This window comes from Haliotis asinina, chromosome 1 (assembly GCF_037392515.1).
Source record: "Haliotis asinina isolate JCU_RB_2024 chromosome 1, JCU_Hal_asi_v2, whole genome shotgun sequence".
In the NCBI taxonomy this organism is placed as follows: Eukaryota; Metazoa; Mollusca; class Gastropoda; order Lepetellida; family Haliotidae; genus Haliotis; species Haliotis asinina.
The window spans coordinates 41,513,299-41,657,477 of record NC_090280.1 but is presented as its reverse complement, the minus strand read 5'-3'; the positions used below and the strand labels follow the sequence as shown (position 1 = coordinate 41,657,477).

General features: G+C 40.1%; 10 protein-coding genes, 1 long non-coding RNA gene and 1 pseudogene across 12 annotated transcripts; 7 read left to right on the top strand and 5 right to left on the bottom strand.

The window, feature by feature from the left end:
- Window positions 1-12,938: 12,938 nt before the first annotated feature.
- LOC137285997 (uncharacterized) lies at window positions 12,939-13,664 on the top strand. Its single transcript, XR_010956976.1, has 3 exons — window positions 12,939-13,003; window positions 13,366-13,434; window positions 13,602-13,664. It is a non-coding gene; the product is annotated as an uncharacterized lncRNA (long non-coding RNA).
- Window positions 13,665-16,310: 2,646 nt separating this feature from the next.
- On the top strand, window positions 16,311-19,219 carry LOC137272633 (uncharacterized). Its single transcript, XM_067805032.1, has 4 exons — window positions 16,311-16,544; window positions 16,770-16,851; window positions 18,447-18,590; window positions 18,957-19,219. The coding sequence occupies exons 1-4, from the start codon at window positions 16,311-16,313 to the stop codon at window positions 19,217-19,219; spliced, it is 723 nt and encodes a 240-aa protein (XP_067661133.1).
- A 3,341-nt stretch (window positions 19,220-22,560) lies between these two features.
- On the bottom strand, window positions 22,561-24,241 carry LOC137279004 (iduronate 2-sulfatase-like). The gene has a single exon (XM_067811494.1). It carries the CDS (start codon window positions 24,159-24,161, stop codon window positions 22,632-22,634), a length of 1,530 nt encoding a protein of 509 aa, XP_067667595.1. The 5' UTR covers window positions 24,162-24,241; the 3' UTR covers window positions 22,561-22,631.
- An 18,843-nt stretch (window positions 24,242-43,084) lies between these two features.
- Window positions 43,085-44,774, bottom strand: LOC137278993 (iduronate 2-sulfatase-like). The gene has a single exon (XM_067811486.1). The coding sequence runs from the start codon at window positions 44,709-44,711 to the stop codon at window positions 43,155-43,157; it is 1,557 nt and encodes a 518-aa protein (XP_067667587.1). The 5' UTR covers window positions 44,712-44,774; the 3' UTR covers window positions 43,085-43,154.
- Window positions 44,775-55,462: 10,688 nt separating this feature from the next.
- On the bottom strand, window positions 55,463-73,171 carry LOC137278982 (uncharacterized). The gene is made up of 8 exons (XM_067811475.1): window positions 73,080-73,171; window positions 62,156-62,233; window positions 60,442-60,501; window positions 59,912-59,971; window positions 59,724-59,792; window positions 58,148-58,446; window positions 57,087-57,191; window positions 55,463-56,423 (listed from the first exon to the last, which is right to left on the bottom strand). The coding sequence occupies exons 1-8, from the start codon at window positions 73,120-73,122 to the stop codon at window positions 55,914-55,916; spliced, it is 1,224 nt and encodes a 407-aa protein (XP_067667576.1). The 5' UTR covers window positions 73,123-73,171; the 3' UTR covers window positions 55,463-55,913.
- A 3,713-nt stretch (window positions 73,172-76,884) lies between these two features.
- LOC137278964 (uncharacterized) lies at window positions 76,885-87,525 on the bottom strand. 2 transcript variants are annotated; one of them, XM_067811461.1, is made up of 6 exons: window positions 87,440-87,504; window positions 86,851-86,945; window positions 83,425-83,494; window positions 82,319-82,618; window positions 80,950-81,249; window positions 76,885-79,004 (listed from the first exon to the last, which is right to left on the bottom strand). In XM_067811461.1, the coding sequence occupies exons 3-6, from the start codon at window positions 83,492-83,494 to the stop codon at window positions 78,490-78,492; spliced, it is 1,185 nt and encodes a 394-aa protein (XP_067667562.1). In that variant the 5' UTR covers window positions 86,851-86,945; window positions 87,440-87,504; the 3' UTR covers window positions 76,885-78,489. The 2 variants fall into 2 exon arrangements, with proteins under 2 accessions (XP_067667562.1, XP_067667568.1); XM_067811467.1 differs by lacking the exon at window positions 86,851-86,945 and having other exon boundaries at window positions 87,440-87,525.
- Window positions 87,526-91,216: 3,691 nt separating this feature from the next.
- On the bottom strand, window positions 91,217-97,750 carry LOC137258236 (uncharacterized). Its single transcript, XM_067795832.1, has 4 exons — window positions 97,672-97,750; window positions 96,876-97,175; window positions 92,111-92,410; window positions 91,217-91,518 (listed from the first exon to the last, which is right to left on the bottom strand). The coding sequence occupies exons 1-4, from the start codon at window positions 97,748-97,750 to the stop codon at window positions 91,217-91,219; spliced, it is 981 nt and encodes a 326-aa protein (XP_067651933.1).
- Window positions 97,751-105,489: 7,739 nt separating this feature from the next.
- LOC137278954 (iduronate 2-sulfatase-like) lies at window positions 105,490-107,120 on the top strand. The gene has a single exon (XM_067811453.1). It carries the CDS (start codon window positions 105,535-105,537, stop codon window positions 107,053-107,055), a length of 1,521 nt encoding a protein of 506 aa, XP_067667554.1. The 5' UTR covers window positions 105,490-105,534; the 3' UTR covers window positions 107,056-107,120.
- A 4,704-nt stretch (window positions 107,121-111,824) lies between these two features.
- Window positions 111,825-113,384, top strand: LOC137258226 (iduronate 2-sulfatase-like). Its single transcript, XM_067795821.1, has one exon. The coding sequence runs from the start codon at window positions 111,825-111,827 to the stop codon at window positions 113,382-113,384; it is 1,560 nt and encodes a 519-aa protein (XP_067651922.1).
- An 8,451-nt stretch (window positions 113,385-121,835) lies between these two features.
- On the top strand, window positions 121,836-123,545 carry LOC137278943 (iduronate 2-sulfatase-like). The gene has a single exon (XM_067811444.1). It carries the CDS (start codon window positions 121,858-121,860, stop codon window positions 123,382-123,384), a length of 1,527 nt encoding a protein of 508 aa, XP_067667545.1. The 5' UTR covers window positions 121,836-121,857; the 3' UTR covers window positions 123,385-123,545.
- A 1,361-nt stretch (window positions 123,546-124,906) lies between these two features.
- Window positions 124,907-138,593, top strand: LOC137258215 (iduronate 2-sulfatase-like). The gene is made up of 2 exons (XM_067795810.1): window positions 124,907-124,959; window positions 137,645-138,593. The coding sequence occupies exons 1-2, from the start codon at window positions 124,907-124,909 to the stop codon at window positions 138,591-138,593; spliced, it is 1,002 nt and encodes a 333-aa protein (XP_067651911.1).
- A 918-nt stretch (window positions 138,594-139,511) lies between these two features.
- Window positions 139,512-141,762, top strand: LOC137258210 (iduronate 2-sulfatase-like; annotated as a pseudogene).
- The last annotated feature ends 2,417 nt before the right edge of the window (window positions 141,763-144,179 follow it).

The window sequence follows — 144,179 nt, the reverse complement described above, 5'->3', positions numbered from 1 at the left end:
AAGTGTTTTATCCATGTGTAGTGATACTTGTCACCTCGCTGGATCATGAATATATTGATAACTTGACGATCCTTCACCGGGCTGACCCTGTGTACTATTGTTGTGTTACCTTCGTGCCCAAAGACATTTATAGCCAGATTATTCTGTTTTTCTACTTTAGTGATCTGGGATATGGGGGTGGGTTCATCTATACCATCCCAGTTGAGCCCATCATCCTGAGGATAATTAGAAGGCCTGTTCGGATTAGTGTCAGCTGGAAATAAGGCTGACCTGATAGCTAACCTCAGGCAATCGTTTCCTCTATTCTTAACGTTTACTATGGCATTTTTGTTCCTATAGTAGGGGGGCAAGGCTAGGTATGACCCGCCTCTGAACGGCACGTAGTTAGCTATGTCTAGATAGACATTATCGATTTTATCTACAGCCCACCCGGACCCCAAGTGTGTGTAGCGTTCTAGGTATTCTCGTATCTGCTGAAAACTGGTATCGATTGATGCGTCAATGGTCTCTGTATGTGTGACAACCTCTTGTTTACCTCGGAAGTAAGGCTGAACATACTCAGTGGGCCCTGTGGGCCCCCCAACCTGCTTATCGAGCGACATTTTCACTGTGATCTGAAACTTGATACTTCCTAGGTTATTTAGTTCCTGGTTGACCTTATCAGCTATCAGAGGCTTGATATCTGTAATGTCTATGTTTCTATCAACGTGCATGCGCCAACCTCTCAAATAGTTGCCTACAGCGCGCTCAGTGCGCACGAACTGTAGGTCAATAGCTCTATTCTGTCGTAATAATTCTACAAGCTGTGGTTTTCTCATACGGGAATACCCGCCTAAACCCAAATCGTGTGCCTCGGCTTTCAGTTGTTTTACAGTGGGAGGTTTTGCTACGGGGGCATGTGATAACAATGCGGTTATCCCGGCTCTCCCCAGGTTTGAATAACCCGTGTATCCAAGCTGTTTTGCTTGAGCTTTTAATTGTTTTACCGTAGGAGGGGCTTCTAAACCTAGTAATCTCAACAATGCTGACTTCCGCATTCGAGAATACCCGATCACACCTCTCTGTTTTGCGACCCGCTTCAGCTCGCGTACAGTAGTCATAGTGTTTACACCTAAGAGAACCAATGTCTAATTGGAGTCTATCTTGAGCAGTCGCCTACGTTCTTTTATGTAGCCCTTTTTATTCTCGTAGATGAGTTGATGTCTGACTACGTTCGCTCCGTGAGCTTTACATAGACAGTAGTGCCCTTTAACCCCGATACCACACACAGAACACGTGTAGTTAGGACTTCCCATATGGAAACAACAGAACCCCTGATTCCTGCATTTCCTACCACAGGCCTCGGTCTTCCCCATAAGTATGTATTCGCATCGGTATGGAGCGGGTCTCATGTTTACTTATATGGGTATTTTAATTTAATTGCTTCGCAACCAATGCAGTAGCTGCTATACCCAAGACTATGAAGCCCAGTTCACGATTCATTTGTCCCTTGGATGGTGTGTAGTACTGAGCGAGTGTGGGTTTATTGAGTGGTTCCAATCTTTTACCAGTTAGTAGGTAGTATTCTTTCATTGCTTCATCGACATCGTTGAATGTTTGAACGGCATGGTTTTCACGCGTGAGTTGTTCGTTAATAAAATCGATCCTCTGGAGGCGTTTTTTAGCGTACTCGGCCTGTGCCCTTTGTAATTTCTCAGTAGCGAGATCGTGCCGCTTCCTTTCTTCCTGTATTTCAGCCGCGTTGTCATCTCGTAGTTTCGAGAAGAGGAAATTACTCCCGGAAAATGCCAGGGCATTCACTAACGCCCCACCAGCCATCATAGCTATCGTGGCCATCCTATATTTATTTCATTATATTTTCAGGTATTATTCCTTGTTTTACTAGGATGTCTTTTGTGGCCATCGCCATACCAAGGTTCATTATGAGCATACCCATATCCTGCAGGTTGAAATCTAACTTGATGGTTGGTTGTTTAAGCACCATTTTAGTCAACCGAGCGTACCCTACGGCTAGACTGGCGACCACTGTGGCGTGGTATGCGTCGTTGACGAACATTTTCCCCTCAGACATTATGTATATGATATAAAAATATTAAAATTATAACATGATATGCGGGTCGACTGTGGGGGTACCCCCCACACCCCCACTGTTGGGGGTTACCTCACTGTTGGGGGGTACCTCACGGTGAGGGTTTCCCTCACTATATAACCACGAGATAGCCAAGGCAGCAGTTACGCCTACAGCCAACAACAGTCGGGGGTTGATAATTTTATGTTGGTTACACCACCGTTTTTTACCGGCAGCTACTCTCTTAGGATTCTTCTGCCTGGTTACTGTTGGGGTCACTTCCCTCACTGTGGGGTGTACCCCCACTGGTTCCTGTGAAGGGGTCACCTCGGGAGGGGTTTCCCTCACTGTGGGGGGTACCTCCACTGGTTCCTGTGCAGCATCCATCTATACTATTATTATTATTCTTTCTCTCAAATTGACAATGCTTTGCCGTAATAATCGCCGCCGTCACTGGAGCCAACAACATGCCATATTTGTGGTACAGCTCGCAGCTAATAGAGCTCATGGCGTGTTCGATAAAAGGGTCTTTCTCGAGGTCTTCCCACAGGTAAAGTCGGCGCTCTGGTGGAATGGGAAGGAAGTATGACACAATACCGGTGTATATCTGGGTCATAGCCGATCCTATTGTCTTTGTCATTTCTGCTCCGAGCCGGGACTCGTATCTAGCGTACAGCTTATCGATTTCTTTGGCTGACATTTTGTGAATTTTATCCGGAGTGTAGTCTCCAAAGTAATGTTTGGCTTTGCCGCCAACAGCCAACGCCACCAGTTTCTCTCGCTTATCATCAGTGGGGGAGACCCCCACCGACAATTGTTCGAGCAATTCCTCACACTCCATCTTATAATATAACAAGTAAGATTTAGTTTTAACTATATAATACCCGATGCAGACAAAACACAGAGAAATGAAGGTTAAGTTGCACACGGCAAACACTTCAAATATCATAGCTATACTTAGCATTTGCTTAGCTTTGCTTAGCTTTGCTTAGCTTTGCTTAGCTTTGCTTAGTTTTGCTTAGCATACTCTATATGCTACTGGTTGGTCGGTCTTGAGCACGAGCGTGTTTAGTTTCAGCGAGCTGTTTCTTCACCCGTTCCCGTTCTAATTTGCTCATCACATCGTTCTCTCTCAAACACTCCTCGAACGAATCCCTGTCCTTGCAGTGAAATAAGGCCACCCATCGCGTCTGCTCCCTGAGGTCTTTCAACACCGAGTTGAACTTCTGCGTTAGCACCCAGACGCTGTGATTTGCATGCCGGCCGGAGAAGGCCAGGTACGATAGCATGTCTCTCTTTTTTGTTATCTCGCGATTAGCGCTGCAGTCGTCCAGTATGAACAGCGTCGGTTCCCCTTTAAATTTCTCGTGAAGAGCTTTCAACCAGTCCTGCAGGCGTGTTCCAGGGTCGATTTTGTGTACGTCCGGGTCCGTCATCACCCAAAGTCGCGCGTACGTTTTATTCATGCTCAGAGTAGGGCACATGATAACGATGTTATCGAACACATCCTTGTAGTAACCCTCCAACATATCCAACACGAAAACGGTCTTCCCACAGCCAGTCTGCCCGCACACTATGGCGCAGTGTGGGTCAGTGGGGAGGTCAATAGATGGCTTGCACGAATCTCCCATTGTCTATATTAAGTTGCGCGTCCATAATAACGTACAGATATAATTTCAAGTTACCAGCGGGTTGAGCCTTCTTAGTAATCTGGATGGTTATCCCTTCGCTGCCGTTATCTATATGGCGCCCGCTACCGTGCAGTTTATCATCATCCGTGGATCGCATGTCCAACCATAGGGCGTACTTGGTGGTCAGGTATTCACCGATCTGCACGGAGCCGAGGTCCAGGTCCTTTGTTATATAATGTGGGGTCCCCACTGGTAGCTTTTTTATCTCATCCCACTGCTGGTGTGGTCTCATACCATGACTGAACAGCTGGTTGGGCACGCCCTCGATGGTCACTTCCACCTTTTCAATCTCGGGGTTGAAAAACTTCTCGCTGTCCCTCCGGAATGGCTCGTAATCCTCCACGGGGACGACCAGGATACCTTTCATCGATCGCGCCGGCACGTTCAGGTTGATATTCCACACAGTGTCGCTCTTATCTCGCACGACTGATCTATGCCTCAGTACACGATCGTACAGGATAGCCATCTTCCCAGAGTACTGGCTTCGAACCTGCCTGGCCAGCTCCGGGCTAGTGACCATGTCGAACTCCAGAGAGATGTTGTCTATGGCATAACTGGCCTCATCACCGTTCGGCGTACGCACTACTTTGCTATAGTCGTTAAACGTGAGCTCGTATTCGAGCCTATCACCCAGCGCGGCCTGGTAAAACGGCGCGTGTCCCGTGAGCAACTCGAAGTCGAGCGGCACGCAGAATCGATTCCCGTATGCTCGAGCGATGGCCTTTTCACCGTCCGATAGCTTGTCTTGCTGGTCTGGCGTGAAGGCATACCCTATGCGCAACCGGGTTGATTTGCTGATACCCTGGTACACATCATTGACTCGTTCTCCCTCGCTTTTCCAGAGATCCCCGTAGCAGTGAAACACGTCGCTGTTGTCGATGCTCAGCACCTCGTTACCGCTGATCTTGACGGTCGTTTTCTTGATGATGGCTCGCCCCACGTTCCGCACTAGCTCGCGTTTGTCGTTGTCGGAGGTCAACGTGATATTGAACGCCACTCGAACAGTGCCTGGTACAATGAGGTCATTCTCACCAAGGTTTGGAAATCTAACCAGCAGAGTTTGATTCTGGTCTATCTTGCTGGGATTATTGGTGATGGTCACCGACTGACGCACGGCTCTGGCTCCTAATGGCTCTCTCAATCTTCTGAAAGGATCTAATTTTCTGCCGTACATTGTTATATATAAACGAAATATATTTTTAATAATAAATAATGGATGAAGACATACCTATGGATGATATGTGGGACGATAGTGCCCAGGCATTCAATGATGTCCAGGAGACCTCATTCAGTACTGGCCTACAGCCGGCTGTCGACGAAGTTGAAGATATAAACAAGCAGGAGATTTCATTCTCGCCAAGTACCACACTCGTGAAGGGCGCCGTCGACGATTATTACAACGCAGTTGAAAAGAGAGACAAAATCAAGCCGTTGGGAAGGTACTATAACAAGTTTACCCTCGATAGAGAGGGCAAGCTGCGTTTTTTATATAATAACCAGGAGATCGATCTCTTTAATCAAAACACGAGAGAACCGCTTGCCTTAGCAACATTGGTCAGGAAACATAAGATTAACTTTGTCCACGAACTAGGTTTCACAGAGTACGGTGGCGCGCGACCTAAGATTCCTCCGAAGGCCCGTCAAGATCTGGAAGGCATCAGGGACGCCACATCGGTTCAAAACATGACTTATGATATTGAAAAGGTGTTGGACGACTACAAGAACAAGCCCTTCCCGGGCCTCGAAATTACCTTTCGGGAACTGAAGGGGTTGGACCTGTTGATGCAAACCATTCGTGGTCAGCTCTGGAAAAGCACGGCCAAAATGAGTGAGATAGACGACCGCATCGCCTATGAAAAGAAAAAACTCGGTGAAACTGAGGACGAGTCTATGAAAGCCACCATCGAGGAACGAATACGTAATTTGGAAGATGAAAGGCAGACCTGGTTGGAGACAGCATCCGGCTACAAAGAAAAGCTTCGATTCCAGACCAACCGTGTGCGGGAAACCATCAATCAAGTCCTCTACCGAGACACCACGTTAGCAGACAGGATTCGGATATTGTTCCGGGAGCAAGGGATCACCATCGCCAGCATTCTGACTGCATTGGGTTTCATCATATCAACCCTGGTGGTGTCACTGACAGGGGGTACCCCTGTGGGGCCTGCCGGCGGCGGAACTCCAAGTGGCGGTGGGGGTGTTAAAGACTGGATAAAAAAACTCGGGGAAGGCCTAGCTAAACTGGCTGGTAAAGCCGCCGAAGCCCTTCCCGGCATCCTGGGTAGCATCGTCTCGTGGTTGTTGGGCGCTCTGGCTAAAACTGCCACGTGGCTCAGTCAAAACCTGTGGGCAGCCATCGTCGCCGTGGCGGGTCTGGTGTACGTAGCGGCTAAGAAATCTTTAACCAAATAAGCCCCAAAGCTACTCCACCAACCACCAGGGCCGTTTTACTATCAATATGCTGCTGATAGGAGGCCTGCATATGAGGGTGTGTGGGGGGTACCCCCACATGAACTTTAGACTCCGGGGGTGGCGCCACTATACCCGTTTCACGTGGTGGGATGTGTGGGATATAGGTGGTGTTAATATCGGGGTTGATACCCAACTTTTGATCCTTCGTGGCTATGACTATTTTGTTGTTATAACCCACCACTTTTTTTACTCTCAGTTGCATATCACTCGGAGCCATGTACAGCCCCACGCCGAACACGTAATTGACTTTCGATCTGGCGTATTCTAACACGTTTTGGTAACGGTCGATGGCCCGCGGGAGATCAACTGGAGAATTGATAGCATCCTCAACGTTGGAAACGAACTGTTTCTGAGCGTCGAAAGCAGTTCCCTTACCGAGGATGTTGGAACGCGTCATCGACTGCGCACCCAACAGCGCCCACACGTACGTTCGAATCGAGTCGTTCAACCTGGCTACCCCGGCACGAGTGAATCCTTTCGATGTGTCCAGCATGAACATTTTCCACCCGTCTGCGGTTGACTGCTCCACTTTCTGGATTATGAAAGCAACACCACCTTCAAAGTCCATACGATCATCCCTCCATTCATTACTCGACAAAGCAAAGTCCTGCCTAAGTATACCTCGTTTCACTAAATCATCACTTGCATCTTTCACTGGTTTTGGTCCATATTTGGTAGGTTTAGGAACAATATCATCTAATGCATGGAAAAAATTCTCAGTACTAAACATTTTTCGTTTCATAAAGTTTGTTAGTAAATCTTTCTTAAATGCTTTTACTGAGAGCCCATCGCTGTAAGGAATGCCCAACCCGTGGTTCAGCCCCGGCAAACGCCAATCCGTCTTCGGGTTTATTTCGAATTCATTGCAAATACGTTCGTAGGCCCGTCTATCGTACGGGTTGTTTGTTGCGTCCCACGCTTTGTCCTGTGGGAGGGGGGTGCTGATCTCTTTAAGGATACGTCTGACCTGGTAGTACACGTGGAACTTGAACACAGACTGACTCAGCGGTCCACGCTGAGTGTCGGTCAATGTCACACCACACCCCGTTGTAGCGCACCACACGGCAAAGTTTAATTGATTCTGCCAGAACTGCATAGGGTTGTTGAACCAAGCGTGGACTGCCTTGACATTAGTCACCGAAAGCTTATACTTATCGAACACATCTAAAAGCTGGGCATTGAAATACAACCCAGGAGCAACCACGATCTTCATGGGGGAGAAATCTACGTCCAGTTTAGGGTAAAACAACATTTTAAAACTCTTATATAATGAGTATATATACTCTAACATGTACATAACACTTCCAGGAATAACGAGCGATGAGGCCGTTCAGCTGACGCACGCGATCGATAACACGTCAGGCCAACTCGAAGTCGCACTCTGCGATATCACCTACCTACCGCAATGGACTAACATCAACGTCAGCAACAATAAGCTGTTCGTCAGTGGAACTCGCAGCCAGATAACTGACGGCTACTACAGCGTGTGCTCTCTAAACGACGAGGTCTTCAAACCCCTGGGAGCCGAACTCAAGATGAACGACTCAAACGGTACAGTGGTGTTAATCAACAACGGAAGAAACCCCTTGAGGCTCGGCCGACCATTAGCGAGGATACTCGGTATGTCTCCTGACGAGATAAAACCAACAACAACCGTCACAGGCACGAAGTTACCCGATCTAGTACCGTACCGAGAGCTGTACATTCATCTCGGTCAGGTGAGCACAATGTACAACATTCAAGGAGGTCACCCTTCCACTATACTGAGAGCAGTGCCGGTGAAAACTGAGAAATACAACGACGGTAGAACCGAGTCGTTTTCACCACGGCAGTATAAGAGATTAATCCAGGGCAACATACCTGAGCTGACAATATCGGTGTTAGATATAAATCATAATCCTGTAAATATAGGATACCTCAGCTTAACGCTTCATGTAAAATGACCAGCGCACAAGGGCCCGGAGTGAAAAAATGCGTCAATATCGGGATCTCCGACCTCGGAGACACGCGCGGTTTTGACGCTCCCGGAGTAGATGGTACATCGTACGCCTTGCAACTGAAAAACAACATTTACAAACGCGTTGAAGTCACCTCCGGTGGAGCCCTAAGTGATATAGTAGATACCGCAAGAGCAAAAGTCAACACTAAGTACGCCCTTGTCAACACCGATAATAACTGGATAATATACCCATCGTTCGGGGGTAAACTGTTCGACTTAGACGATGTTGAGAGCACTACCGTCGTCCAAAACAAACCATATATGCTCGTCTTCACCGAAGATGACAAGTGGGTGTTGTTACCCGATAACGACGACTGGTTTCTCAATATTAGACTCGTCTCTCCCTACGTGTTCACGGATAACAAAGACAACCACCTAAACAAAGTCGTGAACAATGGAACCCTGCTCGTGGCTTACGTCCCAACTCAGAGACGTAGCGTAGTCGTCAGCCCACTCGACACTATGGCAGCCCACATGCTAACGAGTAAACCGGCCGTACAAAACGTGAAATTGCAGTTGGTGTCTGAATTCGAAGGCGTGGTCACTATACTAGAGAGTCTACCGGCAAACTCAACACTGATCATCAAAGTCTACCTAGGGGAACCATCTGGGAATGATGTTGAGATCGTGAAGGGGATCAAACTCGGGTGGGTGAAACGACACCAGTATCAAGTTTGCAACGTTTACGTGCGGGTGGGTTCCGACTCCAACACCAGTCTGCAGGGGGTCAACGTGATCGTGGAAAACAAGATATCACTAACCAATATCTTCCTGCCTGCCAACATACACTTCATGGGTATGAAGTTCACCCCTGAACTATTATCAGAAAACCAGTTGGAAATTATATCGTAATAGTATAATAATGACCAGTCATCGACCCAACACTACGGTTAACGACCTAGGAGATACGGAGGGATTCGATCAGCCTGGTGAGGAAGACACCTTATATATCCTGCACTTCAAAGACAATGTGTACAGACGGGTGTCGTTATCAGATTTTAAAGAGCCCAAATGGAGGATCAACTTAACACTCGCCTCACCTTATATCACAATGGACGAAAATCAGTGGATCTCTAAGATTAGTAACAACGGTAGCTGGATCGGGGATTTCATCATTCCGGAGAGGGGATTCATGATATCTATTAATTCCGTAAATAGTTTAAGGTCTGTAGGAAAAAATATATTAACATTTAGCAATCGTTTGAGTAATATAAATCTTGTTGAGATATTTTCCCCTTCCACACTCATCATAGAAGTCTTCTTTTATTTAAGCAATGAAAACAACTCAAGAGTACACCAAATTGTACCCGGGGTGTCAATACACTGGTATGATGAACACCTAGGTCAACATTGTCGTATTGTTATACAACGGGATACCCCGGGTCATATAAACCGCTTAATAAGCCTCAGTGGGGTTTTTATTACAACAGGAAAGTCTATTAACCTCTCACCTATTACCCTGAATAGTGGTATAGACCTTATAGACTTCAAATTCACTTATGGACTATTAACTGAAACCCAATTAAAATATCTTTCATAATATATATTATAGGATGGGTCTGTACCCAGTCGTAGAGGAAGTAGCGAAGACGTTGGAAACCGTAGATGGGTTCCGCTTGAGGCAGTTATGTGATGTGAAACGTCAACTAGAACAAGACCGTGACACGCGGAAAGCACTATGTAAGAAGTACAATAGAGCTTTCAATATCGTGGACGGGGCTGACACTACCCTTATGGCAACCAGCATGGGACTAGGGGCGGCAGGCGTTGGGTTGTTGGCTGCCATCGTGGCTGCACCTATAGTGCTAGGTATTGAAATAACAGCTGGGTTGGCAGGGTTGGCAGGATTGGCGCTTATGTTAGTATCACGAGACTTCATCGTAAGGCATTGAAACACGACGAGATCAGGGTTCTGGCCGAAGCAAAGCTGAACACAGTGAGTGAGCGTATTTCCACGGCACTCTCTGATAGTAAGATCTCAGAAGAGGAGTTTCGTTCAATCCTCTCTGAACTCAAAAAATATAACGGAATGAAACAAGATATTCGATCCAAATCTCGTAAGTCTGCTATCAGCGAGGACGAGAAAAAAAAGTACATAGAACAGGGGATACAAAAAGCCCAGCAAGCCTTTATTATGAACACCAAAGAGATCGTAGGCGGTTCACGTTAAACTGTTTCATCGATATAAACGTGTATTGATCGTTACACACGTTAAGTAGTAGGGGTAATAGTAGCAAGAGCTAAGGTCCCAACCAAAGCCTTATTTAGTAAATAAGGCTTTGTAGAGACTTTTCTTGAAAGTGTTTTAGAACCCCCATTGTATATACTACTGATAGAGATGAAGAGGATAATGACGATGATAACGAGGAGGATGAAGAGGAGCAGAATATTTGAGGAAAGACCGGTCATTAGTATATCAGTCTAACAGTCAGAAGAGAATGCCGAGCCAATGCTGCAAGTCCAGTTTGATTCATATGTTGAAAACAGCTCATAAACTGCTGCATTTGAACGATGAGAAACGCCGAATTTCTCTGTGCGTGAGACGATTTGTGAAACTGGGACCCCTGTACGGAAATCGTTAAAGACAATGGATTAAACATAGACTATAGATTACCATTCAACATAACAGCAATGGGAAAGAGTGAAATGTGTGACAAAATATGGACTTGCGAAAAATGGACATCGCCTTAAAGTAACAGCATGTGTATAAGAGTGACTGAACTGTGGACGGCTATGTTGTAGAGTGAACCCTACTATCCATTCGTACATCACAGCTTTGTATTGAACCGAGACTGAGTCAATAAATCAAATGAATGACTTGTTTGTTTTTGTCAGTTTTTTGCATAGTATATAGTGTTCCACATAACAGACCCATGAAGGTCCAGGTTAGAATTGGCCTTCAGTAACCCATGCTAGGCGACTAAAGGGATCGGTTGGTCCGTGTCACTGACTTGGTTGACACTTGTCATCGCTTTCCTCATTGCGGACATCGCTGCTTATGCTGTTGATCGCTGGATTGTCAAACTCGTTCATTTACTGACCACCGTCTTATAGCTAGAATACTGACGAGTGCAGCGTAGAAATAAATTCACTCACTCCTAGACAGACATGGTCTCAAGCTTTACAAATCAATGAAGCCTCTGTTCATACCAATACATGTGAAAATAATATAATAATGTAAATTGTGAGTTTATTTTACATGGATTATCTTTACAAGGACGAGTGCATGCTACACAAACACTACCCCTACTGTTATCCTATGTATAACTATTTACAGGGCGATGGACAGAAAATGTGTTGACCTTAGACATATGTGAGGGCGAGTTCATTCGTCAGAAATATGTTACTTACATATGCATATGAACTGCTAACCAAGGGGAATACCCCTGATCCCTCTGAAATAACTCCCTTTCCAAGTAACAAATATACAATACATCTTCCTTAACATATACCACTACAAAAATGACTTGGTTTCCAGAAACCTGGAAACCATCCGTAATGTGGGTAATTGCGGAATCCAGTTGGTTTCCATTCCCTGAAACTCACTAACTGAGTTTCCAACTAGATTCCATTTTGGAAATGTGATTTTGGTATTTCTGTAAATGGAAACCAAAATGAAACTAAGTTCGGGGGTTTCTTGTTGGTTTCCATACCTGGAATTTGCAACTCTCAGATCTCACTAAATGGAAACCAGCATAAAAGTAGAAAATGTAGTTTCATGTTGGTTTCCATTGCGCTGTTTTGAACTAAGTAACATAAAATGTGTAATTGTTTACCATCCTGACATCCAGTTGGTATCCATTCAGTAAAACTGGTAAAGCATAGCTCCAGTGATGGAAACTGACACGAAGCTATGGTCATGTGTTGGTTTCCATTCCTGACTTAGCTTTCACGAGGTGTTATAATTCAATCTGAATGTGCCTGGGGAAGGAATAGCAGGTTCGTATCATTGCTTAGATGAACAAGACAACAAAAGTAAATTGTTGACGCATCATTCTGTGGATATCACAATATTAAATGCGGTTTCAAACTGATGATACAAGAACAAACTATACAATTTTTTCCTTCACATTCTTGTTTATTCGTAAAGTAATGAAGCATCATATTCCAACTACCATGTACACAAACTTCACAATAACCGTACTAAACATGCAAATGGTGAAAGGACGAATGGCTATAAATGGCCTTTGCCCAGCTATGTGCGCGAGGCACACTTAGTTCCGTTTCTCTAGATTGGGATGAATGGGGCAAGTCCAGGTTTCGGTTGTCTGCTTTGTCAAATTGAGGATCAGGCGCTTTCTTTATCTGAAAAGAAATAATAAAACAGTGATATCTATATACAAGAACAAAAGGCGAGTTGACTCTGCATAGAAACATTGCTCAAACTTTTATTATATATTAATTATAACTTATTGGATCATTGAGTTGTGTACGGGCTTGTATTCCTTTCAGTAAATATATTGCATAAAAAATAATAAAATTAAAGCCACCTTAGCAATAGCAAAAGTTCAGATATATATTGATAATTAAAAGGTAAATGATGCAATATATAAAAAACAGGCTATAGACTGCCAACTCCTGGGAATGTGAAAGAGTATAAGTCAAGGAAGTCAACACAGTGCAGTATTCCTACGTTTGCCCGTGTTATCTGATTCAAGAGATGGCAATGAGATTTACAATAGAAGCTTTGGAGATTCGGATACGTGAAAAATTGAGAACAGCAGCAGTCGTCGATCGCAGCGGGAGAAAAGGAACATTCCACGATCTGGTCAGGTACAGTGTTATTTTCTTGAAATAAGCAATAGCACATGTTATTCGTAATGTTTAACGTAAGTAACTACTACAATACATGTGAAATTTTAGACTTGATGGACCTCGGTAAACAAATGCGTGTCGAATTCTTAGCAAGAGAGATGTGTGGCTTCCTTCACTCAGCACTCGGTTAATTCAAGAACTCAATATTACTGTGATTTGGATCAGCTCACACACGATTAAAACCTGGATTCTTTTCATCTAGCATATTCTACACTTTGCAAATTGATATTTATTCTTTTTATTCGACACTTTATTGTTATCAAGAGTGCAATATAACAAGTTCCTGGCTTTTTTTAATCGATGCATTTCTACGTTTCCAGCATAAAGGAGGGCAGTGTTGGAAAAACTGAAGAAGGCAGTCAGGACCAACTCATTTTGACATACAAAAGGTATGTATAACCTGAACCGTCCAGTACATAATGTACATACAACATAACCAAATAATGTAAATCTTAGGAATCAGCAAAAATGCATGGCGCATGTCACTATTCTTGTAACCTCCAACTGGAGACATGTTTCACTTATAGTTATGCATCATGCACATGTCTCCTTTCAGAAGCTTTTTGATGGGTTTGGATGAACAAGATGGATCACTTAAGAAGGTGTGGGGAAAGCAGAGGCCCACGGCTTGTACGCAAAGAACGTCAAAAAGTTCAGAGTAAGTAAACGTATTCTAGTCATTTTACATCTTGGAGAGATTAAACATTTTAAGGAAACCTTTAAAATATCAAGTTAATTTGGATTTTTTCTATGTACATTCAAGGAATTTCAAAATGAACACTGTTTAAAAAGTGCAATTTATCCTTTGAAAAATACAGCTTAAAAAGTTTTAAATATTATGCTGCAGCACATTATGCTGCAGCGTTTGCTTGTGACCCCATATTCATAGTTTGTCTGGATGAATGACTCCACATTATTGGTTAAGAAAACATGTCTTTTCACAATAACGGATAAATCGTAGTTCTATACTCATAATGTGCATTGTAAGTAATATTCAGAAAATAAATTATGGCTTTCAAAGGCGAATTTCTTCATGTCTCTGCACTCTATCATATATCAATAAGCTGCTCTGCGATTGAAACTTTTGATGTCAAATGCTCAGTTTATACTTTTTGATCTCTTCGCTTATCGGACATAGGGTTCAGTGTATTTTACCTCAAGCCATGGATATCGTAGATATCGTGTTTGTACTGATAGTTTGTTTTCTAAATTTCAGAAGCTGGAAAGGAGGAAGGCTGTGAAACGATTGACTGACCGGAGGAGAAGTAGTACACAGTTCTTCCTCTCTTGGGGAAAGAGCTAACATTTTTCAAACTAGGAAGCCAAGTGATATGGGCTGGTCTACAGTGTGTTTAAGAAAAATATTCTGTACTCACTGCTAATTATTCCCTTGCTTTTGTTTCATTTACTAACTTGATTCCCTATATTATTTGTTTACAAACATATTGTTGAATATAAATAAACTTTTAATGAATTTTGGCTTTCAAAGGCGAATTTCTTCATGTCTCTGCACTCTATCATATATCAATAAGCTGCTCTGCGATTGAAACTTTTGATGTCAAATGCTCAGTTTATACTTTTTGATCTCTTCGCTTATCGGACATAGGGTTCAGTGTATTTTACCTCAAGCCATGGATATCGTAGATATCGTGTTTGTACTGATAGTTTGTTTTCTAAATTTCAGAAGCTGGAAAGGAGGAAGGCTGTGAAACGATTGACTGACCGGAGGAGAAGTAGTACACAGTTCTTCCTGTCTTGGGGAAAGAGCTAACATTTTTCAAACTAGGAAGCCAAGTGATATGGGCTGGTCTACAGTGTGTTTAAGAAAAATATTCTGTACTCACTGCTAATTATTCCCTTGCTTTTGTTTCATTTACTAACTTGATTCCCTATATTATTTGTTTACAAACATATTGTTGAATATAAATAAATTTTTAATGAATTTGTGTTTTATTCTGTTGTTTGTCATCCTGAAGACTTTTACCATTATGCAATTGTATAAAATACCTGATTTGTTACATGTGAGACATGAAACAACGTCTTTTCCGGAGGACCGGGTAAAGGGCCGACACGAGCAAGTTTCAGTTCATGGAAACTAGGTATTAAACTAGGTTGGAAACTACAACACGGAAACCGGGTTGAAACCTACAGTAAACTACAACACGGAAACCGGGTTGAAACCTGCAATAAACTCCTACCTGGAAACCAGGTTGAAACCTACAATAAACTCACATATGGAAACCAGGTTGAAACCTACAATAAACTCATACATGGAAACCAGGTTGAAACCTACTATAAACTCATACATGGAAACCAACTGGATCCCGCTTGGAGGAGTGGGTAATGAAACGAACTGGAAACCATCCTGAAATGGTGCAGTTTCAGTTGCATGGAAACCACAATGAAACTATAGGAAACTCCCTGGAAACCAACTGGAAATGTTGGTTTCCATGACGTTTCCTCTCGGTTTCAGTGTTCCGGAAACCAGCTTATTTTTGCTGTGTACGGTAAATACGGTACACTGCTCACACAATGCATAAATGATGGTGACCATATGACTTAGATAAGCCAATCAACATTGGATCTGGCTGGATCAGGGCAAAACAGGTCCTGCGAACTGACATAATACTGACGTCACTCAGAATAGTGAAAACCCTTTCTGTTCTCCAAAACATGATAATTATTTTCAGATTTCTACCACTAATACCATTCTTAATCATAGAACGCTGGAGGAGCTCGAGACTGACACAATGCACTTATAAACCTTTGTAGAATCATTTTTGGCTTTTACACCAAGGAATGGACACCAAAGGGTTGAATATGCTGGATTTTGGGTTCACAAGAAGAGATAGCTGACGAAAAGGAAACGTTTTGATGAAAATGATTTATTCCACACACAAATGGGAATGCATTAATAATGAAGCACACGCTAAGGTAGAGGCACTTAGTTTTGCTATGCTACAATGAAAAAACCTGTAAAATGCCATCTCTCTATGTATAATATATGTAGTTTAAATTACACATTTAAATGGATTAAGTAGAATGTATTGATCACATTCTTTAATAACATAATACATTGAATATATTCTTGACGATTTATTACTGACTGATCTGTCGGTATGCTAAATAGATGTTCCGTTGTCATGTAAGAAGTGAAAGATTCATTTGGAGACTGAAGTACATCTGGGTTCTGGAACATAACCAGACATCGACGGCTTCTTTTGAATGTAATACATTCTGTCCTCATTCAAGGAAGTTTGATATCATGCTGCGATTTTTTCTTTTGCTTTCATGTGTATGCCAGTCACGCGGACAAGTGCAAGAGGGAATAGTGTCCGGTATTGGTATCAAGCTGTGCAACCAGAAATGCGTAGAACGTGGATTCTGTATGAGATTTGCATACGACAGTGACAGACTGGCGTGTCATCTTGTCCACAATGATTCAGTCAAATGGACCATGAAAGAGGGCTATGTTGTTCATCCAAAGCTAAGAAGCCAAGTAATATTTGAGATGATGCAAGGATTATGATCCTGATGATATGTGACATAGTTAACGAAAGCAATGTCAACAAGAGATTGATATGTAATTAATATTGCAAAACAACAATCCAATTATATTTAGGAATAATGCTTTAATATATATTAAATTAAAGAAGTACAGATTTCTGAGTAAGGTCTTGTTTGAGCTTGGAAATCAAAGTCTTACAAGACGTTCTTGTTTCAGCTTTCAGCTTGCTCCATCGCGACGTGTGGATTCAACACCAGGTGTGTGGAAAGACGTCGTGGTGGTGCAGCATGTGTTAAAGGTAATATGTCTTCTTTGACCAGAATATTGGGACTTGAAATAAGTTTATTTTATGAGAGATTTCGTATACTTTTGTGACACTTTTTGAGTGTTGGCAAACGAGAACGTGATATTTAACAAAATGCAACTTCTTCCTGTCATGGCCCAGAGCATCTAACAGCAGTGCACAGGATTGACGAGAAACTGTTATCGACAACAATAAGCTCACTTCTGTCGAAAGTTCTCGAGACACCCGTGTATAAGGGTGGACAAACTAGAGTCTTGTACAGAGAAATACATGACAGTGTAAATCAATGTAATGTATTTCTCTACACAAGAACCAACGCTGATGATACAGGACAAGACAAGAGGATGGGTCGGAAAGTGGAGTAGTGTACACAATGATGGTACGGGACCACTAAACAAAACCCCAATGTTAAATACTTAGTTATTTCCAAGAAAGAAGAGGTTCAAAGTGCATTTGAGGATATCTAGTGACACACCAGGAATGTCTCCCGCTTGTGGTTCAGGTAGAAATTGCGACTGATGGCTGTTTCTCGAACATAGAGAACCTGTACAACAACCACTGTCTCCTTTTGTGGCTTCGACACAAACTCTTCCTTGACAAATTGGCAGACAAGTGTCCATGCAAGGAGAAAGATTCTTGTACCTTCCAGCAGCTAGCGGGGAAATCAGAGCAACCATAGGGATGGCAGAACACTATTCGTCATGCACCTTTGACCAACTATGACGGGCCCAAGGACATGGAAACCCCTCCGTGGAAATACACTGACAAGCTTCAGACGTTTTTCAGAGTGTATCTACACGCGCAAATAAATTGCTGCAGCAAAATATAAAGGGAAGAAGCGACTGTTACTGCTACATGATTCATCGACACCAAAGCTGAATGACCAGGATGTAATGCTAGTCTCATTTGGACAGGTTGTATAAAAGCAATAGCGGTGCTATCACCCTGGTGACCTGGAAAGGGAACTAGAAACACTTCCAAAACATGTAAAACCGTGATATTATGCCTTTGATGGACATTTTAGAATTAGGGTTGCTGACGATAGATGACGATTTATGACTTGTATTATTCTGTGTAGGCAATTATCAAGGAAGCCGTATTACTATCAACTAGAAACAACACGTTTCATAATCCACTAGTGTACTCTATTTTCAGTTGTTGATGCATCTTGTATAGCTTTATATCAAACATAATGTAAATGATGTAACTCTAATGCCTTTAACACCAGCTAGTAAAGCATTCAGTCATTATGAGACCAAATCAATGAACGAGTGTCTAGATAGTCAGTTGACAGTTCCACCTGAATCATGGCTGCAGCTGCAAGTGAGAGTGTTCTGGTGTGTGTTTAAGTATTTGTTTAGTTATATCTGATGAAAACATGATTCCAATTCCATGACGTGATATAACTGAATTGGTGCTGCTCTAAAGAGTTTTCACTCTTTGCTGGTGTAAGTTATATGAACGTTCAAAGCATTCTCATTTTCATGTTCTTTGTGCGTAAGATTCTTATTTTCCACAAAGTTACTGAACCTTTAAATTGTCCTCTTGGTCATCAATATCAACATTACATGATTCTGAACTTGGCACAGGTCACACGGAAGGCGGTGCCCTTGAATCCAGATGCATAACGCACTCTGACTGTTCAGCAGATAGGATGTTCGTGTGCTTCATCAACAGCTGCAAGTGTCTACCAGGCTACAGCTTCAACCCTGCCAACAACAGTTGTATCAGGCGTGAGTCATGGCTTCCGTTTCTGCTCTTGGACAGAAATTATGTACTGGATGTTCTGGTGATAGTATTTGTTAGGCTCTTGTTAATTGTTAGTGCTGGCAGCGCACTTGAACAAGGTAATCGTGTTCAATGAATCGTTTGAAAAAAAAAAACACCCGACAGTCTTGGCAATACTCATGAACGTGCAATAAATATTTGGAACAGAATCATTAAACAAAGATTGTGTAAACGTACACAGCAAAAGGCATCATTTTCACATGAAGACGATATACTTCTTTTCCACTACAAATCTTAACATAAATTTTACAGCTTGCTCCCATATTCATTAATGATATGTCAATATTGATGCTGAGACCAAATCATTCCAGGATGCAAGGTATATGGCAATGGACTGACGAGATATCTAGGCCTTGGTCTCAAAGAACACAATGATAGATTTTTAAAACCGAAAACCGAAAAGGAATGTTCTGAAATGTGTATTAGAGAGTACAGATTTACATGCCTTACTTTCGAGTACCACCGTGGTCATGACACGTGCCTAATTTCAAAATCCGGATACCTAGACGTGGAATACTCCAAAAGAGAGACGGGGCAACAAAACTGGATCCTCGTGGTGAGAAACTGTGCATAACATAATAGCCTTGAAAAGTGGAAAGACGTCCATCCGTGTCATGTGTTATACAAATAAGAGGACACACATATTTCCACCAGCTCCATGTTCAGACAAACTACTCCTTGGTGATTAAGTGTTCCTGTGTAAATGGCCTTGGTGATGCTCTTCTCTTCTGTCTACTATCCCCTATCTACAAGAAGATAGAAGTGGGTCTTAATAACAGGTATATATTTTGTCAGTATATGGATGACTGGGGTGTGATGAACATCAGTGATATTAATAAAAATGTTGCAAAGGGGTCTGTCAAAGCAGAAGTAATATCTCTATTCGACGACTTGCCTGAAATCTGCATATTCTTACCCCTCCACCCTAACGCCCATACTATCAAGAACATCAACCATTGACAATTTCACAGCAATAGCGATTCCTGCTATTGTAAGTGTTTTAATGACGAGAGTTGTCTTGTGGCTCGAAGTAATTCCAAATAATGGCAAAGCTTGGTTTCCTATAGTTCCACATAACCATGTAAAGTGGCTATATTTAGTTCCACACAACCAGTAAGATGGTTTCATTTAGTTTCCCATGACCCAGTAATGTGGTTTTGTTTAGTTCCCCATAAACCAGTAACGTGGTTTCCTCTAGTTACCCATAACCTAGTACCATGGCTTCATTTAGTTCCCCATAACTCAGTAACGTGGCTCCATTTAGTTCCACATAACCATGTAAAGTGGCTATATTTAGTTCCACACAGCCCAGTAACGTGGTTTAATTTAGGTCACCATAACCCAGTAGCATGGCTTCATTTAGTTCCCTATAACCCAGTAACGTGGTTTCATTTAGTTTCCCATAACCCAGTAATGTGGTTCCATTTAGTCCCTCATAACCCAGTAACGTGGTTTCCTCCATTTCCTCATAACCCAGTAACATGGTTTTATTTAGTTCCCCATAACCAAGTAACGTTGTTTTATTTAGTTCCCCATAAATCAGTAACATGGTTTCATTTAGTTTCCCATAACCCAGTAATGTGGTTCCATTTAGTTCCCCATTACCCTGGAACGTGGTTTTATTTAGTTTCCCATAACCCAGTAACGTGGTTTTATTTAGTTCCACATCACCTTGTAACATTGTTTCATTCAGTTCTCCGTAACCCAGTAGCTTGGCTTCATTTAGCTCTACATCACCTTGTGACAATGTTTCATTCAGTTCTCCATAACCCTGGAACGTGGCTTCATTTAGTTCCACACCACCTTGTAACATTGTTTTTATTCAGTCCTTTATGACCCAGTAACATTGCTTCATTTAGCTTCTCATAACCCTGTAATGTGGTTTTATTTAGTTCCACATAACCCAGTAACGGGGTTTCATTTAGTTCCACATCACCTTGTAACATTATTTCATTCAGTTCCCCATGACCCAGTAACGTGGCTTCATTAAGCTCCACATCAGCCTTTAACGTGGTTCCATTTAGTTTGCATAGCCCTGTGACAAAGATGGTGAAATGAGCTTAAGCCTGGTTATCTGGAAAATCCCGCTGTCGGACTGATAGACCTCATCCTGAAAAATGCATACATGTAGTAGAGAGTTCCTCCTTTCCCCTGTGTTTGTGTACCACGACGAATTCCTAAAGCCGTTAGTGCTCTTCAAAGTAATTCGTAGAGTACTGTGCTAAAAAGATAATATATGTCTCCTGAACAATGTACGTCCACCAAAGATGACAAAGAAGTAAGGTTGCCAGATAACTTCTGCTGCTAATGTTTAAGTAAAATGTGGCAAGAAACATGTCCTTAAAATGTGGGGCGGTGGGGTAGCCTAGTGGTTAAAGCGTTCGCTCGTCACGCCGAAGACCCGGGTTCGATTCCCCAGATGGGTACAATTTTCTGGTCAGGCCAGAAATGTGTGGTAGCCAAGTAGTTGAAGCGTACCCTCGTCACACCAAGATCCTCGGTTCGTTCTCCCCATATGGGTACAGTGTGTGATGCGCATTTCTATTGTCCCCGGCAGTGATAGTGTTTGAATATTGCTAAAAGCGACGTAAAACCAAACTCACTCACGTAAGTAATCGGACTGTCTTTAAACAGAACCACAACATGCAAACTGACAGTGGGCCGTAGGTAGCCTTGTGGTTAAACGTTCGCTCCTCATTCCGAAGTCGTTCGGTTCCCCTCATGCGTATAATGCCCATTTCTGTTGAGTCCCCATAACCGCCGTTAAGGTGATCTACCTTCGGCTGTTGGTGATCTATAGTCCGATTTTAATATTGTAGTGTCCTAATTTGAAATCCACTTTTAGTGATAGATGCAAGTTGTAGGTTTTGGTACTGTGATATTCCAGTTGGTTTTACTGTGCTTCGTAGACGTTTGTTTTTCAACATTTGACGTGAAAAATGTCCCTAGTGAAATTAATGTTCAAGTGAACCAATGACATATTTCCCGTAATCACTCGTACCTGGAGTGTTACTCTATCTATTATCTATCCTGTAATTAAACCGAGCCACCAGCATTTGCGAACTCAAAGTCTTCAAAGTGTCCACAACTACAGCTGATTTGCTTTAATGCTCGGATGAAACCAAATTACTCTAGCTTTATGGAATCACCTTCGAACCACCATGTAGTTCTGTAGAAAACAGTATGAAACACACCACAATTCAACAGTTTCAAAATTTATGAGGTGGTGATTTTATTAACCACGTCCCCTTGTAGAGTTCAAGTGTATTTTTCAACGAGTACAATCACATATTCAATATAATAGCAACTGCGTCGATCTAGCTTAGTCGTGACAGAAGAACCTGTCATTTTCTAACGTTTTACACCAGTGAAAATCTGCAAGAGAACAATAAAACGCAGGAACAGTGAAACTTTTTTCAGAAGACGATACACAAATATGGATGTTTGTAAACATTTTGCCGTTACGGTTTGCAATCTTGTTTTGACTCGCGTCTGTGTCCTTTTCAGAAACATTAACGATAGTTAAAAGCAGCAATACGAAACTAAATATACGAAGCTAAATATACGAAACTAAATATACGAAGCTAAATATACGAAGCTAAATATACGAAGCTAAGTATACGAAGCTAAAAATAATCACTCTGGCTTTGTCTCACGCAGTCGACAAGGTGTGTTCAGAGACCGCCTGATCAAGGCGAAGATACCAACGTATTGATAATATTTATTATGTCATGTGATCAGGGATCAAGAATACGTGGATCACGAAAAAGTACAGCAGAGTCTTCAACAGCCCATGCTTGTTGTAACCTGTCTGTTCTTTTGTCATTTCTGAAACTATTTGACCACGATGATGTCTCTGTTGAAAGTACATAGCGATCCGATCACACCCAAAAGGAAAAAAATGACAAAAAGACATTTTTCGAATGCGACCATTTATATCTCGAGACGTTTTAGAACAGCGCACGTAGTTACAGACAGTGTTGACCTCAGATGCGTCTGTTAGGAAGAGCTCCTCTCCAGCCCAGCCTCAGGTTCCTTGACAGCTCAACCCTGATGTCTTTGTAGGACGGGTCATCTGCTCGGTTATAGTTCTCCTGTGGGTCTTTCGTATGATCATAGAGTTCAACTCCCTGCAGCTCGTCCCACATTGGTCGATAGAGAGGCATGGCCTTGAAGTTAACCCACTCTGTGTATCGATACATTTCTGTCCTCATGCTGTAACCCATAACTGCGTCACCGTCAATTCCATTGCTTTTCTCGGCATACTGAGAGAATGCGGCAGTTTTCCATTCGTTCGTTGCTGGGTTTGTCATAAGTGGCACCATGCTTGTACCTTCTGTACATAGACTGACATTTTGAGAGTTCGGTGGACACATGTTGAGTTTTGGAAGTCCTGCAGCTTCAACGAGTGTAGGATACAGATCAACGAATTCTGTAAGTTTCTCAGTGACAACACCATGATCCGTAACTCCAGGAACATGAATCATCATAGGAGCATGAGTGGCGTCTTCAAAATTAGTTTCCTTTTGCCATTCAGAATGTTCCCCCAACTGCCATCCATGGTCCCCCCAGAAGGATATTATGGTATTATTAGCCAGACCCTGGTCATCCAGCTCTGCGACGACTCTTCCAAATTCATAATCTATGTAGCTTATGCAGCTGTAATAGGCTTGTCGCATCTCAAGAGTAATTTGTTTTGGAAATGTAAAGTTAATATGGCCAGTGTGTGTCACATTGTAGGGTTGCATATCGTTAAACCTTGTCAGATTAACGAAATTGTGCCAAGCAATGGAAGGCATTCCTACTGGAGCATAATAATTTGGTGGTAGCCTAAGACTTTCCAGAGGGTAGTACTCCTTAAAGCGGGCAGGGAAGTTCCAGGTTATGTGGGGTTTACGGAAACCCACAGCCAGAAAGAATGGTTGCTCACCTGATCTGGCTTTTGGGGCCACCTCCTTGAGGGCTTGAATGGCATACTCAGCCAGAAGTTGATCCGTAAGAGGTCGTGCTTTAGCCCTTTCCTCTGACACAGCTTCTATGAGGAGGTTGTCAGCACGTATGTAATCATCATCCGCATGGATGTAGGGATCAGTCCATGAAACAGGATCGTCATTTCCGGACATTTCCCCTGGATGAAATACTTTCCCCATTCCAATGGTCCTATACCCGTTTTGCTTAAAGTACTCGGGCAGTGTTGTGAAATTACCTCCATACCGTCGGAAGTAAAGTCCGTTGCTCCATATATGGCTTGTGTCAGGGCGTCTGCTGGTGAGGAGGGCCGTCCTGCTCGGATTGCATAAAGCCACCGAGACATATGCTCGCTTGAGTAACAGGGATCGGGCAGCAAGCGCATCAAAATTCGGGGTGTGCATCTTTGGATGAACTGGAGATGGAAAATCTGGTCCATCGTAGGCACCAATATTGGGTCTCATATCATCCGCAACGAAAAACAAAACATTCTTCCTGCCATGGACTATACCCAGGTAGAGCAAGTGGAAAACCAATATCTTCATCATACTTCTCGATGATTTCGTCAACTACATAAGACACCAGCTGAAATTTTCCCTCAAACGTGCATTGAGCTGCGTGAAATATATATGCTATTTTATCTACCTAGAAATGGGTGTGCTTGTACATCGTTCTAAAACAGCGATAAAACCTACCTATCTTTATCTGTTGTGTGCTAGTTAAGCATGAACACCTGCATACTTCCAAATGTTTGAGATCGTATCTTGCACCTCAAGTTTGCGACAGCAGTTAGTACTTTTTTAATGGCACGTGTTTAGATCATCCTATGGAGCATGCAGCACATGAACATGGTGACATGAGTGCACTGTGTGAGTTGACTATTTGTCATTGGGTTAAATGAAACTGTATCATCATGGTAAGTCATATCAGAGAGTCATTGGTTCTAAGGGGTTATTCTATTCACGTACATGTCCTAGCAGTATAGTAATTCATGATTTTCAGAATTTGGTTGCTTGTGCCATGTGCTTCTTGCATTAGCTGACATACGGTGTTGTATCTTGTACTGCATGTTGTGATTTCTCATCGGCATTAATTTTGCTCACCGACTTAGTTCAATCAGTTTTGCCCGTGCTTCATGTGATGGCTTTTAAATGTCTTTTCTTCCTATTATGTACTTTGGTAGGATATATCTCCTCTGTACCTTACATCTCAATGCAATAGGTCAATCAGTTTGTCTTCTCACAATGATATTAGCTCCAAGTTGTTCATTCCAACATTTATAAACCAATATTTTGTTACCTAGAAACAGCTTTAAACAGGTTTGTTTTGGTGAAGATACAATATTTATACATACATTATTGTTTCATGCTAAGCACCTAGTCAAAGCACTCACTGACGTGCTTTAGTGTATGTCAGTATAAGGAACGACATGTCATACATCATCAAATTTACAAACTGTGAGCAAATATCTCACCTGTATTCACTAAGTGTGTTTCGTGCATAGCACGAGTCATTTCATTGTAAGCATTGAAATGACAAGGGTTCCCTTTAGTATTGTTTGTGGGTTTTTTTATATAATGAAACATCCCCGGAACATACTGTCACGGCAGAGGTGGGTGAGTGAGTTTAGTTTAACGCCGTACTCAGCATTATTCCAGCTATTTGCCGGTGGTCTGTAAAGAATCGAGTCTGGACCAGACAATCCAATGATAAGCAACAATCTGCGCAATTGGGAACGGATGGTATGTGTCAACCAAGTCAGCGAGCCTGACCATCCGATCTCGTTAGTCGCCTCTTACGAAAAGCATATTCGCCTTTTGTGGCAAGCATGGGGTGCTGAAGACCTATTCTACCCCGATCTTCACTGGTAAACGGCAGGGAAGGTCAGCACACTACCTGTAGAATTCCTAAACCACCGATACTCGAAAATCATTTCACATCGAGAGAATGGTTGATTATTTTGTCATCATTTAGAGTTTATTGTTAAAGGCCGAAATTCGTGTAAACTACCTAGTGAAAAGTATAGACAATTTCAGATCAAACAATTGGAGATTCCGGATGATGAAAATAATATGTACCTAATTTTGAATAAAGATCTCTTCCATTTGTAAAAGGTCTAATGGTTTGATCAAAGGGATGGTTAACTATGGTCACATTTGGTTGGGATGTGACACGTTGATGAGAGGAAAGTTTCAAGCAATGCATGTGTGTGGACATATCCTTAGTAACGGATAGTCCACACCAGGGTGTTTGTGAATACTTATTGCCTTACTCATTGTGATTTCATGGTTAAACGTTTATCACGCTAGAGAAAGGTTTCATCAAATTAACGTTTGAGAACTTCCTTATTCTTTCAGTCAAATATTGTAGCATCCTCTTGTTGCATTTTCCTAAACCTAAACCTATGATCTATGTAAGCTGTAACGCCTCAACAGAAATTTCATGCCACTTTTCTGAAAACCTTCAGGATCCTAATAGAGTGTGGTGTTCCATTATTGAAAATATTGTGTGAAGTTATTATCAAGGCTTCCATGAATGGAGGAACACTGGTTTCTTCATGGTGTCACGGCGGCATCACGTGTAGATTCATTAGTAAAATATACTTGTGAGGGGCTCGGGGATTTATTGGGTTTATGTGAAATGACCACCATACTAACGGAAGTAAGGTGCGATACACCAGTTGTGGCATGTGCCAGGACGCGAGGAGGGCCGTATTGTTATATTTAAACAGGGATACAAAGAAGTAACAGGGAGCAAGCAGTTAGCGTATCTAGATTTGGGGTGTTTATCTTTGAATGAACTGTATAATGAAAATCTGGTCTTAGGTAGGCACCAAGTTTGGGTTTCATATCACCCGAAACCACAAACAATCAGTATTCTTAACATGAACAATCCCTATAAATAAAACGTAATCTTCATCATACGCCTTGACGACTGCCTCACCAGCAGTATGAGCTTAAATGTTCGCCAAGGACACAGAGAGCTGGCTGAATTTTAGATGCTACTTTCTCTGCTACCGGAACCAGTGACACCAATTCACAACGAAAACCCTTATGTTCGTGAGAGAACATAACGAATTCAGACATGAGGCTGCGAATTAGGGTTTATGTTGGCGGCTGATACACAAGAAATACACTACTGACATGCTGACACGATTATGTGCGATTATGTGCTAAGTTTGCGTTAACTTCACTCACATTCTCAGTTAAGAGTCACGTTGTGTTCCTTTGTTGTCAGCCAGCTCTTTTTCGTTGTGATTCTCAAAAAGGCACATGGCGGTCCGAGGGGAGATACCCCTTTCTTAAATGATCATAACATGCCACCACACAAAAAGATCAACAAAAACTACATGTTTCTTCACAACCCAGCAACCCATTCACAAAATATCCAACAGTTTGCGCCTGCAGGCTCTAACATCTACAGGCCTTGAATGGAATCTGCAGGCTCATTTTGTTCAAGCAGTCAAATATATTAGACTACACTTCACGGTTTTACACTGTTTCTACAAAACCACTTAGCAAGCAAACCCTGTGGCGAAGAGAGACGTTTTTAACAGTTACGTCAGGAACTGAAACTAAATTACCGTATCATGTTGGATGATGGATAATTCCCGACCGTTCATAAAGAAAACAGAACAGGGGAACGATTCCAGTTGTATGAAAGACTGTTAATTTACCGTAGGCCACAAGGGCGTGCGGATAGTTGAAACTGCTGACATGATACAATAATAACCAGCGCTTGGCCTTGGACCGGTGATTATTTCGAACGCTGACAGAAACTTGGCGTCCTTGCTTATCTTTCGAAAGCAAACACATACCGACATTATCAGTTGTGTTGTTACTTTCAAGAGTGGACACCTGGAGTTTTCCAAATATTTCAAATTGTAGTAGGAATTTCATTTTCCCCAAACCTTGCTAGATCGACATAGTTTAAACGATGTACTTTAATGATACTTGCTGGGCCATACTACCGAATGCACGCTACATAGAAAAGATTCACAATTTTTAATGTGAGAGCAGACAAAATACGATAACGTAGTATTGAAAGATTACCGTAATTGATAGTGAGGGAGGAAAACGAAACTGTAGTAGTCAGGGTTTAATGAAAAAAAAGCCGAATTTTATGGTCATGTAAAAACATGTTCGAGTAATATAACATTAACCGAAAAGGCTTTGTTGGTGATACACCTGATTTGCTGTCTTATATATGAGGTTCAATTTGTATGTGTTATGATAACGACCTTTAGATTGGTTTTGTAAATGACATTTTGTTGCAAACATTTGCCATTCTAATAATTTTCGGTTCTCCCACAGAAAAAATACAATATGAAATAGAGTTCATATGTTTTTCACATCGTATACATTTTGAAACTGGAAGACATTTTAATATAGATAGAAATGATAGGTTATGTTTACAGTGCAATGAAGGTTATATTGTGTACCACTTTCTCCTCGTATGTTCCAAATTCAAACAGCTCCGCTTGAACCATTTACCAAAGGCCTTTTGTTTTAACCCATGCAAAGTCAAATTCAAACTCCTCATGTCACTATCAGATTGTAACCATATAAGTAACATAGCTAGCTATATTTGTCATGTTGGAGACCCACTTGTTATTAGCATTGTCCTTGTGATACTCCGTGGTGGGTGGGGAGCTCGGATGATGAACCTTAAAGCACTAGCCATGGCTTACGAAACCCCTGTCACTAAGAAAAAACGTCCTCTTGACACAGAACCTGATATTAAAGAACTCAGACCCTCCACATCAATTGACCATTGGCCACGTTTCATAGTACTTGAGACCGTTGACAAGACACCCCTGAAGCTGAACCCTTTTGCCATTTCAAAAGGCATACAAAGCATAGCAGGAGATGTTAAAAACGTTAGACGTTTGCGTTCAGGGTCTCTTCTCATTGAATGCAGTAAGAGACAACAAGCAACTAATCTCCTGTCAACTAAATCTTTTGTCGGCATTCCCGTATCAGTCTCTGCCCACCGAACACTTAACACCAGCAAAGGCATAGTGAGAGACCGAGACTGTCTTTTTGCTGATATGCTGGAGATTGATATTGCCTCAGAAATGAAGGAACAAGGTGTGCTATATGTAAAACGTTTCACTACCCGGAAAAACAATGAGATCCAACAAACAAACACATATTTGTTCTCTTTTTCTACTCCGACTGCTCCCACATCAATAAAGGCTGGTTACTGTCAACTCAGAGTGGAAACGTACGTTCAAAATCCATTGAGATGCTTCAAGTGCCAAAAGTATGGGCATGGCGAAATTACTTGCACATTGTCTGTTGTGTGCGCTCACTGTGGTGAGAAAACACACACAACAGAAGATTGTGACAGTGATTTTAAAAAATGCACCAACTGCTCAGGTGACCATTCATCTTCATCGAAACAGTGTCCAATATAGAGAGAGCAAATGGAAATAAACAGAATAAAGTATACCCAAAACATCTCTTTTTCTGAAGCAAAAAAACTGGTGAAGAGATCTGATCTTCCAGAAAGTTATGCTACAGTAGCAAACGCATCATCTGTGCGCAGCTCTAAAATAACAAAGTCATCTACAAGCTGCCAAACTACCTTGACTTGGGTCAACAGCGACTCTCCACAACTTCTATATCCAGCTATGTCATCACAGACTGAAGAATCACTTCCTGGAACATCAAAGTCTTCGTCTGATCATAAATCATCTTCGCAGTCACGCACTGAGTCTCAATCTACAACTGATAGACAACAAACTGAATTCGAATGGTCAGTCCACGATGACCTGTGTGGAAGTGACCATTTTCCTACTATATTAAAAGCTGTAACTCCATCTGATGTTCCTCCATCATCAAGGCGGAATTTTAAAAAGGCTAACTGGGCTTTATATGAAACACTGTGTGCTGAAAAACTTAAACCCGAATGTTTTATTGACGTTCCTGATGCTATCAAATCTTTTTCTGATGCACTGAATTCCATAGCTGATGAGTGTATACCAAAGTCCTCTGCAGTTCCACACATAAGAAAACCATGGTTCAACGATGAGTGCAAACAAGCTAGGAAGGCAAGGAAAAAAGCAGAACATTATTTCCGTCGCCATCCTATGGTGCATAATTTCAATAAATTTAAGATTTTAAATGCTAAAGCACGGCGTACTTTTAAACAGAACAAACGCCAATCTTGGCAAAATTATGTATCCAAAATAAATTCTCGGACACCCATGTCCAAGGTATGGAACATGGTCCAGAACATCAAAGGTAAAGGTACTAAATCTACTGTCCATCATCTTAAACATGGAGATCAATTGCTTACTGATAAATCAGATATTGCTAATAAACTGGGTGAAACCCTTCTTCCTCTTCAAATTATGTACCTAAATTTCAGCAATATCAAAAACAAGAAAAGAAAACTATTAATTTCAATTCTGATAATGGGGAAGATTATAATGAAACGTTGTCTATTCATGAACTCCATACTGCTCTTGATCAAGCTCATGACACTGCTACAGGAGCTGATAACATACATTATCAACTCCTGAAGCACTTCCCAGAATCCTGCCTAGAAACGCTTCTCAATATTTTTGATGATATTTGGACATCGGGTAACTTTCCTCCGTCATGGCGTGATGCCATAGTAGTACCAATACCTAAACCTGGACGTGATCATACGGATCCGTCCAATTATCGACCTATTTCACTAACTAGCTGTGTTTGCAAGACCATGGAACGCATGATAAATAATCGACTTGTTTGGTTCTTGGAAACAAATAATCTTATCACAGATATACAGTGTGGTTTCCGTAAAAACAGAAGTACTGTCGATCACTTAGTGCGACTGGATTCATTTGTTAAAAACGCACTAATTAATAAACAACATGCTGTGTCTATCTTTCTTGATCTTGAAAAAGCATATGACACAACCTGGAAACATGGTATTTTGAGCGATTTACATGACTTTGGTTTGCGAGGTCGTTTGCCTCAATTTATTGCCAACTTTTTAAATGACAGACAATTCCAGGTCCGTGTGAGTTCTACCCTGTCTGATCATTACAATCAGGATCAGGGTGTTCCACAAGGCAGTATTTTATCTGTCACTCTTTTTAGCATCAAGATCAACAGTTTATCAAAAGTTTTAAACGATTCAATTGATGGATCGCTTTTCGTGTATGATTTTAATATTTCTTGCCGAGGTACAAATATGCATACTATTGAACGGCAACTGCAGTTGTGTTTAAACAAAATAAATAAATGGTGTCTTGAAAACGGCTTCAAATTTTCGAAGTCCAAAACTAATTGTATACATTTGTGCAGAACATATAAGCCACATAAGGACCCAGAACTATCTCTAGATGGCACTCCCATCAAAGTTGTAAAGGAGGCCAAGTTCTTGGGATTAATTTTTGACTCACATTTAACGTTTCTACCACATATCAAATCCCTCAAAACTAAATGCCTGAAGGCACTTGACTTCTTGAAAGTCGTTTCAAATTCTAAATGGGGAGGGGACCAAGCTACCCTCCTGCAACTTTATCGATCACTGATCCGGTCAAAACTTGATTATGGTTCCATTGTATATGGTGGAGCCTGTAAAAGCAACCTGAAACTTTTAGATTCTGTTCACCATCAAGGTCTAAGACTTTGTCTTGGCTCCTTTCGAACTTCACCTGTTGACAACCTGTACGTTGAGGCCAATGAGCCATCTCTTGAGCAGCGACGTATCAAATTAGCTTTACAGTATGTAACAAAATTATATTCCAGTGAGTCAAACCCTGCATATAACTGTGTTTTCAGTCCTCTGTGTGAGAACTTATACAATATGAAATCTTCGCTTGTACCGCCTCTTGGTTTAAGAATTAAACCATTTCTTGCTGCTGCCGGCATTGAGCTGGAAAATATAGCTCCTTCCCGTCTCCTCTCTTCTCCTCCTTGGCAGTTGGTTAGGCCCCAAGTGGACCTAACACTGACCACATTTAAAAAAATCAGAAACTAATGAATTACAGTATAAACAAGAATATAATGAATTGAAACATAAATATAGCAGTTATAAATCCTTATTTACAGATGGGTCCAAGGACGGTGGCGCAGTAGCTTGTGCCACTGTCATTGGATCCAGAACAATCTCTTCTAGATTACCTGACAACAGTTCTATTTTTACCGCTGAGGCTAACGCCATATTAACAGCTCTTAAATATATTCAAAGACGCCATAAACATAAACAATATATAATCTATTCCGACTCTCTTTCTTGCCTTCAGGCTATTGGGAATATTTCTTGTAGGCATCCACTTTTAATAGAAATTATTGAATTATATAATGATCTTGCTACTGGCCAATACGACATCGTCTTTTGTTGGTTACCCAGCCACGTAGGCATTTCCGGTAACGCAATGGCCGATCTTGCTGCTAAGGCAGCACTTAACAAATCTGTGACACCACTTCGTATTCCTTATTCTGACTACAAAGCTAGCATTAGAGCTTACACTCGTGATCTGATGCAGAAGAAGTAGGACACCCAAGTAGGTATAAATAAACTACGTGAAATAAAACCCTACATTGCTTATACATACTTGGGTTGTCAGTCCAGATTTGAAGAAGTCATTTTGCGACGATGTCATATTGGCTACACAAGATACACTTTTAAAAGGTGATGATCCTCCGTTTTGTATCCCTTGTGATGAGAGAGTCACGGTCAAGCATATTCTGCTTGACTGTGTTGAATTCTCCATCACAAGGGATAAATTTTTCAATGTCAAAACTATCAAGGACCTTTTTAGCACTGTTAGTTGTCATTTAATCATTGGTTTTTTAAAAGAAATTGATTTTTTGGTGGAATTTTGAAAATTATGTTGTGTAAATAGATGCATTTTAATGATTGGTAGTTTGAATTAGTAACTTGAATCGTTGGTGGCTGTACCCTCAAAAGGGGTTGAAGTATTGTAAAATTATTGTCCTCCTGAGAGGGTACGTAAGTCCACAAACATTCACAGTAAATTTAAGTCTACCAGGATTTTAATCGTAGCATTCATGTTCTTTTAATTTCGGCTAACTTTTCATACAATCGCCAGCAGCTGAAGGGATGGTGTAAATCCAACTAGGGACCATGCAGGTAGCAAAGGTACTGTAAGTCCCCATGGTTCCTACTGTGGTGATCTACCTTCTGTTGTTGGCGATCTATAGTCTGTTTTTATATTGTATTGTCTAAATAGTGCTATTAGTTTTAACTTTCCATGCTAGTTTTAATTGACATGGTGATATTCTAGTTGTTTTACTGTCCTTCGTTGACGGGTTTTTATGATTTATATATGCTCTTTTTCATTGTTGAATGTTCTCGTCACGATATGGCTGAGATATTGCCGATGTGACGTTAAGTATTAACTCACTCACTATATTTGTCATGCAATGCATCTAAGATGTTAAAATTAACTATCTATACTGTACACACCATCTGTTACAAACAACGTGTGTAGTAGTTATGGGCCGATGGCCTACACTTCTGTAATAAAAGAACTGAAACAGAGAAGTATTAACATATATTGTTATTCGAAATACATAAAAAACCGTCAATGCAAAAGATACCTAACGAAACTTTTAGGAATGTGATGGGATGACATTTGCAAAAATGCAAAACCTTGTAGGAACATGTGGAGACCACCATTTCCCAATTGAAATACAAAATTCTTCCAAAGGGCATCGCTAAGAAGACGGAGAGAAAACTGAAATATGTGGTTCCATGATTTCTTAGTCAAACATCTGCATTATTAATTCTTCCAGCTGTTTATTGTATTGTATTGGTATTGGTCTCTTCCATTTTGTGTAGCCAAGTGAAATACAGGATACCCTAGTTAAAATGCCACCGTTTGTCCTTGAGAAAATATGACATATCCAAGTAGGACAGTTAGAGGCGCTTTGGCTACAAAGAAACAAGTGATTACTTTGTTGATCATTCTTTATTTCTCAATTACATAGCACATGTACGCTTGCACATAAATACAAAATACATTTTACGCCAATATACGCACGCTCCATTACAATGCACGTCTTACAGAACTTCAGAACATTTGCGGAGGTATTGATCATAACCAGTCTGCAAGGCTTCCCAATTCACACTTCAGTCATGTAATACTTAGTTTTTTCAAGGATAGGTGGTGGTGGGTTCAGTTAGTTGAATGTCAAAGACATCCTGGGAAGATTCATCAATCAATTCCTCCTCTGTCAGTTTCACAGTTTCAGTTGACTGGTAACAGTTGATGAACTCACTCGGTGCCATCACATCTTTAATCGTTAGTGCTCATTTAACACAGGAAACAAGTCTGGCTAATGGGATGGTCTTCTGGCTGACTGAAAAGGAACCTCCTCGTGGTGGGTGTTCGGTAATGCCAATGGCTCTTTGCCCCCGCGTAGATCCAGCTTCGAATAGGTTCACAGCATCCCATCGAAATTTCAAAACTGTGATCTTGGTCTCTGCACAATGAGCGTCGGAAACAGATCCAATCGCAAAACCTGCTCTCAGCCAAAACTGTATCGAATATTTCTGTGTGGGTTTCTCCCTACAGATCATGAAATAGTTCTAAATGCATCGCGCGTGACATTTGACATTGTCTTTCTGATATGTCATCGTGAACGTAGTGTGCCCCCAAAGTGCTTCACGTTTCACTTTCAGAAAGAATAATCAAACCACAAACACTAACACATACCTGTTTTCTTTTTGCCTCATCATGAATATCACTAAACATTGGGTACTGTTACTTGAAGTTGTCTCCATTTATGATTTAAAAATTTGATTTTGATCCCTTGATATGCTACATCTGAAAATATAGCAATGGTTCTAACCCGTGCCCATAGTCAAGCTGCTTGTCATGGGTTTGCAGGATTACGTGAAAATGACAACCTTTGTGACGAACCTCCCGTATGTTAACAAGTTTGGATCTCTTGAGGACATAGATGTGTCCGACCATAGCCATAGTAGAAGATTCGACTTGTCGCCCTAGTGTATTTCACCACCCCCGTTTTCTCCTGTTTTAGACAAAGTTTCATTTCACCCATACGAATCTTGAATCAGTTTCTTCAATACAAGTTGTAACATGTCGTTTGAAGCACCCATTAGGAATACAACAAGTTGCATTTAAATTAGAGTATATGTGGCATCACCACGTTTAAATGTATATATGATTGTCATTATCAGAATTTAGGGTATTTTCATACTTTTGCTTGTAAAAAAGAATTTAAAACTTGTACACTATCATAAAATGAGATTACATTATAGACAGTACAAAATATAAATGAGCTATAGACAACTGAATGTAGATCACCATATCACGGACCATGGGGACTTACAGCACTGTTACAATTAAGAATTTGCCGTGACAAACGATGTAAGAGACTCCCTGTGAACCAGCAAAACAGAACAAAAACAGGTAAAAAAAATTTTGTATTTTTGGGCAAAGAGCAAGTTATACAAAGTCACAAGTCAATTTCACCGATTTCAAATACAAAACATATCAGACAAAATCTAAGGCAATGGGTCACAAAATATAATTTACCAAACTCATCAAAAACAGTAATGCAGAATATAACACAGCGAGCGGTCTGACATCGGCTAAGGTTGATTCAAGCGTTTACGGATTTGTTGGTAATATAAACTCCCGTGAATATCCGTCTCCACCACGGCAGCTAGCATTTATACATACATTCAGTCCTTTCCCGAAAGTTCGGGCACATACGACCATCGCCCACACTGTAGAATGCTCTGGCAGTCTCCCGGAAGTAACACATAGAAAACCGAGGGCAGATAATTTCCGGAAAACCTGCTGCCAGAATCTTAAAAATGCTGACCATCTATTATGCGAAATGTGACCCATCATAATTATTATTCAAAACACTAAACATTGTGACGCAATAATAATTATTACTTAATTAATAACAAAATATACACTGTCAAAAAATACACACTCGTAACAGTACCTAGATCATTTACGCCAGAATGTTGGCGGGTGATTATGGCCCAACTCGTTGAGATTTCAGGGAGGAACACATGCCGCCCCAAAATCGTCATCATTCGTTTTCATTACTATCTCACGTGCACTGAAATCAGCTTAAATCTTGACCAAGGACACACTGAGCGTTTGATTTTTATGTGCTACTTTCTATGCAACTGGGTGCCCTTGATTATCTGTCTGAAGTAAACACACGCCGACGTTATCAGTTGTGTTTTATGAGTGGAAATCTGGAGATTGACAAATATTGTAAATGGTAGTATGAATTTCGTTTTTCAAAGCCTACATGTAGCTAGATGGACATATTTTAAACGATGTACTCTAAAGGTACTTGCTAGATCATATTACCGAGTGTAGAGTAGAGAGAAAAGAATCCTCAGTTTTTAATGTAAGTGCAGACTAAATATGATAATGTGGTCATGAAAAATACATATAACTGTTAATGACCGAGGAAGACTTGACGAAACTAAGTAGCCTGGCTTAATGAAAAAAAAACACAATCGTGTTGTAACAAACACCTGAACGTTTTCCTCAAGTTCCTAGCTTATTGGCTTGAAATGGGATATTCATTTTACAAATATCTGGTCTGATAAAATAATACTTGTGTTGAGTTGATGTCTCCTGCAATGAGTCTTGAATGGATGAGGAATAGCAGTTTAGAAAAAGTGAATGTCTTTAGAACCAGGTGTTTTTTGTTTTTGTTTTGTATTTTCACATAAACCTTTTAATAGTTTTTTTTGCAATATTCAAAGACGTTGTGCCCAACCCATGCACAAATAAACGATTTCATACACTCGATCAGACATCGCGCAACTGCCTGGGGAATCCCTGCCACTCCTCCCAGAGACATGGAGTTGGAGTCACCAGAGAGTTTGTATTTGTAGAGAGAGAAGGTATCGTCGTTGTGTCTGTATTTGTAGAGAGAGAAGGTATCGCCCTTGTGTCTGTATTTGTAGACAGAGAAGGTATCGTCGTTGTGTCTGTATTTGTAGACAGAGAAGGAAGGTATCGCCCTTGTGTCTGTATTTGTAGGCCTAGACGGTATGGTCGTTGTATCTGTATTTGTAGACAGAGAAGGTATCGTCGTTGTGTCTGTATTTGTAGAGAGAGAAGGTATCGCCCTCGTGTCTGCATTTGTAGAGAGAGAAGATATCGTCCTTGTGTCTGTATTTGTAGAGAGAGAAGGTATCGTCCTCGTTTCTGTATTTGTAGAGAGAGAAGGTATCGACCTCGTGTCTGTATTTGTAGGCCTAGAAGGCATCGTTGTTGTGTCTGTATTTGTAGAGAGAGAAGGTATCGTCTTTGTGTCTGTATTTGTAGACAAAGAAGGTATCGTATGTAGGGTTTTAACATGAATTTATTCTTACCGAAAATGGCACCCGTGAAGAGCCACCTCCTCGTGGTGGCTGCTGGGTAATGTTAAGTGCTCTTCTCCCGTGTGGATCCGGGACAGAAAGTGTCCACAGCACCCCATTGCTGGTCGTAAGAGGCGACCGAATTGGGCAACCTGTTTGCCCTGGGTTGCGTCCCGTGTCGGTGGAGGACGGTAGTCTAGGGGTTGAGGGCACTGGGAGACTGAATCGTGTTCCCTTTGCTCAACATACCACTTCGGCCCTTACTTCACCTAGACGGGTGGTAGAATCAGCCCAATTCTATCAATCGGATGGTCACGCCAAGCCCTGTGGTAAAATTATGTACCCTTACACAATATTATGAGTAATGTAGTATAACATTTTTAAAGTCTTCAAACTCTATTTCAACTCCTCAAATTCATGTATATTGTTGCCTAGAGTCTTATGCCCAGAAGGCGGTGGCTCATGGTCTCATACTACTGAAGACTGTGATAGTGATATCAAGAAATGTACAAATTGTTCAGGAAGTCACTCATCCTTTTCCAAAGACTGTCCCATCTGGAAACAACAGATGGAAATCAATAAGATCAAATTTTCCAGAAACATCAGCTTCTCTGAAGCTAGGAAACTTGTCCAATCTAATGATGGTACAGATTCCTATGCATCCATTGTTAGTGCAGCTTTGAAACCTAAAGTAACAACTAAATCTATAGACTGCCAAACAGATCTCACATGGATCAGCACAGAAGCACCTGGGATTTATACTAGCGAACAGGCCACACAAACTAGTAAATCACTTTCAGTCACACGACATCACTCTCAAGCTCAGCCACAGTCGTCATCTCTGTCTCAAGATCGTTCGAAGGACAAAAATTTCAAACTCAGCATAATGTTAAACCATCCAAGCCTAAACCAACATCAGAATCATCAAAAGTAAAACAAAATTCGAGAATTTCAAAGGGGTCAAATAACTTTTTAATGTTTGGATCATGTTATGGAAAACATCCAACTGAGGGCACACAGCGTTTCGCCCCCAAGGAGAGTGCGGGGTAGATCCCCAATCAGTCCACCCAAATAATAATGTTTTCGAATAATCTTATACAGTGGAATTGTCGAGGACTGTGGACCAACTTCAATCAATTACAATTATTGGTCCAAGATTTTAAACCGTGAGCTTTCTGCCTGCAAGAGACTTATTTAAAGCAGAACGATACTATATCTTTTCGCCAGTTCCAAGCATACCATTCTTTTTCTCCTCTGGGTGAAAGGGTCACTGGAGGATCTTCAATTCTTGAAGGCAAGATGTTATCCACAGCCCTGTTGTGCTTAAGACTAATCTTCAAGCTGTTGCTGTGCGTCTGACACTTCACGTTGCTTTCACTCTCTGTTCACTTTATATTCCACCATCTGCAGCTCTCCAGCTAGCTAATATTCAAAATCTTTATGATCAGCTTCCCAAACCATGTATTATCATGGGGGATTTGAATGGACACAGTCCACTCTGGGGAGGCAGAAATACTAGTACTAAAGGTAAACGTCTGGAGGAGTTCATCACTAATAAAGACCTGTGTATATTTAATGATGATTCCCATACTTATTTGCGTCCTGCTACTGGCACCTACTCTTCTCTAGATTTGTCTCTAACTGATGCGAGGGACGGTGTCTCCAAGATTAGTTCACGTACGCCAATGTCCAAGGTATGGAACATGGTTCAAAGAATTAAGGGTAGAGGTTCCAAATCTGCTGTTCACCATGTTAAAGAGGGTGATAATGTACTTACAGACAAATCTGAGATAGCCAATAAAATTGGCGAACCTCTCTCCAAAATTTTTTTCATCGGCAAATTATGTTCCTGAGTTTCAGTGATATCAAAAACGACAGGAAAAGGCTAAAATTAATTTCGACTCAAATAATGGTGAAGATTATAATGAAGTGTTTTCATTACATAAGCTGCATACTGCTCTTGAGCAAGCTCATGACACTGCAACTGGCGATGATAACATACATTACCAGCTACTGAAACACTTACCTGAATCTTGATTGATGACACTTTTAGATATCTTTGATCAAAAATGGACATCTGGAGAATTTCCTCCTTCATGGCGTAATGCCATCGTAATACCGGTACCTAAACCTGGCAGGGATCACACAGATCCGTCAAATTACAGGCCAATATCTCTAACTAGCTGCGTCTGTAAAACCATGGAACGTATGGTGATTAATAGATTAGTTTGGTATCTTGAAACCAATAACCTTATAACAAATATTCAATGCGGTTTCAGGAATAATCGTAGTACCATTGACCATTGGGTACGTTTAGAATCCTTTGTTAAAAATACTATAGTGAATAAACAACATGCTGTATCAATTTTCTTTGATCTTGAGAAAGCTTATGATACTACCTGGACGCATGGCATTCTAAAGGATTTAAATGATTTTAGTTTGAGGTGCCGTATGCCTCTTTTTATATCACAGTTTTTAAAAGACCGACAATTTCAAGTCCGAGTGGGTTCTACCCTGTCTGACCATTACAATCAGGATCAGGGTGTTCCTCAAGGTAGTATTGTGTCTGTCACTTTATTTAGTATTAAGATCAACAGTTTATCCAAGGTTTTAAATGATTCAATTGATGGATCATTATTTGTGGATGATTTTAATATTTCTTGTCATGGTAGAAATATGCATACTATTGAACGACAATTGCAGTTGTGTTTAAACAAAATAAATAAATGGTGTCTTGAAAACGGCATTAAATTCTCTAAATCCAAAACTAACTGCACACATTTTTGTAGAAAATACAAGCCTCATAAGGACCCAGGACTATCCTTAAATGGCACTCCCATCAAAGGAGGCCAAGTTCTTGGGCCTAATCTTTGACTCCCATTTAACTTTTCTGCCGCACATTAAATCTCTTAAAGCCAAATGCCCGAAGGCACTCGATTTGTTGAAAGTTGTTTCCAACTCAAAGTGGTGAGGGGATCAGGCGACCCTCTTACACCTATATCGATCATTAGTCCGTTCTAAACTTGACTATGGCTCCATCATTTATGGTTGAGCATGCAAAAGCAACTTGAAACTTCTTGATTCTGTCCATCATCAAGGTCTAAGACTTTGTCTTGGTTCCTTTAGAACTTCACCTATAAAATTAACTTTACAGTACATCACAAAACTGTACTCCAATCAGTCAAACCCTGCATATAACTGTGTCTTCAATCCCCTCTATGAGGATGTTTACAACAAGAAATCTTCTCTTGTTCCGCCACTTTGACTCAGAATTAAGCCGTTTATTACTGCTGCCGGCATTGCGCTGGAAAATATAGCTCCTTTCCGTTTTCTTTCTTCACCCCCTTGGCAACTGGTTAGACCACATTTCGATCTAACATTAACTAATGACTTATAATATAAGCAAGAATATCACCAATTAAAAAGTAAATATAACAATTACAAATCCTTATTTACAGATGGGTCCAAGGACGGTGGCGCAGTAGCCTGTGCCACTGTCATTGGATCCAGAACAATCTCTTCTAGATTACCTGACAACAGCTCTATGTTTACAGCTGAAACAAACGCTATATTAACAGCTCTTAAATATATTAAAAAACATCTCAAACATAAACAACATATCATCTTTTCTGACTCTCTTTCTTGTCTTCAGGTGATTAAAAATGTATCATGTAAACATCCACTTTTAATAGAAATTATTGAATTATATAATGATCTGGTTACTGACCAATTCGACATCGTCTTTTGTTGGTTACCAAGCCATGTAGGCATTTCTGGTAACACAATGGCCGATTGTGCTGCCAAGGCAGCACTCAACAAATCTGTGACACCACTTCTTATTCCATACACTGATTATAAAGCTAGCATTAGAACTGATCTGATGCAGAGGAAGTGGGACACCCAAGTTGGTATCAATAAATTACATGAAATAAAACCCCATATCGGTTATACCTCCTTGGGTTGTCAGTCTAGATTTGAAGAGGTCATCATGCGACGATGCCGTATTGGTCACACCAGATATACCCATAACTACCTATTGAAAGGTGAGGATCCTCCGTTCTGTCAAGCACGTCCTGCTTGACTGTGTTGAATACTCCATCACAAGGGCTGCCTATTTTAAGTCACAAGATATGAAGGATCTTTTTAACAATATAAGTTGTCATTTAATTACTGGATTTTTAAAAGAATTAGATTTGTTGACTGATTTGTAAATAGATCAATATTTTATGATTGGAACTTTAAATTAATAACTCACATTCTTAGTGATTGTACCCTCAAGGGAGGTTGAAGTACTATAAAATTTTTGTCCTCCTGAGAGGGTACGTAACTCCCAAATCATTTGAAGTAAAATTTAATCTTCCACACTTTGAGCTGTAATATTAATGTCATTTTAATTAGTGGCTGAACTTGCGTACAATCACCAATAGCTGAAGGGATGGTGTAAATCCAACTAGGGATCATGTAGGTAGCTAAGGTACTGTAAGTCCCCATGGTCCCTGGTATGGCAATCTCCCTTCAGTTGTTGGTGATCAATAGCCAATTGTACGTGGTATAATCTAACATAGTTTTCTGTTTTTAAATATACATTCTAGCTAGTTTTAACTCTTTTTGTGATACTCTAGTTATTTTACAGTCCGTCGATGACTGGTTCTTCAATTACTTGTATTTGTTTGTGTGCATCTACAACATTTCTCGTCACGTTATAGCTGCAATATTGCCGGTGTGACGTTAAATTCTAACTCACCCACTCACTCACTCTTACCGAAAATATCCAACAGCTTACTGAATATGAATTTACCCGCGAAGTTTCATGATATTTCTTTAGCTGCAGTTTGAAAGTGTCACGCTTTTTATACGCACAACCATTTGGTTTTAAACTGAGTCTTCCAATACGCCTCATGTCAACTTAGCGGTGGCGTAATGTCACACTTAGCTGTCTATTAGTGAGGTAATTCGGTGAGTATGTAACTAGGGCTTAGCAATGACACGACGGAGGACATCAGTGTAAAGTTCAAAATGCTGATTTCCATTTATTTCAGTTATTCTGACTCAACTGGCTTAGGAAGTAAACAATTCTGATAATGATATTTCCACATTAATTTATTTAAGTTTGGAATACTACATTTCATGTTTGAAGAGGTGTAAAGTTTATGTCGGCCTTAACAAGAAGGGAGATAACTCCCTAATTACCTGTTAAGAATTCATATATAGTTTGTGGTGCATGCACATGTTGGTAAGAATTATGTGAGATCTAAATTAGTGGTAAGCTGAATGTATTCACATATTTGACAGTTCATCAGGAGGAACTTCGTTTCTTAACTTTTCTTAACGTAAGAAAATATTTTTTCATAATTTAGGTTCATGGCTCGTTTTGACCTGAAATTTTTTACATCACATTTTGTTCACAGGTACTCTTTTGACTTAAAATTAGCATGAACGATATTTGAAATATAAATATTATTCAATGCAATGAAGATGTTTGTCTTTTTTAAAAAAAGGTTGTATTTGTGTAAGTTTTAAGTTTGTTCGTGGTGCAATTTACATTGTCCAGTATATATGCCATATGTTGTATTAAGTATGGGAACATGATACTTGATTATTGTTTTCATTTTATTCAGTCAATCTAGGAGGAAACAAGAATTTAATGTTATCAACAACCTGAAATGAGCTTCACACATTGTACCCATGTGGGCACTCGAATCCGGGTCTTCAGTGCTTTCTCACCAGTTCCATACAGTTAGTAGGTTCTGATATATTTAGTAAGCTCTAAGATCTATTTACATATCTTCGTAAACTGTCATGAGTGATCTGTGATGAACGACTATGTGGGTGAGTTTAGTTTAACGCCACACTGAGCAAAAAGCCAGCTATATGGCAGCGGTCTGTGAGTAATCGTCTCTGGACCAGACAATCCAGTCATAAACGACATGAACATCGACCATACGCATTTGGGATCTGATAACATGTATCAACCGAAATTCGGGTTAGAACTGGTCCTCAGCAAGCAATGCTTGTTGTAACCTTGTAATCTTGTGTTTGCCATCTCTCAAACTATTTGACCACGATAATGTCTCTGTTATAAGTACATCAAGATCAATTCACACCCAAAAGGAAAAAAAATGACAAAAAGACATTTTCGAATGCGACCATTTATATCGTGAGACGTTTTTGAACACCGCACGTAGTTACAGACAGTGTTGAACTCAGACGCGTCTGTTAGGAAGAGCTCCTCTCCAGCCCAGCCTCAGGTTCCTTGACAGCTCAACCCTGATGTCTTTGTAGGACGGGTCATCTGCTCGGTTATAGTTCTCCTCTGGGTCTTTCGTGTGATCATAGAGTTCAGCACCATGTTGCTGGTCCCAAAGGGGCTTATAGATTGGCATGGCCTTGAAGTTAACCCACTCTGTGTATCGATACATTTCTGTTCTCATGCTGTAACCAATAACCGAATCACTATCTATTCCATTGCCTATTCTGGAATACTCAGAGAATGCTACATTTTTCCAATCGTCTAAGGTTGGGTTTGTCATAAGTGGCACCATGCTCATACCTTCTGTACACAGACTGACATTTTGAGAGTTCGGTGGACACATGTTGAGTTTTGGAAGTCCTGCAGCTTCAACGAGTGTAGGATACAGATCAACGAATTCTGTAAGTTTCTCAGTGACAACACCATGATCCGTAACTCCGGGAACATGAATCATCATAGGAGCATGGGTGGTATCATCAAAATTGGTTTCCTTTTGCCATTCGGCATGTTCCCCCAAATGCCATCCATGGTCACCAAAGAAGGATATTATGGTATTATTAGTCAGGCCCTGGTTATCCAGCTCTGCAATGACCCTTCCAAGTTCATAATCTATGTAGCTTATGCAGCTGTAATAGGCTTGTCGCATCTCAAGAGTGATTTGATCGGGAAATGTAAAGTTAATTTGACCAGCTTGTGTCACGTTGTAGGGCTGCATATCTTTGAACCTAGTCAGATTAAAGAAATTGTGCCAAGCCATGGCTGGCATTCCTACTGGAGCATAATAATTTGGTGGTAGCCTCAGACTTTCCAAAGGGTAGTACTCCTTAAAGCGGGCAGGGAAGTTCCAAGTTATGTGGGGTTTACGGAAACCCACAGCCAGAAAGAATGGTTGCTCACCTGATCTGGCTTTTGGGGCCACCTCCTTGAGGGCTTGAATGGCGTACTCAGCCAGAAGTTGATCCTGAAGAGGTCGTGCTTTAGCCCTTTCCTCTGACACAGGTTCTATGAGGAGGTCGTCAGCACGTATGTAATCATCATCCGCATGGGTGTAGGGATCAGTCCATGAAACAGGATCGTCACCACCGGACAGTATTCCTGGATGAAATATCTTCCCCATTCCAATGGTCCTGTACCCGTTTTGCTTGAAGTACTCGGGCAGTGTTGTGAAATTACCTCCATACTGCCGGAAGTAAAGATCGTTGCACCAGATGTGGCTTGTGTCAGGGCGTCTGCTGGTGAGAACTGCCGTCCTGCTAGGATTGCATAAAGCCACTGAGACATAAGCTTGCTTGAGTAACAGGGATCGGGCGGCAAGCGCATCAAAATTCGGGGTGTGCATCTTTGGATGAACTGGAGATGGAGAATCTGGTCCATCGTAGGCACCAATACTGGGTCTCATATCGTCCGCAACGAAAAACAAAACATTCTTCCTTCCATGGACTGCTCCCAGACAGAGCAAATAAAAAAACAATATCTTCATAATACTTCTCGATGATTTCGCTAAGTACATAGACTGCAGATGAAATCTTCACCAAATCGTGAACTGGGCTGCTTGAAATATATATGCTAGTTTCTATCTAACTAGAACTGGGTGAGCTTGTTTATCTTTCTAAAGAAAGGAGATACCTCCCTAATCTTATCTGTTGTCTGGTAAATGGACACTTGCATGTTTCCAAATAATTTAGATCGCATCATGCATCTCAACTTTAAAACTTGGAGACAGTATTTAAGCTAAGATACTAATAACACGTGTTTAGATCATTATACTAAGTATGTCGGACACTGACACGTTATGAAAAGTACACTCTGACTAAATATCTACGTTGTTTTGGTGGTACTTATTTTGGTTTCTTATTCATGAAGCGAGTTTTCATTTTAACCGTTTTTAAATGATGTAGTATCGTCATAGGAAATCAGACCAGAAGGTGACTGGAGCCATTTACCTAAATGCCTTAACAAAAATGATTCATGATTTTTGGAATTCGGTAGCTAGTGGCATGTCGAGCTTACATTACTGACATAAGTTGTATGTGACTTATGATAATGGAATTTAATTGCAGTCATCATAATTTGCTCACCCACATACTCATCATGTCAAGGAACATTTTCCTCTGTCATTCATGCAATGGCTATTATATAATTTAACCTCATATTATGTGCGTTTGTCGAGTATATTACCTCTGTACAATTTATACACCTAAATACATTTTCCTACTCAAAATAATAGCAGCTCCAAACAATATTCATTCTGACGTTGGTAATCCAATATATGACACCTGGAAAGTTTCAAACGACCCAGATAGCACGTCGGTGGGGGGCCACCCATATGTTGTACTGGTGGCCACCGGTGGGCCACCTATGGCGTGTCCAGCTGATCTTCGATGGCCCAACGCAGGCACTGGTGACACCGTCGGCAAAACAGTGGCCCACTGGTGGCAAGCCGCTACATTAACGAAGAGTATGTGTGTTTTGTATCCGTATTAAGGACATGATAAAATTATTATATCAGGCGCAAACCTTTAAATACAAATACATTTTTGGACATCATTTACTGAATTTCGTGCCATGCAGTTTTCACATCTATGATGAAAATAATTTTCATTTCTTTGCGAAATATGTGAAAGTCTTTTATTGGGGCTGAAAATTCACTGACTCACTGAAGGGAATTTCAGTATATTGATAACATGAAGGTAATTTCAGGTGATTATCATTTTGGTAATGGATTAAACATAAAATTTGCATTATTTTCTGTTCTTGACACAGTTTATTTCTGATTGAGTAGGTCTGTAGGTCTGTCCGTAATTTGATTTTACAAAGTTTCATATAAATTTCTGATTAATTTCAATATAATGATAATGAAAGAGATGATTAACAAAGTGTAATGATTAATTAACGATATTTGTATTCAATTCAGAGTTACTAATACATGAATTATCTATAAAAGTAACTTCTTGCTGTATAAATTGTATATCATAGTGCAGTTGTAGGTGTCCACAAGATATTCAGTGTCATGATCTAAATTTATCATGAATTTATTTGCGTACAACTTGAAGTATAGATCACATATATTTCAGTGATTTCGTCAAGTGAAAGATATTGATATCAGTAGTTTTCCTCTCTTACTTTAATTATGATCAGAACTCCAGCTGGCCTTCATTAAAATATATTCGTGATTTATAACAATCATTCATGAATTTGGATAATGATAAACCCATGGTAAATTGTGAGTAAGTGTAATTAGCACTCTCCTAGTCTCAAGCAGGTCGAGAGGTGCGGTGTCATTGTTGTAAACTGCTCGCTCGTCACGCCGAAGACTCGGCTTCGATTTTCTACATGTTACAAGTTCTGATATTGCTGGAATGTTGCTTAACCAAAAACCAAACTCATTCGTTCATTAAAGAACAAAAACGGAAATAATGTATGAACACTGATTGTTTATTCTGATATATTTGGTTATATTTTACATAGAAACATCATAAATATCAATTTCCAATTTTGTGTGGGTTCCTGTGTACACTGCGACCGCCTTGTCTGTCCAGTTAAAAGGCAAATCAGTATTTCAAAGTACTGCACCTGAAACAATAGGAAATCATATTTATATTACATGTTAGGGAGTCCGAAGGTTTATACCATCTTTTATTCACAGCTAAAAGGAATGTGTTATCACTTGTTCTCAATGAACAATGGATTTTTGTCTTGGTGACATTTTCGAAATGAGTTCAACGAATTGAAAACACTACTAGAACACTTCCTCCCATATATGGGAGCAAAACATCACAGAGGAAAAACAACAACTACAACAAAACAACAGCAACAACAACAACGACGCTGTTTTAAATAAATAAATCAAACGACGACATTGCCGATATATGTAATTCCAACGTTGGGACAATGAATGCGACGGAGACGTACCAGTTATATTCGGACACTTGACGTCATGCCTGTTGACTTACATGTTATGTCAGTGTTATATGCATACTTTTCAGGAATTGAGTTTGGGATGGATGTTTCTAAAATTTGACAGGAAATTTTGATGGTATGCTCTGCGCACACAATTTCAGTTTATAAAACTTATGCATTGTTCCACAATGGACAATCGCAAAGGCAGTCATGCTAATTAGTTCACGGTACTGTCAATTTTGTTAAATTGTTGCCTTTCGATAAATAAACAACGGAAAATTAAATAGAATTTTGTGACTGAAGTGGAGATGATTCCTCACAAATGTGCAAAATTTGATTTAATTGGATCTTTAAATTATTAATTAAATTAATAAAAAAAATATTTATGCTACACCAAATTAACACGTAAGCTTGTAAAAATTACAAATATGCGAATATCATTGGCATGGATTGGTCGATCCAGTTCTTTCAAAACAGAGGTCATGAGGCAGAACTGTTCACGATTCATTACCTTTAATTTCTTCGGCAATGGAATTGTTTATCTCTTAAATTTCTTGTAAATGAATGTGTTAGGATCGCTAATTATATTCTCGCATATCCACTACTGGGTTTTACCGTAAACAAAGTGTTGTGTTTCATTACGAAAATATATGTAACAACGTTGCATACCTTTATAGCAACATTGTTACAGCATACAAGCTGGCGAGCGGGCCGCCAGCTACAAGCCACTGCTTGCCGACTGTAGCCACTGACGGACCGATGACGCCGTGTTATCTGGGAAAATACTGTCCCCATTCCAATGGTCTTGTAACCATTTTGTTTAAAATACCTTGGCAATGTTGTGAAATTACCCCCATAGTGCCGGAAGTAAAATTCGTTATACCAGATCTGGCCTGTACCAAGGCATCTACTGGTGGGGAAGGCTCTAAATAACTGAAACGTTAGATCGCTTGAATAAAAGGGATCTAGCAGCAAGCTTATCAAGTTTCGGGGTGTGCATCTTTGGAGGAACAGGAGATGGAAAATCTGGCCCCAGGTAGGCGCCAAAATTGATTCTCATACCATCCAAAACCAAAAACAAAATATTCTCCTTTGCATGAACTATTCTCAGACACAACGAGAACCATTTTTTCATGATGCTTATCGATGAATGTCTGAAGTACGTGGACACTAGGTGAAATCGTTGATGAGGACGTTTTTTATGTTTATACGTTACATTGTATCGAAATTACTTATGCATCTTATACGCGCACAGATTACCTCCAGTCAGAGTTGACATGTTCAGAAAGTCAGACGCACTGACGTGGATAAATGACTGTTTGCTTGATGCCTTGAAGAGCTGATCATGCTCTATCACTGCAGTTTGTCCCTACTGATAAGTTGACAACATAGTTGCATTCCTATCTGGATGCAGTGTTTCGATCTTACAGCAAAATGATGGGTATGGTCTTAGGACGAACTTAGCAACATATCACCGCGGAGAACATAACAAGTCAGCGGGTACTTTAGACCTATGAAGGGAATCGATTGGTTACGAGAGAACTCTTAGATCACAAAACTACTCAAACGCTCGCAAGGAATGAGGTAGTCTGGTGCAAATGCAGCTGAAGCTGTGCGTTGACATGATACACAAATTTAGTGTTTTCGGGAATGGTTGAGCTAGATATTGTAACTGACACTGATCCTTCCCTTTAAGTATAATAACGATAGATGGTTAAAGCTTGCACCATATGTACAATGTGGTTCGGAACTCTAGACGTGGTAGATAATGTGAGGAACAACAACCTAACAAAGCAATGTAATTGTTATGCATTCACTGCTTTCTAGAGTAAAGTCAGTTTTATCTTCAGTCATATCTTGTGCGTGCCAGGTGCGTGATCTCGGTGTTTCTCGGCCATTTGCAGATATCCTTCCGTTAGTCCGATGTCATGTACAAAAGTTTCTGGCAACTGCATTCTGGGATTAACGCCAGATGTGTTAGAAATCAGGGTTAGTTAAGGCTAAATAAAACAATGAAATGTTTCTCGGGCATCGGGGCTTCACTTTCAGTTGTGCGCGCAGCAGCTTTTTATTGTCATTTTTGCAAAAATAATTTTGACTTTGACGCATCCCGATCATCCATTTGTCCACTGCAAGAATGAGTGTGTGTGAGAACGAGTGTGACTGAATCTACAACTCTTTAATATGTGCTAACTTTCCAAGCTGTAATTTTGGGACAGAAAAAAAATGTGTTCCTCCCTCGTCCCTTTTTTCTATCAAAAATAGAAGAAAAACAGTCCTACCACCCTCGTCAGTATTGAGCAAAATGTGAAGGAGAAAGATTTAACTTTTTAATGCAGCGTAAAGTACACACCTTGTGTACAGGTTTGTATGAAATGACACTTGTGTGTATGCTGGACCAAAAATAGTTATATCTAATAGATTTATATAAATTTTAAAATTATGAATAACGATCTATAACACATTGATCAATCCTAAAAATACCAATATCCCTAACGTATTTTGTCCAGCATATGTGTAATATTCTGATGGCTGGACACGTCCGTCTGTTAAGTTCGCACCCCCACAGGTTTAAAAAACAATGAAAAGTTTTACACAGCTCCGATTTAACGTTGAAGGAAACAGCATAGCAGGGCAGTGTCAGGACTTTTCTTCCCCACACTACTCCATCAGGAAGGGGTCTAGCTAACCTCTAACAGAAAGTCCAACTAGAAAGCTTATTTGGGCAACATCTTTACTCAGAGTGGTGTATCACTTTTAGGAAGGGTCATTAATCTGCAAGCTGCATTCAAATATGGCAAAGTTGTCTTTGGTGCCAAGCTTGATACTGGTACGAGATAACCTTTTTACTAACTTTCAAGGACTCTGTGAGCTTCCACCGAGTTTTCAGTGTACCAACAGGTGCTTGTTCACACGGCGCAGTAGCTTTTACAATGGAAACTTTGTGTCATGTGGGCGCGCGATATGTCTGACATTGTCGACACTCTCACTGACATTGAAGAAACTGTGGAACTCCTGATTACAATACTAAGGTGGTGTGAAATTGTGTATACACTCTGCGGTCAAGACACATCACATGGCTGTCAGAGTTCTTAAAATTTCAACTAAACCCCTTTGTCACATTCACGATATCATTTCTGGTGCATAGATACACAAAACAGCTCTTTAAAATAGCGTGTGTATCGACCGAGTCACACATTACAACGTAAGCTACCTAATCACCGAGTAATGCGTGTCAACGGACGTTATCAACTCCCACGTTAACATAAGATACTGATTTACAGATCCATTACAACGTATGTTATCAACTGAAACAGTCACAAATATCAAAGTAAGTTATCACTTACAGAGCCACACATGACAAAGTAACTTGTCCATTCGATGAGTCGCACATGGCAAGTTCTAAAGTCACATACTCACATATGCCAATGAAATTTTTGGACTCACAGAGTGACACATGACAATGAAAGTTGAGATGTTACTACGTCATGAAGTCACATTATAATAAGTGCATTTACAATGCACTACACTCCATTCACTAGGTGAATGCTCATAGTGCTAACAAAAGACTTGAGATGTATGCTAAGTTTGTAATAGGGAGCAAGATCAGGACGTCTTGTAGGTAAACAGGTGGGTCTTTAAAGACTTTTTGAAGTTACAGAGACTTCCAATTTTTCAAAGCAATATGCAATTCATTCCACAATGTTGCTGCATTGAAGAAAAAAGATCTTTTACCAAACCACCTAAGCTTTGGTTTTGGAACACAGATGAGGCACAGATCTGCAGATCGGGGTTCGAGTGGTGGTTGACAGTGTCTTGTCAGATCTGACAGTTATGCAAGAGCAGATTGATGATAGCATAGATATGCGGAGGACAGTATCTTGTACTTAATTCTGGCATGAACACGAAGCCAGTAAAGCTGAATTATGGTTAGAGATATGTGAGATGATGTCTTGCTTCTCATCACAATCCTGGCTCCTGTGTTTTCAACACGCTGCAACCTCTGGAGTTGCTCATTTGATATGTTGGCCAAGAGACTGTTGTAGTAATCCAGTCGCGATCGCACCAAGAGGGTGAAAGAGAATGGGCCGCATTTGTGGGAACAAGATGTCTGATAGCCCCGATCTTTCGTAGCTGGTAGTGACAGGAAGTTAGGTCTGACTGACGTTAGCCTCCATGGAGAGTTCATTGTTCAATGGGACACCAAAGTTCTTGATTCTTGAGAACAGAATGTTAGACTTCCCGTATTTCAGGTTCCATCACTTTGGCACGGTTGGAACATGTACTCACTAGCAAAGCTTTTCTCTTGCTGTCGTTCAGCTTGAGCAGTTTTGGGTTCGTCCATTGCTTAATGTCATCAGTGGAGACCGCCATGTTTAGGAGATTCGACCGAGAGTATTGAACATGGAAATTCTTTAATGGTTGCGTATCGTCTGCATACAAGTGATGACCTACCTCACTGACAGCAATCAGTTGACCAAGCTCACATGTATACAGAGTAAACAAAACAGGGCCCAGAATTGACCCTTGAGGAACGTCATACATGAGACCAGCGTAATCCGGAGTCTGACCCTTGACAAAGGGAGAATGTGTTCTTTTGGACAGATAGGATTCGATCCAGCTCAGGACTGTTCCACTCACACCAATGTTAGTCTCCTGGATTCCGTGGAGTCTCGCGTGGTCTATCGTGTCAAATGCTGAAGACAGGTCCAGGAGTACGAGTAGTCCAACATGTCCATTATCAACAGCAACTTGAAAATCGCTGAGAACACGTAATAGTGCAGTTTCACACCAACGCCTCCTTCTGTATGCAGACTGAAATTTGTGTAACAGGTCGTATTGACAAAGATATGAAGACAGACGGACCTTAACAGAACGTTCTTGAACTTCCAACAGAAACGTTAAGTTAGACACAGGTCTGTAGTTTGTTCATTCTGAAATTATGATTCTTTATGAGGTGCTTGATAATGGCTTGCGTCATTGTGGGAAGGACAGATCCTGAACTTAATGAGTTTTGTGATAACCGGAATCAAAACGTCAATATGTATCAAAAGAATCCTGGTCGGAATGGGATCAAGATCACAAGTTGTTGGTTTACCTATTTCCTATTTGCCTACTTCCTCGTCTGAAAAGACCCGAAAAACGTTACCTTCAAAAGGACGAAAGGTAGAGTGTGGTCTTGGTGCTTCATTGGAGTTGTCAGATGCTGTTTCTTAATATTAATCATAAAATAAGAACATATTTGCCAGCCCCTTCTCATCATCTGCATCTGGTAGAACAACATCTACTTGTTTACCCATCAACGAATACAGAGTCATACAAAACACTGACATCAGTCGTTCATCTTCGTATGACAGAAGTCAGATTTGGGTTTTCTTATTTGCATAGTAGCAGTTTTCTTGCATTTTTGTATATTTGCCTATGTACTTCTAACTTCGTCTTTCTTGAAAGACGTTTCGCTTTCCCTCTGTGGTTCTCAGCACAGATAACGTCCTCGTTGTACCAGGGAATGAGGGACTGAATTTACAGTTGTGATGGTAGGTAACTAATAGGTTGCTGACTGGTTTCCGTTGTATGCAGTCAGTTGCGCCAGCTTGGGTGATTAAGCATAGGTGAACTGTTTTCAGTGAAGATACACGAATGAATAGAAAATATAAACAAAGGCCACATTAGTAAACATAAGATCTGTAAAATGTCCAGATTCCTCCGACAGCAATGGTGTAAGTCACGGAGTCATCACACGGAACAACGTAATTTGTGGAATCACAACGTATTGTGTGGAGTCATGGAGTCATAGTCACACATGACAAAGAACGTTATCTTCTCACAATGTCGTTTGTGGACTTACGTTGCAACATTCGGCTGTTGCAGTATTTCTGCAACATCAAGCCAAGAACATCGCGAAATGGTTTAACAGAGTATGACAAGGGGATTCGGAAACAGGTTTTGGTATAACAATCATGCAGTCCACCAACATGGTAAAGTGCGAGCTCTGGCGATAAAATAACAGAATGAACGAAAAAACGGGTTAATATGGAAGTCTTTTATATCGGCGTGTAGTTTTACGAATGCTTACATATGTACACGGGATGTTACTTTCACAGACTCACAGACAGACAGACAGACAGCAACAGGCAGACAGACGGAATATTTTATTTCAAACTCACCTTATATACATATTGCACTAACACACAAATTTAGATAAAATACAAGCCACTCCAATTTGAGTAATGAGAGACTATGAAGTATAACAACAAAAAAATATTTAAAAAAATAAAATGACGTAATACGATGGTACAGTTTAAAATCATTTGTGCAAATATACACTTAAAATATCTTTGCAGGTGTTGGCACTAATAACAATAAATAAAGAGCTGGATAAAACGTGACAAAACTGTAACATCAGACAGATCTCTAAAACTGATATGATATGATATCCTGACGTGTGTCAGAAAGCGGCGTCCTGATGTGATTGAAAAGGGTCAGTGTAGTAACACGTGATTCATCCTCCGTTTTGAAGCAAAATCGTTTTTCCTAGAGGCAGTTTTCAGATGTTCCCGTTTTCCATCTTTGTTGGGCTACTCCACATCTAGAAAGAGTAAGTGCTCGCCTATTTGCACGATGTATATTAGTACATGAACATTCACATGAATATGTCAATAAGTCTTGTACACTAGTTAGTTTTAACTTTCCTGTGTGTTCCATAATCTTTCAATAACTTCCCCCATTCACTTGTAAACCTATTCTATTCCCAAGAATGTTGAAATAACTGTCGGCTTCCTATCAGTGCTTCTTATACTGGCTTCCAGCTTTCGTTAATTCATTCCACTTGTTACTTTGTTATTGTTTTACCTGTACATATAAATATAGCTCTGTACCCCATTTCTCATTCACCTGATGAAGGAGTAAGCATGAACTCCGAAACGTTGTGTTCTCATAATAAAGAAGTTGATATCCATAAAAATCTTCATTCTTATGTACTACTCTGTTGATCCCGGTTTCCCTCTTGTTAACTAAACGTCCAAACCGTCTTCCCATTGCGTTCCATGGTTTCATGATAGGCGGTCCAGGCTAACTCTCCTTGCACTGCTGCATTGTGTGCTTATCTACCCACTCCGAGGAAGTATCTCAGAGCTTTGTGCTGCACTGCTTTCACCGATGAGCAGACATCTGTGCCCCATAGAATTGCTCCATAATCCAACGTAGACCACAACAAAGCGTCATACAACGTTTTGAAGGTCTGATGATGCATTCCTCCCAAGGTTTTAGATTTGGCGATTATGAGACCAAGCGTGATGACTTTCAGATGTTGCTGCTGTTTTTGCCATTTTGTCTTAGTCTAAACATTCTGCCAAAGGAAAGCCCAGAAAGTTTAACAGTTAGTTGTACATATGTACAATCTGCGTCATTCACACACGTACAAGGGACACTACTTACACGCGTACAAGAGAGACATTACTTACACACGTACAAGAGAGACATTACTTACACATATACACATGGCATCACTCACACAGGAACATTATAGCACCAAACCTGAGTGAGTGAATATGTTTAACGCAATAGTTTAGCAATAGTTCTGTAATATCACGGAGGCAGACACCAGGAATGGGTTCCACATACTGTACCCATTTGGGAATAGAATTCGGGTGATCGGTGTGACGAGCCAGTGCTTCCACCACAAGGCTAGACTTCATACAATAAGTTGATACAATAAGTTGACACATGTAACACGTTTCTACAGTGAGGTTGAACATAGTCAAAGATTGAAAATGGTTTTCCCCCAAATTTCCCATGACACTCTTTCCTTTAATTTTTTTTCTGCAAGAAAGATGAATTCTAATATTTTGAGATTTGGCGATTAGGAGACCAAGCGTCCGACACACACACACACACACACACACACACACACACACACACACACACACACACACACACACATTCTCGATTAGGAGACCAAGCGCCATATATATATATATATATCGGACGCTTAGTCTCCTAATCGCCTTTTTCTGTCGAGAAAATGACATGATTTAGTAATTTCTTGACTTGTGAAGTACCAAACCAGGTAATTTGATACTCTTATTTCTCTGTTGAGGTATTTAGTGATCCAAGTCTAAAGCCCACCCCAGCATGTCTACAGTTTCAGTATACATACAGTTTCCTGCATGTAACTACAATATCAGCAAATGTCAGAACATATTAGTTTCACATATTATTCCATGTAGGATTTCAAACTGAAAATGAAGAAGTTTAACACCTTTTCATACATATCCATAAATGCTTCATACATTATTCCATTCAAAGAGACAATCAAACATTTCTTCCCCTCTTACACATATCTATGTTACTGTCATACATTACTTACAGATGTATACGGGACTTTACGTAGAAATGTACAAGGGACATTACTTACAGATGTATACGGGACTTTAGGTAGATATGTACAAGGGACATTACCTACAGATGTATATGGGATATTATTTGCAGATACTGTATACGTGACATGACGTACACATGTATACGGGACTCGGGACATTACTTACAGATACTGTATACGGGACATTGCTTACACATGTATATGGGACATTACTTTGACATTGCTTTAAGATGTATACGGGACATTGCTTACACATGTATATGGGACATTACTTTGACATTACTTTATGATGTATACGGGACATTACTTACAGATGTATACGGGTCATTACTAACAGAAAAATGTATACGGGATATTATTTACATATGTGCATGTATATAGTGTAAAGTCTTTAAATAATACCTGAATGTTTTGCCTAATGTTGAAAATACATCAAGATTCTAGTTGTTCAAAATAGTACACTTTTTCTTCTTTCCGAAAGTCAATATACTTTCGCGTTGGGACAAAACTCATCTCACTGCCCCAAAACAATTTGGCCAAAATTATATTGATTGCTGCTTGGTCAAATCTGTGACATTTGTTGTATTTACGCACGTACGTGTGACATACTATCAATGTCTCAGGGTGTGCAGGGCACATACACTTCTTGTTCATGGCACAAGCTACCCACGGTTTCAGAACAATCTCCCTGACGAAACGTTCATTTTTTAAAACAAGGAATCCAGGTTGTTTCTCAATTACTTGTGCATATTGACATGTCTTTTCGCCAAAGTAATCAAACATGATCTTCTGTGCGTGGTCGGCTACTGAGTAGCGTGGTGTCCCATCCTCTAACATAATGCCTTTGGTCTCAACTTCTTGGAGAAGTGGTCCTATGCTGGATTTGCGAAATCGAACTGCAGCGTCTGTCCAGATGATGACGTCAGCTGACCGGATATGTGCCTGTGAGTTGAAACGAGGTTGTGAGTGAGTGAGTGAAGTGTGAAATACAGTTCGCTCTAGCCCCATGTATAGGCTAATAAAGCACACTTTCAACATCAACTATATATTACGACGTCAAAGCACACCCACACTGTAAGCGTCGTGGTGCTTCAACTATAATAGTTACACTCTACATGGAGGTACAGCGAAGTTCGTGTTTGCCAGAGAAAACTTTGATGAAAATATTCCTGGTCCATTAAGTAAGCATGTGGCTATGACATGCAGATTAATTGATGACCGTAGTAGTAATGTTATACCTGTTATCAGGACTCATGGACAGAACAGGTTAGGCTCGCTATACATAGATATCATAGACATGATAATCATAAAATGAATATCGACAGATTATCCATAAATATCGGAGAGACGTAACTTATAGTTTAGAAGCAGTCCATGAAAAAAGTCATAATTCTGTATGTTTGTGAGTTAAAACCTGTTTTAAAGATAAAACCTGTTTCTTTCACAAACGTTATTGCGCGCTGTGATAGATAACACATATCATTTCAAGAATAATTAATGATTTTTTCTACCGACGATATTTGATGCTCATGCTGTCTGGTTTATTTACAGACCGTCGTCATATAGCTGGAATATTGCTGAGTGCGGCGTAAACCTAAACCTCACCTGAATAATGAAGGACTTCCAGGTGTAACATCGAAGGGTCTTCAGCCTGATAGGCATCAGCTCGAATGGGAATCTACGGACCTGGCACCGGCAGTACTTCTGTAGCTGAAACATGAAGAGACTATGAATGGATCCTGGTGGGATGGCTGTAACACCTGATACATCGTCCAGTGACTGTATTGTAGTGAGTGAGCTTGGTTCATTCCGCCGCTTTTGGCAATATTCCAGCAATATTACGGTGGTGGAGACCAGAAATGGACTTGGCACATTGTATCAATATGGGGAATCGAACACAAGGTGAGAGTGATGAGCTGTTATAAAAGACAGTTAATGTGCAGATACATTCAAAATAACTATTCACTCGAACCTAATCACAATGTCTGAGCACTCAACACTTAACCAAAACACAAAAACCCTAACAAAATATCAAATCAATCACAACCCACAAGCCCTGAACACACAATACTTATCCATAACACAAAACATTATCAAATCAATCACATCCACAATCCCTGATCATCCAACCATTATCACAAACACAATCCCTGATCATCCAACCATTATCACAAACACAATCCCTGATCATCCAACCATTATCACAAACACAATCCCTGATCATCCAACCATTATCACAAACACAATCCCTGATCATCCAACCATAATCACATCCACAATCCCTGATCATCCAACCATTATCACAAACACAATCCCTGATCATCCAACCATTATCACAAACACAATCCCTGATCATCCAACCATAATCACATCCACAATCCCTGATCATCTAACCATTATCACAAACACAATCCCTGATCATCCAACCATTATCACAAACGCAATCCCTGATCATCCAACCATTATCACAAACACAATCCCTGATCATCCAACTATTATCACAAACACAATCCCTGATCATCCAACCATAATCACATCCACAATCCCTGATCATCCAACCATAATCACAAACGCAATCCATAATCAATATAATCGAGCCCCAGTCATAATAACTGACCAATCAAAATCAGTCAATCCTGAGCCTAATTCAATTCCAATCACAGTACCTGCTCCCTCTGCCAGTCTTCTAGTCCAATGTCATAGTAGATCAGGGTAAGATTGTCCATTTCTGGAACCACGTTCTGATGAATACTTTGGATTAATCCCTGAGATTCATAATAATGGTCCGAGGACGATGCGGTTAGGATCACTAAACGCTTGCCTGATTTCTGGACGCCAAAAAGCTCAAACAGAAGGTTGAATAATGTAACATTCAGATTGTTCGTTGTTTGCAAAAGACGTTCTAATCTGTGGGACACTTCCTCCGGATGCCTGGGACTACAGTGAGTGTCAACACATGGGTTTCCTGTAACAAAGCACAAAACAAGAACTGATCAAACATTTATATGGATTCTTTATAAAACTGTTAACAAATGGAAGAATGGTGTCGAACTTTCCCTGTGATAAATAACATTTTTTCGCCTCAACGATGGATCCAACCAATAAATTGTGACTATAATATATATCCACTCAAGGGACAATATTACCTGGTAAATAAAAAGGATTTATCAAACTCATTTGTGTTATGTTTTAGAAAAGCATTAAGAATGAGGGGATGGAAGCGAATTTGGTCTATGAGACTTAATAGTGGATGCACACAATTCATACCAGGTCCAACAACACTACGTCTTCTGAACACCCTCTGGACCAGAATGAATGTTTTCTTGCTCAAAACTAGACCACTCAATAATATCTTCAAGCATTTTGTTGAAAACCAAACACATTAGCTAGTCAGTATGGGTTAAAGCTTTAGAAAGTTGTGAATATGTCTTCGTTCACTGAAATTAATGACCAAACACTCCTCGCTATCTCATAAAATCTACATCTCCATCACAACAACTATATATTCATCGCACGTTATTTTGTCACCAGCTGGTTGTGAGAAAATCACTAGTCTCCATATTTAATGAGCAATGTTCGGAAATAAATGTTTTTTGACCTGTGTCACTTTAATCCATTTTCTTTTCCTCTAATACAATATGGCACTTGGGAAAAAATAAACTGTTGCTTTCATTCATAGGATGGCAGCAGCTCATCCACTTGCACTGGGCCGACTGTTTCATGACATTCAAATTGGAAAGTCTCCGTCTACATTAAATTACGTTTAACTTGGAAAGTCTCGAAATTAAATTACGTTGCGTGGCAACCGTTAGGAATCGTGCATTGTGCAATAGATAAACGAGAATCAGTAAGTTATGCATTGCTTGAACAAACTCGTCACAAACATATGTTGTATTTGGGGTGCGACGTTCGACGTTTAATAGACGTAAAGAAGCCCTTTCAACATCCAGAAGAAATCCCTGCTAAAAGTAGAGACGATTATACAATTGTGACAATAGCATGAGCTTATATTTGTATCAGCAGTGTTGCAGATGTACAATGTCGTCCCTAAACGAATAGAGTCTGGACCATACAATCCAGTGATTATCGAAATGCATACGATGACGGAGCACGTGTTTGTGAAACAATATAAAACAGTGATGCTATTATGTGTACTTTCCTGACAAACATAAAGGTTAACATACCGAAGTTGACCACTACATTGTACCCTATTGGCATGTCGTGCGTGTCAGACATACTCACCAGATACTGGTTCGGTTTCGCAGGAATTTAATTTTGGGTTTGTTCTCCACAGCCGCGCTTGCTGTACATCTATAAGTTATAAGGCAGACATAGCATTACCATTCAGTCGTGAAAGACGTTGCATGGATTAAGCATTCATATATAAAAAAAATTATACTTTTTAACGTGTAATCAATCAAAACAGGTACCTTGTATTTTCTTCTTATATTCGTGTAGCAACTCGTCAAATTCAAACGTTTCAACTGGTGCTGAAAAAAACAATACAGAGTTTTAAATTTTAAAAGGAGTCTTGAATAAAATGTATGGTAGAGAGAGAGGGTCTTGGGTTCGAGCCCTATGTTGGCACTGGTTTTGTTTGAAGATTTGACAGTGTCGATCCAGTGTTGTGGCGTGTAATCGACTAGGCCTGTATCACTTCGAACATCCTCATTCCTTCAAATTCCTACAAGCTCCAAAACTGACATATTGTTGAAATGGTGCAGAAAAATGACCACACTCAGACAACAAGTCTGGGTGCTATAAATGGTCGCTAAATTAATGAAGAGATATTTTGTGAAGAGTGAGGAGGTCCTGTTTTAAGCCGCTTTTACATATTTTCTGAAAATAACAAGTGAAATTGACGTAACCATTTGAGGAAGTGAACCGGGTCTTTGGCCGAAACGAGCCTAACATTAGGCCCAGTGCCTTTCAAATACAGAATAATAAAAAAAGATCAAACCTGGGTTTGTCCGTTCCCGCAGTTCCATTAAGAAGGAAAAGTCTATGTCTAATGAATTGTCTGAAACATAATGACTTCCATTTATTATAGATCCCTTGGTTATAGTAAGACAGTCAAATAATGATTTTAATATGAATAGCATAATACAACGCCACATTCTCAAACAAATTAATCGTTGAAATAAATTGGGAAGAATCATATTTTATGTTTTATCTCACAAGCAAACATTTGTATACTCTTGCTAACATGTGATGAACATTATGTGTGAGTGTTTGTAGGACTTGGTATTTCATGACTGAGTGAGTGTAGTTTCACGCTGCTTTTAGACACATTTCAGCAATATCACGGCAGGGGAACACCAGAAATGGGCTTACCACATTGTACCCTTGTGTGGAATGGAACCCGGGTCTTCCTTTTAACCATTAGGATACTCTACCATTCCTGGGTATTTCATGAAGTTTGTTCCTTGTTTGTTTGACGGTTGATTTATTTATATGTTCGTTTGTTGTTTCAAACTGCACACAGAGTTATTCCACCTATACCATTTCGGACAAGAAAATATAGTGAATGATACCATGAGCATAGATCTATGCTATTTGGATACTATGACATGCACTAACCAAGTCAGCGAACCTGACCAAACGACCCCGATACTGGTCTCTCGCGACAAACATGAGTTACCAACGTATCCTAATTGGGTAGATCGATGCCCATGCTGTGAATCACTTGATTGTCTGGCACAGACTCGATTATTTATATTCAGATCGTCGTTATAAACGTGCTGAGCGCGGCGTAAAACTGAACTACACTCACTGACTCACACTCATTGTGAATCAATGTAATGATGAAACGCGGGATTGGCACACGTGTATTAAATCGATATTTCCCAGGAGAATAACCAGTAACTTCTGTCTACTTGAATAACATCCAGATTTTCAGAGCAAGATCATGAAAAGCACGTAAGAGGAAGCCCTGATATATTCAACATTTGCATGTCACTCCATGACATGTTAGTTCATATGAACATATTAATGACTGACTACCCTTTACTTACAAACATCTAATGTTTATCACAAATAACTACACATGATGGTATAGTGCTGACAGCATATGTGAAGTTTTGTCCGCCATAGTCAGAACATGTCCTTCTGTGGCGTAGACATAACCTGTGTGGCGAAAGGGAACAGAATACCGGATACACTGTGCCATGTTTGTGTTTAGTTTGACGCCGCTTCATCTCAGTGGGAACACCAGAAATGGGCTTCACACAATGCCCATTTGGGAAATCGAGCCCGGGTTATGTGCGTGACGAGCGAACGCCTTAACCCCGAGAAGAGTGGATACAGCTCACACCGTTAAGAAAAGTTTCTACGGCCCGTTGTCTGATAACAATGGACTGTGTACTGTGTTGATATGATCTGAAGATGGGCAATGCTGCCGATTGTGCAATGTAACGTGAGCGCTTATTGGATAAAACCCTTGGAGTTTCCCTCCAAGGAACTAAGCCGTTGTATGATTCGTCGGTTTAAAATAGCGCCAAGACAGTATAACAACGTGTACTGACAGGTGATCAGAGCATGTATTGTACACAGAAACTGTCACGTATTGACGTGTCAGTGCCACGCTGAACGAAATACGTTATTCCACTGGTTGAACATCGACTAAACAAGATGTACAAATGTGTAAACATTTGAACAAACTGAAGAATACTTACATCGGTTGTATTCAATTTGACGGGTGACGAATATGATAAGTTGTCCAGTCAACAGGCAAATGATTATCAGGGTTCCAACTGAAAATACACAGGTAAGTAAAGACATGAGTACAACAAAAGAATCTCCTTTAAGGAAGTCAGGTGTATGTCACAAATGGCACAAATGTAACAGCATGAATGAACATGAATCACAAATAACACCACCAGTAAATGTGAAAAATGTGAAAATGTTTCCATTCATGTGGATGTTTGTTCTCGCTCCACAAACAGTTCGTGGCGTTACGTCCTTCGTAAGCCTGCGGTATACTGTAGAGTTACGACAGGTCGCAACGTTACGAATGCTTTGTGGATCGGGGCCCTGTATACTAAAATTCAATACCACGTCAGGGTTATGGCAACATGGAAAGTTAATTGACATACTATATTTATGAAATACATTTTTTTCAACTTCAGATTATATGATTAAATTTTCTATTTATCGTAACAAAAATTAACAAAATCATCCATGACAATTAAAAAAACTGAAGTGATAACTAGAAAAAAGAGATAAAGTTTCCCTTCTACTTTATGATTGCAACAAAAACGATGGCGAGCCGGATCGCTCTCTAATCTTCCAGTGTAAACAACTGGACTGCACGGTATTACCGATATACCGATATATAGCAAAACGCTTTTGTAACGATATGTATTGTATAAATAAAAAGAAAATAGAATTCATGACTGCAACCTTATTCTGAGATTGCTGTTTTACGAAACATAACACATAATATGTTTATGGACCTGTAATGTTGATGAGATTGGAATATACAACTCTGCAAGCACTCACTGCCATACACTTAAGCCGCCAATATATCACAATACGTGTGCCTGATTCGCATCATGTTGCAATACAATTTATTTATCAACACGTGAAGCCATTCCACTTGTCAATAGGAGCCGCTTGCGTCTAGTATGTTTACAATCCACACATCAGTACAATAACACGATTTAATTATATGCAAATATTACCATTCCTCAGTACATTCTTATTCTGTCGACCCGTGAAGGTCCCGGGATAGATTAGGCCTTCAGCAACCCATGTTTGCCATAAAAGGCGACTGTGCTTGTCGTAAGAGGCGACTAACGGGATCGGGTGGTCAGGCTAGCTAACTTGGTTGACACGTCATCGGTTCCCAATTGCGCAGATCGATGCTCATGTTGTTGATCACGGGATTGTCTGGTCTAGGCTCGATTATTAACATAGAGCTGGAATATTGCTGAGTGCGGTGTAAAACTAAACTCACTCACTCTTATTTTGTGTGTGTAGAATATACATTCAATTTACTTCGGACAATTACGACATATTCTGCCATAAAATCTAAAACATTCACACAGTCATCACATTAACAAGAAAAACGTCAATTCTGCTCATTCATCATTTTAATAATGGTGAAATTTCCATATATTTGTGAAGGTTATATGTGTGGGAGATATGTATGCACATAAGTACAGTAAATTAATAAAGATACAAGATGGAATATATTTGTGTTGTCTTTGTTTCTATTTTGTGAAACGGACTGGTCCGCATGCCTCCTTCGTCTAACGAGCAGTCGCCCAACCCTGACAATGCCTGGGTCGCCAAATTGCTACTGTTTACCTGTAGACGAAATTTGACGAAACGGGTTGATACCGAACATACTTTGCCGAACATTGTTTGCCCACGTAGTTCACGCTAAATGTCACCAATGTCACCATGTGTAGAGTGATTTCACAACGATGAGCACATTTCATCGGCGTGTCACTTTTATTTGTGCGCGTATCGCCACTTAAACAAGTAAGTTTGACCTGGCCTCGCCCCGATCATCCATTTGTCCACAATAGGAATGAGAGTCTGTAAGAACGAAAGTGACTGAATCTACAACTCACTAACATGTGCTAAACTTCCCAAGCTGTGTTTCCGAGCGAAAAAATTTAAAATGTGTTCCTCCCTGGTCACTTTTGTTTCTATCGAAACTTAAAAATAAAGCCCTACCGCCCTCGCCACTTTTGACAAAAATTTACCCGTGAAACACGTAATTTTTATGACAAATGTTATAAGACACAAACACAAAAAGATTTTTTTTATAATTTTATTCTAATTGTGAACATGCGTTATAATAGCAGCGCAGCATAGCTGTTGAAACTACCTTTTCCCCACAGCGCTGGGGGGAAATTAGTAAATTTGTTTTTCGCGCTTTTTTTCAACTTTATAGGTTGAACTAGCAATTTTGATGATTTGTTTCGGTAACTGCATACTGAAAGGTATCACAATGTGCAAAGTTGTGTTTTACGTTGCATGTGACCTTTAAAATAATCCGAACTTGACTGAGCGTTAATAGTGTTTCTGTATCCAAGATGATATTGTTTTAATTATTACAGGATAACTAACAAAAGATAGACACCATGTTAAATACCATAGTTGCCATGAGCAATAGGCATATGGGTGGATATAAAAGTCGATCAGTGTTCTAGATAGCGGAAAAGCTGGAAACTACTTATGATAGAAAATAAATCTAACACAGTATTTCACTGCACGAGAAATATTCCTTATTGGTTCAATCAAAAAAGAGTTATTTCAACTTACGCCTCGTTATAACGCAAACAGTATTCATGGTGTGCAGACATTTCCAATATGGTTGTTCAGAACACTTACGAATCGAATCGGTATAGGCAGGGATAATCTACAACAGGCTTCCTGGTACAACTAAGTAAGGGCGGCCATAATATCTCTCTCTCAGTACATAAGTGGCAGGTAATTCTTTTTGAATATGCATATTACACAATCCAGCGATAATACCTTGTGGATACCGACTATGTTATTTCAAACCCATTTAATATTAATTGTTATATTATTTTCAACTCTTTTGGCACTTTTCCGAGACAGTTATTTGTTATTAAAGAGTTTGATGCCCTCTTTGATCGTAAATGTTGTTTATTCGTTTGTTTGTTGTTTAACACTCCACAACATTCAAGCTACATTGTTGATCAAACAGTCTAGTGATCAACATCATGAGCATCGATATTAGCAACAGGGATACGATGACACGTGTCAACCATTGTGGCTGGCGTTTTATCGCTACATGGTGGGTGAATTATTTGAAACTATGGTAATTTCTCTTCAGTGGGTGAATGATTTAATATGTATTGCCAATTCGACAAAATTTCGGCCACACCGTGACGAGAACAATCAGTTAGCATAATAAGCATCAGTATATTTGGGAATTAAAAACCTGTTGACGGTGAGCAGGAAAACTACCAGAGAATCACAGAGCATGACTAGCATGAAATAATAAAACGATATTGTTATAGAGAACAGTACACTATAAAAACGGGCTATATATCACCAGCAACTGACGGCAGATCACCATACTAGGGACCATGGGTAATTTCACTCCAGACTGGCGAGTTTAAGGTTAACTTAGAGATAAATCAGTCCCAGGTCACTCAACAGCTTTGCTGAGTGATTCTATCCTTGAACAGGGTCGCCCAAGGTGTACCGTTTCTGCATGAGTTCTGCATTTGACCCACATTTCTTGTTTAAGTTCTTGAGCAGATACATATCGTAGACCACTGCATAAATCAGACAAAAAAGCTGACAAAGTGTCAACATCAAGAATGTCAACTAGTTACCCAACCAGTTCGTTTCTACTACTTTGTGTAGAAATACATGTTTCACAATATCATAGGCAACAATGCCACATTCACAATCAAGAGACTGCATGCTAAGTGAGCTGATACGTAGAAGGGCAGTAATATTACATAAACATTCAGGCATTTTATAACATGAAGAAAAACAGTCTGTGAACATTTTTAGGATATCTTATAGTCAAATATCGTTCAAGATTAAGTCTTGACCGTCACAAAAGCAACGTGTGATTTCTCAGCTTTAAGTATAGTTTCTCTGACCATTACAGACCACTCAGACTTCGCTAAGAAGGGAGATTGGTTTATATAGTTGTGCAAGTGTATGTCTAGGTCAGATATTGTAACTAGATTAAGCATGTGGAGACTGGTGATGACTTGCTACATCCATCTCTCTTCAGTGATGAAGTCGGTACCGACAGAGTCTATGCACAAGCACTTGCTGAAAGACAAGTTCAATAGACAAGTTCGCTGTTAGATAGTTTACCTAAAAAAGCAAGGATCTTCGGTGCATATATCTTCGTAGTGTAACCAGGGCGAGACTATCTCTGGCTATTGTGGATGGTTCACATTTTTAAAGTCCTTGGATTCTCTTACAAAACTGGTTTTGAACGGTTGACAGAATATCATATTCCTTTTCAGGTAAACGAGTCCATACTTTACAAGAGCGTATTCGTATAGAAGAAAAACCCTTTCCCATATACGGACACAACAAAGTAGGTCGAGGCCACCATAACACAGACCATGGTTCTCATTGGCATTAAAGAGTATCCTACGCCTTTCACATACAGATTGCGTACATTCTATAGTTCTATCGGATGAACAGATTTGGAGACCAGCAAATTTTACATGTGTACTGGAACGCACTTCCTTGCCCCCAACATATATTTTAGGATGGACATATCTTTTTGTACCTCCAAATACAAGAAATAAACTCTTTGATGCATTAAATCGCAAGTGCCAATTGTGCGCATACTTATGTACAACATCAAACAAACTTTGAAGCCCTCGTGAGTGTGCACGTAACAAAGACATGTCGTCATCTCACAGCACCCCTGGTATTTTGCCTCATGGCATACAGTGCCATGCCTAGAGTCAGCGATACTGTGGAGTAAGTCGTTTAAAAGTAGAGTGAAGAGCCAAGGTGATAAGACACGGTCCTAACTTCAGTGTCAGCAAGACAGTTCTCAGCTCCACGAACATTCCAAGTGGCAATGAGAAGCACCATTGTAATAAGGCAACAGTGAAGAATATACATGGTTGTTGAGGTCATGAATGTGTATGTTCGTTGTTCCAGGCTTTTCGACATTATGAAGCCAGAAATCTTCATGGAGATTATGAACAGTTTGTCTCGATACAGCGATTCTTATCGTAATGTGGCTTTACGTCCAGTGCCCGAGTTTTAGTGATGTTGCATTTGTGACAGTAACATCCCGTGATTGGGCGCATTTTTCACAGTTTGGCGGCAAGTCTACAACATATAGCAAGCTATGCTCGTAATGAACTTAGGTGTTTGCAACATACTCGTGTTATAACTAACTTTGAGGTCTACAACATGCAGCAAGTAAGGGTTGTAACGAACTTAGGGGTCTACACCATACAGTAATCTATCCTAACAACGAGTGTAACGTTGACTAGAATTGAAAAAGGACATTTGATCAGTACCATTTAATAAATGGAGATATCTGGTAGCCCCACAATATTTCAGAAATTTTTTTCCATTGAACTGACATAAACAAATAGTTTCCAGTTTGACATTTGAAGATATTGCATTTGACTTGAAGGATGATAATTGTTAAAGGATTATTTTCACCTTTAATTCCAAACAAAAGCTTTTCAAACGTGAAATTTTCTGATAGTTGAACAGCATTTACTTTAGTACGTTACTCTGGGATAATGTTGTAAGTCATCCATTCTTTGTCAGTGGAATGTCTGTCTAAAACACCTTCTGGAATAGCATCGTAGCACGATGACTGATTAAGAGTATTATAAGACTGAAAAAGAGTATTATAAAAATGTTTATTCCCCGCAGAATTATTTAATGACTGGTAATTACGGGGAAAGATGGGATTTTGCAGCGGTTCTGAAAATTCGTAAATTTTATGCTTAAATTGTAATGTAGTAACTTCAACTAATAATGGAGCCATCAAGTCAATACCGTATCTATGAAATATTCATTTTCCATCAAATCTATCTCCGATGTCTTGTACCTCTAGAGTTGTTTATTGCAGACAGGGATTCGTCCTTCGCAACAACTCCATCTAAAACATCACATGCTGCTGTGTGGCATTGTCAGTATTATCATTATTTCATTGTTCATGTTGTTCTGATTCATTTAATGATATGAACTTCTCGAAAAATACCTCGATATCTAAAAACATAATTGCCATGCTCTTTATTGGATTACCATTTAAAAATTTCCCAAACTCTTTCGGGTCAAGTTTCTGTTTTTCTCTCAACAATCTATTTAATTCATATATGTATAGTCAGATATGTTTATAAGCACATTTATTTATAATGCTTTGATTCAATCTCATTGGTCAGTTTCCACGCGTGCGGGAACCCAACAAACAATTTTATGGCAGACAGGAGGGAATTTCTAACACCATGTTCGAGTTTTCCGAACATATCAACTGTCAAAACAATATCCCGCACTATTTGCACACGCGGAAATTGACCAATGAGAGCCGTCATGTGTTTCCGAGTCATTCAGAGATTACGAACACTGTCGATGTTTACCGAGGAGAGGCCAGACGTTTGTCAGCGTTCAAATATGACAAGCAGGCAGACAAATTAAACTCTATGGAGGTAAAAGACTGACCTACAAGTTCAACAGAGTTTTGGGATGAAACACGTAAGGTTTGATTCAACCGCTCGTTAAAATAGTCGGGCTGTGCGATTTTCGATCAGGCTTCTAGGATCGCGAGTGTCACCCCTTCTGTATTTTATGTAATGAGCGTAGCGGTAGAAAGTCCTAAAGAATCCATTTCTTCACCGATTTCGTTCAAATTTAGAATATATGTAAATTATAGCATCTAAAAAACATGATACGGTTGCAAAAGTCTAGATTTATCTTTTTGAAAATTATTGTTCAAACAGAGATTCGAACCCCGTCGGTCAAGATCATGAGTTAGTTGTATGACTTCCATTTTTGTGGGAGCAGCGATAGCTGCGCGGGTTAGGCGGCTGACTTTGCGTGCTGGCGATCAGGTGCCTGACTGAGGATGTGGGTTCGAATCTCGGATGGGACGCAAATACATACTAGAATACGTACTTTACTTAGGGTAAACTCTCACTGTTTAAAGTGGAGAATTAGTCATAAGCTGACACGACCTCCCTCCTGTCGGAACAATGCTAGTATGTGTCAATTACTTCGTGGACAAAGGCATGTCAGTCTGGCGCACCCGCCTCTGCATGTCCATTTGTTTCAAATGTCTGCCTGGTGGGACGCCCTCGACATGCCGTTTAATACCCCTAAAGGATTATATCAGCTCATATCTCTATCCCAAAGCCTGACCTCAACCACCGTCTGCGACACCAGTCCTGCTTTCAGACGGCCCCTCTTACCTGTTTCTATTTATAGTGATAGTGAGAATCCGTGGCAGCTACATACTCAATTGTTTCAGAATTGAAGATATTATATTTTACGCCAGCTATCATTTATAATGAAGCTACGTTTGATTTTAAAGTGGGCTTTTAAAAGTGTCTTTTTTTAACACAGTATCACCCACACCTATTTACATAGAGCCACGGTCTGTTATAAAAACACGTCGCTTTGGATTTAGAGAAAATGCTAATCTCTCCATAGTGAAGTTGTTTTTTCTACTTTTCCTGTCTGCTAGCAGCCAGCATGGAATTATCTGGGACTAAAGGACACACATGAATGAGCGTGCAGGGCAAGTTGTCCCCTGTGTAATAAGATCAGGGTAACTTGGCTACCCACAACACTGACACAGTGACTTCCTTCATTCCTTTCAACATACATATCATCGTCATCGTCATCGTCATCATCCTAATCTACAACAGTATTATGAAATACCACCCTTAGTGCAGTATTACCACAATCATTATGATACAAACATACATTACTGCATAATATGACATTACACACAATACCACATGCATGCATCATTGTTCATTGTCCCAATAGGAGGGATACACTATCTGATTACACTACAGTTGAGGTGAACCGTATTCATCAGCTCAGGGGTGACTAAAATGCACCACCTGTTACAAGACAAATCTTATGGATAACAACTTTATTTATTTTTCACAATTTTTACCCTGATTTTCCTCAACAATTTCATTTTTTCTATTCAATTTCATTACTTAAGTGTAAATTAAACAGAGTTAGTATGTTTACTAGGTGTCAAAATCATGACATGTGAACCATATTCACCTAATAGTGTTGATATACATTTCAGCCGCACCCGCTTGCCCGATAAGGTGAGCGGTGTTCACTAATCCCCTATCCGGATGGCCCATGGGACCTTTTCTCATAGAGATCAATAAACTTTGGTCAACCATTCACCCATAACCCTTAATCTCCACCAGCCAGCCCTTGGGAATAACCCGTTTGAGAGTTATTTCCTGGTGATGCTTCACCTGTTATTTTATGAGATTAACACCGTCCAGTGACCTGGAACCATTAAACAAAACCTGCTGGCGAACGGGGCACATTTGAAAAATACCTGTTGCCGCTAAATCCACATTTCAAGTGCATACCTCGTTGCCACGAAAACCACAACGAGAAAGGGAATATTTTTTTTTCAAATACGCGTCACATGGATTAAGATTGTTTTATTGACATGTCCTTTGTTTGTTTAGTTGATTAATTTTTAATCTCTTTAATCTCTAATTCTCTGGTTTTATTGTAGATTATATTATCTTAATTTATATGCATAGAATCTGTCCTGAAATAAAAGGATACATACTAATGGGTCATTGTATGGAAAAGGGTAATTTCAGTTAAGAAAATATTATTTGTACGTTATGTCTAGAATAATGGAATTATCTGAATGCTTCAGGCTAATGGAATTGAAGGATTCATACTAAAATAGTTTGAAACTTGTTTACAAAATAGAATGGAAAGGGTTGTTATTGATGGTTTTCCGATAGCACTAATCTGAGAAGCATCTTCTGCCGAACAACAAGATATGCCAAATCATTCATCCCAGACAATCAAACTCTGGAATTCACTGTGGTTAGAAACTGTATGCCTGTACCTTATTTCAAAACCCTTATCAAAGAAAAGATAACTTTGATGTATATTATGGTAGTGGAAACTGTCAGATAATCCACAGCCGACTGAGACTAGGATGCAGTTATCTTAACTGGGACTAATGTCAAAGATATATTTCAGAAAACCCTATCTGCTCTTGTGGCACCAAATCGAGAATTCATATCATTTCTTTACTTATGCTAAATATAGTTGAATTAGACCAAAAAATTAATTAAATGCCGTCGTTTACATCCATGAATATGATTTAGAAATTGTCCTATATGGTAGCAGGAGTTTAAGCAAAAATGTTGAAATGGATATATTAAAATCTGTTCATCACTTCATAACTAAAAGTAATCTATTTGTACATGCATAGGCAAGTTTCGCACTGTTTTGACTGCAAAATCTAAAAAGCTAGAACTGTATGTTTACCTGCCGTCATTGCAGCACTTATCAAACATATTGTACTGTTTATATCATCTATGTTGTACTTACTTATAACACTTTATTTATCCATGAACAAATGAGTTGTGTATTATTTTCGTTTATTTGTATCCGTCCCGATCTTGAAGTAGTCATGTTGCTGGAGCGGTATTTATAAAAGCATAAAAAATGCTTGTTTACCAGCTCAGGTTTCGGAAATAACCATGTTTAATTCATTAGTATGTTTTGTATATTTATGCCTTCACGCAAACTTCTTTGGTTTGCATGATTTGTATATTGCATCAGCTGAGACGTTTCATATAATATTTATTGTGACCTTTCAACGTTAAAAATACAGATTTGGAGAAATCTATCCATAAAAATTGCTTAAAAAGAGCTATGAAACGGAAAGAGTGGTTAGGCTTCACATATGTGACTGTGAAAAGGTAAAATAGTAAATGGTCATTCTCCTAAATTGTGGTTTTTAGTTTTTAAGATTTTATTTTAGTTTTCAGCATGAATGGAAATCATAAGTAAAGCTTCAATAGCTTATATCCCAAACAGTTCTCAGAAAAGGGCAAAATATTGAATTCCTTAATCCTTTGACCCTCTCATAAGTAAAAATGCTTCAAAGTAATAACTGGCTGTATCATCATAAATAATTCGTTCAGCTTGACCTGATCAAGTGAACACAAATGCATAGCGTGACCGTGTCACAACTGGTTGGTTCTATTATTGTGATGGAGTGCACCTTTGTCAGCTGATTGTGAACATGTCCGAACAGCCGAGAAAAGACTGCCGTTCGACATCTCAATGTCGAGAAATGGTCAGCAATGCCCTAACTTTCTTACAAAAAGGAGCTGCAGGTGGGTGAATGTCTCCGATGTATGCATGCTACGCACGAACGCAGCATCTATAAAATCTGCTTCCCTATTTAACGAAGTCAGCTCAACCTGCCGTATGTGCTAATTGACCTCCGGGGTTGAGCAGCTCAGGTAAAGCTGAAATAGGTGTACGTGCGCGAGGCAGCTAGTTTGATATCCATTATTCACGGTAATATATATCGATTAGTATTGCCGGGAGAGCCACATTCACATGATGGGTCAAGCATGCCCACCGCCGGTTTGGCCACACCATTTTCAATCCTGTTTTTTTCTTTTTTGTGGCTTTCCCTGGCTGCAACCGACATCACTAAACTCAAGACCGTCCCCGAACACTTGATAATAAGTTGACTGAGCCGGCTTCACAGAGCGTATCGGGTCGTCAGTCGTGTTTACCCACCCGGAGATTGCGCATCACAATAAAACACTGTCTCTCATCCCCTGTGATAGCGCTACATAATCATAAACCTAAAAAATTATTCGCTATCTGTCACGCATTATCCCCGAATGCAAACATTAGACAGTTATCTGGAACGTGTGCCATGTCGCTTCCCGCTGCGGTATAAGGAGGAGGGAAAGGAATCAGTTTAATTGGGACGTCACCGCGTGGAAATCTCTACCTGGAATATCGACCAGGCTGCTCGGGTTGAACAAACAAAAGGCTCTATTGCTGTAACACGGATGGTACACTCCGTCATAAGAAGCAGGGAGGGAATGAGACTACAAATAAATTTCTCACCTGTTAGAAAACAACGTTTTCTGCCGCGCATAATCATATCCATCACATATATAAAACCCGTTCGAATAGCGGCTCTCGTCGATCACAGTGAAACGGTGGGTATTATGCGACTTCCGCTTGTCAAGCATGGGTAGTCGCAGAGCTGGAAGTCATAGGCGATCATTTTGTTGCGAGGGGCGATAACTCTCCATTAGAAATGATATAAGCGACGGGCCAACGTCTCATTGTCACCACTCGTCCCCTTCCGTAACCTTCAAGAAGACGCGTCCCCTACCCGCTGCTTGTTTTGCGCGAAAATACGACAAACCAATCAGAATGCGCGAAATGGATGCGGTGCTTTGATGAATATAATACCGACTACTTAAACCCTTTATGGCATTGTGTTATTGTTTAGAAAATCATGAAATATATATATTATAATATTGAAAGAACAAAGAACGCAGCTAAGAGAATTGTGTTGGCTAATGCGAAGGTTTTGATAAGAATCGTGCAACTGACTGTGAGAGATTCAAATACACGCACTGTGTTTGTTTGTTGACAATAAGGCGCTTTTGCGGGCATGTTGTGGTGATTGTACGAGCGCCCCTAACAGTCTAAGAACTGTGACTATAAATCGCTAGGAGATTCAAAACAATACTATTACGTCTGTATAATAATCAACTGTAATCTTTGAGTCTAGGGATATATTTCACACCTCTTCGAATAGTTTAGTCTGACTTTTCTATGGTCATTCATGGTTTTTTCAGCGAATTTAGTTTTTCAGTCTCTGCTTTTGGGATTTAATGTAGGTTGTTTTTCTAAATACATTTTATTCAATCAATTTGTGATTATTAAACTTTATTTTGAAATATAATGGGAAAAATAGGGTGAGCATGTGGTAATAATTATGTCAAATTTTGTCTTTAAGAAATGTGTTTCTCTCCCCTTTTTACTTGTATCAGTGAGGTAATATTCTTTTAAATAAATAAGCAAAGGAAAATAGCAATACAATGTAGGAATGCTGTGATATTAAGTACCACTGGAATCAAACCGGATTTGTATTATCATTCCTGTTTGAAGTAGGTTGGATATTTCTACGCCAATATGAAATCCTTCCAGAGAGGCACGAGTCGCAATTCGGCTTGTCTCGGTATAACACGAGTTGGTTACGAATGTTCTGAATTTTTACACCAATCCATTCAGGTGGATATATAAATTTTGATTAGTATTATTAGAAACGCCTGTTCAAATGTATATTGAAACACTGCGCTTCTTCTAATCCATGCACCGTGCTCTGTCGCACAGCGTACTCTGACAGACGGAAACCTGGAAATCGTGGAAATCTCAAAACAAGTCCAGGCAGGTAGAACCGTCTAGCGGTTATGTACGGTCTTCATATTGCGTATAAGTCACATTGTACGTTACAAAATCACATCCAATAAACTAGACTGACTTAAATAGAATGCTTATTAAAGTATATATTATTATAGTCACGATATGGCTGCAATGTTACCGTTGTAAATCTTAACTCACACACGCACTGAGTAGAATACTCAAACCAGTGGACGCTGATCAATACAAAATGTGGCACATCTGTCCAGTAATTATGTTTACTTTACTACCGAAACGCAGCTGTAAAGGTAGGGAAAACTTGCTACAGTGAACAACTTTGCCCTGTGTGGGTTTACACACACATGCACACAGGCACACACACACACATGTGCTGTCAGGTGTATGTATATCTTTGTTAAATTTAAACCCGTGAAGATTCGGGATAGAATCATCAGTGGCCAATGCTGTTCGTAAGAGACGACTATCGATATCGGGTTGTCAGACTCGCCATCGTATCCCAACTGGTTGCCAACGTATTTCAGCTGGTTTCCGCCGTATGCCAATGGCGGAGGTCGATGCTCATGATGTTGACACGAGGATTGTAGGGTCCAAAGCAAAACGGGAGACATTGGGTGACATTAGTGGGAGCGTTGGCTCGTCACGCTGAAAGCCCGGGTTCGGTTTCCCACATGGGTACAATGAGTGGACTCTATTTCTGGTGTCCCCATGTCTGGAATATTACGGCGTACCCACTCACTGATTCTGTTTGTGGTTGGTGTGTCACAGACACTTCTACCTTTTTGTACATATCAAAACTCGTTAACAAAAGTACAGTGATATGACTGTTTATCTTCCATCTTCTGATATTCAGCTGTGTAAAAATGCCCTTAGCGCCACAGTGCGCATCTTGGAGGTGAACACTGTATGCTCTACAACTGTATTATATGCAAATGTCATGGAAAAATAGTATTATTTATGACTAGATCGATGGTCATTTTATTGATCACTGGATTGTCTGGTCCAGACCTGTACAGAAAGTGCAGACTCATGACATGATCTTAGTCGAAACTCAAACTGATGCAAGAGTTTTATCACAAGCATTACTTAAATACGTAAAAGTCAGGTACAACACTTAATTGAACTCAATATTAAGACAACGAGACTTACCTGTGAATAAGCAAAATCAAACGTACCAGCAAAACCTAAGCTCGCACAGACGACTTTAATCACCGATGATCAATAAATGTCTGCATCTCTGATTGCATTGTCTTTTTCCACCATGCACTTCATTTTGTTTACATAGTGCATTGTGTATGCTTACATGTGTATAACTGCATCTGGACACCAGACCATCACCACGGGATACTCAAGCACATCAGATGTTTCCAACATCCGTTAACAGACGTGAAGATATGAAATGTACATGATTTAACAAGGTCTTGCTTTTGGCTTTGTAACGTTGTAATAATGAATTTATGTATCCATTTTAATGAGCTGCATAAGGGTAATTAAGTGCTTAAAACCTTTGCTCGTCACACCCGAGCTCGATTCCTCACATAGGTACAATAGTCTAGTTCTGGTAGTGCCCGCCATGACTTTTTTGGAACAGTGCTGTAAGTGTTCAGTGCTCACGACACTGTTGTTGTGACGTGACTGTACTTCATTGCGGTTACTAGCGTGTAAGATAGACTCACTGACTTAGTCTCTTGGATTTTTTGTATTCCAGTTTCGTAGATCATATCATTATAATGTTGATCAGTGGATTGTCTGGTCCAGATTTGATTTTGTCACAGTCCAGTCAAATAACTGGACGTGTTTGGTGTTATACAACAAATGCACAGGGCATTTCATTTAATTCTATTCACCGCCCTTGATAATTTAAACATTTATTTAAACATGTTTCGTATCTTTTATTATCTGATTTGTTGTGATTTTCCATTGTATCATGTCATTGCATGCATTATCCAATAAACTGACCCATAACGTCCTGGTCATGTGATGTTTTTATGTCCTTATCAGTAAGACAGACTTGACTATGTTGTAGTATGGAAGGGCATATAGTGCCAGTGTCTAAAAGTATAAAAATATATGATGATACCCAACTTTACTTTCATTTTTGCACATCATAACTCCATATAAACAGATGGTACTTTCATCTATGTATATCCTACCTTAATCTACGGAGATATTACTTTCATATCTGCAGATCTTTTCTCCATAAACGGACCTGTTACTTTCATGCAGATCATACGTGCAGAAATGTTACTTTCATCTATGCAGATCATACCAACATCAATGGAGATGATACCTTAATGCATGCAGATGATATGTTTCACTGATCTACACATGAGTATATAATTCTTGGGGATGCATCTGTGATGTAGATCAACGTATTATCTGTGTGGATGTTCACTGGTTTAGACAGTGACACTGATACGTTGCGGCGTAAAACTAAACTCACTAACTCTCGTACACGTATACAACAGATCACCACTTCACCATGAAACAAAACCAATTTATTAAAAGACGGACAAAGACAGAAAGTTCTCATTCGTACTGAGCATTGTATGTTTTGATAATGCAACGTGAACATGTGGGAATCTTTTATGCACTATTCCCTCAAAATCAAAATCAAATCTGAAGTACAACACATGTGTTTCCCGGTACATTGTAGAGACTTCCGTATCACGAGATATCAGTGGCTGTGATATTTATAGATGAACATGATGGTGAAATTTCCAAATGAATGACGTGCACGTGGTCACATGGACATGACACATATGACACGATGACATTGAAGTAGCTATACCAACTCGACATAGCGATTAACGTGATGTAAGTCATGCTTATAAAGGATTAATTCGTATATATCCGACTTCAACGAATGTCACGTGAATCCAAATGAAATTTAACTCTCAACTGTTCACTGTGCTGATTTTTATAGCTGTTTTGCTCTTTACCTCAAACTGAATCTGTTTCTGAGTAACATAAATGGTGGAATTTCCAAATGAATGACGTGCACGTGATCACATGGACATGACACATATGACACGATGACATTGAAGTAGCTATACCAACTCGACATAGCGATTAACGTGATGTAAGTTAAGGATTCATGGTTATAAAGGACTAGGATTAATTCGTATACATTCAATAACTTCAATGTACGACATTGTCAGATAATTCAAAATCGATGGATTTTTCAAACAAATATAAGCCTTCCTTCAGTAGTGTTTGTTATAGCTACCAATAGTTTTACAAATCTGTTGAAATAACATTACCACGCGGCCTAACGCACATACCGTAAATAATACAATAGAGCAAGAATACTGTATTTACTGATGTGTCGGTCATGCAAGAACACTAGCGAACATCATGTGTTATCAGTGAGTTTCAACTGTTCACTGTGCTGATTTTTATAGCTGTTTTGCTCTTTACCTCAAACTGAATCTGTTTCTGAGTAACATAAATGGTGGAATTTCCAAATGAATGACGTGCACGTGATCACATGGACATGACACATATGACACGATGACATTGAAGTAGCTATACCAACTCGACATAGCGATTAACGTGATGTAAGTTAAGGATTCATGGTTATAAAGGACTAGGATTAATTCGTATACATTCAATAACTTCAGTGTACGACATTGTCAGATAATTCAAAATTGATGGATTTTTCAAACAAATATAAGCCTTCCTTCAGTAGTGTTTGTTATAACTACCAATAGTTTTACAAATCTGTTTCTGAGGAACTCAAATGCAGAAAGCAGAATGCAATACTGAAACTGACAATAACGAGTAAATATCGAGTATTACAAACGAAGCGGTCGAACCTAATTAGAGGAGGTACCGATTGTAAATCATGCTGTTATGTTCGAATACGTTGTGTTGCATGTCTACATGAATATCAATAAAACACATTCTAATTTGTGGAGCATATAGGTTTTTTAAACATGTTTTGTGTCCGGCAGTTTTGATCATACGTTCCGGCGACTCCTTCAGTTCAAAGTCTTGCTGGTCTTACTTCAGCAAGACTCTCAGCACTTTTGTCCTGCTGAAGGTCTGCTTCGTGTGTGGACCTCCCGTCTCCCTTGTCCTACTGGAGGTCTGCTTTGTGCGTGGAACTCCCATCACATTTGCCCTCATGAAAGTGTTCCTTTTGTATGGGCCTTCCATCACATTTACCCACCTCAATGTCTGTATCGTGCTTGGCCTTCCCATCATCATCATTGCCCACCTCAATGTCTGTATCGTGCTTGACCTTCCCACCATCTTTGCCCACCTCAAGATCTGTATCTTGCTTCGCCTTCTCATCATCTTTGCCCACCTGAAGGTCTGTATCATGCTTGGCAAACCGATCACTATCAAACTGACGACCAGCCTCTGCATTAGATAAATAGTGAACGTTAACATATTTCTTTGACCGATGAGACGTATGCCTGATCTGACTCCTCCTCAACAAAACGAGCATACTGATTGTGAAGATTGCAATTGGTATGAGAACTGCGACCAGAACGATGACAACTGTATCGTCACCATCACCAATTGATCCTCGCTGCGTTGTGGTAGTGTTTGTGAAGGCGGTTTGAGTCGTTGGTCCTGTCGTGACACCTGCAAAAAGAATAGGATTTATTGTGATGACAGCTTTACCTGACAGAAACTTGACTAGATACACAAGTCAAACCATTATGTGAATATAAAAAGTGAAAGTGACAATGCCAAGTCAATAAATTGCACACCGTCAATGCCAAGTCAATAAATTGCACAGCCAAGGTGTGTGTTTAGTTTTCCTCGCGTTTCAAGACGAAGACTTCCTGTACTGACTTTGAAATATAAATATCCTAATATGAGTTTAATATATATTGAAGAAATATTCCAGCAATACCAGGAGACACCAGGAATGGACTTTACACATGTATCCATGTGGGGAATCGAACCCGGTCTTTCGGAGTGACGAGCGAACGCTTTTACCACCATCCCGATTACGCAACGTGCTGTCTAGATTAGAGCAATACGTAACCCTTTAAAATGCTTACAAAATCATAACATTTGAACATTAGCTTAAGCAGCTTGACCTGATAAAGTGAATACTAATGACCGTGTCACAACTGGCTGGGTCTATTATTGTGAAGGGGTGCATGTTTGTCAGTTTAATATCTACATGCCCGAACAGCCGAGACAAGGTTGCCTTTTGACATCTCCGTATCGAGAAATTGTCTGCAATGTCTTAACTGTTTTTAAAAGAAGGAAGCTACAGACGACTTAATGTGTGCATGACTCCTACGAACGTAACATTGTTAACATTCTCTGCCCCCCCCCCCCCCCCGTTTAATGAAGTCACCTCGACTTGCCGTTTGTACCACTTCTTGGGTCATGTGTAAAGTAGCTCACGTCAAGCTGAAAAAGCTGTAGAAACTACCGTAACGCTGAAAAGCCAAAATGGTTGTCACAGTTTTGTCTGTTAAACAGTGTTACTTGAACATACAAAGACCCGAACTATCCTCGAGGCTGTTTCACACAAGAAAATAGAATCTTTGTGAGGTCATTCGATTAGATGCACATGCCATTTGATAAGAAACTGCACAGATCCATAATTTATAACCTCAAAAAATAATGTTCACGTCGGCTACCGAACCCTTATCTGTCCATCCGATCTATGTTAGCAACTTTGAGATGCTCCAAATAGTTGCAAATTTCCAAATTGTCTTTCTGAACATGGAGACGAACATCCACTGTTACTACTAGTTACCATTCTAACAACTGGCTATAGTATAACACACGCACGCACGCACGCACGTGTGTGTGCGTGTGCGTCTGCGTGTGTATGTGTATACGTCTACCACAATTTCTCGTGTGTTTTGTTTGCACTCTCGGAAGCATTCCCTTTAGATGACAGCGGTCTGTAAACAATCGAGAGGACTAGACAAACCAGTGATCACCAGCATGGTTCATCGACCTTTGCAACTCGAAAGGACGGACAGGTGTGAACCAAGTCAGCAAGCCTGACCGTCTGATCGCCTCATACGACAAACATGGATTACTAAAGATCAGTTCTAACCCGGGTCGCGGGTCAGGGATGATAAATACGGTAATGCCTGACCGTCATACCTTGTAGTTACTGTTAACGGGAAATAGCAATAAATGTCTTTTGTGGTGGAACAACGGCCTTTGTACTGGCAAACAAGGAGAAGTTAGACCGGCACAGAAAACGAGTTTACGAGACGATGGAGGTGCACAGCAATGAGCAGATATCAGCTAGTACAGCAGAAGTAAGCTAGTACACGCGCAGTGCATGACGATGAAATTGATTCCACGCGAAGCTGCACAGGCCTTGCTAATAAGACTCTCACGTGGTCACACTTGATCGCGGACAACCTGGGTCCCCTTCGCTCACAATGGCAAGTGAGCGGTACGCATACAAGCTAAAACGGGTGAGTTGTCGGTGTTCCACTTATCCTTGTTTGCCAGTAAGTGCTAGTATCAGTTCACAATTGTCATCAGAAATGTCTTGGCTGTGTGTAACATTTCCTGATGAATGTGCAGTATTGAGTCTTACTTTCAGCCAGCGACTGTATGCCCTCACAGACCTCGTGATGGTTCTTGGTGCCACAGGAAAACTCAAGGGTCACGTCTCCAAAGTGGGATGCCGTCATGTTAAATGTCATGTTTTCAGTGCTGTCTGTCACATTGGAAACCGTTCCATTGATAATATGACTTGTGGTATTCCCCGTCTTCACGCCAATGAGAACTAACTCAGAGCAGTAGAAGCTTCTAACGTACACAGTCAGTGAGAGTTCTTCACCAACACTGAGATGTCTTGTGTTCTGTGGGCTTATTATTCGACATGATGGACTCTCTGGAATAATGGATACACGTTGTCATTGAAGTTTGTTCATTTGTTTGTCGTTTAACTCCGCACTCAGCAATATTTCAGCTATATGGATCCTCTCTGTATGCAATCGAGTCTGGGCCAGGCAATCCAGTGTTCAACATCATGAGCATCGATCCTCGCATTTGGGATACGATGGCATGAGTCAACCAAGTCACCGAGCCTGACGACCCGATTTCGTTAGTCGCCTCTTACGACAAGCCTGGGTTCCTAAAGACCTAGATTCTTACGGGTATGATGTCACGAGCACTAACTTCCAAACAGGACAAATGCCATCGCTTCGTCAGATACTGTGTATGTCTATATTAAGTCTGTGGAATCCCATGGAATAATGACTTTGTACTTCTAACGAAACACTTCGTTTCACACACACACACACACACACACACACACACACACACACACACACAAACATTGAACCCATGTGGAGGATCAACCTCTTGTGTACAGCCTTCACGGGTCCCAAACATTACTGAAGAAAAGAATATATTTGTTTGACAAAATTAATCGACTTTGAATTATGAGTTATTTTTGGATTCACATGCCAGTATCGATCATTTTTAGAAGCTATCGAACACTAAGTTCCAAACTTAGCAAGGATTTGGAAACAAGACAAATGCCATCGCTTCTTCAGATACTGTGTATGTCTATATTAAGTCTGTGGAATCCCATATCACATGGAATAATGACTTTGTATTTCTAACGAAACACTTCGTTTCTCTCTCTCTCTCCCTCTCTCTCTCTCTCTCTCTCTCACACACACACATTGAACCCATGTGGACTATCAACCTCTTGTGTACAGCATCTAGGCTATGCTAAATCCCTGAACTTTGAAGAACTTAGTGTACAGTGTAAGCTGTCGAAACCGGCACTCGTCGGGACGGAAGAAACAATCCAGTTTAGACAACGTGTCGGATTGTAGAGCTGGTGATAAATGTACAAGACACGAATAGGACTGAGATTTTATGCCAGTGTTGACAACTTGCTGGATTGAACAGATGCCGGTTTTGACAGTTTCCATTGTACGTGTACTTACTTTCCACCGTTAAGTGACACTTCTCGGATTTTGGGTCATCTGCGTCAGCAACACATGCCCAGGCACCAGCGTATGTCTGCAGTAGGCGCGGTATAGTGAGGATAGTGGAGGACTCGTTCAAAACAGATGCTGCAAAGTCACCAAGATTTATGCAGTATCTGTTTGACAAATCACAAGTTGCAGCGGTAGTTCCAATAGGAGTTGAGTAGGAATGGGCGTGTGTGGCGATTCTTTTTATGCACGTGAGATTGACAGTGGAGCCAAGTTCTGCGATCTTGGGACACAGCAAGTTTCCAGAACCTGGAAGAAGGCAATGGAGTAGACATGATCAAGTATGGGAGCAGAAATTCTGAACAATAAACATATGGTCGGACACTTAAGTAATTATTCTGAACAATTCATGTTAAAGATCAATAAGATTAAAGACCTATTGACGATGAACAGTAAAACTACAATTATATTGCAGATATCAGAGTAAAACAGCATGCCATCGTAAAACAATACTATAAAGGAGAACAATACATTGTACAATCTACGGGAGAAGAGATTCTGTCCAATGTGCACATGGTCAGACACTGGAAAAGTGATTCTGTCCAATGTACACATGGTCAGACACAGGAGCGCTGATTCTGTCCAATGTACACATGGTCAGACACTGGAAAAGTGATTCTGTCCAATGTACACATGGTCAGACACTGGAAAAGTGATTCTGTCCAATGTACACATGGTCAGACACAGGAGCAGAGATTCTGTCCAATGTACACATGGTCAGACACTGGAAAAGTGATTCTGTCCAAAGGACATATGGCCAGACTCTGGAGCAGAGATTCTGTCCAATGTACACATGGTCAGACACTGAGGAAGCTACACCTACCTGTGATGTGTAGACATGTTTAAATGTTATGTACAGTACCGACAATTACACAGCGATTGTCAGACAAAGCCCATTGTCTTTATTTTGTCGAGACTTTGTTAGACGCTGTATGAATAGTGAATGTTCCTGCTCTACGTGGACATGTTCAGACGGTACTTAAATAGGAAATGTGAAATACAATTAACTTGCTACAGTTACAGATGGGCATTCCAATGAAGAAGTTGTAACATACAGTAGGACAACACCATCACCAGGTGCAGAAGACCACATCCATACATCCGTGTTGTATCTGAAACGAACATCTGAAACAACAAGTGGACAAATGTCCCTATCAGTGCTCGTTAAAAATAATTCCGTAAATGAAAAAGAATTACTATTTTATACTGGGACGCTACTGAGAAACGCACAGAAAATTTAATTTGAAATTTAAATTTACACAGCCTCTGTACCCGCAGAACGTTATTTTCAGACAAACGCATGTCGTTGGTGCAAAGACTACATGTTCCATGCGCTTGAATAGTTAAACACCCACGACTGTGTCATTAACCACAAGCCCCCATCTCTAGAACCTTCCAGTCTTGAAATACAACTTTCCATCTTAGCAATGATAATACTGGTATCCGTAAATCACAAATTTCAAGACTATAGACCTATCGCACATTACAGGTTACCGGTAACCATTTGCAATGACCACACACTCACACAAACACACACACATACACACAAACACACACACACACACACACACACAAACCTATATAAGATTGAATGTCTTTATTTCCTCCAGATAGATCCGGAGATCATAAAAACATCATGGTTATGTAATTATGTGACTAAGTACCAGAATACTCAACATACACACACGCATTCATATATAGACACATGTACAAACACAGAAAAATTGAATATTTCCCCAAATACGTGCAGGCTATCAACATTCAGGTATTAGTATTACCTCACGTGACTGAGGATATCTTTTAGTTTATACAAATAGTTTGAGAATTCTATAATAGTACAATGACAGTTTCATCAGTATCATTGCTTTTGGCCCCAAGAAAGAATGCCAGCATGTCATACTCTTCCACCATCTCTATTTTACATTTTAACATGAAGATTGTCGATGAGAGTTGAGACGAATACATCTCTCTCTGAAAGTAGGTATACACAGTTCAGGATAACATATTGACAGTATTCATTAGCAAAGTATTACAGTTTTCACATTCTTTTGATATTTTGCTTCTGGATCCAGTCCTCATTACATGTTGCAATTCTTCTCTCAGTACTGGATATAGTAGTAGTAGTAGTAGTAGTAGTAGTAGTAGTAGTAGTAGTAGTAGTAGTAGTAGTAGTAGTAGTAGTAGTAGTAGTAGTAGTAGTAGCTGTGGTGGTTGTGCTAGTAGTAATCCTGACACAAGTCTGGTCGCTGACATTGACAAAGATGTGAATAAAGTATGAGGTTACTGTGAACATAACATATAATTTCATCATGCAGCTAAGCTAAGCTAAGCTAATATACGATAAGATAAGATAAGATAAGATGAAGAGAATATATGTTGAAGACACACAGTGGAACATAGCGTATAATCAATGTCAGAATATCTGTCAAGACACACGGCGGAACATAAGATACAATCAGTGTTAGAACATATGTTAAAGACACACTGAGGAAGGCAACGTACACTCATTGTTAGAACTCATGTTGAAGAGGCGCTAAGAACATAAGGTAAATCAATGTTAGAGTATCCGTTGTAGGCACACGGTGAAATATCGTGTACAATCAAAAATGTTAGAACATCTGTTTAAGACATATGAAGGAACATAGTGTATAATCAATGTTAGAACATCACTTAAAGACACAAAAGGAACATAAGGTACAATCAATGATAGAATATCTGTTGAAGACACACTGAGGAAGGCAGTGTACACTCAATGTTACAACACATGTTGAAGAGACACAAAGCATCATAAGGAACAATCAATGTTAAATATCTGCTGAAGACACATGAAGGAACAGAAGGTATAATCAATCAATGTCTGAACATCTGGTGAAAGCACACGAAGGAACAAAACGTACAATGAATGTTAGAACCATCGTTAAAGGCACACCGATAAAGACAACGTACGGTCAATGTTAGAATATCTGTTGAAGGCAACCTAAGGCACAATCAATCTGCTTGAAATACCAACATCGATAGGCTGTTTACCTGCCGTCACTCCCAGGCAACCGCTGGACAAGACGAGACAGGCATCATCATTATGAAACCTGGTCGTCTTCCTGTTTTGAGAGTCAGGCACTTCAAGTACCCGTGATGTGTATATAGAGGATACTAAACGACCTTCCGTGTTAAAACATTTTTATTAAACGCGTTAATGATTTGGTATTAAATGAGCAAAAGCGAGCTTGATACTAAATCATTCACGAGTTTGATAAACATGGTATTTCACGGAAGCGAGTTTAGTATTCTGTATATTACTCTCCATCATAAATTGATAGAAACTGCGGCGAAATTGCCTACAGTGTGATGATTTAAATATGCTAATAACTTTCAAGAATATATACTAGCTTCCAAAAAAATAAAACTTATTGAGCGACTGTGATTTTTTTATTTCTTCAGCAATTTGTCTGTTGTTTTATTATTTGTATGCCAATTTTAAACTATTAAATTTTAAACAGTTTGTGTTTTCACTGTAAGTAGGGCCCGATTACGATACCGGAAATGTTTACCTCAGCGAGATGTTAACCCACTCTCTGAATGTCTCTGAGATATTAACCCGTCTTTCTGTATGTTTGCAAGACGTTGCCCCAGTCTCTGAATGTCTATGACATGTTCACCCAATTATCTGTATGACTGCGAAATGTTAACCCACCTCTCTCTCCCCCTCTTTGTATTTCTACGAGATTAACCCACCTCTCTGTATGTCTGTTACACGTTAACCCACCTCTCTGCATGTCTGGGAGAGGCCATCCCACACCTCAGTGTGTGTGTGTTTGTGAGAAGTTAAAGAGCCCCCCACCTCCACACACACACACACATTCACGCACACACCCAAGATGGTGTCCCCTTTCGTGATCTTATTGGAATATTGCTAAGAAAGCCATACTCATTCACTCATGTCACCATGACATCACTCGTATGAGTTACTTGTACATCTTCGCTACGTGAAACCATTGATAGGTTCCTGCACTACATGTGTCACTCTGACCAGAAAAGCGGATATCCTTGTCCATTTGATGTGTAATCATAATGAGTTTGTCGTATGAGGTTGTGGAAATAGAGTTGATCAACACTTGCAAAATCTATGTACGAATGACTTGGCATGAAAGAGGAAGTGAAAACTATCACATACATTTAACAGAGTGGAAAGGCCCTAGTTAGGCTGGTGACAACTTTAGCCCCTTTGGAGTCACACTGAAAATAAATTATTCTGGAAAACATATGCGATCATCATTGAAAGGGTCCTGTATTCCAAAAGACTGAAAGTTTCTAGAGAAGTTTGGTTATTGTGGTTATTGTCACACGCTTTTTCTAGAATAAAACAGTATTTTTGTCATTTACGCAATAAAATAATCTAAACGTAAAGATCATGTTCCGCACACTGGAATATGTTTATTTATATTCATGTGGACATGTAACACAGAGTATAAGAAGATGGGTACCTCGTCTGAGGTTCGACTTCCTGCTTTGTCACACCTGACTTAACTGTTATTGTCAGTTTCAGCATTGCACAGGTTTCTGTCGTAATGTTCCTTGACTGTCCGCAGAAACAGATTCAGTTTGGTGTAAAATCATCACAATGAACCAAGGTGTTCGCGAGTATTCGTGCATATCTTCTACTGAAATACTGCTTTTTCGCTCTCTTGCCATTAGTGCGGTGTGTGGGTGAGTGGATGAGTGAGTTTAGTTTTACGCCGCACTTAGCGATATTCCAGCTATATGGCGGCGGTCTGTAAATAATGAGTCTGGACCAGACAATCTAGTGATCAACAACATGAGCATCGATCTGCGCAATTGGGAACCGATAACATGTGTCAACCAAGTCAGCGAACCTGACCAACCGATCCCGTTAGTCGCCCATTACGACAAGCATAGTTGCCTTTTATTTACTGAAGAAAAGAATATATGTGTTTGACAAAATTAATCGATTTTCAATTGTCAGTTATTTTTGGATTCACATGTCAATATCGAACATTTGTTGAAGATATCGAATATATATTCATAACCATAAGATCACGAAAGTGTCCTTACCTTACACCATGTTAATCGCTATGTAGTCTTGGTGTAACTACACAGTGTGTGACGTTAGCAAAGTCATCGTCACTGCAGTTGAGTATGTGTCTTGTCCATGTGACCACGTGCACCTCATTCATTTGGAAATTCCATCATTTTCATCTGTAAGTATCACATCCACTGATATCTCGTCATACGGAAACCTCTGCCATATATCAGGAAACACATGTGATGTGCTTCCGATTTGAATTTGGTACTGTGCACAAAAGATTCAAACATCTCTACATTGCATTATTACTTGTAACACACATTGCTCAATACGGAAGAGAGGTTTCTGTCCTTGTTCGTCTCTAATGAGTTGATAGATATAGGATATTTATATAGATTATGGATATTTATATAGCGCACATGTCCACGCACTAGTGGATGCTCAAGGCGCTGGTATGTTTCCCTCGATCACTGGATGTCAATCTCAACAGCACATCGTATTTCAATCTCAACTCCCTGGGGAGTATATAACTCTTGCTGCCACTTGGCGCACAGAGTTTATTGAGGCTCTCTCATCCTAACGCGGTAGCCATTCACAGCTGGGTGGACTGGGGCAGATAGTAACAGTACTTTGTCCAAGTTTACTGTACGCTGCTGTACCCGCAACTGTGCGTTTGCACGTAATCATATGGCCACCATCTGGTCATATACCAACGGATTCGTGGGTTCTTTTAAGTGCACAGGGTTGTGTACTGTACACTAGGGGTTGTGACAACACTGAAAGAGTCTGCTCACAAAGCTGACGCCAAGGTTTTCACACCCGGTCACCGGTGGGCTCGATTCCGACACCTCAACTTCGCTGGATCACTAGCCTGGCGCCTCAGTTGCCTTTGTTTATGTTGAAGTGGTGTAACTGTTGTATAAGAGTTTAGTTTTACACCGCACTCAGCAATTTTCCAGCCATATGGAGGCGGTCTGTAAATAACTGAGTCTGGGCCAGACAATCCAGTGATCAACAGCAGGAGCAACGATCTGCGCGATTGGGAACCGATGACATGTGTCAATCAAACCAGAAAGCCTAACCGCCCGATACCGTTACTCCCCACTTACGACAAGCCTCTTTATACATGTAAGTGAGTGACTAAGCTATTCTTTCCCGGATCTTTATGTAAGTGCAGTATGGGCGCCTATTAGCGTTACTGTCCACATACATGATACTTTGATCTACTTCAGAAATACTACTTCGGGAAAACTTGCATCTCCCTCAATGACATAATCGTGTGTAAAGCAGTGACACATACCATCTCGATTGATGGGAACATTATCCTCGTAGAATTAACTATGATCTGCAAAGTCATACGTCAGTGTTTAATAATATCCAGTATAATGCTTGAGGTTAGATCAAGACCGTTGAGTTATGCGCTATGTACATGTATTTATGATCTGCGTAGATGAAATCTTTGTGATTGAAGCATGACCTGCAGAGATGAAAATAACATAACTGTTGATGGAGGTATGATCTTCATAGATGGAGGTAACGTTTCTGTAGATGTGGGTATGATCTTCATAGATGGAAGTAACGTCTCTGTAGATGTGGGTATGATCTTTATAGATGAAGCAACGTCTCTATAGATGTGGGTAAGATCTTCATAGATGGAAGCAACGTCTCTGCAGGTGTGGGTATGATCTTCATAGATGAAATACGTCTCTGGGTATGATCTTCATAGATGGAAGTAACGTCTCTGTAGATGTGGATATGATCTTCATAGATGGAAGTAACGTCTCTGTAGATGTGGGTATGATCTTCATAGATGGAAGCAACGTCTCTGCAGGTGTGGGTATGATCTTCATAGATGAAGTAACGTCTCTGTAGATGTGGGTATGATCTTCATAGATGGAAGCAACGTCTCTGTAGATGTAGGTATGATCTTCATAGATGGAAGTAACGTCTCTGTAGATGTGCGTATGATCTTCATAGATGAAGAACCGTCTCTGTAGATGTGGGTATGATCTTCGTAGATGGAAGTAACGTCTCTGTAGATGTGGGTATGATCTTTATAGATGGAAGTAACGTCTCTGGGTATGATCTTCATAGATGGAAGTAACGTCTCTTTAGATGTGGGTATGATCTTTATAGATGAAGTAACGTCTCTGGGTATGATCTTCATAGAGGGAGTAACGTCTCTGTAGATGTGGGTATGATCTTTATAGATGAAGTAACGTCTCTATAGGTGTGGGTATGATCTTCATAGATGAAGTAACGTCTCTGTAGGTGTGGGTATGATCTTCAAAGATGGAAGTAACGTCTCTGTAGATGTGGGTATGATCTTTATAGATGAAGTAACGTCTCTGGGTATGATCTTCAAAGATGGAAGTAACGTCTCTGTAGATGTGGGTATTATCTTCATAGATGGAAGTAGCGTCTCTGTAGATGTGGGTATGATCTTTATAGATGAAGTAACGTCTCTGGGTATGATCTTCATAGATGGAAGTAACGTCTCTGTAGGTGTGGGTATGATCTTCAAGGATGGAAGTAACGTCTCTTTAGATGTGGGTATGATCTTCATAGATGAAGTAACGTCTCTGTAGATGTGGGTATGATCTTCATAGATGGAGGTAACGTTTCTGTAGATGTGGGTATGATCTTCATAGATGAAGTAACGTCTCTGTAGGTGTGGGTATGATCTTCAAAGATGGAAGTAACGTCTCTGTAGATGTGGGTATGATCTTTATAGATGAAGTAACGTTTCTGGGTATGATCTTCATAGATGAAGTAACGTCTCTGTAGGTGTGCGTATGATCTTTATAGATGAAGTAACGTCTCTTTAGATGTGGGTATGATCTTTATAGATGAAGTAACGTCTTTGTAGATGTGCGTATGATCTTTATACATGAAGTAACGTCTCTTTTGATGTGCGTATGATCTTTATAGATGAAGTAACGTCTCTGTAGGTGTGCGTATGATCTGAGGGAAGTAAATGCATGTGTCATAGTCATAGATGAACGTAATGTCTCCAAAGAGGGAAATATGTTCTGCAGATAAGAAAGTAACCTCTCTGATTGATGAATCCGATCTGATGAAAGGACATGTAGGCATCATTCCAGACTGTAATATGTTTAGACACTGGCACTAATACGCTTCCATACAACTACACATGAAAACATCACATGACCTGGAAGTTGTGAGTTATGGGTTAATTGCATAATGTACGCAGTGACATGATACAGCGGAATACAGCGAATCACAACAAAGCAGAAAATATAACGAACTAAACAACTTGGAAAATGAATGTTTAACTATAGAAAATAGAAAGTTATGCTTCATCCTGTGTGTTTGTGATAACCATTATAAAGATCGATCAACGAAACTGGGATGTGGTGAATCGAAGATACTAAATCAGCTAGTCTACCTTACACTCAAGTAACCGTAGTGATATATAGAATTCAATATCACTACAATAGTCTCGTGTATGAGTGAGGGAGGAGGGTGGATGGATGGGGGGACGTTACCTACTGCCAGGGTGTTCAGCCAGGCATTTACCACTTAGTCGTGAATCTCCGTAAATCGTGGGTTACAAGTCCCTTACAATGTGACATAAACGGGCCATTGATATCGCTGAACTGAGCTGTTAATTATGAGACCGAAAAAGAAATTCATGAGTCTATCACCCTATAGCGGTTGTGCAACTTTCACGACGAAAGCAGAACCTATGGAACTTGATGACATGTCTGACCATCAGAGTGAAAGAAGAGGCCGTGGGGTGCTTAATTACAACGTCAGGTCGATCTGCCAAAAGCAAGACATTGTCACATTTTGTCCATTTCATGTACATCTTCACGTCTGTTGGTGGATGTTTGCAACATCTGATGTCCTTCTTCGGGTGATTGAGGCGAATTATTCTCTGGCGTTGTTCTATTGTAGTTCTTGTATATCTTGTATATCACAGATATGATCATGACGATGATGATGACAGCCAAGGGAACTGTAATGCCAACAATATGCCTCCAATGCGGGTTCAGGTGAGACGGATCTGAGTCAGGTCCAACTGAGGAAGTAGACTCTGTGGGCTGAGAATCTGTGAAAGATGTCGTGACGCCAGACAATGTACCTGCATGACAAGAATAGGAAGCACGAACAGTGATTCTTTAGCCAGGGTAGACTGAATGTTATGATGATTTATAGTGTCATCGATATACATGTATACGTTGATGGAAAAGGTCCAGATGCAGTGATACATAGGTAAGCATACACAATGACCTATCTAAATAAAAGGACGTGCAAAAAAGGACAGTGACATTAGAGAAGCAGACACTTATTATAAATTGCAACCGGTTTAACTTAACATGATGTTTGGGAAATTAATGAATGTGCACACAGCCCACACAGAGCTCCAGCGTCTACAGATAAAAGTGTATAGCCAATTCCGAGTCAATTGAAATCTTCTCGTCTCTGATCATTCAACTATGGCTCCAAAACATTGGAACCAACTGCCATTTATATTTAGCCTTTTTCTCCACCTCAAAGTCTAACCTAATCTTCACCCACCTACTCATCAATACACTGCACACTGTCTTTAATCATATTGTATTGTTTTGAGCGTACAGAATGCATGGATTTCAACGCGTTATAAATGCTTGTATTACTATTTATTATAGACACAAACACCTATTTACCTCTCCAGTAATCAGATAGATCCTTACCTTCGACAAGTTCTTTTACACCTGTACATGACACGTTCCTGCTGTCACCATGACAAGTGTATAGCACACTGACGTCCCCGAAGTGGGAGCTGGTTACATTGAAGTTTCTGGTCAATACGCCAGGTGTGATATCAGTACCTGTGCCTTTGTTGAGACTGGTGCTGACCGTTCCAGTCAACAACCTAATCCGTGACGGCACAGAACAGAAACTCCTTGTAAGGTTCACTGCTAATGTGAGCATGGCACCCTCAGTGATTGAGCTGATGTTCTGGTCGCTGGTTATTTCACATGTTGGTATCTCTGAAATCAGCATGCACATATTAACGAATCGTGGTAAAGCCTGAAGGAGGTACACCATTGCAACTCTGAAAACAGGATGCACATCACGAATGGTGGTAAAGCCTGAAGGAGGTACACCATTGCGTCTCTGAAAACAGGATGCACATCACGAATGGTGGTAAAGCCTGAAGGAGATACACCATTTCATCTCTGAAAACAGGATGCACATCGTGAATGGTGGTAAAGCCTGAAGGAGGTACACCATTGCGTCTCTGAAAACAGGATGCACATCACGAATGGCGGCAAACCTGAAGGAGATACACCATTTCATCTCTGAAAACAGGATGCACATCACGAATGGTGGTAAAGCCTGAAGGAGGTACACCATTGCGTCTCTGAAAACAGGATGCACATCACGAATGGTGGTAAAGCCTGAAGGAGATACACCATTTCATCTCTGAAAACAGGATGCACATCGTGAATGGTGGTAAAGCCTGAAGGAGGTACACCATTGCGTCTCTGAAAACAGGATGCACATCACGAATGGCGGCAAACCTGAAGGAGATACACCATTTCATCTCTGAAAACAGGATGCACATCGTGAATGGTGGTAAAGCCTGAAGGAGGTACACCATTTCATCTCTGAAAACAGGATGCACATCACGAATGGTGGTAAAGCCTGAAGGAGGTACACCATTTCATCTCTGAAAACAGGATGTACATCACGAATGGTGGTAAAGCCTGAAGGAGGTACACCATTTCATCTCTGAAAACAGGATGCACATCGTGAATGGTGGTAACGTCTGTTATGCATCATGATATCCTTGAAAATCAGGAGGGTGGTAAACTCTGAAGCATGGAACCTATGAGTAATAAAACAATTTCGTTACACACTGATTTGCATCATTTAGTGAGTGAGTGAGTTAATACTTAACGTCACATCGGCAATATCTCAGCCATATCGTGACGAGAACATTCAACAATGAAAAACAGCATATATACATCATAAAACCCGTCAACGAAGGACAGTAAAACAACTAGAATATCACAATTTCAATTAAAACTAGCATGGAAAGTTAAAACTAATAGCACTATTTAGACAATACAATATAAAAACAGACTATGGATCGCCAACAACAGAAGGTAGATCACCACACTAGGAACCATGGGGACTTACAGTACCTTTGCTACCTACATGGACCCTAGTTGGATTTACACCATCCCTTCAGCTGCTGGCGATTGTACGAAAAGTTAGCCGAAATTAAAATCACATGAATACTACGATTAAAATCCTGGTAGACTTAAATTTACTGTGAATGTTTGTGGACTTACGTACCCTCTCAGGAGGACAATAATTTTACAATACTTCAACCCCCTTTGAGGGTACAGCCACCAACAATTCAAGTTACTAATCCAAACTACCAATCATTAAAATACATCTATTTACACAACATAATTTTCAAAATTCCACCAAAAAATCAATCTCTTTTAAAAAACCAAGAATTAAATATGAATTAACGCCAGTAAAAAGATCCTTCATTGTTTTAACTGTAAAATACTTATCCCTTGTGATGGAGAATTCAACACAGTCAAGCAGGATATGCTTGACCGTGGTTGCATCATTTAGAGATATTTAGGACGACATATAGCTACATTTAACTAAACTATTTATAATTCGTAACTTAAAGCCTTCTGTAAGAGAACAAGTTTGACTGGTACCTGTGACTTTGTTCACATGTAAGACTCGTTGACGTAATGTTCAATTAAGCTTTGTACTTGACTTTTAAGTATTTATGTAATGCTTGTGATAAAACTCTTGCATCAGTTTGAGTTTCGACTAAGATCATGCTTCAACTGAGACTGCAGTTTTGTACAGGTTCACACAAACGTTTTGTTTGTTGGGTGCTTAATGTGGAACTAAGCAACATTCCAGAAAAATGACGCCGGTCTGTAAATAATCGAGTCTGGACCAGACAATCCAGTGATCAATACAATGACCATGGATCTATGCACCTGGGATATGATGGCATGCGTCAATCAAGCCTAAAACCAGATCCCCTAAAGCGTCTCTTACGACAAGTATGGGATTTTGAAGACCCATGATTCTAACTCGGATTGTAACGGGTTTCATACTTACTAACAACAGACATACGACAAGTCTCCTGGTATGGATCATCCGCGTTTCCCACACATTTCCAGACACCTTGATGTGTCTCCAGTGCCTTAGGTATAGTGAGAACACTTGATGTTGAGTTAATGACTGATGCTGTGAAGTTACCAGTCGGTATACAATCTCCTTCTGACAGAGAACACGTTGCAGCAGTCATCCCACCAGGTGTTGTATAGGAGTGAGCCTTTGATGTAGCTTTCACAAAACATGTCAGATTCACTGACGAGCCCAGTTCTACCATCTGTGGGCAGTGAAACAGGGATGCACCTTAAAGAAAAAATATTGAAAATTAATGAAAATGAATTTAGCTTTACCAAGGTTCGAAACTACGTTCCAAAGATCCAGTCTGTAGTCCATTAAAATTCAATACGTAAGAATACGTATGTGGTGAATTATATTACTATTTCCATGGAAAGTAAATAATACATTTGTAGAGCACCCAATATCAGCCGCCAAGTTGCCCTTTCTGGCGCTAAGGACACTTTAGGAGAAGGAGATACACCATTTCATCTCTGAAAACAGGATGCACATCACGAATGGTGGTAAAGCCTGAAGGAGGTACACCATTCCGTCTCTGAAAACAGGATGCACATCACGAATGGTGGTAAAGCCTGAAGGAGATACACCATTTCATCTCTGAAAACAGGATGCACATCGTGAATGGTGGTAAAGCCTGAAGGAGGTACACCATTGCGTCTCTGAAAACAGGATGCACATCACGAATGGCGGCAAACCTGAAGGAGATACACCATTTCATCTCTGAAAACAGGATGCACATCGTGAATGGTGGTAAAGCCTGAAGGAGATACACCATTTCATCTCTGAAAACAGGATGTACATCACGAATGGTGGTAAAGCCTGAAGGAGGTACACCATTGCGTCTCTGAAAACAGGATGCACATCACGAATGGTGGTAAAGCCTGAAGGAGGTACACCATTTCATCTCTGAAAACAGGATGCACATCGTGAATGGTGGTAACGTCTGTTATGCATCATGATATCCTTGAAAATCAGGAGGGTGGTAAACTCTGAAGCATGGAACCTATGAGTAATAAAACAATTTCGTTACACACTGATTTGCATCATTTAGTGAGTGAGTGAGTTAATACTTAACGTCACATCGGCAATATCTCAGCCATATCGTGACGAGAACATTCAACAATGAAAAACAGCATATATACATCATAAAACCCGTCAACGAAGGACAGTAAAACAACTAGAATATCACAATTTCAATTAAAACTAGCATGGAAAGTTAAAACTAATAGCACTATTTAGACAATACAATATAAAAACAGACTATGGATCGCCAACAACAGAAGGTAGATCACCACACTAGGAACCATGGGGACTTACAGTACCTTTGCTACCTACATGGACCCTAGTTGGATTTACACCATCCCTTCAGCTGCTGGCGATTGTACGAAAAGTTAGCCGAAATTAAAATCACATGAATACTACGATTAAAATCCTGGTAGACTTAAATTTACTGTGAATGTTTGTGGACTTACGTACCCTCTCAGGAGGACAATAATTTTACAATACTTCAACCCCCTTTGAGGGTACAGCCACCAACAATTCAAGTTACTAATCCAAACTACCAATCATTAAAATACATCTATTTACACAACATAATTTTCAAAATTCCACCAAAAAATCAATCTCTTTTAAAAAACCAAGAATTAAATATGAATTAACGCCAGTAAAAAGATCCTTCATTGTTTTAACTGTAAAATACTTATCCCTTGTGATGGAGAATTCAACACAGTCAAGCAGGATATGCTTGACCGTGGTTGCATCATTTAGAGATATTTAGGACGACATATAGCTACATTTAACTAAACTATTTATAATTCGTAACTTAAAGCCTTCTGTAAGAGAACAAGTTTGACTGGTACCTGTGACTTTGTTCACATGTAAGACTCGTTGACGTAATGTTCAATTAAGCTTTGTACTTGACTTTTACGTATTTATGTAATGCTTGTGATAAAACTCTTGCATCAGTTTGAGTTTCGACTAAGATCATGCTTCAACTGAGACTGCAGTTTTGTACAGGTTCACACAAACGTTTTGTTTGTTGGGTGCTTAATGTGGAACTAAGCAACATTCCAGAAAAATGACGCCGGTCTGTAAATAATCGAGTCTGGACCAGACAATCCAGTGATCAATACAATGACCATGGATCTATGCACCTGGGATATGATGGCATGCGTCAATCAAGCCTAAAACCAGATCCCCTAAAGCGTCTCTTACGACAAGTATGGGATTTTGAAGACCCATGATTCTAACTCGGATTGTAACGGGTTTCATACTTACTAACAACAGACATACGACAAGTCTCCTGGTATGGATCATCCGCGTTTCCCACACATTTCCAGACACCTTGATGTGTCTCCAGTGCCTTAGGTATAGTGAGAACACTTGATGTTGAGTTAATGACTGATGCTGTGAAGTTACCAGTCGGTATACAATCTCCTTCTGACAGAGAACACGTTGCAGCAGTCATCCCACCAGGTGTTGTATAGGAGTGAGCCTTTGATGTAGCTTTCACAAAACATGTCAGATTCACTGACGAGCCCAGTTCTACCATCTGTGGGCAGTGAAACAGGGATGCACCTTAAAGAAAAAATATTGAAAATGAATGAAAATGAATTTAGCTTTACCAAGGTTCGAAACTACGTTCCAAAGATCCAGTCTGTAGTCCATTAAAATTCAATACGTAAGAATACGTATGTGGTGAATTATATTACTATTTCCATGGAAAGTAAATAATATATTTGTAGAGCACCCAATATCAGCCGCCAAGTTGCCCTTTCTGGCGCTAAGGACACTTTAAATCACACATTTGTATTATCTGTACATATGGTTGCGGAAAAGGCGGAAAATCTTTGCCCAATCCACTGGACCTTTATGTCTATCAATGTTTTTAAAACAGCCGTGTGCCTTATATATTTTAGCCTTTTGTCGGTCTACCATCGACACTTCATTACACTCTGTTGGTAAAGACGATACTTGACTGTACATAGTACTACAATTGTGTATATGTGCTTCTATGGATGTAATAATATTATCTATAGTCATGGATATACGACACTTGTGGGAAATAACCAACAGTAGACGGCTGTCATCCAGATGAAAACAAAGATGGCAGGATGCTGGTGTCCACAACTTCGGCTGCCATTGTGTGACATCTGCAAACACGAACGTGGAGATGAAGGTACAGCTTGATGGGTGAGTGAGTGAGTGGGCGAGTGAGTGAATGTGTGAATGTGAAAGAAAGAAGGTTTCATGGTGTTTTTTTATTCATTCCTGCAATTTCAAGGCGGGGGACACCGGAAAGGGGCTTCACAAGTTGTACCCGGGATACTGAATCAGGGTTTTCGAGCCGACACGAGAAGAGCCGACATGATAACCATCTGGCTACCCTTGGAACATTGTAAGGGGACTAGTCCGACTTGTGTCAGATCTGTAATGTGTGACCACTGGAATAGCACGACTATACCCCTCAGACTCAGACAAACGTGCAGTTCCTCTATTACCCCATCAATGTTTCAGGCTGGCAATGTTGCCCGTATTTAACGTTTTCGCATATGAAAATCTGGAGATCGACCTTCTACTTTTCTGCCAGATATTATATTACACCAAATCAGAATTAGTCGTTTAGCAAGCAGCTTCCGTAGCCTTAGGTGCAGATTGCATCGTCCAGAAGCTGTGATTGGATAATTTGGGGCAAACAACTTTGCTTTAAATGTACATTTATCCTGTAATTAAAGCAAATTATATTTATTTGTCAGTATTTAGTACATTCCTTAACACAATGACTAATATTGAATATGATTACAGATATTTTCAAGCGGGTGCCTTATGCTGCGGAACTCGGTTGGATTGTTCAACTTCCTGTACACGGAAAAGGCGATGGTGCTTAACCATGATTCGAGTTTTTATGACCGTTAAAACCAGACAGTGCACACATATATGTGGCAGAGTCAACTTTGTATATAGTTACTGCTGTAAATATAATAAACATGTGAATCTTTTAAAGTATCTTGTCATGGTATTATTTTGAAGATATACTATCTCATTAAATAGCCTAAATCTACCTAAATTTATCAGTTATATCCATTTTATATCCTAACCCTAGCTCTCTAAACACCAATCTAGTCTCAATGTAATCTATTTCAGTAATACTCATTTGCACTGCATGCTCTTCTCCTGTCAATCCCTCTTAAAGCATGTCCTTTGCTCAGGCTAGTGTGTAAGTTCTATTGTTCTGTGTTCATCCAAGCATGTAAGGTATCATGGTATTTAAAGTTTAATTTGAACTAGTTTCATGTCAGTATCTTGTGTTTCATATATGAAGGTTAGTAATGCCTAGTCTTGTATATATTTCTTGTGGTTTGCTATGTGTGTTTCATAGTTGGTGGTTGCATTGGCTATGGTTTATAGTATTGTTGATATCTCAACATTCACTCTTCATTATGTGTAAATAGTTTAAATGATGGTAACTCACAGTACAGTGAGTTGTGTAATTGCTATGTTACATAATTACCTATATTATCGCATCACATGCAGTTATTAGTTTCTATTTCACTTAAGTATAGTCTCAATTATCTTCTCATCTTCCTACTATGTTGAAACATAATTGCCGTTAGTACCCTCGGCCTTACAATAAAATGAATGCTTGTATAGATGTATGTGCGTATGTGTGGTTAGATGTGGTTGTTTGTATTTTTACCATAGTTGCTATTTTAATAGTTTGTTATACATATTACTATCTGCACATGGCATTTATTCATCCTACAGATAATGTGGACAGGATGACGTAGGTGTGTCAAGTTGGCAATAGCACAGGTGTCACCAGCCTGGTATGTTTTCATTGTTTAAAGTACATTCTTTTTCGTATATTCTAATGTCTACAATAAGTATAATGTTTACATTATCAGACTCGTGTAATGTAATTAATGTGTTATACTGGTGCTAATCATATGAATATCAGAAGTTGTCATGGTAATGCATATATGTTTAGCAATATATGTGCATGTGTGTGTTTGCATTTAGTATTTGTGAATATGTAGTAAGTATGTAGTAATGAGATTTGTTTTACCATATTTCAGGCTAAATCGTCTTTATTACAATTATGTAATAAAATATCCACCTCCTCACACCCCAGTGGCTTTGTGGTTTTGTCCGCATCCTAACGCCACTACATATACGTGTAACAGGTGTTTGGGTGTATGTAATTTTGTAAATAAAATATAACTTTGATGCAAATATAGAATGAAAGAGGGTCGTAATAGTAACAGGATGGTAGAACTACTTCCTCGTGGCACTGTGTGGTGTTTCAAACGTACATTGTATTTCTCTATCGAGGCTGTATATCAATCTTGTTATCAAGAATGATTGTGTTGTGTGCATTTCATGAGCACAAGGAATGAATGAAAACAAGCATGAGTGAGTGAGTCAGTCATTGAGACAGTCAGTGGGTGAGTGAGTGAGTGAGTGGGTGTCAGTGAGTTAGTGAGTGATTGTGTCAGTCAGTGGGTCAGTCAGCAAATGTGTCAGTGAGTCAGTAAGATAAATCTAGTGGTTTACTCATGTGCGAATAGCGACATCTTAGTCTACTTGGCCACCCGTGTTGCTACAAAATAGTGTACGCGGATGAGGGCTAAACACCTTAATTTTCACTGTTTGATAGTGATTTACATTTATCACTGCCCCGATACCTGATAAGGTAGAATCTGACAAATAGTGTCTGGGATTAGCCTGAGGAGTAAAGTACAGATTCTAGTAGTTAAAGGCTGAATCCCATCGAACCCCAACACTCGGAGTACATTTGCTGCAATGTCGCAGAGAAACAGAAAATGTAGTAACTCTACAGCAGGAGTCTACTGCGTTATGAGAGTGGAACAGCAAGGTGAGTGCACGTTCATTTAGGGTTCTGTTGTCAGGGTCGGGCTAGGCAAACATGGCTGGAAACTGAACTGAATGTCTTCCATGCTTCAGAGCACTGGGGATATATTTTGTGGAGGAAACAGAATCAGTGCCGAATGAAATGATCATATGGAAAGAAAAGTGGCATTCACATGCACGTTCACAATGTCAGAAGCGAATGGGGGATTGAGAACATTTGCCTCACTGAGGTCATTAAACGTCAATCAAGTTGCTACGAAAGATGTCGACTCCGATGTTCGAAACGAACGAGAGACGTATTTTTGAGCACTGTACTGACATATCATTGATGCTATAGACCCACGGGGATAGTTGTTCGATGTCACAACTGATTGGTTTCCGTCAGACAATCCAGTGGTCAGCAACGTGGATATCGATCTATCGATCTGGAACTCGATGACATGCAGATCTCGTTAAACGCCCTTCGGAATAAGCATGGTTTGCTGAAGACCAATTCCCACCAGTTTCAATTTTAAGAAAGATACACGTACCTCTGATAGCAAGGGTGAAAATATCCCGACTTCACTACAAAATCACTGAAAATGAGCAAAAGCTTGCTACAGTGAACAATTCAGTATAGATGCTATTTGATTGGATAGATTTGTCGACATAGATCGCCTATTGATTCTCTTATTTCAAACCAGGAAAACTCGGTACAGATGAACTACAATACTTTCCCTTTACATAAAAACATACAAAGCGGGTACATAGAGGGAGAATTCACATCCCACTTAGTACATACAGGGCGAATTCACATCACAGTACACACAGAGCGCATTCACATCACAGTGAGAACATACAGGGCGCATTCGCATTACTGTAAGTACATACAAGGGCGCATTCTTATTCTCGTACATACACACGGTGTTTTGAAATGGTGTGCGAGACTGTAAGACCCTTGGAAATTCCGTATTTCCCGAGGCGCCGTCTTACAGTCGTGTGCAACTTTTCAAAACACCGCGTGACGAATTTATTACCCTTATAGATCTTTAATTTAGCTTATCGTAAAACAACACCATTCAAAATTGGAAGGAATGAGACACACAATGTTTCGCCATGATATTTCCTGAACGGTCATAGAGGGAGATAACTCGGTATGGCTTAGTTCATGATAAAAATGAAAATATTGGAGGTTTTGTTAAACGAAAAATGAAAAACAGAAAGACTGTTCTCTTTGGATACATTTATTGACGTAAACAAATAAGAAACTATTTTATTATTCCGTTTATACACGTAACGGTATACGTCAACTATAAACTTTCGAAGCCATCAGTCGTTTGGCAGCCACATCCCATACAAGGTCATGGCCATTCGTAAAACTCGTGTATTATGTGACTTGACAGACTTGATAGGGGTGTACGGTTCGTACACCCTGACAAATCTGCCTTCATGGTTTCATATGCTTCTGCTATGAACCAATCAGAATTCGATAAATTACGTTAAGGATGATAAAGGGCTATACTGACATCACAGTGAGTACATAGAGCATTCACACAGTAGTGATGAATGAACATCACAGTGAGTATATACAGGAGGTATTCACATCACATTGAGTGCTTACAGGGTGTGTTCACACCACAGCAATCGAAACAGAGTGAGTACATAGAGGAGGTTTTCACATCCCAGTGAGTACATAGAGGAGGTATTCACTTCACAGGGAGTTCATACAAGGGATATTCACGTGACAGTGATTCCATACAGGGTGTATTCACGTCACAGTGATGACATACAGGGGTATGCACATCACAGTGATGACATACAGGGTGTATTCACATCGCAGCGATTACATACAGAGTGTATTCACGTCACAGTGATGACATACAGGGGGTATGCACATCACAGTGAGTACATACAGGGTGTATTCACGTCACAGTGATGACATACAGGGTGTATTCACATCGCAGCGATTACATACAGAGTGTATTCACGTCACAGTGATGACATACAGGGTGCATGCACATCACAGTGAGTACATACACTACTGCCTAAAGGTTCATTCCCCTTGAACGCGTTGAGAACGCGTTTGACACGCATCTCGTGTGAATCCCGTGTCACACGGGTGTGCAAGGAGACGCACGCGGGTGTACCATTCGTGTAACACGGAACCAAGTTTCAGTTGAATTTGATGAAAAAGCACCGATGATAAACGTCAGAGTTTCATGTTGAACATTCTATAGGGTTTTGAATTCAGAAATTTCAAGAGGAACTTCGTGTTGGTAATTGTTTTGTGCATTTCTATGTTTTGGTTTTGTATTTTATAGATTTGTATTTCATGCTTTTCTTCTTGCATTTTGTTATTTTGTAGTTTTTGTTGTCTAAATTAAAGTTTGCACGAGCTGATTATGTGGAATTATTAGCGAACTAGAAGGATAAGTTTGATAAGATATGTGTTATTCAGTGGGCTTAAACGTGGTTGTAAATGTACAGGAGGTATTCACGTCACAGTGAGTACATGGAGGGAGCATTCACATCACAGTGAGTACATACAGGGCTATGTTCACATTTCAGTGAGTACATATGGGGGTATTCACATTACAGCGAGTACATTCAGGGGGGTATTCATATCACATTGAGTACACACAGGGGGTTGGGCGTGGGTGGGGGATTCTCCATATAAGGTTATAGTGGTTGCTCGGTGGTAGAAGCGGCAGCTAGTGTAGAGATGGGGAAAGTAATCGTTAGTTATTTTAGAGTCATGCAGCACACATACCTGATAAGGTACTGATAAGTCCGAGTAATGATTGTAACAGTACAATTACTTCCTAGTGGAACTGTTTTCTATTTGTTGGTTAAGGATGCAATTCAGGCTTGTTATCAGCTACTGATTGTATGGTGTTTTGCACAGTGGTTTCCAAAGGGTAATTGTGTACTGTACATTTCACCAGTCGAAGAGAGTGATTCAATAGAGGAAAGGTCAGAGAGTGAGTGAGTTTAGTTTTACGCCGCACTCAGCAATATTCCAGCCACATGGCGACGGTCTGTAAATAATCGAGTCTCATTCATGCACTCCAGTGATCAACATCATGAGCATCGAGCTGCGCAATTGGGAATCGATGACATATGTAAACCAAGTTAGCGAGTCTGACCATCCGATCCCGTTAGTCGCCTTTTACGATCAGAACAAGAGAACTTGGAGAACTAGTTTGGACATCTACATAACAATTAGATTGACACGAGTGAGCAAGTGAGTGAAAGAAAGAAAGAGAGAAGTATTGAACCAGGGGCACTGAACCACGATTTTCGGCGAGAAGAGCCGACACTATAATCACTTGGCTAGTGAGAGAGTGAGGAGTGAGTGAGTGAGTGACTGAGTGAGCGTGAAACCCTGTGATCCGAAAACGTCTGCTGTTACATGCAAGTCCATGATAATGTGCATTGTTATATGTGACTTTGAGTGTCCTGTGAGTAGAAACTTATTCGGTCAAACAAGACCACCATTGCTGATGTGACGAGGACATACTAGATTATACTACGGCTCAATCGTTAAATGGTAAATGGCGAATGATGAAAGGAAACGTGTATGAGGAGAGACCGTGGGGTAGCCGAGTGGCCAATGCGTTAGTTCGTCACGCCGTTGCTAGGATAATGCTACAAGCGGCTTAAACATCATTCACCCACCGTCATAGAAATTAATGAGAAATGTGTTTTTATGACTGTTGCTGGCGTTCTGTCTTTAGAAAAGAATCTGATTCTGTTGTTCTATTTTGTTTATTTATTCATTTATTTATTTACATATTATTTTATTATATTATTATACGTTTGTATTTTTTCAAACATGGGGTATTTTGTGTCATCAACGTGTTTAAAGTACATAATTTCAGCGCCTTTCCCAGAGTCCCCACAGTTTACCCACTATATCCTAGCTCTAGGATCGGCACAAATCAAGCAGTTTTAAATGGGAAGTTTTTGTGTAGCCATACATCTTACAAGTGTATCGCCAATATGACTATGAATATTTCAACGGCAGCCTTGAGACTCATATGATCTGTTCTGACCGCAATATGTCTGCAAACTTTCACACCAATTTGGCAAGATAATCAGAAATTCCACAGTTTCTGCAATGTCAGTGAGTGTGTCGACAATCTCAGGCAAATCGCGAGACCACATGCCACAAAGTTTCCATTGTAAAGGCCACTGCGCCGTGGGAACACGCACCTGTTGAGAAGGTGAAAACTAGGATGGACCTTCACTTAGTCCTTGAAAAATTGTAAAAATGGCGATCCGCCACCAATGTCTTGGCATCCAAGAAACTTGGTCACCTTTGAATGTTGTATTCAGATTAATGACTGCTTCTAAAAACGTGATAGCCCCATGAACAAATATGCTTGTCGAAATCAGCTTACTAGTTGGTCTTTCTCTTTAAAGTCTGCGCGACCTCTTCTTAATTGAGTAGTGTGGCAGAGATGAGGTTCCAAGAAAACTCCTAGCACTGTCCTGGTACCATGTTACCATGTATATCGAATCGAAGCTGTATACGAATTTTGTTTTCTAAACTCATACGTGCATTATGCAAAGTTTACAGATCGCCTTATTAAGCTACCACAGTATCTAATTTATTATCAAGCACATTTGAAAAGCCTTGCACTTTAACTAGCCCTTGAATGCAACTTTCTGCCAGACATACATGGTAATGGTGATGCGGCAAGAACAAAACACCATTGTAACCCAAGGTCATGACTGAAGGCTTAAGCACCGAATGCAGCTGCCAGAGCCAGATTGTGAAATCCGAGAAAGTTCTGAGACAACACTCCAACCTAATTGTAGTGCATGTTACGTTTCACCAGTTTCTAAACAACATCGTGTAGCTATAGTTCTTCATTGCGAAAAAAGAAACGTGATACAATCTGAAACTCCAGGTGTCACCTCTTGGCAACAACTGATAATACGAGCATATTTGGCACGAAGATAAACGAACACACCTAGGTTGAAACAGATACACAGTAGCGTATAAATGTGAAAAATTCACAACGTCTTCATTGTAAAAATTCCAGCCAGTGTCCATGTACTTCAAGCACTGTTCGAAAGCATGATGAAAATATGGGTCTTGTTGTGTTTAGGAATAGTCCATGGAAGGAAGAATGTTTTGTTCTTGGTTTCGGATGATATGAGACCCAATATTGGTGCCTACGATGGACCAGATTCTCCATCTCCAGTTCATCCAAAGATGCACACCCCGAATCTTGATGCCCTAGCAGCCAGATCCCTCCTTCTCAAGCGAGCTTACGTCTCGGTGGCTTTATGCAGTCCAAGCAGGACGGCCCTCCTCACCAGCAGACGTCCTGAAACAAGTCACATCTGGTGCATCGGACCTTACTTCCGGCAGTATGGTGGTAATTTCACAACACTGCCACAATATTTCAAACAGAATGGGTACAGGACCATTGGAATGGGGAAAATATTTCATCCAGGATCATCCTCCGGAGGTGACGATCCCGTTTCATGGACTGATCGTTACACCCATGCTCCTGACGATTACATACTCAACGACATCCTTATAGAAGCAGTCTCCGAGGAAAGGGCTAAAGCACGACCACTTCAGGATCAACTTCTAGCTGAGTATGCCATTCAAGCCCTGAAGGAGGTGGCCCCAAAAGCTAGATCAGGTGAGCAGCCTTTCTTTCTGGCTGTGGGTTTCCGAAAACCCCATATCACCTGGAACTTCCCTGCCCGCTTTAAGGAGTACTATCCTTTGGAAAGTCTGAGGCTACCGGACAATTACTATGCCCCAGCAGCATTGCCACAAGTTGCTTGGCACAGTTTCATTAATCTGACAATATATAAAGATATGCTTCCCTACCATGGGCCAGAAACTGGCCAAATGAACTTTACGTTTCCCGACCAAGTGACTCTAGAGCTGCGACAAGCTTATTACAGCTGCATAAGCTACATAGATTATGAACTTGGAAGGGTCATTGCCGAATTAGATAACCAAGGCCTGACTAATAATACCATAATATCCTTCTGGGGGGACCATGGATGGCAGTTGGGGGAACATTCTGAATGGGAAAAGATGACGAACTTTGAAGATGCCACCCATGCTCCTATGATGATTCATGTTCCTGGAGTTACTGATCATGGTGTTGTCACCGAAAAAATCACAGAATTCGTTGATCTGTATCCTACACTCGTAGATGCTGCAGGACTTCCAAAACTCGACACGTGTCCACCAAATTCCCAAAATGTCAGTTTATGTACAGAGGGTGTAAGCATGATGCCACTTATGACAAACCCAACCTTAGACGATTGGAAAAATGTAGCATTCTCTGAGTATTCCAGAATAGGCAATGGAATAGAAAGTGATTCGGTTATTGGTTACACCATGAGAACAGAACTGTATCGATACACAGAGTGGGTTAACTTCAAGGCCATGCCAATCTATAAGCCCCTTTGGGACCAGCAACTTGGTGCTGAACTCTATGATCACACGAAAGATCCAGAGGAGAACTATAACCGAGCAGATGACCCGTCCTACAAAGACATCAGGGCTGAGCTGTCAAGGAACCTGAGACTTGGCTGGAGAGGAGCCCTTCCTAAAAGACGCACATGAAGTCGTCAACAGCAAAAATAATCATTATTACTTATCGAAAGTTCTCGAGATATAAAGTATCCTCATACAAATATATATTTTCCTTATGTTATTTCCACTTACAATTAGGTGTGAATTCATCCTGAACTTTAATGGAACAAAAGGTCTGACACTAATAGTGTGTTTATCTAATTGTATTTTAATTATAAAACAACACACAGACAACCAAATTGTCCAATTGTTATCTCAGTGGTGGTTTTTGCGTTGGTCAAATCAACAGTTGTGTGAAATGGTGATAATTTCAAATGCATTCAAACTGGATCTTTGATTTGAGAAAACATCTGAATTCTCTCACTCAGATTGACATTTCATCCCAGCCACTCACTGAATATATGATTTGTTTGTTGTTTAACGGTACACTCACAAATATGCAAGCTACCCGATGGCGGTCTGTAAACAATCGAGTCTAAAACATACAATTCATTGAACAATAGCATACGTATCAATCTATGTACTTGGTATACCACGAAGATAGTGGAAAAACATAATCCTTTGGAAATTTGATTTTAACATCACTGATAGTGATGATGATGACATCCCAAATGCATTTACCTGTGACTGTGCCATAGACACAATTGATATGTCAAAATGTTGATTCCACAACCGTCTCGTCTCCCGTCTCTTCCGTCCTACTTCGCAACTTAGTTCAAAAGCCAGTCCAGAATTTTTAGACTAATTAATTTAACTGGATACAGAAATATTAATCAGTATTATCTGATACATCTGAGCACTTGTATATTGCAACACTATGTCCCTTCAAATCCTTCCAAACACGTCGCACAGCGTGCTCTGTCGTCCAGTGCACGCTGACGAACCGAGATATGGGAATCGTGGACATTTCAAAACGAGTCTCAGTCGCATGAAACGTTTGGTGGGTCTGATATGGAATTGATATGATGTTAATCACATTGTTCATTACAGAACTACAATGAATACGCGCAAAACCACACTTGTGTAAACAGTGAGCCATATGCATTGTGAATCATTTTATGACCTTATTAAACCGGGGCAGTCTGTGACATCTAAGTTAAAGCGAAGCGGCTTACACCTCGCCGTAAAATATAGAAATACGGTGTTATTAAAGTTTAAAAGTAAAATTTATTTGTAAATATTTTCTTCGTATGAAAGAAGAAATTGAATTTAAGAGTAAACAGAGTTGTTTGTGAGGTCTGATTTCACCTTCACACGAGAAAAGGAGAAAAGGAAGTCATTGTCTGAATAGGTTAATGGGACTATGGGAAGATCGACCGGTCACTGTGATACCGTCTCACGTCATAATGGACCAATCCGCGAAATGATCATGTTGTACGATGTTAATGTACATACAATTATGTCCAAATGATAGGTCGAATGAGTTTGAGTGAGTTTTGTTTTACGCCGCTTTTAGCAATATTCCAGCGATATCACGGCGGGGGACACCAGATAATGGACCTCACACATTGTGCCAATGTGGGGAATCGAACCCGGGTCTTCGGCGTGACGAGCGAACGCTTTAACCACTAGGCTACCTCACCGCCCCGATAGGTCGAAACTCCATTCTTTCGGTATGAGTGAACACCTTCGTTGGTACCAAAATTCAATTGTTTAAACCAGTTTGACGTGCTTGAGTCACTGACGATGTTTTATATTATTTACCTCACGTTCTGATCTGGTACATGCTTACAAATGCCATCCGTCCAGAAAGTTTCTCCTCTCATGAGTCGTAGTTTGCAACCAAATCGTTAGTGCCATCGTTCTAACTGATCTGTCTTGAGCTTGAGATGGGCTCACTAACTATATCATTTCAAAACAGTTTCACTGTGTAATTCATCACAGCACTCTTAAAATCATGTCATGACAGCTGATCAAGCATATCATGAACGAAAATACGCTAAGTATACACACACTCATTATCTTCTATTTGATTTTTTAAGTTGAGGGAGTAATAAGAAAGTTTGGATGTTTTATGGATGATTTTTTTTCATATAGTAAAGACATTTTCATACATCGAGTATTCCACCTTTCCCATGAGACGGGCTGTAATTAAGTACCACCTGAATCCTTGGGTATTCTATTTTAATCTTTGGACCAAAGAAGAGAGCATACCTCAAGCATACAGGATTGATCAGAATACCTGATTTTGTTCGCATGTTCACCTAGACATAAGTGCTTGGCACATTGGGGCATATACACTGGACAAAACAAGTTAGGGATTTTGGTATATTTATGATTGATATCTTATCAGTGCGCCAATAAATAAATATATCACTATCAATGATTTCCAAATTTACATTTACAGCTCCAGCATATATCATACGACAAGAAATGGGATACTCTGTAAATTCACCCGTGGGAAGATACCCAGCACTCACCACGAGGAGCACCGAGTTTACTCTTCACGAGTGCCTCATCTATCATAATTGCTTTATCTGCACTGCAGTTGTCTGTGCTGGACCCGTGAAAATCCGCTGTAGAATAGGTCTTCAGCAACCCATGCTTGCCTTTAAAGGCGACTGTGCTTGTCTTCAGAGGCGACTAACGGGATCGGATGGTCGCTGACGTAGCTGTCACATGTCATCGGTTCCCAGCTACGCAGATCGATGCTCATGTTGTTGATCACTGGATTGTCTGGTCCAGACTCGACTATGCACAGATCGCTGCCATATAGCTGGAATATTGCGGAGTGTGGCGTAAAACTAAACACAATCACTGTCTGTGCTGGTTTGAGAGTAAGTGAGTGCGCAACTGGGAAACGATGACATGTGTCAACCAAGTCAGCAAGCCTGACCTCCCCTTAGTCACCTCTTACGATAAGCACAGTCACCTATTATGGCAAGCTTGGTTGTTGACAGCCTATTCTACCCGGACCTTCACGGATCGCTGGTTTAAGAGATGGCAAAACTAAAAATTAACTTTTCTTAATATGGTGAGATATCAACGTTCATAAAATAAATGATGGCAAGCTATACGCAAATACACGGTTATTAGTAATCATTTGAGGAAGTACTGGACTGCCTAAAACGAGGAACACTGAGGAAGAACAATGACAGTGATGACCGACTCCTAATTCGCCTGGCAAGACGGTGCCATGAAGACCTCTCCACCATTAACACGAGGCGGAGGCAATGGCTTGTTCTTTTCAGGGCTCACGATCAAGCCACATGTCACTTTCTCTCGGAAAGATGCAGACTCTGCGAAAACAATTCGATGACATTTTGTATTGTCCATTGGCCTCATGAAAAGTTGCTACACATTAACGACGGCTGTTATCCCGCTTGGAAATGTCATGACAGAGCATATCTTGAGGAGATGATCCCTGATGCTGGTCCCTTAGTTGTGGTTCAATGATGATGTGCAGTTGAGTGTAATCTGACTGATAGTTTGATTACATCACAGTACCCGGGATATTCAATGGACAGTGTTATTACTGGATACCGCTGTCCTGCTAAAGTTTCATCTTTGATGGCAATCCTAGCCCTCACAGCCATGAGACCAGTGAAGATCTCGGGTAGAATAAATTTTGAGTCACCTATGTTTGTCGTAACAGATGTTTAATGAACCCAGGGTGTATCTGCTGGCAGCCAGCTCATCAATATGGCCAGGGGTGTTGTGCAGCGTGTACAAATCTGTTAAATCAACCGGTGACACCAAGAGGAGTGAGTGTAGTTTTACGCCGCACTCAGCAATATTCCAGCTACATGGTGGCTGTCTAGAATTAATCGAGCCAGGACCAGACAACCAAGTGATCAACAGCATGAGTATCAGTCTGTGCAATTGGAACCCGATGACATGTTTCGCAAGCTTGACTACCTGATCCCGTTAGTCGAATACAGAAACGAGATGTGGTTCCTATTCACCCTGCCGCACAACTTCGAAGTCGGTCAGTGTATGATTTAGCTGTCAAACGAATCTGTCATAGTGTAAAGGTACAATGACGGTTTATTAAAGTGATAATGATAGTGATACTGTTGTTGATATTTGTTTCCGTTGGATTATTTAATTCATGTTACACTTATTAAAGCAGTAACCTAATGACGAATTTGTTGTTATATGTTAAGGAATTTTGAGAACTATCTCTTCAAGGGTTTGGATCTATGTGTAAAAAATGTCTGGCAATATAGTCTTGAACAGCATGAAATTACAAACTTTTACAAATATTAAAGACAAGTATAAAAACGCTGTAAACAATGATCATGCACTAGTGAGCGAAGAACGTAACATGTAAACTTCAAAGGCAGGAACTTATAAGAATTATGTCAATTTGTGTTTCTGCACAGAAACATGGACGATCAAAGCGTTGTTCAAACTCGTAAATATATGTCTGCTCAATAAGAAAAATAAGGCTAGCATATTCAACGTAAAAAAACCCCATATTCCAGCAAAAATACATGTTCGAGCCAAACCCAACACCCTACCATAGCTGTCATATTGCTCATCACATACAACGTCACATTATTGTTTACATTTGTATGACATGGGGTCTACCCGGTTAAATGATGTGACAAAATGCCAATGAAGAAATTTAAACACTGAGCACGCGACAGGGTTGATCACAGAAACGGAATAAAGAAAATGTTATACAATCTAAAATATTTGGAAATTCCAGGTGTCACCTCTTGACTAACAGCCGACTGATAAAATAGGCACATGTTTGGTTCAGAAAGATAAACGAGCACACCTAGTTCAAATAAGATAGAAAACAGCATATAAATATCAAACATCCTATCGATCCTTATTGACGATTCCAGCCAATGTCCACGTACTTCAGACATTCGTCGAAAACCATGATGAAACTATGGGTCTTGTTGTGTTTGTGCCTGGGAGACGTCCATGGAAGGAAGAATGTTTTGTTCTTGGTTTCGGATGATATGAGACCCAATATTGGTGCCTACTTGGGACCAGATTTTCCATCTCCAGTTCATCCAAAGATGCACACCCCGAATCTTGATGCCCTAGCTGCCAGATCCCTTCTCCTCAAGCGAGCTTATGTCTCGGTGGCTTTGTGCAATCCGAGTAGGACTGCTCTCCTCACCAGCAGACGTCCAGAAACAAGTCACATCTGGGACATCGGACCTTACTTTCGGCAGTATGGTGGAAATTTCACAACACTGCCCGAGTACTTTAAACAGAATGGGTACAGGACCATTGGAATGGGGAAAATATTTCATCCAGGAAATTCCTCCGGAGGTGACGATCCCGTTTCATGGACAGATACATATGCCCATGCTCCTGATGATTACAAACTGCACAACCTCCTCATAGAAGCAGTCTCGGAGGAAAGGGCTAAAGCTTTACCACTTCAGGATCAACTTCTGGCTGAATACGCCATTCAGGCTCTCAAGGAGGTGGCCCCAAAAGCCAGATCAGGTGAGCAGCCTTTCTTTCTGGCTGTTGGGTTCCGAAAACCTCATATTCCTTGGAACTTCCCTGCCCGTTTTAAGGAGTACTACCCTCTGGAAAGTCTGAGGCTACCACCAAATTATTATGCTCCAGTAGGAATGCCAGCCATAGCCTGGCACAATTTCGTTAATCTGACTAGGTTCAAAGATATGCAACCCTACCATGTGCCAAATGCTGGTAGCATTAACTATACATTTCCCGATCAAATCACACTTGAGATGCGACAAGCCTATTACAGCTGCATAAGCTACATAGATTATGAACTTGGAAGGGTCATTGCAGAGCTGGATAACCAAGGCCTGACTAATAATACCATAATATCCTTCTGGGGGGACCATGGATGGCAGTTGGGGGAACATTCCGAATGGCAAAAGATGACGAATTTTGAAGATGCCACCCATGCTCCTATGATGATTCATGTTCCTGGAGCTACTGATCATGGTGTTGTCACTGAAAAACTTACAGAATTCGTTGATCTGTATCCTACACTCGTTGAGCTTGCAGGACTTCCAAAACTCGACATGTGTCCACCGAACTCTCAAAATGTCAGTCTGTGTACAGAGGGTACAAGCATGGTGCCACTTATGACAAACCCGACGTCCGAAGACTGGAAAACTGCGGCATTCTCCGAGTATGCCAGAATAGGCAATGGTCTGGCAGGTGAAACAGTTATTGGATACACCATGAGGACAGAACTGTATCGATACACAGAGTGGGTTAACTTCAAACCCATGCCAATCTATAAGCCCCTGTGGGACCAGCAACTTGGAGTTGAACTCTATGATCACACGAAAGATCCAGAGGAGAACTATAACCGAGCAGATGACCCGTCCTACAAAGACATCAGGGCTGAGCTGTCAAGGAACCTGAGACTTGGCTGGAGGGGAGCTCTTCCTAAGACACGCACATGAAGTCGTCAACACCAACCATAATTACTCTTTCTTTTCAAAACTTAGACTTGGGATATAAATTATTTTATACGAAGATGTATTTTTTCTTATGTTGTTTTCACTTCCAATAGGTGTTAATTTTAGCTTTTCGAATGCGTTAACCTAAATTTATAATTTAAATTTACGAAACAGTAAACCAGAAACAAAACAGACAAAACCGTTTCAAAGGGGATCTCGATCTGACTTAATACTCTACGTTAAAGATAATGCTAGCAATTTTCTTTTTTACACATTTACATTCCCGTACAGTTAACCGTTGAAAATGTCAACCTACATCCAGTAACATCAAGTTTCAAAAAACAAAACATGATATTATGAGAATCTAAGGCACATAACCATATTTCCTGGAAACAACATGTCAGTGCGAAGATTCACTCAGTGTATCAATGCAGCTGAATGAGGATAGTTGCATTTTCAGTTCACTAAGTCGTATATGATCATGACTTACTCAGTTGTACGTGACACCGATTATATAGTTAAAGCTTACATGCAACCAAAACAGAAACAGAATCACAACTCATCTATCATTTATTCATGACATACAATATACATTTCAGATTACGAAAAAAAGATGAAAAACAAATGAAGAAAATTATAAGCGCAAATCAAAAGTGTAATATTTTGTACTCGGGTTTACTACCCTCGAAACGAAACAACCGGGCTATCGAACCAGTCAGAGCGGGTGGGCGTGCATTCAAATCTAACGAAGACTTTGACTGGTTCACATGCCGATTACGCTCAGGTGTGTGTATATAGAGGTGTTGCGTTTTGTAAATACTCATTTGTACACGCTCATGTTTTCGGCATTTGCTTTCGTCAGATGGTGAACAACTGTGTGGCTGGAGACTATCGTTCGTCCACGTGAAGCATTACCAGCTCAGTGTGCACTGCTTTCCATCCGATTCAGTCCCTCGAGGAAAATGGATGCAGCTGTTTGCAATCAGTAGACATTATACCATGTGATGTGTACAAGTGTCACATCTGGATGTCTTTGTAACGGAATAGTGTGACAGAGAGAGAACTCAGGTGCACGAGCCATTTATTGTGTATAAACAGATAGGTGGACAGTGACTGAAGATGTGTATTGTACATTGTCAGACAGCCAGGCTGACACATAGGTGTCAGTACTTCAGACACTGAGGTTTGACAAAGGCTACTTATCACAATCAACATGCTATTTAGACACAAGTTAACATTTCAGTTTTCAAGCCGCACATTTTTTTCAGATGATATTACTGTTATTTCTAAGGTCACACTTTTTTGAAACGTTGGCTTGCAAATCTGCCAACCCTCAAAAAGCCAGATTTGAAAAATAAAAAAAAGTATGGAATTATTGTACTGCAGACCCAATACACTTGTAATAAAAAAAACGATGACCCTTGCATGGATCACTTGCTGTGTTCTTATGAGTCGTCTTGTTGGGAATAAACCATCCAGGCATCCCGCAGCCTGGTTCCCTGGGTCTGACGCGCCTGCGCTAAAGCTCCGACACTGACCCAGGCAACCACTACCGCATGGCGGCGTTCACTGCAGGGAGACGCGCCATACATTTACCATAGAAAAATCCGAGGACGGGTGGTTAGAAGTTTTTCATAGCATTTTCATCGATACTATGGCAAAGTGTACGTCACCAGAACACAGGCCATCGTTACTTTCAGTGATGGAACACGTTATTTAAGCAGTTTCGAGACACGAAAATCGTCGTTACATAGGCGATATGTAAACAATGACTCACCTCCTACTTTCACAACCGATATGTCCTTTGATATTTCGTGTCAGCTCGCTATTACCACGAAATCGTACACATAAAACATAGATCTGAACGACCATACTGATTGGAAATAGTTAGCATCTTCATTTTAGCACATTTGATGACGAAAATATCGCCCATTGTCATATCCCATGTCATCCATCGCGTCAAGGTAGGTTTAGCGGACATGTTTTTCGACGGCCTTGTGAAATTACAAGGTAAAGCGCTTAGATTGATATGAATGAGGTTAATGACAGCTAGGCTTTGGCATAGATCTGAACGACCACACTGATTGAAAATAGTTAGCATCTTCATTTTAGGGGAATTTGATGACGTGTAATTCGTTGATTTGGCCCTATTTTCTCCTAGCTGTTATATGTGTTGGAAACAAACTGAAAGCCCAGTCATTGTAACTAGAAAATGTTTTTTACGTTACATTATTATAAGTAATAATAATTAGATCTAACACTTTTGAAACATAAATGATTCACTCAGCAAAGTGTTTGTATTTATTATTTGTATTCATTTGGTATATTATTGGTATTAATTTGGAATATGTCATTTCAACATAACACTGGGCCACATCATAGTGGCATTGATCTTCAAAAGTTTAACAGTACTCATGGTATGGCAATATCTGGGTGATGCTACTGGGAGGTTGATTACATATTGGAGCATTATATATAACATTGAATATACCCAAATCCCCAACCCATATATAGCTACAGTTTTGTATACAATAGGAAAACAGATACATCATGAAATATTCATAACTGTGTGTGTATTAGCTTGTTTTGAAAGAGTCCATTCATAAAAGGAAAGTGTGCTTGTCTAAAAGACACTGATACACAACACACCAAGATGGGGCTCATGTTTGTTGAAGACATGTTAAGTAAACAAAACAGTCATTGATATTTCATAATGTGTCCATTTCCTAATGTGTAGCTATATCTGGGGTTGGAGAGGGGTGGGGGGAGGTATACATTCAATTTTGATACCTCTTGTTATTAAAATCACAATAAACAGTTTAATACTGACAATGCTGAATTGCATGACACAAGCATGTCAGTGAAGCAATCTATTACAATTCCCTTGGCTTTTAAACATAAATATAGACATGAGTTATATACAACATCAGAGGTCTGTCTGTCAAAGTTTTCAGATAAAAGATATTGGTTGGTTTGTTCTTTAAGGCTGCACACGGCTCTAAAAATGTTATAATGCAGGACTGTACATATAATTGTTTAAGATACATACAAAATTCCTATGGTTGAGTAGTGGTCACATACAAGCAATACATGCATATGAAACTCATATTCAACAAAATATCTTCCCCTTAATATACAAAATTTACAGTCATTCAGCGTTTGGGACATTTGTGTATCTTCCAAAATCGACTGGAAGTTTAAACCTACTACACCTGAAAAGAACCGTGGTTGGTCTAAAGTGTAGAGGGATAGGGAATGTAAGATTCTTTTCCACATTTAACAGTGATTTAAATGCTGTTAATAGAAGGAATCAGACAAATTATTGATAGAACTATATCATTGTTGTTGTAGGTTTTAAAATGATCTTTGTTTCGAAAAATGAATAATTATCTTCACATCTTGTGTGAATCACATATGTTCAAATTCAAATCTAAAAAGAATATTTTAATGAGCAACCCATCCTGGCGAGACAGTTTGCGTTCATCCAATTAGTAGTCTATCTTATAAGTTCTTCCCTTATATGTATGCCAGTGTATTAACATACTAATCATACCATTATTCCTGTGTATTCAGTTTAGGAATATTAAGCACCAAATTTATTTTTGAGCTGTAGATGTGTGTGTATTTTTGTAGATTGCTAATTTGATTCTCTGTGTTTATTATAATCATAAACATTGCTGAACGATACTTGCATATACGTTAACTGTATCATTTTCTTTTGTAGAGGCTAAATATCAGAATGCCAAACCCTAGCTGTCATTAACCTCATTCATATCAATCTAAGCGCTTTACCTTGTAATTTCACAAGGCCGTCGAAAAACATGTCCGCTAAACCTACCTTGACGCGATGGATGACACGGGAAATAATGGGCGATATTTTCGTCATCAAATGTGCTAAAATGAAGATGCTAACTATTTCCAATCAGTATGGTCGTTCAGATCTATGATTTATGTGTACGATTTCGTGGTAATAGCGAGCTGACACGAAATATCAAAGGACATGTCGGTGATGAAAGTAGGAGGTGAGTCATTGTTTACATATCGCCTATGTAACGACGATTTTCGTGTCTCGAAACTGCTTAAATAACGTGTTCCATCACTGAAAGTAACGATGGCCTGTGTTCTGGTGACGTACACTTTGCCATAGTATCGATGAAAATGCTATGAAAAACTTCTAACCACCCGTCCTCGGATTTTTCTATGGTAAATGTATGGCGCGTCTCCCTGCAGTGAACGCCGCCATGCGGCAGTAGTTGCCTGGGTCAGTGTCGGAGCTTTAGCGCAGGCGCATCATACCCAGGGAACCAGGCTGGGCATCGCGGTGCAAGCTGCCGGTACCCAATCATTGCGCATGCGCTGTGTGCGCAACGCACCACACCTGTTGAAACCACTTTCACCCCAGCTGGGGAGAAATTAGTGAATCGTTTGAAACTGATTTCGTTAGGTTCTTTCATCGCGTTATTTTTCAACTTTCTAAGCTGAATTAGAATTGCTGATAATTTGGTACTGAAAGTCCACATCAAAAGGTATCAGAATATGCAAACTTCTGTTTTGCATTGCATGTGACCTTTAATGAGGAAACTATCACAGATCAGTAATCATAAGGGGTGTGTGGTTTTGACACACGCTTTTGTTCTGGATAAACATTTACTGATGGGCTATTATTCCTTCAACAGACAGGGATAAAGTTATAGTCCATATCCGCCTAAGAAAGCTCGCACTATAACTCCATCTCGATTTATTTATTTCAGCCATTCAGCATTTTTGTAATATTTTCTCCTCATGATAATACCCCTGGTCTTCAGCGTGCCAAGAAATATGTAACTGGTCTAGATCTTGATGATGGTTTTGTATGTTCCTTGAACTGCTGCGAACATCTTTGACAGTGTAGGTGGTTGCATGACAACTTGTCTTCCAGCGTTTCCAATGAACTCGTTCCCTTTTTGTGCTCTTAACCCTAAACTTGTGACCTACATAGATTAAGTGTTTACCTTCCGTGTAACTTGGAATGAATGTTTACTTGTGCGTTTGTCAGTCTGACAAACGCTCTTGTCTCCCAAATCAGACTGTTGGTGATAACTTCCCACTGAAAAACACTATAGCCAGCAAACTAGCGAACGTTATGTCTTATCCATTATTGCCACATTAGCTGTCCGGTCAAGTAGGGTATGACCCTAAATAATTCCATCCCATCCACCCACAGATGTTTTGAAAGATCACCTTGCTTACTTTCTAAACGAATCATAATAACTGAACCATTACCTAGGGGCCCTACAGACACATTTGCTGAAAAGTCCTCAAAAGGCATGTTGCCCAACTTAACATCAAAATTAGCAAAATTTTTCGAATTGTTTGACTTCGGGTTAACATATTCAGCAATGCCATCAGTCTATGGTTGGTATTTTCTATGCATGTATGCTTTTAATTTTGACATGACAAACGCTCTATTTATAAAGGCTGGTGTTTGAAGTCATAACAAGAATCGTCGTCTTTCCTTCTAATCGCACATGAACCCACGCTCCCTGCATGCAGTAGTTCATGGAGGATTATGCCCTGACATACCGACCTTTCTTATACTTTCTTCCAGCAATACTTTAAAAGCAAATATACAACAAACTCGGACAAAGTCCTCCTTGTCCTATCATGAAGTGAGTGCTCCTTTACGTACTTGACATGTCCATGCACACCATGGGCAAAGACAAGGTCAAAAGGTCTCAAACCTGAGGAGTCCTGTGAACTACTTGATGAAAGCTTTACCATATCTAAGACACAACGCTTGATAAAGAAATAGGACAGTCAAACCCTGGAAGCTTGAAAGAATTTGAAAGATGTGTCTTGGAATGCCAGCCGAGACTAGTCAAACATTTTACTTTGATGACAGGTTTTGCGAAATTCAACTTTGTTAAAGGTTTTGTTCAAAACCAAAGGGGTTTTAATTTGGAAACAAAAGCATACTGGTTCCCAAGAAAACATCGCAGATATACTAATCTGCTATACATACGACTTGAAGTAATACAGGTAGGAGGTAGGATATCAGTATATATTAATATATTCATAAACATGCATAATTCATTGCATTTATTGTATAGATAATGCCACGTACAAATTACCACAGCTAAGTACTCAGAAGAGAAGTGTCCAATTATGATGGAAATTATCCATTTTATTTTATTGATTCTATGCTGATATGTGCTTTTCAACAAAGAATATTTCTTTTAGAGCCGTTATGTATAAAGTTAAATTTGAAAGCATATTCTTAATGCTGCATATGTGAATATGTCCCTTCGCAGCAATGATGACGTGATTTAGTAGTCTTTTGTCACTGGAGTACTAACCACGTCAAATGTTTGATAATATCAACGGATGCGAAGAAAGATGTAGCTTAATCCAAAATGATTGTGTCTCCTCACATTCCCACTACACATGACACACACTCCAATTTACATCTTTGCAGGTCTTGAATCAGCTCCACAATTTTCAGCCAAGTCGTAAGTTTTAAAAAGGTTTGAGGAAATTTGTTTAGCCAGTACACGAGCTTCTGAAACATGCGTAGAGGTTCATTGTAAGGATTTTCAGTACTTTCAGAATTGTCAGGGTCTTGACAAACAAATGCCAAACATTTCGCCACCATAGCATTTCAGAAATACATACTTCAACAAAGAGAAAATTGGAAACCCTACTTGATCCCTTTCAGAAGCAAACTCTGTCTCTAAATTCGGAAACTGAAGAGTAAGACCCGTACAACAAATAGCCGCTCTGGCACAACCTCTGAAAGTGGCGAAAGAAAATCCCAGACCGAAGATTTAAATCAGCAGAATCTTTTTAAAAAAGCACATGGAGTAGAACTGTATTATCGAGAAACACAGTACAAAATTGGGAAACTGGGAAACCTTAGTCCTGGAAATAATTTCCCTCCGCCACAGAAACAAGAAAGTATACAAGTTAAAAACCAGATTTTAGGCAAGCTTGCCTGATCCAATTCAGACGCAAAATATTTCTTCGAATTCACAAACTGAAGAGACGCACCAGTACATCAGAAATCCACTCTGACACAACCTCGGAAAGTGGCAACATTCAATCCGAAATCAAATCAAAACTCAGCAGAATCATATGAAAGCAACTTGAATAGACCTGTTTGTGAAAAATGCACGATGTTTGGCAAATGTAGAGAAAGATGGTGAACGTTTCTTTCGCGACTCATAAACCATTTAATGCTCCGTGAATCTGAACAGGTTTCCACACATCATCATGACAAAACCATCAAAAGTTCTTACGGGATTAATTGGGAACTGATCTGCTGTCATGCACGAGGCACAGTCACTGAAGGCAGATGACATGTTTGCTCACACTTTGTACCCTGGATATGCATTTCAGGCTTCGTACTGTCATACACTGAAACACATCACAAACACATACTCTTTAGCCAGGTGCAAGAAATGAAACGCGAATGGATGTGTTACATCCATCGTTTTGGAGTCACTCGTCTTGATATAGAATATTACTTAAAATGACATAGAATGACCCTTATTTCTGACATTCCGAAGAACTTTGGCAAGTGTTTCAAGCTGTTTTCAGGTGTTAAAATTCTGATTTAGAAATGTCTGAATGAAAACAATACATTTCTGATATTACTATGTTCAAAAGACAAATGATTGGCGTATTGCATTCAGATGCATGATACATAGGAGATATATTCGACTAAAGCACATGGCAAAAAGAGAAATTACTGAACAGCATCTTGTTCAAACATATGATTGAAGTGACAGTGGAAGCATGTGAGCAAAATGACTGTGGCAGAAATTTTATGATCAAAACACGACACAATATACAGAACAACATACAAAAGCTTATGTCGGTCAAAACAAACATATGCTACAAGCCGCCGAATTCTGAAAATCATACACGAAATTTCTTTTACTGGGGATTTAGATAAATGGAAGACATGCCCACAGGCACCAAAGGCTCGCTGATCTGCTTTAAGTATGAAAACACAAGACACGTTTGCAAAATCTAATGAAACAGTATCGTTTAACAAATGTCAAAATGAAAATTCCTTAACCTTAGAATCATGAAAAGCAACCCAGTGACTTTTAGTCAGCTCTTAGGGCACACATACGTCACTTGTGTTACGTGTCTATGTTCAGCATATGAGGTAGATGGGTGCCATTAAATGTACTGTGAGAAGAATACATGATGTCGTCTAAAATATTTGGAAACCTGCAGGTGTCCATGCTGAACTAGCACACTACTAATAAAAGTAGGTAGATATACAAAATGGCATTTACACAACACCAGATGTCCACAATTAAAACTCAACTGATAAAGGTAGCATGTGACTGCTTTAGATAGATAAACAAGCACTAGCACACCCAGTTCTACTTATGTAGAAAGTAGTGTATAAAAATCAAATAACTCAGGTGAGCCTTGGTAAATCGTTCAGCTTGTTTCAGTGCATGTGAGGTAGTCGTTGAAAAGCATGTTGAAGATATTGCTCTGGCACTTGGTAGTCTTAGGAACAATTCATGCAAAGAAAAATGTCTTGTTTTTGGTTTCGGATGATATGAGACCCAACCTTGGGGCCTACGCTGGGCCCGATATGCCATCTCCTGTTTATCCAAAGATGCACACTCCGAATTTTGATGCCCTAGCTGCCAGATCCCTCCTACTCAAGCGAGCTTACGTCTCAGTGGCTGTATGCAGTCCAAGCAGGACAGCCGTTCTCACCAGCAGACGACCTGAAACAAGTCACATCTGGTGCATCGGACCTTACTTCCGGCAGTATGGTGGTAATTTCACAACACTGCCCGAGTACTTTAAGCAAAACGGGTATAGGACCATTGGAATGGGGAAAATATTTCATCCAGGATCATCATCTGGCGGTGACGATCCCGTTTCATGGACTGATCGTTACACCCATGCTCCTGACGATTACATACTCAACGACATCCTTATAGAAGCAGTCTCCGAGGAAAGGGCTAAAGCACGACCACTTCAGGATCAACTTCTAGCTGAGTATGCCATTCAAGCCCTGAAGGAGGTGGCCCCAAAAGCTAGATCAGGTGAGCAGCCTTTCTTTCTGGCTGTGGGTTTCCGAAAACCCCACATAACCTGGAACTTCCCTGCCCGTTTTAAGGAGTACTACCCTCTGGAAAGTCTGAGGCTACCACCAAATTATTATGCTCCAGTAGGAATGCCAGCCATTGCTTGGCACAATTTCGTTAATCTGACTAGGTTCAAAGATATGCAACCCTACCATGTGCCAAATGCTGGTAGCATTAACTATACATTTCCCGATCAAATCACACTTGAGATGCGACAAGCCTATTACAGCTGCATAAGCTACATAGATTATGAACTTGGAAGGGTCATTGCAGAGCTGGATAACCAAGGCCTGACTAATAATACCATAATATCCTTCTGGGGGGACCATGGATGGCATTTGGGGGAACATGCTGAATGGCAAAAGGAAACGAATTTTGAAGATGCGACTCATGCTCCTATGATGATTCATGTTCCTGGAGTTACGGATCATGGTGTTGTCACCGAAAAAATCACAGAATTCGTTGATCTGTATCCTACACTCGTAGATGCTGCAGGACTTCCAAAACTCGACACGTGTCCACCAAATTCCCAAAATGTCAGTTTATGTACAGAGGGTGTAAGTATGATGCCTCTTATGACAAACCCAACCTTAGACGATTGGAAAAATGTAGCATTCTCTGGGTATTCCAGAGTAGGCAATGGAATAGAAAGTGATTCGGTTATTGGTTACTCCATGAGAACAGAAATGTATCGATACACAGAGTGGGTTAACTTCAAGGCCATGCCAATCTATAAGCCCCTATGGGACCAGCAACATGGTGCTGAACTCTATGATCACACGAAAGATCCAGAGGAGAACTATAACCGAGCAGATGACCCGTCCTACAAAGACATCAGGGCTGAGCTGTCAAGGAACCTGAGGCTGGGCTGGAGGGGAGCTCTTCCTAACAGACGGGTCTGAGGTCATCAACACCAACTATAATTACACTTTCTGTTCAAAAGTTAGACTGGAGAAACAAAATGATTCTGATGTAAAGATGTACATTTCCTTATGTTGTTTTCAATTCCATTAAGTGTTAAACCTTTCCTGTTTACACACTTTATGAGATATAAATGGCTGTTTGCACAGGTGTATTTTTGTCATTTGTTTCCATTAATCTTTGATGTGAATGGACATTGGTAGGTTTATAAAGAAATAGTTTGAGATATGCCAAATGAAGAAATACGTTACTGGAATGATGACCTAAACCAGTTAGTTTAGTTACAGTTATAAAATAACAAACCGACAAAGAACTATTTTCTTTGTTGGACTGGTTTATTTCTGTATCTGTGTAGTATCATCTCTTGTTGTATGTGGTGATTGATTTGCGTGGTGATTACATGTGATTAGGAAGGCCGTTGCACAGTGCATGTGTGACTTCAGTACACTAGTTGTATGAGAAGGACGAGAAAGGACCAGATACATCCTTCAGTAAATAGATGTCATATGTCAATAACAGGTGTCCTGAGGTGACATTTCTAGTATCATGTTATTGAAGTTATTAAACATTTTGATTTGAGGAGTCATAAGAATGACAATGCTATATTGTTTGAATTAGGTTATTATTAGCTGACGTTTCTGACGAAGGACAAGGAATTCAAGTCACTCAGAAAATACAAGTAAAAGCCAAACTAACAGCAGGTCACTAAAAGGGTTCTTCTGATCTATCTGGTGTCAAGTTCAGTCGGGAACAAAGCTGAAAACATTGTTTAAGGGTGGAGAATCCCATTTTGTCCCACATTATGAGGAATATGTGGATAATAATGTCAAAGGTGAATCAATTCCGTGCTCTCAGCCAGGTCCGACTTCGATCGCTGATTGACTTGACTCTATGCCGTACAATGACAATAATGGTGAAATGAAAGCGTCCAGGAATCGTCTCTGTGTTATTGAGGGAAATTCTGCTCCAACTGATCCACAACTTGCAGATATGGTGAAGACGTTCTTTACATTCAGTTAGGATCGTAGTTCAGATATTTCAAGATTGTCCGAGGAGCGAAAGAGAAGTTATCAGAAACCTGAAAGTTTTAACTTCCCAAACCTTAATAATGTTATTTGAGAAATGGAGATTAATCGATTTAGAAAATCGAAACTGGTGTGGTGAAATCTGCTACTGATCTGGCCGAATAGATCAAGAGACAAAACGAATTCAAAAACAAAATGATCTAACATTTGCAGAAATACCTAACAGACGCACTGAACATGAATGATATACAACCCTTCGGGAGTTAGGAGAATATGTTGCGAAACAGAAACTGTCAGTAAGATTGTCTGTTTGATTGGTATTTTTGACGTAGGCGAGCAATAACAGAGTAAAATTCTTTATGGATAACAGTGAAAACCACTAGAAAGCAGCTTTAGGAAATCGTTATTCTGATTATCGCTTTGAAATGTATTCTCCAAGTTTTGGACATACTGGTACCAGAGGTTTTCAATGCAAACAATGCAGACGCCGGACGAAGGGGCCCCTGACAGATTCAACATCAAGTCACACAGGTGAGGAATTTGTAGCCAAAGCATTCTAAATGAATATTTAAACAGAGTGTTGATAATTTGAAAGAAGTCATCACAAAAAGAATATTCTGAACACCATGCGAGGAATGCACACTGAGATTAAGACTGATAAACCTCACTAGATCCAAAAACCATTGCAGATAACATTTTCTGATCAAGACATACAGTTATTGCGGATATTATTAACCAGTTTTGTGGAGACAAGTTGTAAGGCATCCACTTGAATGTGTTGTTCATTTTGTGTTGGACTCCTAATGGTTCTCGCAAAGTGATTTCAAATGTGGAAAAATTCAGTGAGGAAGTTGGTTATCAAATTTTGAAATGGAATCGGTTTTTTACAATAGAACTGATAACAATTGTTTCATGACTAAGAGAGACTTAAGGAATCAAGAATCAAGTCTTAAAGAAGTATTTCCTAATTCGATGGATGGACAAGCTGGTTCAGTGTACCTGCATGCCTGTGTGTGTGATACCATAATCACGTAATATTTACAAAGTTTATAAAACCAATAAATGCACATTTGCAAAGTCAGGATACTCTGTGTGCAGGATACATTGAAGACAGAATCTCTTTGCAACTGTTTCACAAAAAATATCTAAGGATACCTGGGTAAGTTGTAAGTTGTGACCTGTTTGTGTTTGTGTGTTTCATTGCGAATTTGCAGAAGTCTCAGACGCAACCAATGCAATGCATGAAATTTTTAGATTTTGGATTAATTTGTTGAGTTCATTGGAAATCTGGAAAACAAGTTGGCCTGCAACCAACAACGTCGCCAGTGACTCTGCAGGTCAGGAACATACACAACCAACATCAAGATCAACTTCAACTTCACATTGAAGATTATAAGTCTTATTATGAAGAGAAAATATTCCCCAAATATTGTATTGCTGACATAAAGAAGTGGAGACGAAGGTATAGTGTGTACTTTGTTATGCCGAAACAGACTATAATCCCCTGTAAATGTTTATCTAGATCAAAGGCGTCCGGCAGAAAATAGATGCATGATTTTCGTGCGATTCATCTGCATAAGGTTTCCCCAAAGTTATGGGAGAAATTTATCCTCGATGTAACCACATATATATACATGACACATAGTGAGTGCGTTAAGTGAGACTAAACTTTCCATGGGTTGTATATATTTAATTGAGGGATCGTTCCGAATAGGAAGTTCATATATTTTCCATTTAATTCTCTCATATAGTGTAAAGGCAACAAAATATTGTGGCATGTATTGCAGGGGCGCCTGGTAGCAAAACGGCAAATGTCTCAAAATGTCTGAACTGTCGAATTAGCAGTTTTTAAGTCGTAACATCATATGTTTCATGCCGACACCAAGAAAGTTTTTTATCATGGTTTAGGAAGAACTTTCGCTGATGATGGAAACTTTGTTTGACTGGTTATGTCTTAAGAGGTCGATGGTGATTTTGATAGAGGTAATTAGCTGTAACAATTTAAGCAGATAGTAACTTTTGGATATATCTGAATCAGTTACACCAGTCTGCTCCTTTGGTAGATGATTCCACGCTATCTCATGGTTCAGGTTCAGACAGGCCTTGTTTACAGACAGGAATTCAAAGGACAGCTTACCTCCTCCTGCTTAGAGTTCAAACATTTAGAACTCAGTCTGGTTCTGCTTAATGATTGGGTGATCTTGTTGCTTTGTTATGGCCATGGCTTCCAAAGTGAAGCAGCTTTGAAAGAGTGATTCCAGGTATGTTACCTTCATGAAGGAAGGGTACTGAAAATGCCTCGATGTGGCTGTTGGGGGTATGAAGTAGTTGGTAAAGCTACAGGAGGAGGGACCGAAAACGGTCTACTCTCTTAACAGTTCTAAACTTCCACTTCGCTATGTATTTCGGGGATTGCATTTTGGTGTGGAAATGGAGGCCTTCACGTGTTTCCATACTTAACCCTCTAGAGTGAGTCAGTTGAGGTTTACGCCGCATTCAGCAATATTCCAGATGTATGGTGGCGGTATGTGAATACTCGAGACTGGACCAGACAATCCTGTGATCAACAACTTAAACAACGATCTGCGCAGTTGGAAACCGATGACACGTGTCAACCAAGTCAGCGAGCCTGACCACCCGATCCCGTTAATCGACTCTTACGACAAGCACAGTCGTCTTTTATGACAAACATCACGAGTTTGGGGGTAGCCTGATGGTTAAATGTCTTTATTTTAGCAGCACAGCATTGTGAGGTAGGGAGAACAGTTTAAAACAGTCTGACAGGGACTACCAAGGGACGTCTGGCTGACACTTGGTAAAAACAGATGTGCTGGCTCGTCTATGTACGTCCGCAGGGGTAGCCTCGTGGATAAGGTGTACGCTTGTCACGTTGAAGGACGGGTTGGATTCCCCACATGGGTACAGATGTGAAGCCCTGGTGTCCCTCGCCGTGATATCACTGGAATATCTTTCATTAAAGCTATTCCTCTTTGGTCCAGCCATCCACGGTCATTGCCAATAACGGTCATCTTTCATGACTACGTTATCTTATTTAGTCTGCTCACACATTAAAAACTGGGGATTCTTTCTGTACACTCGGTATTACAGAACTAGCAAGTACATTTAAAACACACGATTTAAGCTTTGTCCATCTAGGTAGATTTTTTCAAAACAAAAGTCATGCTACAATTCAAAATATTTGGAAAACACCAGCTGTCCACTCTTAAAACACAACTGATAACGTGGATATTTGATAAACAAGGACACCCAATTCTACTTACACAGAAAATGGAATATAAAAATCAAACAGCGCGGCGGGTTTTGGGTGAAAAGCTCATTTCAGTGTACTTCAGGAATTCATCAAGAAGTATGACGAAGGACGAAGATATTGCTCTGACTCTTGGTATTCCTACAAATAGTTCATGCAAGGAAGAATGCTTTGTTCTTGGTTTCGGATTAAATGAGACCCACTATTCGTGCTACTTTGGACCAGATTTTCCATCTCCTGTTCATCGAAAGATGCACACTGCGAATCTTGCTGCTTTTACTGCAAGATCTCTCCTCATCAAGCGAAAATCCAAGGTGAAAAGGGATCATGTAGTTTCTCAGTGTCAATCTAACAACAGAATATGTCAAAAACAGCGCACCACTACCCCAACTGAGTGCTAATAAAAACAATGCTATACAACATAAGACATTGAATAGCGTTGGCACACACATACACTTTAACTATGAACATCATCACTGAAAACATGTGGGTAGCCCTGTGGTTAAAGCGTTCGCGCGTCACACCGAAGAACCGAATTCGATTCTCCCAATGGGTACAATCTGTGACGTCCATTTCTGGTGTCCACAACGGTGATACTGCTAGAATATTGCTAAAGGCGGCGCAGAAGTGAACTCACTCACTTACTAATATCAGTACGACTAGCCTTGTAAATTTTCATTCACTAAGAAAAATCACCGCAGATCTTAGCATAACAACTTCGTGTTTGGTACACCAACAGAACTCGGTCTGATGAGAATGTTGTTATGCAGGTTCTGAACTTTTCAACAGACTTTGATTATGCCAAACAAATGTGAAAGGTTCAAAGCACACACATGTGTGTGATTATTTTCATGTTAAGTATACAGAAATCTGCAAACCAGTCCCGATGTTTACATGACACGTGAACAGAAATGTGGACTGACTTACATCTGAACATTCCACTGAAGGTAAAATACTGCATTGAAGTGTAATGCCACGTTGAGTACTGCATAGCAATATGGCCGGAAGGCCGAAGTGACGTGAAGGATCTGGCACCCAAGGGCGGCAACTCTGCACGCCTTGATTGCAGAATACTCTGGTGAAGAGCACAGGTCTCTGCGTCAAGGCGTCTTGTCCCAGACATAAGAGGATGCGCTACCACAGACCACGTAAAGTTCATGCGCATGATCACATGAAGCCACTTTGCGAAATAGTTTCAATATGAATTCCTAAAAGTTACTCAGCCTCAAGATAATTCACTCTTTCGAAATCTGAATGTCAGGGTTTCATCATTAAGCTGCTATTATGGTGAACATTTTCATCAGGCCATAACCATCAATGATTTAAAAACGTTGCAGCTTTACAAGTCGGACGGAGTGATATGCATGTATTTACAAAATGACATCGAAAGATTTGCTAGCCAGTTGGGTCCGTGACTTCGGGGATTTATGTGCCCGACTGAATTCTTACTAGCTACGTGCTAGCGGGCCACTGGCTATTGCGAACTCTGTAATGCAGCAGGGTAGTAGATGATGGAAAATATGTCAAAGTGTCTTGGTATGTCGTTTGGCTCTGTCTTTCCATTTGAAATACGAGCGCTTCTGAAATCTCATGAATTAGCTGCGTTCACAAGCTTTAGGCTCGCTTCGATAATTGCATGATCTGAAGATCGAGGGTTCGATACGTTAATTGCAAGTAAGTTAATTTGTATATCCATTCACTCACTCACCCTCTCACTCACCGAGAGCCAACGTGGCAAGGTGTGACTCTGTAGAGTGAGTGAGTGTATATACTTTTACGCCGCTTGTAACAACATTCCAGAAATAACAGGGCGGGGGACATGAGAAATGGGCTCCACACATTGTACCCATGTGGGGAATTGAAACCTGGTTGTCGGCTTCATGCGTTAACCACTAGGCTACCCCAACCTCCCAGGGTCCCTAAAGAAACAGATCGTAACTACAAACCCTTTACATAAAAGTTCAGTTTGTAAGGTTAATAAGAAAGGTGCGCTCAATAGGTTTATCTCCTTGGTGTACCACAGCTGCAGGTGCTTGGATTCGAAGCCAGATCCTGCTATGCATTTAGTGTTATACTGACAGCAAAAGAAACGGAAGTTTTGAAAAATGAATTCTCATAAAAGTAAGGTTCAAGTTTGTCTTCTATTTAAAACCTTGACAAAAATCAGAGTCACGTTTCCTTTGTTCAGTATATATTCCGTATTTTCCCTGAGTCGAGTGAAAGTTCGACTGTATCCGGAAATCAATACTTATTCTACTCTCTATATATTAATATATTCATGAGCGCGAGCAAATGGGAATCTGCCTTTCAAAACCCCTTTCGAGTTGCCAATACGTCGCTTCAACATATATTAACGCGCTGTCGACAAATTGGTCTACATGTAAGGTAACATGCCGTAAAAAAAAACTTTGACGTACATTCACTTTTTTGCATGCTCTGTAATTACATTATAGCGGTATGTCTGTTGCCATGACTTGCTTCAGTTTCAAAATCTGTAGGAACGCTAACGCGGTGCATGCATAGAAAAGAAGTCGCCATGGCAAAGTGTCCCTGCCAACAAGTGACACAAGTCCATCTGGACTGATTTTGCGGATGCATACCAACACGTCCTACAAACCACTCATAACGAGCAAACACTACATTTTGTACTATTGGTGTTCGGTGGTTTTACATTCCTTTTCGACTCGCTGCGCGCACACGTGTCCGTGTGTATTTTCGATCTCGGTACGATGTGACCTTTTTCTTGCAGTTCAAAAATTCTGGCCGTACTTCAGACAAATCTACTACGGCAAAGTGCTAAGTGTCGTTTAGACATCGATGGTCAGTCAAACATCCACTGAGAAGAACCAGTTTAGTGCGCCTGTTTGTATGTGACACCAAGCTGTGACCAGACTAAATGCCGATCAGTTAGGGGTTCTGAAAAAATAATATTGTAGTTTTGTATAGTGCTAGATTCCTTTAAAAAACCCACATGTCCAAAGCGACACACGAAATAGAATAAAATGCATTTCAATAGGTTGATATTAGATGGAAAATGTCAACACTAGAGCGCCTGTGTACAGTTTGGGATTCAGACTTTGTAGATGATGAAGAGGGAATAGAGGGAACTGGTGGTGCATTCATAAGATGTCTGTCCTTGAAACGTTTCGTAACGTTCACACTTCCTATCCAAATTGGCTGTTCATTATCCCCTCCTTTTTTAAAGAGTGTATGTTCAGATTATATGTGTACCTCCACGATTGCTGAATTCAAATCATTATTCCCTTGTTGTCTTTTTGTCGATAGCATTTTCGTCGATAGTTGCGGCTTGGAAATAATGACATTGTAGTTGTATATTTTTGTCATTAATTAAGTAATAATTATTATTGGGTCACAACGTTTAGTGTTTTGAATAATAATTATAATGGGTCACATTTCGTATAATAGATGGTCAGCATTTTTAGGATTTTGGCAGCAGGTTTTCCAGAAATTATCTGCCTTTGGTTTTCTATGTGTTACTTCCGGGGGACTGCCAGAGCATTCTACAGTGTGGGCGATGATCGTATGTGCCCGAACTTTCGGGAAATGACTGAATATATATAAAAAGGCTGGTTGCCATGTTGACATACGGACACAATCTGGAGTATACGCATCATCGCCAACGAATCCGTCAACGCCTGAATCAACATTAGTCGCTGTCAGACCGCTCGCTGTGTTACATTCTGCATGACTGTTTTTCTCTCGCACTAAGACTTTGGTGAGTTTGCTATATTATATTTTGTGACCCATTGCCTTAGATTTTGTCTCTTTTGTATTGTATTTGAAATCAATATTGTGAAATTGCCTGTGACCTTGTACACATTGTTACTTGTTTGTGGCACATCAAGTCGGAAGATTTTTTATAGATATCAACTTCTTTATTATGAGAACAAAACCTTGCGGAGTTAATCCTTACTCCTTTACCAGGAGAAGTTGATATCCATAAAAATCTTCCTTCTAATGTATTTCACTTCTAAATGCCCTTCAAAGACCACATCAAGTCAATTTACATTCAGAAATGTGGAAAATGTTACAGTCTACCTTTCTTCCACCTTTCTTGCGCAGACAGAATGGACCTGAGATGATTTCAAACGATGGAAGAAACCCCCTGTGAACCAACAAAACAGAACAAAGACAAGTCTAAAACATTCATCTATTGTATTATCAGATCTAAGCAAGAGAGCAAGTTATACAAGGTCACAGGCAATTTCACAATATTGATTTCAAATACAATACAAAAGAGACAAAATCTAAGGCAATGGGTCACAAAATACAATATAGCAAACTCACCAAAGTCTCAGTGCGAGAGAAAAAACAGTTATGCAGAATATAACATAGCGAACGGTCTGACAGCGGCTAATGTTGATTCAGGCATTGACGGATTTGTTGGCGATTTTGTGTGTACTCTAGATTGTGTCCGTATGTCAACACGTCAATCAGCCTTTTCTATATATTCAGTCATTTCCCGAAAGTTCGGGCACATACGGCCATCGCCAACACTGTAGAAATCTCTGCCAATCTCCCGGAAGTAACACATAGAAAACCAAAGGCAGATAATTTCTGGAAAACCTGCTGCCAAAATCCTAAAAATGCTGACCATCTATTATACGAAATGTGACCCATTATAATTATTATTCAAAACACTAAACGTTGTGACCCAATAATAATTATTACTTAATTAATGACAAAAATATGCAACTACGATGTTGTTATTTCCAAGCCGCAACTATCGACGAAAATGCTATCGACAAAAAGACAACAAGGGAATAATGATTTGAATTCAGCAATCGTGGAGATACACATATAATCTGAACATACACTCTTTAAAAAAGGAGGGGATAATGAACTGCCAATTTGGATAGGAAGTGTGAACGTTACGAAACGTTTCAGGGACAGACATCTTATGAATGCACCAACCATTCCCTCTTCACCATCTACAATGCCTGAATCCCAAACTGTACACAGGCGCTCTAGTGTTGATATTTTCCATCTAATATCAACCTATTGAAATGCATTTTATTCTATTTCGTGTGCCGCTTTGGACATGTGGATGTTTGACTGACCATCGATGTCTAAACGACATTTAGCACTTTGCCATAGTAGATTTGTCTGAAGTACGGCCAGAATGTTTGAGCTGCAAGAAAAAGGTCACATCGTACCCGGATCGAAAATACATACGGACATGTGTGCGCGAGGCGAGGTGAGGCGAAGAGGAATGTATCCGAACACCAATAGTACAAAATGTAGTGTTTGCTTGTTGTGAGTGGTTTGTAGCTATAGGACGTGTTGGTATGCATCCGGAAAAGCAGTCCTGTTGGACTTGTGTCACTTGTTGGCAGGGACACTTTGCCATGGCGACTTTTTCTATGCATGCACCGTTTTAGCGTTCCTACAGATTTTGAAACTGAAGCAAGTCATGGCAACAATGTAATTACAGAGCATGCAAAAAAGTGAATGTACGTCAAAGGTGTTTTCTACGGCATGTTAACTTAGATGTAGACCGATTGGTGGTAGTGCGTTAATATATGTTGAAGCGACATATTGGCAACTCGAAAACTGATATATAGAGAGAAGAATAAGTATTGATTTCCGGATACAGTCGAACTTTCACTCGACTCAGGGAAAATACGGAATATATACTGAACAAAGGAAACGCGACTCTGATTTTTGTCAAGGTTTTAAATAGAAGACAAATAAGAGTGTGTTTATCTAATTGTATTTTAACAAAACAACACACAAACAACCAAAATGTCCAATTTTGAACCGACTGATTGTTATCTCAGTGGTGGTTTTCGCGTTGTTCAAATCAACAGTTGTGTGAAATGGTGATAATTTCAAATGCATTCAAACTGAATCTTTGATATGAGAAAACATCTGAATTCATTCAGACATTTTACCCTAGCCACTCATTGAATATATGATTTGTTTGTTGTTTAACAGTACACTCACAAATATGCAAACTACCTAATGGCGGCATGTAAATAATCGGGTCTAAAACATACAATTCAGTGATCAATAGCACTTGGTATACAACGAAGATAGTGGAAAAAACATAGTTTTTACATCACGGATAGTGATGATGATGACATCCCAAATGTATTTACCTTAGACTGTGCCATAGACACAATTGATATGTCAAAATGTTGATTACCCAACTGTCTCGTCTCCTGTTGACTGAGTTCCGTTCTACTTCGCAACTTAGTACAAAAATCAGTTCAGAATTTTTAGACTAATTAATTTAACTGGATACAGAAATATTAATCAGTATTATCTGATACATCTGAGCACTTGTATATTGCAACACTATGTCCCTTCAAAGCCTTCAAACACGTCGCACAGCGTGCTCTGTCGTCCAGTGCGCGCTGACTAATCGAGATATGGGAATCGTGGACATTTCAAAACGAGTCTCAGCCGCATGAAACGTTTGGTGGGTCTGATATGGAATTGATATGATGTTAATCACATTGTTCGTTACAGAACTACAATGAATAAGCGCAAAAACACACAACAAGTGTAAACAGTGAGCCATATGCATTGTGAATCATTTTATGACCTTATTTAACCGGGGCAGTCTGTGACGTCACAGTTAAAGCCAAGTGGCTTACACCTCGCCGTAAAATATAGAAATACGGTGTTATTAAAGTTTAAAAGTAAAATTTATTTGTAAATATTTTCTTCTTATGAAAGAAGAAATTGAACTTAAGTGTAAACAGAGTTGTTTGTGATGTCTGTTTTCACCTTCACACGAGAAAATTCGGATCGGGTGAAAAGGAGGTCATTGTCTGAATAGGTTAATGGGACTCTGGGAAGGTGGACCGGTCACTGTGATACCGTCTCACGTCATCATGGACCAATCCGCGAAATGATCATGCTGTACGGTGTTAATGTACATGCAATTATGTCCAAATGATAGGTCGAAACTCCATTCTTTCGGTGTGAGTGAACACCTTCATTGGTACCAAAATTCAATTGTTTAAACCAGTTTGACGTCCTTGAGTCACTGACGATGTTTTATATTATTTACCTCACGTTCTGATCTGGTACATGCCTACAAATGCTATCTGTCCAGAAAGTTTCTCCTCTCTTGAGTCGTAGTTTCCAACCAAATCGTTAGTGCCATCGTTCTGACTGATCTGTCCAGAGCTTGAGATGGGCTCACTAACTATATCATTTCAAAACAGTTTCACTGTGTAATTCATCACAGCAGTCTTAAAGTCATATCATGACAGCTGATCAAGCATATCATGAACGAAAACACGCTAAGTATACACACACTCATTATCTTCTATTTGATTTTTTAAATTGAGGGAGTAATAAGAAAGTTTGGATGTTTAATGGATGTTAATACATGGAGTATTCCACCTTTCCCATGAGACGGGCTGTAATTAAGTACCACCTGAATCCTTGGGTACTCAATTTTAATCTTTGGACCAAAGAAGAGAGCATACCTCAATACAAGATTGATCAGAATACCTGATTTTGTTCGCATGTTCACCTAGACATAAGTGCTTGGCACATTGGGGCATATACACTGGACAAAATAAGTTAGGGATTTTGGTATATTTATGATTGATATCTTATCAGTGCGCCAATAAATAAATATATCACTATCAATGATTTCCAAATTTACATTTACGTTTTTGTCCAGCATATATCATACGACAAGAAGTGGGGTACTCTGTAAATTCACCCGGGGGAAGATACCCAGCACTCACCACGAGGAGCACCGAGTTTACTCTTCACGAGTGCCTCATCTATCATAATTGCTGTATCTGCACTGCAGTTGTCCGTGCTGGAAAATCCGCGGTAGAATAGGTCTTCAGCAACCCGTGCTTGCCTTTAAAGGCGACTGTGCTTGTCTTAAGAGGCGACTAACGGGATCGGATGGTCAAGCTCGCTGACGTAGTTGTCACATGTCATCGGTTCCCAGTTACGCAGATCGATGCTCATGTTGTTGATCACTGGATTGTCTGGTCCGGACTCGATTATGTACAGATCGCCGCCATATAGCTGGAATATTGCGGAGAGTGGCGTAAAACTAAACACAATCACTGTCTGTGCTGGTTTAAGAGTGAGTGAGTGCGCAGCTGGGAAACGATGACATGTGTCAACCAAGTCAGCAAGCCTGACCTCCAGTTAATCATCTCTTACGATAAGCACAGTCGCCTGTTATGGCAAGCATGATTGCTGACAGCCTATTCTACCCGGACCTTCACGGGTCGCTGGTTTAAGAGATGGCAAAACTAAAAATTAACTTTTCTTAATATGGTGAGATATCAACGTTCATGAAATAAATGATGGCAAGCTATACGCAAATACACGGTTATTAGTAATCATTTGAGGAAGTATTGGACTGTCTAAAACCAGGAATACTGAGGAAGAACAATGACAGTGATGACCGACTCCTAATTCGCCTGGCAAGACGTTGCCATGAAGACCTCTCCACCAGTAACATGAGGAGGAGGCAATGGCTTGTTCTTTTCAGGGTTCGCGATCAAGCCACATGTCACTTTCTCTCGGAAAGATGCAGACTCTGCGAAAACAATTCGATGACATTTTGTAGTGTCCATTGGCCTTATGAAAAGTCGCTACACATTAACGACGGCTGTTATCCCGCCTGGAAATGTCATGACAGGGTGTATCTTAAGATGATCCCTGATGCTGGTCCCTTAGTTGTGGTTCAATGATGATGTGCAGTTGAGTGTAATCTGACTGATAGTTTGATTACGTCACAGTACCTGCGATATTCAGTGGACAATGTTATTACTGGATACCGCTGTCCTGCTACAGGTTCATCATTGATAGCAATCCTAGCCCTCACAGTTCTCCAGCCATGAGACCAGTGAAGATCTCGGGTAGAATTAATTTTGAGTCACTCATGTTTGTCGTAACAGACGTTTAATAAACCCAGGGTGTACCTGATGGCAGTCAGCTCATCAATATAGCAATGCGCCAAGGGTGTTGTGCAACGTGAACAAATCTGTTAAATCAACCGGTAACACCAAGAGGAGTGAGTGTAGTTTTATGCCGCACTCAGCAATATTCCAGCTACATGGTGGCTGTCTAGAATTAATCGAACCAGGACCAGACAACCAAGTGATCAACAGCGTGAGTATCAGTCTGTGCAATTGGGACCCGATGACATGTCGACTTCGCGAGCATGACTACCTGATCCCGTTAGTTGAATACAAAAACGAGATGTGCTTCCTATTCGCCCTGCCGCACAAAGGTGATAATGATAATGATACTGTTATTGATATTTCTTTCCGTTGGATTATTTAATTCATGTTACACTTATTAAAGCAGTAACCTAATGACGAATTGTTGTTATATGTTAAGGAATTTTGAGAACTATCTCTTCAAGGGTTTGCATCCATGTGTTAAAACATGTCTGGCAATATGGTCTTGAACAGCATGAAATTACAAACTTTTACAAATATTAAAGACATCGCTGTAAACAATCATGCACTAGTGAGCGAAGAACGTAACATGTAAGCTTCATAGGCAGGAGATTATAAGAATTATGTCAATTTGTGTGTCTGCACAGAAAAATGGACGATCAAAGCGTTGTTCAAACTCGTAAATATATGTCTGCTCAATGAGAAAAATAATGCTAACATATTCAAGGTGAAAAAAAAAGATACATTTTCGAGCCAAACCCAACACCCTATCATAGCTGTCATATCGCTCATTACATACAACGTCACATTATTGTTTGCCTTTGTATGGCATGGGTTCTACCCGGGTATATGATCTGACAAAATGCCAATGAAGAAATTTAAACACTGAGCACACGACAGGGTTAATCAGAGAAACAGAATAAAGAAAAATGTTATACAATCTAAAATATTTGGAAATTCCAGGTGTCACCTCTTGACTAACAGCCGACTGATAAAATAGGCACATGTTTGGTTCAGAAAAATAAACGAGCACACCTAAATCTGCCAAATCAGGTGAGCAGCCTTTCTTTCTGGCTGTAGGGTTCCGAAAACCTCATATTCCTTGGAACTTCCCTGCCCGCTTTAAGGAGTACTACCCTTTGGAAAGTCTGAGGCTTCCACCAAATTATTATGCTCCAGTAGGAATGCCAACCATAGCCTGGCACAATTTCGTTAATCTGACTAGGTTCAAAGATATGCAACCCTACCATGTGCCAAATGCTGGTAGCATTAACCATACATTTCCCGATCAAATCACTCTTGAAATGCGACAAGCCTATTATAGCTGCATAAACTACATAGATTATGACGTTGGAAGGGTCATTGCAGAGCTTGATAACCAAGGCCTGACTAATAATACCATAATATCCTTCTGGGGGGACCATGGATGGCATTTGGGGGAACATTCCGAATGGCAAAAGATGACGAACTTTGAAGATGCCACTCATGTTCCTGGACTTACTGATCATGGTGTTGTCACTGAAAAACCTACAGAATTCGTTGATCTGTATCCTACACTCGTTGAGCTTGCAGGACTTCCAAAGCTCGACATCTGTCCACCGAACTCTCAAAATGTAAGTCTGTGTACAGAAGGTACAAGCATGGTGCCACTTATGACAAACCCGACGTCGGAAGACTGGAAAACTGCGGCATTCTCCGAGTGTGCCAGAATAGGCAATGGTCTGGCAGGTGAAACAGTTATTGGATACACCATGAGGACAGACATGTATCGATACACAGAGTGGGTTAACTTCAAAAGCAGACCAATCTATCAACCGATGTGGGACCAGCAACGTGGTGTTGAACTCTATGATCACACGAAAGACCCAGAGGAGAACTATAACCGAGCAGATGACCCGTCCTACAAAGACATCAGGGCTGAGCTGTCAAGGAACCTGAGGCTGGGCTGGAGGGGAGCTCTTCCTAAGACACGCACATGAAGTCGTCAACACCAACCATAATTACTCTTTCTGTTCAAAACTTAGACTCGGGATATAAATTATTTTATACGAAGATGTATTTTTTCTTATGTTGTTTTCACTTCCAATAGGTGTTAATTTTAGCTTTTCAAATGCGTTAACCTAAATTTATAATTTAAATTGACGAAACAGTAAACCAGAAACAAAAACGTCAAAACCGTTTCAAAGGGGATCTCGATCTGACTGAATACTCTACGTTAAAGGTAATGCTAGCAATTTTTTACATTTACATTCCCGTACATAAACATATTTCCTGGAAACAACATGTCAGTGCGAAGATTCACTCAGTGTATCAATGCAGTTGAATGAGGATAGTTGCATTTTCAGTTCACTAAGTCGTATATGATCATAACTTACTCAGTTGTACATGACACCGATTATATAGTTAAAGCTTACATGCAACCAAAACAGAAACAGAATCAAAACTCATCTATCATTTATTCATGACATATAATATACATTTCAGATTACAAAAAAAAAGATGAAAAACAAATGAAGAAAATTATAAGCGCAAATCAAAAGTGCAATATTTTGTTCTCGGGTTTACTACCTATGCTCTTTAGCCAGGTGCAAGAAGTGAAACGCGAATGGATGTGTTACATCCATCGTTTTAGAGTCACTCGTCTTGATATAGAAAATTACTTAAAATGACCTTATTTCTGACATTCCGATGAACTTTGGCAAGTGTTTCAAGCTGTTTTCAGGTGTTAAAATTCTGATTTAGAATTGTCTGAATGAAAACAATACATTTTGGCTATTACTATGTTCAAAAGACAAATGATTGGCGTATTGCATTCAGATGCATGATACATAGGAGATATATTCGACCAAAGCACATGGCAAAAAGAGAAATTACTGAACAGCATCTTGTTCAAACATATGATTGCAGTGACAGTGGAAGCAGGTGAGCAAAATGACTGTGGCAGAAATTTTATGATCAAAACACGACACAATATACAGAACAACATACAAAAGCTTATGTCGGTCAAAACAAACATATGCTACAAGCCGCCGAATTCTGAAAATCATACTCGAAATTTCTTTTACTGGAGATTTAGGTAAATGGAAGACATGCCCACAGGCACCAAAGGCTCGCTGATCTGCTTTAAGTATGAAAACAAGACACGTTTGCAAAATCTAATGAAACAGTATCGTTTAACAAATGTCAAAATGAAAATTCCTTAACCTTAGAATCATGAAAAGCAACCCAGTGACTTTTAGTCAGCTCTTAGGGCACACATACGTCACTTGTGTTACGTGTCTATGTTCAGCATATGAGGTAGATGGGTGCCATTAAATGTACTGTGAGAAGAATACATGATGTCGTCTAAAATATTGGGAAACCTGCAGGTGTCCATGCTGAACTAGCACACTACTAATAAAAGTAGGTAGATATACAAAATGGCATTTACACAACACCAGATGTCCACAATTAAAACTCAACTGATAAAGGTAGTATGTGACTGCTTTAGATAGATAAACAAGCACTAGCACACCCAGTTCTACTTATGTAGAAAGTAGTGTATAAAAATAAAATAACTCAGGTGAGCCTTGGTAAATCGTTTAGCTTGTTTCAGTGCATGTGAGGTAGTCGTTGAAAAGCATGTTGAAGATATTGCTCTGGCACTTGGTAGTCTTAGGAACGATTCATGCAAAGAAAAATGTCTTGTTTTTGGTTTCGGATGATATGAGACCCAATCTTGGGGCCTACGCTGGGGCAGATATGCCATCTCCTGTTTATCCAAAGATGCACACTCCGAATTTTGATGCCCTAGCTGCCAGATCCCTCCTACTCAAGCGAGCTTACGTCTCAGTGGCTGTATGCAGTCCAAGCAGGACAGCCGTTCTCACCAGCAGACGACCTGAAACAAGCCACATCTGGTGCATCGGACCTTACTTCCGGCAATATGGTGGTAATTTCACAACACTGCCACAATATTTCAAACAAAATGGGTATAGGACCATTGGAATGGGGAAAGTATTTCATCAAGGAAATTCCTCCGGAGGTGACGATCCCGTTTCATGGACAGATACATATGCCCATGCTCCTGATGATTACAAACTGCACAACCTCCTCATAGAAGCAGTCTCCGAGGAAAGGGCTAAAGCTTTACCACTTCAGGATCAACTTCTGGCTGAATATGCCATTCAGGCTCTCAAGGAGGTGGCCCCAAAAGCCAGATCAGGTGAGCAGCCTTTCTTTCTGGCTGTTGGGTTCCGAAAACCTCATATTCCTTGGAACTTCCCTGCCCGCTTTAAGGAGTACTACCCTTTGGAAAGTCTGAGGCTTCCACCAAATTATTATGCTCCAGTAGGAATGCCAACCATAGCCTGGCACAATTTCGTTAATCTGACTAGGTTCAAAGATATGCAACCCTACCATGTGCCAAATGCTGGTAGCATTAACTATACATTTCCCGATCAAATCACTCTTGAGATGCGACAAGCCTATTATAGCTGCATAAGCTACATAGATTATGAAGTTGGAAGAGTCATTGCAGAGCTGGATAACCAAGGCCTGACTAATAATACCATAATATCCTTCTGGGGGGACCATGGATGGCATTTGGGGGAACATGCTGAATGGCAAAAGGAAACGAACTTTGAAGATGCCACTCATGCTCCAATGATGATTCATGTTCCTGGACTTACTGATCATGGTGTTGTCACCGAAAAAATCACAGAATTCGTTGATCTGTATCCTACACTCGTAGATGCTGCAGGACTTCCAAAAATAGACACGTGTCCACCAAATTCCCAAAATGTCAGTTTATGTACAGAGGGTGTAAGCATGATGCCACTTATGACAAACCCAACCTTAGACGACTGGAAAAATGTAGCATTCTCTGGGTATTCCAGAATAGGCAATGGAATAGAAAGTGATTCGGTTATTGGTTACTCCATGAGAACAGAAATGTATCGATACACAGAGTGGGTTAACTTCAAGGCCATGCCAATCTATAAGCCCCTTTGGGACCAGCAACGTGGTGTTGAACTCTATGATCACACGAAAGATCCAGAGGAGAACTATAACCGAGCAGATGATCCGTCCTACAAAGACATCAGGGCTGAGCTGTCAAGGAACCTGAGGCTGGGCTGGAGGGGAGCCCTTCCTAACAGACGCGTCTGAGGTCATCAACACCAACTATAATTGCACTTTCTGTTCAAAAGTTAGACTAGAAAAAAAAATGATTCTGATGTAAAGATGTACATTTCCTTATGTTGTTTTCAATTCCATTAAGTGTTAAACCTTTCCTGTTTAAACACTTCATGAGATATAAATGGCTGTTTGCACAGGTGTACTTTTGTCATTTGTTTCCATTAATCTTTGATGTGAATGGACATTGGTAGGTTTATAAAGAAATAGTTTGAGATATGACAAATGAAGAAATACGTTACTGGAATGATGACCTAAACCAGTTAGTTTAGTTACAGTTATAAAATAACAAACCGACAAAGAACTATTTTCTTTGTTGGACTGGTTTATTTCTGTATCTGTGTAGTATCATCTCTTGTTGTATGTGGTGATTGATTTGCGTGGTGATTATATCCCGTCAGTCATGTGATTAGGAAGTCCGTTGCACAGTGCATGTGTGACTTCAGTACACTAGTTGTATGAGAAGGACGAGAAAGGACCAGATACATCCTTCAGTAAATAGATGTCATATGTCAATAACAGGTGTCCAGAGGTGACATTTATAGTATCATGTTATTGAAGTTATTAAACATTTTGATTTGAGGAGTCATAAGAATGACAATGCTATATTGTTTGAATTAGGTTATTATTAGCTGACATTTCTGACGAAGGACAAGGAATTCAAGTCAGTCAGAAAATACAAGTAAAAGCCAAACTAACAGCAGGTCAAGTTCAGTCGGGTACAAAGCTGAAAACATTGTTTAAGGGTGGAGAATCCCATTTTGTCCCACATTATGAGGAATACGTGGATAATAATGTCAAAGGTGAATCAATTCCGTGCTCTCAGCCAGGTCCGACTTCGATCGCTGATTGACTTGACTCTATGCCGTACAGTGACAATAATGGTGAAATGAAAGCGTCCAGGAATCGTCTCTGTGTTATTGAGGGAAATTCTGCTCCAACTGATCCACAACTTGCAGATATGGTGAAGACATTCTTTACATTCAGCTAGGATCGTAGTTCAGATATTTCAAGATTGTCTGAGGAGCGAAAGAGAAGTTATCAGAAACCTGAAAGTTTTTAACTTCCCAGACTTCAATAATGTTATTTGAGACAATGTTACTCGAGAAATGGAGATAAATCGATTTAGAAAATCGAAACTGGTGTGGTGAAATCTGCTACTGATCTGACCGAATTCAAAACGAATTCAAAAGCAAAATGATCTAACATTTGCAGAAATACCTAACAGACGCACTGAATATGAATGATGTACAACCCTTCGGGTGTTAGGAGAATATGTTGCGAAACAGAAACTGTCAGTAAGATTGTCTGTTTGATTGGTATTTTTGACGTAGGCGAGCAATAACAGAGTAACATTCTTTATGTATAACAGTGAAAACGACTAGACAGCAGCTTTAGGAAATCGTTATTCTGATTATCGCTTTGAAATGTATTCTCCAAGTTTTGGACGTACTGGTACCAGAGGTTTTCAATGCAAACAATGCAGACGCCGGACGAAGGGGCCCCTGACAGATCCAACATCAAGTCACACATGTGAGGAATTTGTAGCCAAAGCATTCTAAATGAATATTTAAACAGAGTGTTGATAAATGAAAGAAGTCATCACGAAAAGAATATTCTGAACACCAGGCGAGGAATGCACACAGAGATTAAGACTGATAAACCTCACTAGATCCAAAAACCATTGCAGATAACATTTTCTGATCAAGAAATACTGTTATTTCGGATATTATTAACGATTTTTGTGGAGACAAGTTGTAAGGCATCCACTTGAATGTGTTGTTCATTTTGTGTTGGAATCCTAATGGTTCTCGCAAAGTGATTTCAAATGTGGAAACATTCAGTGAGGAAGTTGTTTATCAAATTTTGAAATGGAATCGGTTTTTGACAATAGAACTGATAACAATTGTTTCATGACTAAGAGAGACTTAAGGAATCAAATTATACAGTACCAATAAATGAGTCTTAAAGAAGTATTTCCTAACTCGATGAATGGACAAGCTGCTTCAGTGTACCTGCATGCCTTTGTGTGATACCATAATCACGTTATATTTACAACGTTTACAAAACCAATAAATGCACATTTGCGAAGTCAGGATACTCTGTGTGCAGGATACATTGAAGACAGAATCTCTTTGCAACTGTTTCACAAAAAATATCTAAGGATACCTGGGTAAGTTGTGACCTGTTTGTGTTTGTTTGTGTTTCATTGCGAATTAGCAGAGGTCTCAGACGCAACCAATGCAATGCATGAAATTTTTAGATTTTGGATTAATTTGTTGATATCATTGGAAATCTGGAAAACAAGTTGGCCTGCAACCAACAACGTCGCCAGTGACTCTGCAGTTCAGGAACATACACAACCAACATCAAGATCAACTTCAACTTCA

What these genes read in the sequence shown, in the direction of transcription:
- LOC137272633 (XM_067805032.1), top strand. Translation starts at nt 16,311, where the DNA reads ATGCTGCGATTTTTTCTTTTGCTTTCATGTGTATGCCAGTCACGCGGA. An exon ending in ATCCAAAGCTAAGAAGCCAA is followed by an intron (nt 16,545 to 16,769) that starts GTAATATTTGAG and finishes TTCTTGTTTCAG; the next exon opens with CTTTCAGCTTGCTCCATCGC. An exon ending in CAACAACAGTTGTATCAGGC is followed by an intron (nt 18,591 to 18,956) that starts GTGAGTCATGGC and finishes AAATCATTCCAG; the next exon opens with GATGCAAGGTATATGGCAAT.
- LOC137279004 (XM_067811494.1), bottom strand. Translation starts at nt 24,161, where the DNA reads ATGATGAAGATATTGGTTTTCCACTTGCTCTACCTGGGTATAGTCCAT.
- LOC137278993 (XM_067811486.1), bottom strand. Translation starts at nt 44,711, where the DNA reads ATGTACTTAGCGAAATCATCGAGAAGTATTATGAAGATATTGTTTTTT.
- LOC137278982 (XM_067811475.1), bottom strand. Translation starts at nt 73,122, where the DNA reads ATGGATATGATTATGCGCGGCAGAAAACGTTGTTTTCTAACAG. An exon ending in AAAACGTTGTTTTCTAACAG is followed by an intron (nt 62,234 to 73,079) that starts GTGAGAAATTTA and finishes GTGTATTTTCAG; the next exon opens with TTGGAACCCTGATAATCATT. An exon ending in TCAAATTGAATACAACCGAT is followed by an intron (nt 60,502 to 62,155) that starts GTAAGTATTCTT and finishes ATTATGTTTCAG; the next exon opens with ACAATTCATTAGACATAGAC.
- LOC137278964 (XM_067811467.1), bottom strand. Translation starts at nt 83,494, where the DNA reads ATGTTCGTTTCAGATACAACACGGATGTATGGATGTGGTCTTCTGCAC. An exon ending in GGTGATGGTGTTGTCCTACT is followed by an intron (nt 82,619 to 83,424) that starts GTATGTTACAAC and finishes GCCTTCTTCCAG; the next exon opens with GTTCTGGAAACTTGCTGTGT. An exon ending in CATACAGTCGCTGGCTGAAA is followed by an intron (nt 79,005 to 80,949) that starts GTAAGACTCAAT and finishes TTCTTTTTGCAG; the next exon opens with GTGTCACGACAGGACCAACG.
- LOC137258236 (XM_067795832.1), bottom strand. Translation starts at nt 97,750, where the DNA reads ATGTCACACAATGGCAGCCGAAGTTGTGGACACCAGCATCCTGCCATC. An exon ending in TTGTCGTATGTCTGTTGTTA is followed by an intron (nt 92,411 to 96,875) that starts GTAAGTATGAAA and finishes TGCTGATTTCAG; the next exon opens with AGATACCAACATGTGAAATA. An exon ending in TGTAAAAGAACTTGTCGAAG is followed by an intron (nt 91,519 to 92,110) that starts GTAAGGATCTAT and finishes CTTGTCATGCAG; the next exon opens with GTACATTGTCTGGCGTCACG.
- LOC137278954 (XM_067811453.1), top strand. Translation starts at nt 105,535, where the DNA reads ATGATGAAAATATGGGTCTTGTTGTGTTTAGGAATAGTCCATGGAAGG.
- LOC137258226 (XM_067795821.1), top strand. Translation starts at nt 111,825, where the DNA reads ATGTCCACGTACTTCAGACATTCGTCGAAAACCATGATGAAACTATGG.
- LOC137278943 (XM_067811444.1), top strand. Translation starts at nt 121,858, where the DNA reads ATGTTGAAGATATTGCTCTGGCACTTGGTAGTCTTAGGAACAATTCAT.
- LOC137258215 (XM_067795810.1), top strand. Translation starts at nt 124,907, where the DNA reads ATGCAGACGCCGGACGAAGGGGCCCCTGACAGATTCAACATCAAGTCA. An exon ending in TTCAACATCAAGTCACACAG is followed by an intron (nt 124,960 to 137,644) that starts GTGAGGAATTTG and finishes AAAATAAACGAG; the next exon opens with CACACCTAAATCTGCCAAAT.